This window comes from Ursus americanus, chromosome 26 (assembly GCF_024610735.1).
Source record: "Ursus americanus isolate L20-20 chromosome 26, mUrsAme1.1.p, whole genome shotgun sequence".
NCBI classification, from domain to species: Eukaryota; Metazoa; Chordata; class Mammalia; order Carnivora; family Ursidae; genus Ursus; species Ursus americanus.
The window spans coordinates 36,891,265-37,015,914 of record NC_142152.1 but is presented as its reverse complement, the minus strand read 5'-3'; the positions used below and the strand labels follow the sequence as shown (position 1 = coordinate 37,015,914).

Below are 124,650 nucleotides of genomic sequence, written 5' to 3'. Positions count from 1 at the left end.
GCCCCATTTCCCTGCTGTAGGGAGCCAAGCCCTTCAGAGGTTCTGTATGGATCAAGTTTTATTGTTTTCTGCCCTCTCCCCACCAGTAGACCATCAGCATCTGGTCCGACAGAATTCATGATTTCGCCTGGTCCCTAGCCCTCCCTATACTTGGCACTTAGTATGTGCTCTATGCATAATTCTCCAGTGAAGGACACGTCCCATGGTGAGCGATACAGGACAGTATCTCAGAAATCCCAAACTGCACGAAACTCCTAACCCCAACCACAGATACCGCAGGGTGTGAAGACACATTCCAGCACGAACACTAAGGGGGATACAGAGTGCAGTGAGACACTCCCGCTCCCAAGGGCCTCGTAGTCATGTGGTGGGGACAGAGGCGGGAAAACAGTACAGAGAGTCAGTGCCTCAGGGGCCAGAGAAAGCTTGGTAGAGGGGATGGCGCTTGAACTGTGTCGAAAGAAAGGTGAAGAGCTACTATTTGAAAGGGAAGGACCATCCAGGGCAAAGGCTCCGAGGCCCATGCATGCTCCGGGGAGATAATGACACGTGGACATAGCCGAGAGCCTTGGGCTCTCCTCCCTGGGGTGAGAGAAGGTCACAGAAAGAGTGTAAGCTGCAGAGCTCTGGAGAGCTGCCCCTGGCAGGCATGTTGAAGGTGGAGGGAAGGGGGCGGAGTGGCAGAGGGGGACCAGGCAGGGACTGGGGTGAGCAGAGGGCACCTGTGCGAGGGGTTCCCTTAGGACTGACAGCATCTGGTGATTGGCTGGAGGTGGGGAGTGGGCTGGAAAGGAAAGACGGGGACTCGGGCTTATCCCCAGGTTCCTGGCTTGGTGGCTGGTGGCTTCTCCTTGCTGAGGCTTGGAATACTGGGAAGAAGGGGGGCGGGGATTGAAGGGCAAGTCATGAATTGCTTTCGGACATTCTGAGGGGAATCAAAATCATTAGATTATATCTAAAACATGGGGTCACAGGGCACCTGGGGGGCTCAGTCAGGTAAGCATCTGCCTTCGGCTCAGGTCATGATCTCTGAGTCCTGGGATCGAGCCCTGCATTGGACTCCCTGCTCAGCAGGGAGCCTGCCTCTCCCTCTCCCTCTGTCCCTCCCCCCTGCTTCTGCGTGCTTTCTCTCTCACTCTATTTTATTTATTTTTTTATAAAGATTTTATTTATTTATTTGACAGAGAGAGAGCCAGCGAGAGAGGGAACACAGGCAGGGGGAGAGGGAGAGGAAGAAGCAGGCTCGCAGCAAAGGAGCCTGACGTGGGGCTGGATCCGAGGATTCCGGGATCACGCCCTGAGCTGAAGGCAGACGCTTAACAACTGAGCCACCCAGGCACCCCTCTCTCACTCTATTTTAAATAAATAAATAAAATATTTAAAAAAATAAAATATGGGGCACATTACACTCCGATTGTTGCCTCTATAGGTCTGGGCTATAGATGTGGGCAGGGAGAGCGAGAAAAGGAACACAAAAGAACCTGGAGAACGTGTGCAGTTAGGGAAGGACAGGCCAGGGGACTGAGAGGAGGCAGGAGGAGAGGCCAGAAAGGACCTGACTGTTGCCTGGACGATGGGGCAACGGAGGTAAGCATGGTGGTGGGCACTAAACGATCAGGGTGTTCCCTGGACCTCTCGTAGTCTCTGGAACACGAAGGAGCCAGGCCAGTGGATGTGGAAGGTGGCTTCTGGCTGCCAACTCTGCGTATGCGTGCAAACCCAGGGTTTGTAAGTCAAGCACACGGGGTCCATTCCTTCTGCCCCAATTCAGCCGTGACACAAACAAGCAAACATTTCAGCGTGGATGGTGAACAGCCTTGACTCCCGAGGCATCGTGCCAGCAAGGACCTTTCAAACACCCAAGGACACCGAGATGTGTGTGCTGCCTTCTCTCCTGCCCGTTCACCGGGCTGCTTCTCTCTGCCGAGTATGGCTTTTAAATTAGCCAGAAGATGCGGTGAGTGGCCCTTGCCATCCTTCTCCGCATGCCAACTCTACGACATCAAAGGAGAAATTAAAGACGAAAGTTCTTTAAAATCCTGGGCCAGGTGCAGCTCCGGCTGCAGCAGGGACTTGCAGCAGTCTGTCTGGAAAGCACCGGGTCCATGTGTCTGGGCTCAGCCATTTGCAGCAAGATTCTAACATGTTGTGGACGAGGCTCCAGCAGGGAAAGGGCCTCTCTCTGCTGGGGAATTGTCTTGGGCCATCAAGAACTGTCCTCAAGACTGCAGGTGGCACACAGACCACGGACCTGTTAGACACAAGCCCCTGAGGCTGGAGCACCACAACCCCCCCACCCCGAGTGTGGGCTTCCCCAAAGAGCAGAGCCCCACCTGCTCCCGGGCTGCTGGAGAACCCCCGCCAATGCCCTGCCCAGGTTCCCCCCACCCACCCGCCAGGCAGGGCTCTGAGGCCTCCAGGCTTCCTGGGCACGCTGCCTATCACACAGGTTTCCACAGCATCGCACATCCAGAACTACCAAGCCTGCCCGAAGCAAACCGAACACACAGCAGCAGATTTCAAAAACGTATCTCCAGGGAGCAAAAGAATAAAGGCTCGGTGGAGAAGTCTTCCTTGCCGCCTCTTCCAGACTTGGCGGCGGTCCCGAAGTTGTGTTTGCAAGCATTGTAAATGCACATTCGCATGGATGGGTTTGTAACACATGCTCATTGTCCTTATCCTCGTGACAGCTCCACGGGGAAGACAGGGCGACACTGGCCTCACTTTCTAGATGTGGAGATACGGGGGGGGGGGGGGGGTCCCGCCTGGCTCAGCCCGCTGGGGGACGCAGAGCCCAGAGATAGCCCCACATCCTTGTCCTTGAGTTTTTCACTCTGCCCGCCCACCTAGGGCTGGCAGCCAGGACACTCTCAAGGCTGCATTTAGGTTTCAAAACAAAAACAAATAAATAAGCCAGGTTGCTGGTCTCCTGTCTTTTTTCTTTTCTTTTCTTTCTTTCTTTCTTTCTTTCTTTCTTTCTTTCTTTCTTTCTTTCTTTCTTTCTTTCTTTCTTTCTTTCTTTCTTTCTGATTTTATTTATTTGACACAGAGCGCGCAGGAGCAGGGGGAACAGCAGAGGGGGAGAGAGGAAGCAGATTCTCCACTGAGCAGGGAACCCGATACCAGGCTCCATCCCAGGATCCCGGGATCATGACCCGAGCCGAACGCAGAAGCTTAACCGACTGAGCCACCCAGGCCCTGATATCCTGTCATTTAAACTAAAATGATGAAGCTGTAAGGGCCAGCAGCAGAGGATGCTATGATTGAAGAGAAACCACACCCCTGGTGTGTTTGGCAGCCACGGAGAGAGCCAAGCGTGGACGTGGCCTTCCTACTACACAGAAATTCAGAAGACACGGAGCCACATTCATGATCGGAAATGCACTCCGCCAGCCCTGGGTGTGTTACGGTATAAAGCTGGAACTTAGGCGCTTTTCTTGCTGCACATACGGGTAATCAACAGAACCAGAGCGCTCAGTCCTGCTGTTGACACACGCTCACACCCCACACCCAGGACAGACTTCCAGGCTGGTGCTCCCCCTCTCACAGCACATATATGACATGCAGGCCGGACAAACAGCTATCCCTCCATGCCACGGAACACTACTCAGCAATGAAGCGGTAGGAGCTCTTGATTCAGAAACACTCTGGAAGAATCACCAGTGAATTGTGCTGAGTGAAAGTAGCCAGCCCCCAAAAGTCACACGCTGTACGATTCCACGTATGTACTATTCTTAAAATGGCAAAATTGTGGAAATGGGAATGGATGAATGGTTGCCAGGGGTTACGGAGGGGGACAGAGCAGGGGGGAGGAGCAGCATGAGGGACCCTTGGAGGATGGGGAAGACCTGCATTTTGATGGTGCCCGTGCCAACATTCTGGTCGTGATATCATGTTATATAGTTTTACAAGACATCACTATTGGGGGGAACTGGATAAAAGGTACAGGGGTCTCTCCGTATAATTTATCACGACTGCATAATCTATAATTGTCTCCAAATCAAATGTTTAATTTTAAAAAACCGTTTACGGCATTCCCACCAGAAACAGGAAGAGTAGATTGGGTTGCCCACTGGTGGGAGAAATACGGCAAGCCTCTTCTAGAAGGGTTTTATTTTTTAGGAATAAAGTTCGTCGATTGTACTTAACATTTTTGTTTCCATTAGTACTTAATCCTTGGGATATATTAATAGTGTTTTGTCATGCTAAATGACATTATTGTCTAATACTATCAAGAGTCACACTTTTTTTTAAACTGGGAGGAGTCATTGAGAGAGAATCTTTTCCAATTCTCTCATTTCACAGATTCAGAAACTCAGAAGTGACCCAACGTTACATAGCCACCCAGCAGCATTAACCAGGACTAGGACCCAGTCATGCCGGGATCCAGTCCTGGGCTTCCAACGGCTCTATATTTTTATTTTATAACTGCAGCACGATTAGTGGATCTAAATTAATATCCTGAATTACTCCCATGTCCATGCTTAGTGCCTGAGATGACTCATTGCCCTCCAGCATGGGTCCCCCTGCCCAGTTATGGGGTGTCTGCTGCGGGTGGGGACAGAAACTTACTCTGAAAATAAACCAGGCTGGCGGACCCCTCACCCTACAAGCACATAATAGGACCAGAGTGGGAAAGGACAGAATAACACTCAGAAGACTGGCTAGAAAGCCCCCCTGCTTGTGCTCTCTCTCTCTCTCTGACGAATAAATAAATACAATCTTAGAAGAAGAAGAAGAAGAAGAAGAAGAAGAAGAAGAAGAAGAAGAAGAAGAAGAGGAGGAGGAAGAGGAAGAGGAAGAGGAAGAGGAAGAGGAAGAAGAAGAAGGAGGAGGAGAAGAAGAAGAAAAAGAAAGAAAAGACAAGACAGAGAAAGAAGCAGCTGGGAGCAGAGCCAGAATGAGAACCAGCTCTCCACACCTGGATTAGGGCTTCTCTGATGAGGGACCCCAGGAAGGGCCACCCCAGTGTGAGCTTTTCATCACTGTGTGGGCCCATGGCATTTATTTAAGTCATCATGAAGGGGGGAAGCCAGGCTAGGGACAGAGAAATGGAAACCTAAGTTTCCAGAACACCAATTACCACCTGGGACCCGAGTAGGGTCCCTCCTTCCTGCCGCTTTGACTCAGTTTACCCATTCATACAACAAGGGGTTTGGATTAAGCCAGAAGAGCCTCTCCAGTGTTTGTTCTGAGCTTCCTGTGCCGACTGAACATGCGAACAAAGAAAAATCAGGCTTGCAAAATAAGACTCGTTCAGATCACTAACCCAAGGCAGATGTGTAACAGACCTGAATCATTTCCCCAGGCTTATTAAATCAGCCCCTGCTTCCCCGCGGGTGGTGGTGGAGATGCTGGCTGCAGGGAAGGGAAGTGGGGAAGGAGCAGTAAAAATTTCACTTTTTGGGAGACATTTTGTACGTTGCACAAACAGCCCCCACTGCCAAATGAGTCAGAATTTCCGAATGGCATAATTTTAGGGCCTCCTTGTGGTTCCCTCTCTGGGCCGCTTCTGAAAGGGAGGCCTCAGGGCGGGGTTTCCTGTGCTCAATTCCAGAGATGCTGGAGGGGCTCTCCCTCCCCTATCCTTTGCCAGAATTTTCTTTCCAGAGCAGTTTTTGTTTCCACTCCTTTCTGTAGCCATGGGTAATGCTGAAGACAGAGGGGAAGCCTCCCTAGTGGCAAACTCCCCCTTTCTCCCGTGTTGATTACTTAACACGTTCCCGTTCCGTGTGGACTACTTCAGATTGGCAGAAGACTGCCACAGAATTGACAAAAAATCACGCCCTGTGTTTATGTCAGGCTTAAGAAGAGCAACGGGAGAGTGTCCTCACAAATCATCAGGCCCTGTAAAGCTGAAGATAATCATAATGATAACAATAAATCTAACACCTGCACATAAAATATTTTTTATCACATACATTTTCACCTATGGAATATTCTTGCTATGCCCACTTAAGAAATGAGAAAACCCAGGTTCTAAGAGGTTATATGGCTTATTAGGGTTCACTCAATAAAGGAGCAGAACTGGGTCCAGAGTGTGGGTCTTGCAGCTTTGAGGTGATGCTCTGTGCTATGGGGGGGGGGAGTCTGGAGGGGCTGGGGGCTTGGGGGGGTCGGGGCATCTCTAGGCACACCACCGTCCCATTCGGGAAACAGCCCCCTGGACACAGAATCATTGCACTGTGACCTCATCCGTTTCTCACTCTCCATATCCCCAGGGACTTGCACACAGTAGGTGCTCAGGAACTGTCTGATGAAAGACTGAAGAGCTGTGTAGCAGAGCCTGCCGAGATCATGCTGTACCCGGAACAGCTCCCATGAGCGGGGTGCACACACTCCCAGGTGCAAAACCGCTTGAGATGGATTCTTCTTATTGGGCACATGTAACAGAAGAGGAAACCAAGGATGAGTAATGAGCAGAGAGTCGCCAACTCGGGCAGTTTACTGCCAGAGCCTGAGCCTTTTACCCCAACGGTGCCAAACCATCTCTCACTGCAGAAAGCTGACTTCTGATGGCCCGCTGCTCCCCCTTTCCAGCAGTGCTGGTGGGACCATCTTCCTCCCTGTGCAAAGCACCTCACCTCTGTGTGCCTTCATTTCCGTCCTAAGACAGACCAATTAAACTTCTAACCACGTGGAAGACCTCGGCAGAGAGGTCATGAGGAGGCACACGTGAAAGCATTTGGAAAAACAAAGAGGGTTATCCAAGCGCCAAGTATCATAATAATTGCTGCCTGCTGTCTGCCCCTTCAGCTTGGCTGTTGGAACCCCAAGGCTTGCGACAGCACCTCAGATGGAGGCAGAATGATCATGAGAAACACGATCGGACACCTAGAACCGGTCAAGGGGAAGCATGGAAGAGAGAATGGATAATTATAGCTTAATGTGTGGCTGACACTGGCATTCTAACTCCAGCTAGGTCTACCCCAGTGTTACTTCTGGGCTGTGGCATTCTTCTACTTTGCCCTCAGTTTGGAAAAGACACACACACACACACACACACACACACCCATATACACACATGCTCAGCGTGCACGCACACACCATTACTATCTGGTCGTGTTTTACAATTTAATCTTTGTCTTAGGACACTGACGAATTCAACAAATATGGATAGGGGACCTGCCAACCTCACTAAGAAACAAAAGAGTTTTGAAAACACCCTCTGGGAAGCAGTAGATCTGGGCCAGCTCCCTAACTCCTCAAGCTCAGCCCTCACCCTCTCATCTGCAAAATGGGCGCAGCCACATCTAGATTGTGGAGACTGGAGTCCCCACGGCACACAGTTCCACAAGTTGTGTCCTTAGCGGCTTTCATCCCCATCCAGACAGAACCAATCAGGCAAACATGTAATTACTCCGACAAAGATCAGGGCTGGGGTGGAGAGACAGTTCAAAGGGCCCTGGTGCGCTGGGAGCCAAAGGCAAGGAGGCAGATAGATTCGGAGGGCGTGCTGCAAGGTTTCAGAGTTGGTGGAGTCGCTGATCAAGGCTGAGAGGATGTGTCTTTTGGGTGGGAGTGCGGCGCTGGAAAAAAAGGGAGACACTTTCCGGGGCCTTGAGTTGGTGGGAGGTCCAGATTATGCTTAGAATTCCCATTCCTGCGGCTCACGTGCTTTCGCCCCCTCTCGTTATCCTGGTGGGCTCCCATCCGAGCCTGAGGCCCAGAGATCCCGTGCGCGGTGGCTCCAGGCACTGTGGGGTGGGAGGGACCGGATGGGGCGCCCCCACTGTCAGGCCAGCTGATAGGTGTCACTTCCTTCTTGGATTTCGCGCCTCCGGGAGAAGTGCCCTTGCTTTTGGCCCGACCTCGGCTCTTGAGGGGGCAAGACCTGTCAGCCCCTTAGCCTTCTCCCCAAATCTGGACACCAGAGGAACTCCCTCCCCGATCCAACTTTCCCCGGGGGGAGAAACAGCTCCGTGCCATCCTCAAGGATGAGACCCCGGCGGAGGCAGGCAGGGGTCCGGGGATCCGGGCGGCTCCCGAGCCAGAGTGGGCAGCCCTGGGCTCGGGGCCAGGGGTGAGGATGGGGAACCCCCGCGGCAGCGCTCCCTCCCTCGGAGGGGTCTGCGATTAGGTGCCGTGGGGCTGGGGCGGTGCACCGGGGGCCTCCGCAGAGCGCGCGGAGCCGGGGGCGTCCTTCTCCAGCCATGCCCCATGGCAAGGCCCGGGGGCGGCTCCCGCGGCTGGTCCCAGAGGGGGACTGGGCGGGGCTGGGGGCGAGTGTCCGGCCCCGCCCCGGCCCCGCCCCGCTCCGGAGCCGCCCGGGACGCAGGGAGGAGGGCAGCTGGGCCGGAGCTGCCCGCGGCGCCGAGCTCCTGCACGCTCCGGGCCGGGTAAGTGGCGCGGGAGCCGAGGTCCGAGCAGGGGCGGGGAGGGTCGGGGCCGCAGCCCCCCGCCCAGCCCTGACGCGTCCCCCAGGCGTATGGGTCGCCGAAAGTCGAGGGGACCCGGGGAGGCGCGCCCGGCGCGGGGGCGGGGGCCCTGCGTGACAGCTGCGGGCGGGCGGGTATTTTTAGTTTAAACCCAACCGTTCCCTGCCGCTTGCGAAGTCTCCGAGCCTTTCCGCTCCCCAAGCCTGGAGGTGCGGCCCCCAAGAAAAAGCCCCTAAGCCCTGGGCAGCGTGTCCCCGGCAGGCCGGGTGCCGCCTCCAGTTTTCGCTCAGCCTACGCTCCGGGCCAGAGGACCTGTCACCGCGGGCCCGCGCCGCCGCGTGTCCCGGGCCTGGGCAGTAAACGCGGGCGGGAACACCCGGTCCTGGCGACCACGCGCTCGCCTCGTAGTGCCTGAGACAGCCCAGAGCCCGCGCGCTAGGCGGGGGAGGTCGCGCCAGGCAGTCTCGGTTTCGGTCAGACACCTCCTGGCTGTGCAGCTCTGGGCAAGCCCCTCGGCCTCTCTGAGCCTCATCCCACAACTCTCAAGCGGGGTTAGTGAGGCCGAAGATCTCTTGCAGGGCCTGAGCGACCCCCAAATGGAGGCTGCTTAGGGTCTTGAGATTTTGACTCTATAGGGGATCTGGTGGAGGGACCCCAGTGGTCAACCCAGGAGCGGGTGAGTGCCCCATGCAGCGCAGCCAACCTCTGCTTCAAAACTATAAGGCTGCAGTGGGGTGATAATGAATGTTATTATTTTTTCACTTTGCCCCCAAAGCTCTGGCCCAAGGCTGCCCTGGGACCCTCTCCCCGGTCTCTTTCACCTCTGAAGGGTTAACTTCCTCCTGGCACCAGTGGGGGAGACTGACATGCCCAGGTAGCATGCCCCATCCCCAGGGAGTGAGGGCAGGAGGAGACCGTGGGGAAAAGAGATGGTCCTCCCAGAAAAAGGGAGCATGTCACAAAATCACTGTCCTTCTGAGTTTGGCGGGACAGCCTCCTTCATCCACCAGAAGACAGAAAGCAGGCCCAGAGATGGGGAGTGATTTGCACAGAGCTGCACAGCCAAGAACAGAAGCTGGCTCTCTCAGAGGGTCAGGCTCTGCCTTCTGCACAGCCAGCAGCCCCCAGGGGTCAGGAGCTGGGAGGCGGGAGGGACAACTTGGTGCCAACGGGTTGTTTTGCTCTGTTTCCTGTAACCGTGCCCCAGCGAGGCTCTTTGACACGTGTGGGTCTGCACATTCCTCAAGCAGGACCGCACTGGGCTGCCGACAGTCACAGCTGTGCCAAGCGTGCTGGCCCCGGGGCGCCGTTTTCAGCTAGAGAGGCCCCTCTGAGGGCAGCTGGAGGGGGGCAGTGGGCAGGGAAGGCTTATTTCTGGAACTTCTGTCTTGCTGGGGGTCCTGTGGAGGCCTGAGGATTTGCTGGTGGCCCTGAGGGGAGGGCTGAGAATCCAGGCTCTGGTTTCTGCTTCAGGGTGCAGGCTGGCCCCCTCCAGGCACCCCTCGGGGTGAGTTTGAACTCCTTCTGTCTCCATGGGAACAACCAACCCTCTCTCCCAGCTGCTTTTCATGTTCTGTAGCCCTTGCAGACCTGGCCTTGCCTGGGTGGCCCCTCTGCCTCGTAATGCCAAAACCTGGGGCCAAGATAGTTGGGGGATCCTGGCTTGGCTGTAGGGTGACTTCTGCTCTGGGGAGGTAAGACTGGACAGGTCCAGCACATCCCCCTGAAGACCCTGGAGCCCCTGAGAGCAAGAGGGACCTCCCGTGTTGCCCAGCTGTTAACAGTGGGGGTGGCCACGTTAGACCACCTGGGTCCAGTTCAGCCTTGGCCATGAAAAAAGTCACTTCACCTTTCAGAGCTTGGATTTTCTTCCCCATGAGGTGGGGGGGGGGTAACCATAGTGCCCCCATCTTGGGTGCTGTGAGCATTAAATGAGACGTTCCATGAACAACATGGACAACTTAGACGCAGCAGGTGCAAGCAGCTGTCACAGTTTACGATGGGACCTGGCGGGGACACCTGAGTCCCCCCATTCCGCCGCAGCTCTGCCCGTTCCTCTCTGCCTTAAATCCCCGTGTCTGTCCAGTGGCAGGTGGCCCTGGAGCCTTTGCACCCCTGGGTCTTTATTTTTTTTAATGTTTTTTTATTATATTATGTTAGTCACCATTCGGTACATCCCTGGTTTTTGATGTAAAGTTCGATGATTCATTAGTTGCGTATAACACCCAGTGCACCATGCAATACGTGCCCTCCGTACTACCCATCACCAGCCTATCCCATTCCCCCACCCCCTCCCCTCTGAAGCCCTCAGTTTGTTTCTGAGTCCATAGTCTCTCATGCTTCATTCCCCTTCTGATTACCCCCCTTTCTTTATCCCTTTCTTCCCCTACCGATCTTCCTAGTTCTTATGTTCCACAGATAAGAGAAATCATATAATTGTCTTTCTCTGCTTGACTTATTTCACTTAGCATTATCTCCTCCAGTGCCGTCCATGTTGCAGCAAATGTTGAGAAATCGTTCTTTCTGATAGCTGAGTAATATTCCATTGTATATATGGACCACAACTTCTTAATCCAGTCATCTGTTGAAGGGCATCTCGGCTCCTTCCACGATTTAGCTATTGTGGACAATGCTGCTATGAACATTGGGTGCACCCCTGGGTCTTTGACCCAGGCAGAGAGATTTGAGAGGGGCCTGCCAGGGGACCCCATGTATCTGTGGGTCCTTAGGAAGCATTTCCTGTCTCTCCTATGGCCCTGACGGCAGCCAAAGCTGCCACTGCTGGCCCATTTACAGATGAGGAAACAGATGCAGAGGCCAGGAGTGGCATAGGTAGGATTTGAACTCTGGGCTTTTGACTTGCTGCTCTTCATTACCCCCCCCGCAGTGTGTCTCAGACAATAGAAGCACGACGTTATCCGCTGGTCATCAGGAGAACAGTGTTGACAATGAGGCAGGATCCTGGTTATCATTAAGACACTGGTAGTATTTGCTGGAAAAGAATGGATTCTGAACTTTTTCTCCTTGTAACATCGAAAAGTAGCACAACAGGGCCACTGAGAGAGGAACCTGGGAGGAGGAGATGGAAGTTCTGGAATTCTCTGCTGACCCTCTCCACCCCCCCAGGGAGTCATTGTCTCGGGATTTGGGGGACGGCGTTGACCTGGGGCTGAGCAGCTAGGAAGCAGTTGGGGGACAGTCCCAGCAGCCAAAGCCTCAGTTTTGTCATCTCTAAAATAGAGATAAGAGGTCCCACACCTCCCTGCGGGGGTTGCTGTGGGGATGAATGGGACAATGGGGGACGAGGCTCAGCAGAATGCCCTGCAGGGTGGGGACACATCGTAGGAGGAGTTACTGTGGTTTTATTATCACTAATCCTCCTAGTGTAACTGTAACAATGTGCAGCGGCCTGCACCTCTTGCCTGGATTTCTAGGCTGCAGACTCTGGGCAGGGAATCCCAGCATCTCCGAAATGCTTTGAAAGGCTGGGCAGAGAGCTGCTAATTATGAAGCTGAAAATGCAAATGCTACGAGTCGTTAAGCGATAGATACACCGGAAGTAAAGCAATGGCAAAATGGGAGAGGTGATCACCTTTAAATGAGTCAAAGATGACCATTGGGGGGGGAGGGCGCATGGGGGGTAAGAGGGGATTGGGAGGGTCCTGGGGTCTGCGACGAAGGAATTCACCCTGTAACTATTTGTAAGGACATGTATGTTTTCTGCACGCCTCTCTACATAGATCCTGTTCCACAGATTGAAGTGGGTTTGATAAAAGGCAGGGGAATGGGAACCCCAAATCGGGGTGGTTATCTTCGGTGGGGAAGAGGGCACAGGGTCAGGGAGGAGCCAGCTCCACGCTCGGTGGCACCCTTATGTTCCGTTTCTGCTGTCGAGTGGTATGCTCGTGGGTGCTATTTTAAAATATTTTTATGCTTCATCTTTACAAATATGTATCTGTTTCTATACACACACACACACACATATCCCATTGTGTATATCAAATCTTACGTGCAAATAGAATTAAACGGTAGTAGGAAATATGAAATATTTCACAAAGCCCTCTTAGGCAATCAGACTCTTGCCCTGGATTCAGATGTTGATCTGGCTGGATTTAAGAAATAAACACAAATCCTAGTGTATGCTAGACACACGGCTTCTTCTTGTTGGAGAAATCGTCTCCCTTTTCTGAAGTCCTAACAACTAGTAGGTGGTGTGAACACTGCCATCTCAGGTGATCAACCGGAGTTTTGAAAGTCTCGGTGTAATGATTTATGCTTATGAATCAGAAAGTCCTGAAATGTTTGAGGTGGGAGGAACCTCGGGTCACCCGGACCAACCTGCTGGTTTTACGGCTAATGGAAGTGCCCCGGCCAAGGTCAACATTAGGCACCTAGGCAGGGAAGACAGGTCGCTCTGGGCTGCCACACCTGTGTGACCGTCATCTGAACACCGCCTGCCACACCCAGGCCACCAGGGTGACAAAGGCCGTGGCCTCCTCCTCGGGACAGACAGGGAAACGGATGGCATATCTGAGATTAAACTAATGTGATCATTTTAATTTTAAAAAAAGTCAGAAAAAAGCTATACTGGTTAGGGCTTATGCGCAAGCCAGGCGGCTTTCAGAGGCTGGGAAACAAGCCCTCCATGTACGTGCCCTCGGGAGACTGCATGTGCCATGTTCACGAAGGGTTTGGAAGTGACGGCTGTTGTGGAGAATAAGCCAGCCCGAGCCTTGACTTCATCTCATCTGAGCCTCTAATTTTACCCGTGGGGAAACGGAGTCTTGGCGAGCGGAAGTGCCTAGCCCAGGTCTGTCTGGTGCCTCGGGGCTGATCTGGGGTCTGAGATGGTGGCTTCTGGTCCCTGGCCAGTACTCTTCCCTCGAAGCCACCTTCCCTGAAAGTCTGTTTCATCTGCATTCATGCCATAGCACAAGGCGGGCTGGGCGTGCCGTGTAGACAGGCTTGTCTTCAGGGTTAGGCCCTCTGGCTCATCACTGAAGCCTGCCTAGAAGAGGTGGGCCCCTGGAGTCACTGGTGGGACTCGAATTAAGCCGAGAGTTTTATTTAAGGTCTGGAAAGGGCTGAGCCCCTCCCAAGTGACATTTGCTGAAATAACACAGCAGGCTGACTCACTGGGGGTAGCCTCTTCCCTTGTTGTTTCAAAGATCTGGCCCTTCTGTGATGATGGGAGGCACCAGCCCATCCCCAGGCACACTGACCTTCACCTGGACCAGCCTCTGCTCCCTGCCGTTCGAAATGGGAAGCTGAAATTAGGAGAGCTCAAGGGTGCCTGGAAGTCTGGATGTCCTCTCTTCCAAGAACCATGGCCTCCAATGAGGTGTCTGGGGACTCTAAGTCTCCCTTTGCAATCTGCCCACCCTAGGAGAGGCCAGCTCACTTAAGCAGGTGCGTCCCTGCCTATCCCCTCCAGGAGCTCACCCTTGCTCTGAGGACAAGTCCCAGGCCCCCAGGCTGGCCGGCTAGCATTTCATGCTTTCTGCCACCTGGGCTACCTTCTGGTCCCAAGAGACCACAAACCCATCCTGGACTTTCCCACCTCCAGACCTGCCCTCTCATTGTGACCTCTGCCCCACTACCCCCCTCCCCCCGCTCCTCCCCCCCAACACCTGCTAGATATCTCCTCCTCCTAGAAGCCTTCCTTCCTCCGGCCACCCAGCAGGGTTGGGGGTTTGTTTTCCAGTTCCCACTGTACTTTCCACTTGTATTCAAATTTCACCTGTCCTGTCTGATTCCCCAAGGATCGTGACCTCCTTGAGGGCAGAGATACAGGGTTTCTCATTCCCTCGCTTTTATTATTTAATTAAAAGGCTCTACACTTGAAAATCGGATCTTACAAACTATAGGGGTGCTGATGCCGCCCTAATGAGCACCCCCAACTGGAGTGGACGGGGCAGATCCTAGTGATTCCCAGGACACTGAGAAGAAAGGTGGGCTCCAGAGTCAGGACCCCAGGCTGGGGAGAGAAGGTGGGACGCTGGTCACCTCCCTTTGTGGCCCTCCTTGGAGACTGTCCTCTTGGAGAGCTCTCCATTTTCCTGGGCTCTCCACGGCCCGCGCTCGACCTGGAGCCTGTCTGGGATCTGACATCTCTTGGCCCCCCCTGGAGCTCACGTCTGACGCACATTCCCTGAGTCTCTCTTGCACTTATCGCCACCTGAAATCATCCTACATATTTGCTCTTGAGCTAATCTTCCATCTCCCCTGCTAGCACGTCAACACCATGAGGGCAAGGACTTTTTTCTGTCCCCAGAGCCTTGCCCTGGTCGTAGCTGCTCAGTCCCTGCTGATGGGATGAATGGAAGTAGAAACTGACGGCCCCCCGGGGGGCCTGGCATGCTTGATCACGGTGGCTAGAGTCTGCTCAGCGCTCAGGAGTGGCCACCTTGCTCTGAGTGCTCCCTGCGGGGTTTTTCCCTCTCTACCCTCCCAACAGCTCAGGAGGCAGGCTCCGAGGGTCCCACTTTAGGGAGACATTCCACAACCTGCCCTCGGCCACTTTGCAGCAGAGTTAGAATTTAGCTCCGATTATGTGACCCCACAGCTCGTGCAGGGACCCGCCAGCCTCCCCTGGCCTTTCCATGTTCCCTGGTGGGAGCGCGCTGGGCAGGGCGCAGTGAGTCACACCAAGAACTCGGCCTCCTCCCTACGCATCGAGTTCTTTCTCCACCTCCCCCAGTGGCTCTCACGCTGACAGGCCATTCTTCAGAGGAAATCCCTTCTGTGGGGCCAGTGTCACGGGGTCCAGGAATGCCACAGGTTTTCCAGTGCGGGGGCCCACCCTGGGGCACCCCACCCTGACCACCCTGACCACACCCTTTTCTCCCTCGGTCCCCGGAGCCCCGCCTGCGGCTTGCTCACTCGCTACTGAGAACTTGGTGACCACAAGCCGGCCGTTGTCGGCTGGATGTGAGCCAGTTGGGTTTGTCAGGTTAAATTCCTTCATTCGGGACTGGGCAGCAGGGAAGCCTGGCTTATGTAATTTGCCTGTTTATCTGTTTGCTGCTTTCACATTCAACTTGGCTCAGAAGTAATTGTAGAAGATGGATTCGTAAAAAGCCCATCTGTGGTACCTCTTGCCCCCATTTCCTTCTAGGTAAAACCACCAAAATGCCTGGGAGGGGGGAGGGCAGCGGCGTTTGCTTGTGCGCGTGCTCCTTGGGTGAGGTGAGGCGGTGGCCCCGTAAGTCCCTGCACTTGTCCCCTCTGGGTAGCAGCGGGCTTTGCCGTGCGGCGGCTCCTCGCTGGAGCCACTTGGCTTTGGGAGGCTGAGAGGCACGAGTTTGTGGCTGGGATGTCGCCCTGCCCCGCGCTGGAAGCCGTGTGCCTTGGGCCACCGCCTTCGCTCAGCACGCTGACGTCAGCTGAGCGGCACAGGGGAGGAAGGCTCCAGAGGCACATCTGCGCCTTGTGGCTGGAAGGAGTCTGATGGGTGAGTGTGATCTTGGCAAGTCACATCACCTGCATGGGCCGGGCCAGTTCACCTGCTCCTGGGGCTGGTCACACCTCCCTGCAGAGCTGCGCAAGGGGCCGACAGGATCACTGGTGGACGAGGAATTCCCAGCTCCAAGTGAGCACTTGGTCCCAGCTGGTCTGGCTCTCCCATTTCCAGCTTCCCTGAGCACTCCCTCTTTTCCCGGGGTGCTCCCTAGCTGGGGAAGTGACTTTGGTGGCAGTGTGGGTCACGTGCACGGAGCTGGCCACTTCCGCCTGCCTCCGCCCCGGCACTCACAGTGGTTGGGTCGGCACAGCTGCTGGTGAGTCAGCCCTTGGCTCAGGTGTTCTTGGCTGGGGGCCCCTGCTCCGGCCGGCCCCAGGGGCGCGATGGGCGGAGACTGCCCCCACCATGGGAATAGTTTTATTGGGGTGTATAGGGTGCAGACTGTGTACCTTGATCGTTCGTTTCCCTCCCAGAGTCCCAGCCATCCCTAATGGCCAGTGTGACTTTTTTCTTTTATAGAATTGATTATGGGAAAAAGTCAGTGTCACCGCACAAGGCCCTCTGGTCTAACCCCAGCCCTGAGCCCCATGGTCCTTAGTACAGTGCAAGGGTGTAAACGAGTCTGAGTTTGGACTGGGGGCTCCTGGTCACAGGCAGGATGAATGTGGTGGCACGTGCTCAGAGCAGGGAATGACAGCAATTCCCTTCTCCGTCTTCATATCTCCCTTTGACTTTTCCCCTTTATCCTTCTGATTGTGCAATGTTTTCCTAATCACCGGGCCTTCGCTTTAGGCCAGCGTATGAATCTGTGGACCTAGGGCTGCTTATCTGTGTTTTTTAAAAGCTCTCCGAGTGACCTGCTGCATGGGGCTGGCGGAGAGCCACTGGGTTTTGTCTCCGTGTGGTGCCAGCCTGGCTCTAATGCTTGCCCGTTCCTAAGTAGGAGCAGGCCTCGGGCACAAGCTGGCAACAGCTTCAGATGGAGTTAAATAAATGGTGTTTATATGCACTGTGTTTATCCCTTATGATGCTCTGTACATGGTAATTGATACTCTGGTTTTCTATTTGAGGTAAAGATAAAAATTCTCCTTTTAAAAGAAATTTAAGTTTAAATGGGGAGAATTAAAAAAAAAACACTAATGAGAAAACATAGTAAGAGCAGGCATCCCTAGATGTGGCCGAAATCACAGATATGATGCACAGATGTCCAAAGTATGTACAAACTGTACCTAGGTGACCTCAAAGGGCCCCTCCAGGTCCCACGTCCTGATGGATCTGAGAGGCGCTCACCATGGATGGCCTAACAAAACGGACAGATAGCCCAGACTGTTCACACCAGCCCCCTGGACCCAGAGGAATCCGTTCACAGATTTGGGGGTGATTCGGCATGAGATGTCCTCATCTTGCTTTACTCGGTGACTCCCCCCGCCCAGCAGGCCAGCTGGTTCTCTCTGTTGCCCTGGGTTTCCACCTCTCCTGAGTCATAGTGGCAGCTCAGGAAGTCCCCTGTGCAGTACTCAGGGCTTTTTTCCCCCTGGAGACGTGGCGGCATAAACCAGGTGAATGCCACGTTACCGGCATCTGACTCCATAGGACCCTGGCACCCACATCGGCACAAGGGCAAATCAGGTCAGGGAACCGAGAAATCCGCTGCCCCAGGGCAGACCCAGCAGTGCTGGCCACAGGCCTTGACCTCTCAGATGGAGGAGGGCCCTCACCCGTGCCCCCAGTCCTTAAACTATCTGGAAGGGTCATAGAAACCGAACTTCAGGCAAACAGACCCTGGCTGGCCCCAGCCGCTTTTCCTGCTTGTGTCTGGGGGAACCACCTGTTGCCTCCGTGCCTTTCTTTCCTGATTGTGTGAGGTTCCTGTTGTGTTTTAACTGGTCAGCCCGTTCTGGGTATCAGGGATTGCAGACTTTTTGCTGAAAGGAACAGTATGGAGGCTTCGAGATTTCCAGACCTCTCAGGAATGCTGTGCTTGATCAGTGGGGGTGGGGTGAGGTATTTCTCTTGAGCTGATAAATAGCATCAGCAAACCTTTTCTGTGGCGGGACAGATAGTAACTATCGTTGCCGTATGGGCCACACAGACTCTGTTGTAATTTATTCAGTTCTTCTGTTGCCTGTAACGCTCCGTGGCTGCGGGCCAATAACACTTTGCTTACGGATGTGGGAATTAAGAGTTTCATGTCATTTTTACCTATCATAAAATATTACTCTTTCCATTTTTTTTCCCCAACCATTTATTTATTTATTTATTTTTTAAAGATTTTATTTATTTATTTGACAGAGATAGAGACAGCCAGCGAGAGAGGGAACACAAGCAGGGGGAGTGTGAGAGGAAGAAGCAGGCTCATAGCGGAGGAGCCTGATGTGGGGCTCGATCCCATAACGCCGGGATCACGCCCTGAGCCGAAGGCAGATGCTTAACCGCTGTGCCACCCAGGCACCCCATATTTTTTAAATATTTTATTTATGAGAGAGAGACAGAGAGCATGAGCAGGGGGAGGGGCAGCGGGAGAAGGAGAAGCAGACTCCCGGCTGAGCAGGGAGCCCCATGCAGGACTGGATCCCAGGACCCTGGGATCATGACCTGAGCCAAAGGCAGACGCTTAACCCACGGAGCCATTGAGGTGCCCCTTCCCAACCATTTAAAAACAGAAACATCATTCTTGGCTGGAAAGGTGTATACTGAAATGGGCAATGGGTCACAGTTTGCAGGCTCTGTTCTAGAAGCCCCTGCTGCAGGGGAGGGTGGGTCTTGCAGATTGGAGCAAGTTGTTTTTCTAATCATTTCAGCTCTGAAAACTAGTTCTGAGACAGGTCTCACTCTTTTTAGCCTGCTGCTTCGAATAGAACCTTAGAATAGACTTAGTTCCCACATTCAGCTAACCCTGAAGTCTAGTGGCAAAGAAGAGAGGAACCTGGAGGAAGAAAACTTGTTCTGTGCTGGCTGTGCAACCTTGGGCAAGTGGCTCAGCCTCTCTGAGCCTTGCTTCTTCCATCTGGAGAGGCAAGAATAATGGGACCTACCACGTCGATGGAATGATCAATGCAAGTCTTAACACATACCAGGTACATAGCACACTCTCCAGAAAGGTCGCTATGTCTTCGCCCCTCTGCCACGAGTTCAGGAGCACAAGTGGATGGGAGGACTTCTTCCCTTCAGCCAGCAGCCCTGCACGCTAGGTTTTATTTGGCACTTTATGGAGAAGGGGGCCCAGAGAAGTTACAGAGCTTGCCCAAGGTCACAGCTGATTGTAAATAGTAGATCTAGAAGACTGTGTAACTCGAAGTTTCCATGCAGTGCTCTTGCAGGAGACCAGAGAGGCGATTAAATCCAATTCAGCTATGTACTTGCTGAGCGGTTAATGTAATCAGCATCTTTCCATTTACAGCCAGGCTCTTGTAACTCCTCTATGCTATGCCTCAAATTCTTTGGGGAACAAGCATCACTTGGGAGATCTCACAGACTCCCAGCAGCTTGTGGGGGGGCTCCAGGCTGAGGGTTTTCTGTAAATGTCTTAGGGCAACTTTGTCGCCCTATAGGGAGCTCTGGCTTAGGAGTCGCAGCCTGGAAACAGGCATCTGGGGAAGTCTTTAAGTTTATCTGACTCCTCTTGGGCAAGAACATCTGTGGTGTCTGAGTCTCTGTGGGGCTAGTGGGGAAGGCTCTAGAAGGTTCTAGAAGACTGGATTCAGGGTAGCTGCATTTGAAGAGTGGGATCATTGGGATCTTAGGAAACAAATGCGGGCGGTGAGTGGCTAACTAGTGTTAGGCCTTGGTTTCCCCTTCTGTAAAGTAGAGATGGAAATGTCATCATTAGTGGCCTGTTGCCTGAGCATGTGTTTGTCGGGCGCCTGCTGTGGGCCTTGCTCTGAATGCACAAGAGAAGGCTGTGGAGGAAGCCCGACCTTGGATTGTGGAGGCCTCTGGAAATACAGCCCAGGCAAGGGAGACCGTGGAGGGATCGGTACATCTGGGCTAGCTGCAGTTAGGCTGCGAGCTGGGGGAGGGGGGCCGAGCCAGGGTTTCCTGCACCCCTTGCCCTTGTCTAAAGCCTTCATCAGAGAATCCAGGACACACGGACATTGGACTTGCCAGTCAGCTGCCCCGTCTGTAACCTGGAGCATCTCTCTCTCAGTTACCTGAGGACAAGCGGCTTGGACACAGGTTGCTGGAAACCCAGACCCCACCTGTGAGTGGCTGGGAGATTGGGGTGGGGACAGAGGTGTCAGGAGTTGGGGGGAGGGGTCTTAGGAGAGAAAGAAAGATGGACACAGATAGGACCAACTGTCCCCAGTTTGCCCTAGATGGAGGGGTTTCTTGGGATACAGGGCTTTCAGGGCAGAAACAGGGAAAGTCTGGAGCAAACTGGAACAATTCGTCCCCCTTGGTCTCCTTGGTCACGCCACCCTGACTGCGGCATTGGGCAGTTTGGGTCATGGCTGGGCAGTGGTGGAGGGGTCACCTCTCCCCTGAGCCTCAGTGTCTGCTCAGAGCCCCTGTGCATGAGGAATCACGGGCTCTGCTGTCCCCTGGGTGTGTGGGCGCATGAAGGGAGAAGCCAACCCCCCACCCCCCAGCCCCACTGCGGGTCCCAGAGCACAGAGCGTTTCATAAATGCTGTGGGGTGAATGGCTGGGGGTGGTGGGTCTCCACCAGGCTGGGGCAAATGACTCAGATGCTCGTTCATGCTTTGCCACTTTCCATGTGCTGTTCCCCGTCCCTAGGCCACCTCCTCTGTGACTCATCCCTTGGCCCCTCACCACAAGCAGTGTCTCCCACACCCACTGTGTTCCTCTGAGCCAAACCTTACTGAGCTCCCTAACTGGGCTTCTTTGTTTCTGCATCTTTCTCCGCATACACTGCGAGCTCCTCGAGGGAAGGTCCCCACTGCAGTGTTTCCTCTGTTGCACTTGGCACCTGGAGGCCCTGTAAAGGTTTCTGGAAAGAATGAATGACACCGAGCATGTAGAGCAGAGAGTCATTCATTCATTCTCTGCTGAGGCCCACTGTGTGTCAGGTGCTGTCCCAGGAAGTGGGATGGGAGCAGTGGACGTAACTGGCAGAGTGTCTGTTCTGATGGAATGTACATTCTAGAAAGATCTAGAATTCTCTAAATTCAACAAGCAGGCAATAACTGCACAGACCGTATCAGAGGGTAGCATAGGCGCTGAAGGAAGTGCAAAAGGGAAGGGAAGTCACTGAGCCCCTGCCAGTTGTCAGCAGGCTGGGGATGGAGGCTGTAGCCCGGTGGGGGGCGGGGGTGCTGATGGGTCAGGCCTGCCTTCCCATGGAGGCAGAAAGAGGGTACCTTCCCCTGGGTGGTGGCGGCCCTGCTGTGCAGTGTGGTCAACTCAGGGTTGGTGGCATGTGGGCCATCAGTCCCTTTAAGGAAATCTGTTAAAAGCCAGCATTGTGTGTGTGTATGTGGGGAGCCGGGAACACATTTTGGAAAGTCAGATGGTGTCTGGTGCCTTGTGTGGGAGCTGAGTGTGTGCCTGCCCCTCTCCTCAGGGTGGGAGTACCAAGAACCAGGCTCACATGCTGGCCACCCTTCTCCCCAAACTGGGTGGGTAACCTTGCCGGGGCAACAGCAAGAAGGGAAATGGGCTTGTGAAGGGACTGGTGGCAAGAACCAGGGAGCCCAGGCTTTTCCAGGAGGAAAAGGATCTGTCTCGCTCCAGCCCCAGGCAGGGGACTACCAGGGAGAGAGGGTCAAGGGGGATACAGAGCGTGACAGCGTCATCAGCTGCCATGGGCTGCCCGTCACAGTGGAGTACTGTCCCCTGGGACTGACGGGGAGCTCAAGCCCACAGGCCCTTCCAGGAGGGGTGTAGGGCCACAGTGCCCTGAGACTGGGAAACATGCTGCTCCCCTGAGTCCCAGGAGGTGGCTTCAGCCTGGTGCTGAGGTCCGGGCAATTCGGGTGGCACCTCAGAGTCTACAAGGATGTGAGTCTAGGGGTAAGACCCTCATGCTGAGACCCCACAGCACAGAGGAACAGAATGAGTCCACAAGGCAGGTGCCCTTGGCTTCCCACAGACACATCCTAAACCTGGCGTCTTGAAGCCCTGGCAGGAGCAGTCATGTGCTAATTATAATCTGCACAGCCAGCTAACAGTTGACCTTGGACTCCAGAGACGGGAAGTTTCCCCTGGGGGAAGGTCTCCAGGGTGCTCTGAGGCTTGCAGATACAAGGCAGGGGTTAACAATACAGGGTGTGGACTCTTCTGGATAGCCCAGTGGGTATCACCTTGCCGCTTCAGCCGAATGGAGACAATTTTGAACCTCCGGGGCTTTGCTAAGAGGAAAGAAGGCAGCAGGATTACTTGCTGTGTGACCTTGGGCAGGTTATGTAACCCCTCTGAATCTTGATTTCCTTATAAAAAAGGCAATCATCCCTACTGTGGGTCTGAGAGTAGGTGGGAGACCTCAATGAGCTGAATGTGTGTAAAACTGAACACAGTGCCTGACACCTACTAGAAACTTAGCAATGTTAGTTCCCAGCCCGCTACCCATTGAAAAATCCCAGAGGGCTTCCTGGAGGAGGCAGTGATGGGTGCATGGAGCCATCGCTGGGCTCAATAGTTATTTGAACTTGTTTTGAAAGTCTAACAGAACAGCGGAATCTCTTAATGTATTATTAGAGTGTGTTACATGAAAGCCCTTTAATTTTTTTTTTTTTTTTAGACTGTGGCTACCACCTTAAGGAAATCGAAATTTTAACAATGTACCTATGATTCCACTGCCCTCCGAGAACCCCTTGTCTCTTTCCATATTCCTTTCAGTCTTTATCTTTTTTTGACACAGCTTTTGCATAATTTACCAGCAGGAGTTGGCAAACTGCAGCCCCCTGGCCAGATGCCACTTGTTTTATAAACAAAGCTGCTGGAACACAGCCATGCTGGTGGTGTGCACATTGCCCCTGACTGTGTTCACACCACAACGGCAGATCTGAGTTGCTGTGACAGACACCATATGGCTGGAATCTCCCCGATCCTTTCCAGAAAAAGTTTGCCGGCCCCTGGTTCAGAATGCCCGGAGCCTCGCAGTGTGCCGTTTTCTCCTGTTTGCTGCAGCATTATGGCATGGTGTGAACTGTCACATTTTTTTCATTGTGAATGGCCTAGAATATTCCATGAAATGATACCACAAACTTTTCTCCACCATTTCCTCTTTGCTGGACTGTTATATCGCATCTTTGCTTTTGTTTGGTTTTCTTTCGTTTTTCCTCCTTTCCTCATTTGTCAGTTTATTATTAATTTAAAACACTTACACGTAACACCTGCTGTTTGCCTATGCTGTTCTAAGCATTTTACTGATAGAACTCACTTTATTCTCAGATCAGTGATAGAAAGTTCATGTTATTATTACCCCCATTTAAAAGATCTTATTTATTTGAGAGAGAGCAAGCAGGGGGAGGGGAGAGGGGGCAGAGGGAGAGGGAGAATCTCAAGGAGACTCCACGCTGAGTGGGGAGCCCGATGCCAGGCTTGATCTCATGACCCTGAGATCACAACCTGAGCCGAAATCAAGAGTCGACGGCTTAACCAACTGTGCCACCCAGGCGCCTCTCTTACTCCCATTTTACAGATGAGAAGGTGAAGTCAGAGGAGTCAAATCCACCTGACTTAGGTCTGACTGGGCTAAGCAGGCTGGCTCTGGAGGCTTAGCCGCTCTTAGGAAGTGTCCAGAAGAGGCAGGCCTTTGCGACTGGGTGGGAGGGGGGGTCTAGGGCAGTGACTCACCCGGACGAGCCCTGCCCTGCACTCCCTGTCCTGCCCAGCCCCACCGCCCCACATCACCCAGATTTGGCTCTTGTCTAGTCTTCCTTGCCACAAGCCAGGCAGCTAGGGCCCTTTGACCACACATTTTGTTGTTTTGTGGAAAAGAGGGTTGGCCGCCGATGCTGAAGAGAAAGAAGGTGCAGGGCCAAGGTGTGGGTGATACCAGCAAGAGTAGATCAGAGACTCCGCTTTGTGGTCAGAGGGCTCCCGGGCTTGCTCAGTTGTTGAGTAAGTGATACATTTGCAAATTCTCTAGTCCAACTGAGAAGACCACCACCAAACATGCAGTGTAACTGTCCAGCGAAACAGAACAGCTAAGGATGGTTTGTGACATCCACCCGTGGAATGTTCTGGGTCACTTGCAACAAGAACTGTTCACGGTTAACAACCTGGGTGGCGTGTAGCAGGCTTGGTGTTAGTCTTCCCTGAGTCAGGGGGCCTCATGAGACCTGCAGACCTCACCAGGAGGACAGGCAGGCCCAAAAGGCGACATGAGATTCCTCGCTCAAGGAGCCCCCGTGGCGCACCCCAGAGGGTCTCAGGGGACAGACTAAAGTCCCTGGTTCACAGAGACAGTGAGTGCTTCCCACCGGACACGTGGACTGGTGGAGACATGTGGTCTCAGGTTGAGAAAACGCTGCGTTCTAGAGATGGGGAGTGGGAGGAAGACTATGGGAGGACGCTGAACGCCGAGCCCATCTTCCAGAAGCCAAAAGAGAGGCTGAGCCGTCAGGCCACCCAAGGGTGCAGGACCTGGTCGGTTCTCTTCCTTTGTATGATCTTCACGCCGACCGACAATCGCATCATCTGGTGCAGGGGAGGCGTTGAAACGGGATTTGCCATTAAAGGCACCTAGCCTCTCCCAGGCTTTGGAACGGAGGGAAAGCAGGCCCGGCGTGGTTCTCGCTTAGAAGATGACATGAGCCCAACCCCACCCAAGCCTCTGCCTGCTCACTCGGGGTCCTTTGAGAGCGTGCCCTTCATCTTTCCCTGGCCTCTCTGGGTGGAATAAGAAGGCACAAGGTGGGAGAAGGTAAAGCTGGGTTTTTCTCAGCCGTCAGTTTCTGGAACCCCCAGCCCAAGGCCCCTTGCATCTGGGACTGGTGTCCCTGTCTGACCTGATGGATTTTGAGCCATACAGCCAGGAGACCCACTGGGAAGGTGTCACCAGCCCCATCAGCAGTAACCTCAAGCTATGCACCATTCGTCCCCATCTCAGCCGTGCTCGCTGCTCAGGGCTGACCTCGGCCGGGCGCCCTGTGGGTCTGAGCCACTGGGGTTCACCCCCGAGCTTGGGTGCCTCCTCAGTCAGTCGGGTGTGTGATGGGAAATCCTGTTCTGACTCAAAAAGGAACCCCCCTTCTCTTGCCTTCCTGACTCACTTCCTCATTTTGCCGACCGTTTTGCGGCTGGGCGCGGGTCCTGGGGCAGACAGGCCTGAGCTTGCTGCCGTCTCTGTGCTCCAGTAGCCATCCGGCCTGGGCGGGACAGTGGGTCCCTCTGAGCCTCAGTTTCCCCATCTGTCGAGTGGCGCACTCACTCCTGCCTTGCTGTCAGTGCGCGTGGGACGCATGGCATCTGCCCTGTGCCTGGCACACAGCGGGGGGCCTCCCATGTAGGAGCTTTTGCTGACGTTTCCCCCGGCCCACAGGGTTGGGATCCATGGTAAACTTGACACCCACCCAGGGCAATTGCAGGTCACAGATGAGCCTGGGGTGGGGACAGTAGAGCAGGCAGGACACCTCTTACACACCACACAGCGTGGGCCACGGTGCGTGGCCGGGTGCTTTGCTGGCTGAGGGCTCACGAGGACGGGCTTCAAGCTTAGGTGCTGTTGGGGGGCTGGAGGCTGCTCTCCACAGCTCATCAGATATTTGCACGTTCAATCAGTGGTCGAGAAAAGATCTTTTGACTTGAACCCCTGCCCTCATGTTGGAAGAGCAGGTCTGTGATGTGGAGGAGGCCTTAGGGAACACGACACTTGAGGAAGCATTTCCCAGCATGTGGCCCGAGGTGCCATGGTGCAAAGAGTGTGCTCACTCGAGTTCATGTTGTTTCAGAAGTTTGGGCAGATGCTGTCTGGCCGCTTGTGGGTCTGTCACTGACCAGAGGATGCCACTCCCTCGCTCACGGACCCTCACTGGCTCCCTATTGCCTGCAGGCGAAAGTCAGTCCACCCCTTTGCATTCAGGCCCCAGAGCCTGCCTCTCTGACAACTGCTTCCTTCTGTCGCCCTTTAACAATTCCCAAGCCCCCTCTGCAGCCTGAACTCGGCCTTGGATTTTTCTGCCTCCTGGCTTTTGCTCACACTGGTCCATCCACTTGTCATGTTCTTTGCCGCTTTGCATCTTACCCAGATTCTGCTTGTCCTCCACGCCTCAGCCAGGGCGTCCCCTCCTCCGTGAACCCCTCCCTGGATCTCCCGGTAGCACAGCATCGCTCTTTCTCGAGGCTCCACGGGCTGCGGGCACGCCTCTCCACATGGGCACCTGTCATGGCCCCATTCAGAGTTCGCGGTCATGCAGACCATGAGCTTTGTAACCTGCAGGCCGCGCCAGCCTCCGCAACGGCCTCAGCACTGGGCACGTCTGGGTATGGAAGTCGGACGGATCTTGGATTTGACTCCTTATCGCCTGTCTACTCGCTCTGGGACCCTGGGCAGGCCGTGCAGCCTCTCCATCTCAGTGGCCTCATCTATAAACTAGAACTGGACACTGAGACCTGACTCTCAAGGATAACGAAATATTTTTGTGATTAACTCAGCAAAAGCTGTCGAATCGAGTAGCTTCTCACAGGGAGGGCTTGTTCCTCCCAGGAATTTCCAGTACCAAGTGATGTGTCCTTGAGTTGCAAACCCTGGCAAGCCCGTTGGAATGCTTCCCCGGGCCTCACTCTGCTCCTCTGAGATCGTCTGGCGTCAGCCCGCCTGCCATGGCGATGCGGTCCTGGCCGGCCACACCGCCTGCTCCCGGGCCGGCGCTTTGCTCAGCCCCTCGGGCTGCCTTCAGCCCCTCTTTGGGGTGGCGGAGTTTGCTTTCTGTTTGTTCCAGTGTGGGACGTGAAAGTTTCATGCCACTCCTACAGTGTCCGTGAGCCCGGTTGGGATGGTGGCGCGGTGTCAGGCTCTCAGAAGCGGTCCGGCCCAAGCGGCCGGCTAGGCTGCAGCTCTGAGTCCAACAGACCCAGGTTCAAATCCCGGCTGTGCCTCTCGGGCAACAACAGTGACCCGTTCTGAGATTTTATTTTATTTTTGAGAGAGAGAGAGCGTGAGAGAGTGAGTGGGGAGAGGGGCAGAGGGAGAGAATCTTAAGTAGGCGCCATGCTTATTGTGGAGCCCAACACGGGGCTCGACCCCACAACCCTGAGACCATGACCTGAGCCAAAATCAAGTCGGTCTCTTCACCAACTGAGCCACCCAGGTGGCCCTGAGCGGCTAAAGTCAAGTTATTTCACCTCTCTGAGACGCGGTTTCCTTATCTTTGCAGTAGGGACTCTTCATGACAACCTTCAAAGTTAGCTTAAGGAGCAGGTGAGGTAATGCAAGCCCGGAGAGGGAGGGGCATGTGGACTGGCTCCTACTACGAGCTCAGTGGATGGAAGGTATAGGTTCACCATTTTTAAAAGGATCTCAACTAGCTTCTTAGCTCCCTATGTAGGGGCACACCACGTAAGGTGCAGGGTTTCGATCCCTGGAGGGAAAAACTTCATTCTTATCTGAGCTATGTAAAAACAGGATAAGCTGTCTGGAATAGGAAGTGAGCTACCCATCACTGGAGGTGTGCAAGGGTCCTATAGGCCTATTGATGGGTATATTTTTAAGGAAATTCAAGCAAAGATGGGTGCTTAAACTAGATCTTTTTGAATGGCCCTCTTAGTTTTTGGATTCTGATTGTTTCTTAAAAAAAACAGCTTTATTGATTGAGATATAATTCACAACATATAGTTCACCCATTTAAAGTATATAATTTGATGCCTGTTAGTACATTCACAGAGTGGTACAAACATTACTGAGATCATTTTTAGAACACTTTATTACCCCAGGAGGAACCCCTGCATCACCCCCATCCTCTCCCCAGCTCCCGCCCTAGGCAACACTAATCTATTTTCCACGTCCATAGGTTTGCCTGGTCGACACATTTCACGTTAGTGGAATCGTGCGGTGTGTGGTCCTTTGTGATTGACTTCTTTCCTTTAACGTCACGTTTTCAAGGGGTATTTATACTGTGGCATCATGATTGCTTCATTCCTTTTTTCTTGCTGAATAATATTCCATAGTATGCATAGAATACGTTTTAGTTACCCATTCATCAGCTGATGGGCATATTGGTCGTTTCCACTTTTTTGGCTATCGCGAACCTTTGTGTACACGTTTCTGAGAGCGGACGTGTTGTAATTTCTCTTGGGCAGATACCTAGGGATTGCTGGGTCCTCTGCGAACTATGTGCTCAGTTATTGGAGGAACTGCCAGGCTGTTTCTCAAAGTGGCTGCACCATTGTGTATTCTCACCAGCAGTGTACGAGGGTTCCACTTTTCCCACGTCTTGGACGCGCTTCGTTATTATTTATCTTTTTGATTCTAAGCATCCTACGGAGTATGAAGTGGTGTCTCGTTTTGGTTTTAATTTGCATTTCCCTGATGGCTAATGATGTGGAGCATCTTTCGATGTGCTTATCGGCTACTTGCACCTGCACATCTTCTTTGAAGAAATGTCATTCAGATCCTTTGCGTATTTTATAATTGGGTTTTTGTCTTTCTGGAAGTCCCTTATCAGATAAGTAATTTGCAAAATTTCTTTCCTTCCGTGGGGTTTTTCACTTTCTTGATGGTGTCCTTTGAAGCACAAAAGTTTATAATTTTGTTAAAGTCCAGTTTATCTAATTTTCCTTTGTTGCCTCTGCTTTTGGTGTCGCATCTAAGATAACAGTGCCCAATCCTAGGCCACAAAGATTTATGCTTATGTTTCCCTCTAAGAGATTTATAGTCTGGCTTTTTACAATTTGACCTTTGAACTATTTTGAGTTCCTTTTTGTCTGTGGTGTGAGGTAGGGGTCCAAGTTCTGTCTTTTTTTTTTTAAAGATTCCATTCATTTATTCGACAGAGATAGAAACAGCCAGTGAGAGAGGGAACACAAGCAGGGGGAGTGGGAGAGGGAGAAGCAGGCTCATAGCGGAGGAGCCTGATGTGGGGCTCGATCCCACAACGCCGGGATCACTCCCTGAGCCGAAGGCAGATGCTTAACCACTGTGCCACCCAGGCGCCCCTCAAGTTCTGTCTTTTGCATGTGGATATCAAGTTGTCCCAACACCATTTGTTGAGAAGACTCTTCTCATTGAATTGTCTTGGCACCTTTGTTGAAAATTAACTGTCTATAAATATGATAGCTAATTGTTTCTTTATCGGTGGATCAATTTGAAGAACTGTGCATTACATAGGATGTATTTGTGCCAAGATAAGTCCTGGCCATAGCTCTGCCATTGAGTGAGATCTTGCGTGGGTCTCTTTCTTTCTGTAAGCCTCAGTCTCCCCATCTATAAAATGGCCCAGCTAGAGAAGAGGATTCTTAAGAAGTGGTCCGACTGTTACATGCTGAGACTCAGGGAGGTCTCTGCAGCATCTGTCATTGGCTCCTTGGGGTGTCCCATCATCCTGTGAGCCCAGGCCTGCAGCCTGAGATCTGGAGCCAGTCTCAAATCTGGGGGCAGCTTCAGCGACTCCCTGGCCCGGGTTGGCCCCATGAAAGCCAGCCTGCCTTTCCAAGCACGTTGATGTTGTGCTCAGTTAGTAAGCAGCGCGGCCGCCCTCCATGCCAACTCTGCTCCAGGCCTGTGTGGACAGAGCAGGTGAGACACAGCCTCCACCCTCGAGGACGACAGTCTAACAGGAAGGTAGGCACATCGACAACAGTCATGGAGCCAAGTGGCGTGTGCCGGTTGGTGCTGTATATCACGGGCTGCAGGTGCGAGGGGCAGATGGCAAAACACGGCTTTGCTGATGAGGCCATCAGCCTGGCCCAAATGCCAACACTTCCTCTAGGAAGTATCTGGAACATGAGGTTGAGCTGTACAGGACATTCACGGGTCTTTCATCTACCATCTAGCTGCGGCTGTTACTTTACTGATACCTTTGGGCTTCCCAACCATCCCTAATACACCCACCAGGCAGTACTGATCACTAGTCCACAGGTAAAGTGCTGTGGTCAAGGGGAAGAAGCCTCTGGAGCCACATTGTCAGCCAAACTGTCAAAGTTTCAATTCCAGCTTTGCATGCTTTGGGGAAAGTTATTAAAGATCTCTGTGCTTTGTTTCCTTACCTGTAACAGGGGGCTGGTAATAGCATCTCCTTTGTAGGGTATGGTGCACAGAGGTAGCTCTTACGAGGGTCTCCAGCTGTGACAGGTTGGAGCTGTGGGCTGGAACAATGTAGCATTTTCTCCAGCATGCTAGGCGGGCTTCACAGTGGCTTGCTCTAGCCCATGGCTCTTGCATGTTGTGACCCGGTGACAAAGTACAATTAGCCTTTCCGTCCCCAGCACAGAAAATGATCATTACCGTCCTGTGCGTTTGGATAGAGTGAGGGTTCTTGGCCACATGTAATTGCCCTACTACGAGTGATTCCGCTAGAAAAAAGTTCCGAGGTGAGTTGGATGCGCCCTTTCCCTTCGTGACAACCTTTCAGTTTAAAGCCGAGGGACGGGAAGTCAAGTGGCGACTGTTGCTTCCACTTTACCAACATGGTGACTGGGTTTGGGAGCTGGTTGGTGGCAGTCTGCCCTGGAACCAGGGTCCCCAGTCCCATTCTGGGGCCCACGCCTGCAGGAAGGCTCTGATACTGGGTTAGCAGAGTCGCTGATGTCCACCCTCCCCCATCCCCACCTTTCTTGGATTTTTCCCGAACCCACAGCCTGTGTACGTGAAGGACTAGTACGGCCAGAGAGATGGTCCTTCTGGTTCCATACTGCTTCCTTTCAGTAAAAAAAGAATTGAGCTGATAATTATCAAGTACATACTAAGTGCCAGTGGGAGTAAATATTATGTTTTATAATTTCCAGATTTACCTCTCTGTTCACAAGTATTCGTAACACCTACCATGTGTTGGTGTCTGTCCCGGGTACCCTGATCAAGAAAGCGGTGATCAAGACAGTCAAGGGGCAGGCTCAGATGCAAGTTCACGTTCGAAGGAGAAAAGGCGGAGAGCTCAGTGCGGTTGGGGAAGTTGTTGACTTCATCCCGTGGCGGCCATTGAGTGAGCTGAGTTGCTGAGTTACGTGCAGGCATCCAGGTCCCTTTTGAACCCAGCCCATCTGGGAGCTCCAGGAGCACAGGATAGGGCCCCCACAGAACCCCCGTTTCAGAGCTCAGAAGGACTGTCGCACATTACATGCTTCTGGCTGTTGGTGCGAGGGTTCTGGCCTCAGAGAACCACCTGTTCAAGGAGTCGGCTGGCAGGGCCCTTGGAATTGGAGCAGATTCCCGTTGGCTGCATGTCCCCCTGTCACTCAGCTCCTTACTCCTCTGGCCTTCAGCCCACGGGCCAGGCTGGGAGCTGAGCCACAGACAGTCTTAAAGGAGGAGGGGCTGGGAAGTGCCCTGCGAGCCTGGGAGCTTAGTAAGGGCACTCTAAGTACAAACGCAAGTCAATCAGGTGGCCGGCCTTTTGGGACTGCAGATTAAAACCACAGTAAACTATCCCTGCCCGCCAATTAGAAGAGGCCTAGATTGAAAACCTGGCCGCGGGAGGATGTGGGGGAACCAGAACCCTCACACACCGCTGATGGGAACGGGCCCCGGGTGCGGCCGCTTTGGAAAACAGTCTGGCAGTTTCTAAAAAATGTAAACATCACACCTACCATGGGAGCCAGCCTCTCCACTCCCAGGTTTTTCTGCAAGAGAAATGAAAGCAAATGTCTGCACAGTGTTCAGAGCCACTTTCTTCATAAAGGTGAAAGCTGTCCATCCGTGCGGGCTGCAGGAACACCCCGGGGTCTGCACAGACTGGGGGCTATTAGCATAGAAGGGAATGAGCCATCAATACGGGCATCAGCATGGAGATATCTCAAAGTAGTTGTAGCGAGTGAAAGAAACCAGGCCAAAAATAAATAAATACATACATAGCGCATCATTTGATTTAGGTGAAATCCTCCAGAAAAATGCCAAGTCATCTCCAGTGACAGCGTGCAGACAGCGTGCACATCAGCGGTTGTCTGGGACAGGGTGTGGGCAGAGGGGAGGGATCGGAAATGGGATCAGGAACCCAGGGGGGTGATGGATGTGTTCTTTATCTTTGATTGGGGTGATGGTTTTAGGGGTACGCCTATAGGTTATGTCAAAACCTACAAATTTGGGGCGCCTGGGTGGCTCAGTCGTTGTCTACCTTCGGCTCAGGGCATGATCCCAGGGTCCTGGGACTGAGTCCCACATTGGGCTCCCTGCTCCGCTGGGAGCCTGCTTCTTCCTCTCCGACTCCCCCTGCTTGTGTTCCCTCTCTCGCTGTCTCTGTCAAATAAATAAAATCTTAAAAAAAAACAACCCTACAAATTGTACCATTTAACGATGCATTTATTCATCAATTATACTCGCAGGAAAGCTGTTAACAGTGAAGACAACCCCAGCTCCAGTCAGTTCATCAGTAAGATGAGTCTGACCCTCCCTCCTTCAGGGAACTCCTCAACACGTATGAGCAGTAGAACAGGAACAGCGTGGTCCAGCTGCGGGGTCCCAGCCTGGGTCCGTGGCTTACTAACCGCCCCTACCGTGCCTCCCAGAGCCCCAGTTTTTTTCCGTGAGATGGAACCAGTGATTCTAACTCCCTCCTAGGTTGGGAGGAGAACATGGGGAAATCCACAGAAAGTGCTTAGTAAACCTGTACTAAACGGCAGGGTGCACAGGGTCCATGGGCACCCGAGGACGGGAGGGGTCGTTGTGCGGGGAAGGAGGAAGCTGGGAAGGCCTCTACCTCTCTGTGGCTGTAAGTGGATCTTGGGAAGGAGAACAGGGAAGAGTCTGTGGGAAGGAGGTGTGGAGGGGTGTGGAAGGGAGGGACTTCCCAGGCAGAGCTAAGCTGGAGGAGGGGGCAGCACCCAGATTTGAAGCTTCTGGAAGCCTCGACGGTGTGGTACAGCAATGTGGGACTAGGGTTAGGTGGGAGCTCCATCCTTGGGGGTCGCCAGGAGCACTGGCTTCAGCCGCCGGTCCAGGGTTTCTCAAATTGGGACCTGAGGAAGAATTTTCTGGAGACCACAAGTTGTATGAGAAGTCTTACAAATTTTGTCTAATAAAAACAAATTAAAGGTTGAAAACTGTACATGTGGGGCCATGCTTTCAAATTGAAAGACGAAATTTTCACCTGGCAGAAAGCTCTCATTTCTGAAGTCTGTGTTGCTAAGAGTGGGTTCTGAGAATATGTTATATGCAGCTATGATTTTTCCTTCAAAGAGGTTTGCCGTCACCTTATTCGGTCAGGTGGCTGCAGGAGGCGTGGGGCAAGGTGTGCGTCCTTGATGTGGCCTAACCTCCTTCCAAGGGCTAGGGTGTTGTCAGTCCAGACAGTGCAGGGAGGGGCGCTGGTCCCGGGGGAGGTGCTGCGGAAGGTCAGGCCAGAAGGCCAGGCAGGTCTGGTGGGTTCGGGGATGACTGTGGGGATTGCTTCTCTCCGGGGAAGATTCTTCCCCGGAGAGAAGGCATGAGGCGCTGGGACCTGACATGCGCCTCGGCTTCGCAGGGCCAGTAAGGGTTCTGGAGGAGGGGCACGGCGACATCTGTCACTGCCAGGCTGTCACAGATCACTTGGGAAGGGAGGTCAGGGCAGGGGCAGGGACAAAGGGCTGACACCCCATCCTGGCTTCCATCCCATCCAGCCAGATCTTCTCAGGCAGGGGCTTTGGAGGCTGGGGCAGCACCTGGGGCTGGTCTTGCCACAGGCCAGATGGAGCACTGTCCTCCCGGCCCAGAGCTTTGGGAGATGTCATCCACGGGAGTGCGAGTCCTTGGGAGTCCTTGGGAGTGTGAGTGGTGTTTTTACTGCCGGAGCATGGGATTGAGTCACGGCCCGCGGTGTGAAAAACCAACACCCACCTAACGCCCTCTTCTGAATCAGAAGCCAGTAGGATGGCGTTGACCGGCCAGAGCGACCTTGTGCCTGTGGTCTGAGGCTCTGTGTCCCGGTCAGGTCGGATCGGTACTCTGATGCCCTGCCCAGCGCTCTCTGGCCTGCATCTGACGGCCAGTGCCTGCCTCCTTTCTTCTGACCGCCCTGCCCACGCTGTCAGCAGCTGGCCGTGACCCTGGGGCCAGGGTGACTGTCAGGAACCCCCCTCAAGATCCCTACAAGGAGCCCTCCTCTTCGAGGCTTCTGATTGGCTGCCCTCCCAGCAGCCGGAGCCCTGTGGAGCCCACCTTGGAGCCACCTGCCCTGTCCCAGGGATGCATTCTGCCCACACCCCCCCCTTTCTCTCTTAGTTGCCCTGTGCATTCTCTCCCCTCCCAGATATTTGTGTTTGACCTTTGACCATGCTTGCCAAGGTTAGTGTTCCCTGGGTAGAAATCTTGGCATCCTCCGCACTGTGCCTGGTGATGGAGAGCTTGGCTTTAGTCCGTTGAGAGGACTCGGAAATGCTGTGGCAGGAGCTGGGCCAGAGAGCAGTGTTCCCTGCCAGCTACCATTTATCTGTGATGGAGGGCTCTTTGAAAATCGCTCTCAGAGCCCTTGTTGTGAAAGCCATCGCCGGCCTGTCCCCTTTGTGGCTGGAATTGTAAAGTGGACCCCACGACCCTGGTACGATGTGGGGTTTCCGGTGTCAGCATTTACGAGGCGATGGGCAGAGGGTGGGTTGTGGCAGCCTGTCGTCTGTGTGGCTTTCGGGCCGTCCCTTAGCCCCTCTGAGCCTGTGCTTCCCTCTGAGGTGGGATCAGGCCCAGCGATTGTTCCCAGCTCTGGATTCAGCCCCCTTTGAGGCCGTTAAAAGATGAAATAAGATGGTGTGAGACTTCTGTCCATGTTCTTCACGCTTTGCTGTCGGAATCACCTTCTGCACACGCCAGGCAGGAGAGAACCCCGCCCCCCCAGGAACATCCTGGTGCTCTGAACAACACTCTGAACGGTGGCCTGGCCACATCATTGTCGGCTGTACCTAAACAAAAGAGTGCATTCCCACAATCCACTTGGAATAAGCTTTGGGATTAAAACCAGCTGCCTGCTCAGTTCCTGAAATTCCATCTGTGTCCATGGGAGCAGCGGGAATGAGTAAGGATGGAAACTGTGGCAGGGCAGGAGTGAGTCACGGGGAAGCCGAGCGAGTCACGGAAGGGGCGCGTACCCCATTCCCGGGGCTCCGGGTCAGCAGTGTGGCCGGGGCCCCTGGCCAGGCTGGCGGAGCCGGCACAGCGGGCTGTCACTGCCTATAGGGCCAGCCACGGGGGGCCAGGGGTTACTCAGGTCTGCGTGCTGAAGCCTTCTGGGTTCCAGAATGAATGAATGTCAGTGGCTAGGCACTGCATGCCTGAGGCTGTCTGGCAGCAGGGGCCAGATCTCTGAGCAGAGGCCCAGGTTTCCCCTGGAGTGACCTTCTTGGAACTTGAGTGTTCATCAGAGATGATCCACAGAGGGCTGGTCTCCCCACGCTCCCCACACCGCGTGGGCAGCCCTCAGTGGGGTTTCAGGGGACACAGGCAAGGGCGTGGAAGCCACATGGAACCATGGCGTTAAGGCTTTGGACGCAGGCCGTCCTGAATTCAAGTCCTGCGCCATCTACTTAACATCCCGCTGACTTTGGGCAATGTTCTTAGTATCACTGATCCTCAATTTTCTCAGCAATAACTGAGGGGTAATAACAAGGCTCTCACTGGGGCTTTGTAGGACAAATGAGTTAATAGCCATAAGCCCTTCATCCTGGAGTCAGGCACACACAGAATGCCAGATACTTGTTGCCAATTACGATTATTATCCTTAATCCTGCATCCACCACTCTGGCGGGCTTATCTGCCTTTCTGAGTCTCTTTACATCTCTGTAAATTGGAACTAATGATGCCAGCCACATAACAGCCACTCTGTGAACCTGACTTTGCCCCTCTCTGTGCTCGGGAGGGCTTGGGTGTCACGTTGTACCGCGTTCCCTAATGGAATTTGGTTAGGTCCTGAGCGGGGTGCCTGCGGCGTCCGGATCAGCAAATGGCAAGCTGTGCTCTAGAGTTTGCAAACTCCCAGAGAGCGCGTTGGAGGGACTGAGGCAGGGGATGGCCCAGCCTGGTCCTTATGGTGTCGGGTGGCACCACAGAGCCAAGTGGGAGCCTCCACCCGACGCCTCAGCTCTGCAGGTCCCAGCAAGGGGAAGGAGGGGTCTGTGCCCACTGACGCTTCAGGAGACAGGGTTGTGAGCCCCATGGGCTGTCGGGATCAGGCAGTTTTATTGGTGCAGTACCCAGCTCTTGCTGCTCAGTGGCTCCCAGCTCTTCGTCCCTCTAGTTTAGTGGTGAAGGTGGCCAATCTCCGGCTCCCTTTTGTCTCCTGGCAGCTTCTCGGCTCCTGCACCCCTGCGTCGGCAGGCCCCTGAGGTTTGCAACTGGACTGAGTGGATTGGCCCACCTGGTTGGATCTGTCCAGTTCGGGGTCACTGCCTGCCCTAGGGCGCTTCTGTCAGATGCCCCAGGGGGCAGGGAGTTGCACTTGGTTTTGGAGGCAGTGTGGTCCGGGAGACGAGCACAGACTATGGAATCTGACAGAAGGAGGTGCAAATCTCAGTGCTGAAGCCGTGGGTCTGTGTCCAAGCCCTTCCTCTAGCCTCTGTTCTTTTTTTTCCCCAAAGATTTTATTTGTTTGTCAGAGAGAGAGAGCACAAGCAGGGGGAGCAGCAGGCAGAGGGAGAAGCAGGCCCCCCGCTGAGCAGGGAGCCCCATGCGAGACTCGATCCCAGGACTCTGGAATCACGACCTGAGCGGAAGGCAGACGCTTCACCGACTGAGCCACCCAGACGTCCTAGTCTCAGGGTTCTTATCTGCGAGTGGAGAAGGTGGCGGCAGCCCTGGCCCCTGAGCACCTGCTTTCCTGGTGAGTCCCCACGACATTCTAGAGGAAGGTGCTGGTGGAGAGGAGGAGCCTGGGCTGAGCTCTCCCTGCCGGGCAGCCGGGCAGCCGAGGCACACAGCGTGAGGGGAAACCTGGCTTCTGCCTCTGCCACCCCCTGTGTCACCTCCCTCTCAGGTCGGGGATGCCCTGGGGACTCAAGGCCAAGTGCCCGGCGTGGCGTAGGCCCTTTGTCATGATAGCCGTGTTCGTGCCCTTCTCTTCCCTTTGGGCCACATCCAGTTTCCAGCATCCTCTGCCCACAGCACACTTACTGACCACGTTTTGGGCCCCTACTTTGCTCTGAGCCTTCCCCATCAGGCTCTAGTTAAGCTCCCCGCTTTTGATCCCACGAATCTTGCCAGTGTCCTAACGTGTTGGTCTCCCCGACTTAGGGCTTTTGACCCAGGTTCCATCTGAGCACGTGATCTGTCCTAACGCGGCTTTATTCCTGTGCCCTGGTCCAGCTTGGCTGTTGTCAAGGCCAACATGTCAGTTCTCTTCTGGCCGTTGTTTGTGGTAACCACAGTAACGCTGGAGACCGGGGCAGTTTGCGCTCTGTCTCTCCTGCGGCACAACCGCACCCTGCTCACCCCCCAGCCTTCCCTCACGGTTCCTCCTGCAGCTGCCCCTCTCCGCCCTGACCCCCCAGCCTCTGCCCACCCCCTAGGAGGGCTTCCCTTCTCTCCCCTCCCTGGCCAGCATCACCTGCCGGAAGCTCAGAAATAGTCATGCCGCCCGCCCCCTCCCCCCAAACCCTTGCTGGCTGTTGTCGCCAGAGGCCAGCCCAGCCTCCGGGAGGTGGCTTCAGGGGCTCTGATCTGGCCCTTGCACCCCACCCCCTACCCTCCACTCCTGCCCCCAGCCTCCTTCCTCTAGTTGCCTCCTCCCTGTTCCCGTGCTCCAGCCTCACCGTCAGCCCCCCTGCACCCCCCCCACAAGAACCTTCCCCACAGCCCTTGGTGAGCAGCAGCACCTCCCACCCAGCCCACCTGCTCCAGGCCCGGTGACAAGCCCTCCTTTGTGGCCCTCTGGTCCCCGGCTCTCAAAGCTGACGTGGGTCTGTCCCCACCCCCTCTCCACTCCGGGGCTTCACCTCTGCCCCTGGCTTCCATAAAGGGAACCTTCCCAGTCTTACAGCAGTGGTGGATGGCCTTTTCCTGAGCTGCCCATGTGACGTTTAACTGAAAACTTTCAACCTCGCGTCCTCACAAAGCAGGCTCTGCTTCCTGCCGGCTGTGAGAAGGCGTAGAGCCGGAATCCCCCCCAAGGTCTGGGTGCTGAGAGGGAGCTGCAGGGGCATTTAGGGGCCAAACCTTGGATGGGAAACTGGTCTTACTGCGGCTGACCTAGGGGACGGCCGTTCCCGCACTCCATGCCGGAGACAGAACCAATGCAAAGCCCTCTCGCCGTGACCAGTGCTGGTGACTTTGTCACCTGTGTTTTTGGGCTGCATTGCACTCGTAGGTATCTCGAAATGTCCTTCCTGCCCATCACTACTTCAAAATTAAGGTAGCTCTTGTGATTTAATGTGTTCTTTAAAAAGTGTGTGCGTGCATTCGTAGCTCATTAATTTAGTCTTTTGATAACTATGGTTTTTGTAAAGATGCTATTTATTTATTTATTTATTTATTTATTTATTTATTTATTTATTTATCTATTTATTCATTTAGAGAGCAAGCACAGGGGAGGGGCAGAGGGAGGGAGAGAATCTCAAGCAGGCTCCCTTCTGAGCGCAGAGACCCACACGGGGCTCAATCTCACGACCCTGGCATCACGACCGGAGCCGAATCTAAGAGTCCCAAGAGTCGAACGCTCAATGGACTGAACCACCCAGGCGCCCCGATAACTGTGTTTTCATACGATTGGTTTCCTTTGTAATGCTTTGCATTTTATTGTGGGCCTTTCAAGCCTTTATTCAGAGAAAGTCCACAGAAGTTAAGAGCTGTCCCGCTTCCCTCCAGACCCCCACCCTGGCCTGCAGCTCCTGCGTCTGCGGCCTACACGCGGGTTCAGCGTGCAGCTTTTCTCCTGTGAGCTCCTTTTTTATTTTTAACTTTGTATTTATTTGAGAGAGAGCAAGCGAGCAGAAGCAGGGGGGAGAGGGAGAAGCAGGCTCCCTGCGGAGCAGGGAGCCCTCCATGGCACTCGATCCCAGGACCCTGGGATCATGACCTGAGCAGAAGGCAGACTCTTGACTGACTGAGACCCCCCCCCAGGCGTCCCTCTCCCATGAGCTTCTTGAGACAGGCCTAGCGGGAGCCTGTGCTTCATTCCTCTGCGTGTCACTGACCGGGAACGGAATGGTTGGCAGAAAGGGCCAAGACGCCCTGGTCTCCTGAACTCTGCCTGCGGGCTCGCCGAGTCCAGCTTAGGGAGGTCCCTCAGCTGAGGCCGGTCCGTGGGTTCGAGGCCCACCTGAGCCCAGCCCCACCCTGCTGGACCCCAAGTGTCCCATTGAATGTACCTCGGTGGTCTCCAAACCATCCTGCTGAACAGGCCCTGGGCCTTTGCAGCCAGAAGGGCTCTCCCAGGCTTCTCAGCCTTTGAACGATTAAGATGGTGCTTCCCCTGCCGTCCTGCCTTCAGAAACTCCGGGAGACTCCTTTCTGCCCCTCCCGCGCCTGGCTTTGAAAAGTTACGTAAAAGCCAAGCTTTTGGAAGCCAATCAAATCCCACACTAGACAGGAGATTAAAGACACAATGAACCAATTTAAACGCCCGCACATTCTGATGTGCTTTACAAACGAAGCATTTAAAGACAGGGAGTGGCTTCAGGGAACATATTAAATTGTTAGAAGAAAAATCAAAACAGCTCTGAAAGGAAAACAACAGGATGGGACAGTTGAGCTCTGAACGGAGGCCCAGGTCCCCCTTGCGGACAGCATCCTGCAGTGGGGAAGGCTGGTCTCAAGCAATCTGGGGGCAGAGCCCACCCCGTGTTGGCCCTGGTGGGCGGGGGAGGGGGGGGATTGGATCCTTGGTTCCTCAGTCAACGCTTGTTAGGCCATCAGCTGACGATCAAGAAGAAGGGCCAACACACAGTTCAGCTATGTGAAGAAACTATTGTCTTTGTTTAATTTTTATTTTTAAAGTGATAGTTGCTCTTTCTAGAAAATTCCCAAATGCCTGTGGAAAAATAAGGGAACAAAAGCTTCCAACTGTGTGTTTCCACCCTCCACAGGCAAATTGTCTTTAACCAAGTGGCCTCCAAGGCTACTGTGCCAGGAAAGGAGAGGCCTGAGGTCACGTGGGTGTGGCTCTGGCCACTTTGGGCCACACCCCCTCCAGTTCAGTCACGTGGACATGTCCTGGCAAGACTGCCCAGCCTTTCCCTCTGAGTGTAGTTTTTTGTGGTTTTGTTTGCTTTTTTATTGTAGAGTTGTAACTACTAAATATACAATTTTGCCTAATTTTTTTGGTATTCTTATGTCATAAGAATTCTCCATCATCCGTTCATTTTAAGCGTACTTTCTATGGGCTGCATAATACCCGGAAATGCAGTGTACCCTACTTTCCTTAACTAATCCCCCACTACTGGGCATTTGGGTTGTTTCTAGTTTTGCTTTGTTTGCCATTTTTACCAATGCTATATTCGGTTTTTGGTGCACTGAACTTTATACCAATTCTGGGCTGTTTCCACGTTGGCGGAGGGCTGACTGTGCGAGGCGTTGTGGGAGGTCGAGGATAAGCTACGCATAATCCTTTCACCTAAAATACAGATATAAATAACTTTAATCCAAAGTCGGTTATCATTGCCATAAGCAGACGACTAGAACTGGGATACAGAATAGTTTTGCCAGGGCGTAATGGCATTCTAAGAAAGTTATGGGTGAAAATCTGAGCCGTTGTGTCTGCAGCTGAAAGGTAAGGGCGAGGGAGTGGAGGCAGCGTAGCGGAGGGCTGGTTTGGCTGGGGGATCCATGCCGGGAGGTGGGCTTCGCCTGTGGCATCAGAGCAGGTGGGCAAGGTCAGTTGATTGTCCGTGGCTGCCACGAGCTAGGTGGTCCGTGGCTTGGTGGAAAAACACCAGTGATGGTCCGCTGTGGACCCAAGTTGGTGGCGAGCTGGCAACAAGACACCTGGCTAACCTGGCCGTCCCCAGCCCTGAGATCTTAATGTTCAGGGGAGGTTCTGGAACTGGCCTCAGCTTGGCCGATGCCAAAAATTATTTTTTAGGTTGAGACTTCTTGATCCATTCATATCATGATTCATACACTGTCATGGACATCTCAGATTGTGTGTGTTTTGGGAATCTCTTTTGGAGGGGCTTCCACCCACAGAGTCAGAAGAGGGTTGGCCTTGAGTCCCCAGGTAGGGTGGGCGGGAAGCAGGGACGCTGAGAGGCCAGAGAGAATCTTTGCCAGCCCAGCGCTCTGGGCCGCTCTGCCTGCTTGGCCACAGGAGAGGCCTGTTTTCCTCCCTGGTCCTTTGGCCTTTTGACAAACACAATCTCCCTCCCCCTGCCCCAGCTGTGCAGCCAAGTGGGAGCACCAGGAGGGGTGCTGGTGGGGTTGGGTCTGTCCCCAGCGTCGGTCCCCCCACCCACCCATGCCGCCCTACGTTCTCACCTGCCGGCCTGATCTCATGGGGTCCTGTCTTCAGCCCCTGCAGGTGCCATGACTCAGCCGCCCCAGGACGGCTTCGACAGGAGTGTGGAGGACGCCCGGGAGTGGATGAAGGCCGTGCAGGAGCGACTGCAGGTCAACGACAACACCCAGGGGCCCCGGGCGGCCCTGGAGGCCAGGCTGCGGGAGACTGAGGTATGCAGAGGCCGTGGCTTCCGTAACCCCGTGGCCTCGGCCGTGTCCCTCCCCTTCAGGCCTCAGGTTTCCAGGCTTTCAAACTTTGATGTGTTTGACTCTCCTGGGGATTTGGGTTCGAGTGCAGATTCTGCTCCAGGAGGTCAGGGTGGGCACTGACCACAGTATGGCTAACATGCTCCGGGTGACGTGCTGCTGCTGGTCCTGCGGCCACACTTTCTCAGTGGCCTTCTGGCTCTTCTGTGCTGGCAGAGGCACCATGCAGCCAGGTGGGTCCCCAGCCAGCCCAGGTGGGTCAGGCCTGGCGTCCTGTCGCTTCCCTGCGTCCCTGAGCCTAACGTCCCTGCCAGGTCTGGGTGGGTCCAGATCAGCCTTCAGGAGGGTGGGGAGGGAGTTCTGCCCAGTGAGGAGTGACCCCTCAGCTTCTCCAGGGCCAGGGTCTGGCCTTGCTCCCCACAGGGCAGGGCTCAGGGCGTGTGGTGCTGTGTCGACCAGAAGTGCTCGTGCCCAGGGCCTGGCCTGGCATTGTGGTGCCCCATTCCAAGGGCATCTGCTCCAGGCCAGGGGCCGAAGGGGAAGAACACTGGCATGAATCAGAGACCTGGGTTATAGTCTCCATGCTGATGCTAAAGTACTGTGTGACCTTGGTCAAGTCCCTACCCCTCTCTGGGCCTCAGTTTCCCACCTGCGAGCAAAGCCATGACTTACACATCTCTCGGGTTACATCCATTGGGATATTCCTGGAATTTGAATCTTCTGAGTCCTGGTCAGAAGAGCTTTCTGCTTCCCTACAGTGTCATGTGCTCTTCTGATGACCAGAGACGGGTATTCACAATAAAACCGTGCCTGGCGGGCAGAGAGCAATGCGTTCTGGTTTCTCGGACATTCTGTTTAATGGAACAGCTCACTGATTTGAGTGAGGACAGGCTATGGCGTCTGGACATCTTGGGCTCAGATCCCAGCTCTGCTTCTGGCTGGCTGTGGGTGTCCCTGCAAGTCATTTGACCCTGTTGGGCCTCTGTTTATGTCCCTTCTAGAAAGGGATGGTGCTAATTATCTCAGAATAGTGCTTCTCACGCCTGCACTGGCCTCACTCTTGTGGACGGGAGACCTGCCACTTTGAGTCACGTTTTTCACTAGCCTCCCCTGTGTCGGGGAACCCAGGGCTCTTGGAGAACTGCGAGGAGGTCACATCCCCCAGCCTGGGAGATCGAGAGAGGCCTGTGGGGACAAGTGACTTTACTCTCGAAGCTCAAATATAGATGAGGTAGTCAGATTGGAGGATGCAGGGGTGAGGGTGGGGAGGTGGGGGCTCCAGGCTGAGGGAACAGTGTAGGAAAGGCCTGGAGGCGGGCAGAGCCCGAAGCACCTGCTCGGAACCCCAACAAGGCGAGTGTTGGGGCAGCACCGAGCATCAGGCAGAAGCAGGGGGCAGGGCCGGAGGGATGGTTAGGGGTCAGAGGGTGACAGCCCAGAACACCAAGCAGGGAGATGGGATGTCTGTTCTGCAACAGGGGATGGTGGATTGGGAATTTGGATTGTCAGGGATTGAAGGACTCTCCCATTGGAGAGGAGTTGGCAGCCCAAAGCCCCTTCCCATGTCAGACTTGGCCTTTCTCATCAGCAGAGTGATTATTGTCACCAGGAGGCATTTATGCAATGATTAGTCCTCCCAGATCACTGAGAGAGGGGAACTGGCATTCATTCGACGACTGTTCTGTGCTTGGGGCTGCACTATCTGCTTTCATGTTTAATTTTACAAAAGCCCTGTGAATGTGGTTTTACTGTCCCTAGTTTTCAATAACAAAATGTGATTCCTAGACACAGGGATGAGCCAGAACTCAAGAAATTGATCTCATCAGGGCTTGAATCCAGGGCTGAGTCCAGAGTGTCACTGGCCATCCCCAGTGGGGGGCCTGGGGCAGTGGAGGCAGGTGAGGTCCACCTTACAGGGCTCATGACATAAAGAGGGACAGGTATGCACATAATCCACGCCATACAAGAGTGTCCTGATGTTATTGATGTTCCTCTCCTCCTCTAAAACCTTCCATGGCTCCCCATTGCCCACCGAAGAAAAACCGAACTTCACCTGGTGTCCAAGGATGCCGCTCCCTACACGACCCTGTTTTGTGGCCCCAGCTGCTCCAGCCATCCCACCTAGCAGGCAACATCCTTTCCTGTTGGCAGACAGCCTAGATGTCCTCTCAGCAGGCCTCTGGCCTGTGCTCTTGCCTCTACTTGGAATGCCCTTTATTTAGTGTGGGTGTGGGTGTGCTTGTGAAATGAAGCATCCCCCCCCCACGCCCTGGCCGCAGCCCCAGCTCTTGATGCTCTCCGTCCTGTAACACCGCAGCCCTGCCTATGTACTCGCTGTCTCAGGGTACTAATCCCTTTGGACCTCGCACCCTTACACTGGCAGGTCTTTACCCTCTGGTGGTGTGAGTCAGGCGTGAGCCACGGCGAGGCTGGTCCTTAGGAAGAGCCCTTGCCCAGGCCATGGTGCCCAGGCCCTGGAAGCTGGAGGGAGCACGTCCACCAGCGAAGCCTCCGGAGACTCGACTTGGAGCCTAGGTGGAGGGGTCATGTCCTGGGTGCTCCAGCACTTTCTCTCCCACGGGGCTCAGGCGTGCTATTTTCTGGGCTTTGACATTTCAAAACCAGTTTCGCAATAAGAAAGAAAACATTTTGCTCCTGCCATCTGGTGAAGGGAGCAGTTAATGACTTCTCCTCCTCCCCAGTCCATGGGACCTCTCCCTGGGGTCTCGGGGTCTCCCCGCCACCAGCTCAGTGGTATGCATTCCTGGCATTGTTTGCTAGAGCGGCCAGGGTGTGCGTTCCAACCCAGCTCTGACGCCCCATAGCTCTGCGGCCCCCTCCAGAGCGCGGGAAGAGCCCTCTCTCCCTCGTGCAGCTCCAGGACCCTCACGGTGGTGGGAGTCTTCGGGAAAGGGAGATGGAGAGAGTACTGCTCCTGGGAAATAGGGCTCTGGCAGGCTGGGGTTCGAATCCCCGCTGTGGCCATGGCGCCTCGGGAGAGTTTCTGGAGCTCCTGGAAGTCAGCTTGTTGGGGTAGAGGTGAGTGTGATGGTTGCCGCCCGGCAGGACGGAGGGAACGTGGAGGCGAATGACTTCCTGGGGCCCTTGGCCAAGCGCAGGCCCAGTGGGTGGGGCGGTTTCTCGTGGTTTCGATGCAGGGGTAGGTGCAGGCCGATCTCCCCGCCCATGCCCGAGCCTCCAGGAGCTGGTCCCCCAGGTCCTGGCATCTCGTCTCTTTGCCATCCGGTTCCCAGCCACCGTGGCCCTGCACTCGGGACCTCGCCTCCACCAGACTGCTTCCTGGCTGGCTTCCTGGCCCCTCCGTGGTCAGAGACAGGCTACATCTCCTAGGACTTGGCTTCCAAGTGCTGGACACGCTGTGCCCGAACACGTCGCGCTCCCGTAGCTCTGCTCAAGCCCCAAGCGCAGGTGCGTGCACGCCGCTAAGAGTGGGTGCCCATGCCACCTGCTCACAAAGCCTCCGTGGGTTTCCCCACATCCCTCCTTGGAGCTCGGTCATTACTTTGTGGTGTCTGGCTTGTTTACAGTCCTCTGTGCTCTTGGCTGCAGACCCCACCACTGCCTGCAATCACCGGGCCTTATCTGTTCATCCTGGACCCCAAGACCTGGCACAGTACCCAGCAGAGTACTGAGAATAGTACCCAGTAGAGTACCTAGCATTGTACCCAGCATAGCACCCAGCACAATACCCAGCACAGTGCTCAACCCAGTACCCTGCATAGTACTAAGCATAGTACCCAGCACAATGCCCAACTCAGTACCAAGCATAGTACTCAACAGTGCCCAGCACATGCCCAGCATAATACACAGCACAGAGCTGAATACAGGGCCCAGCATAGTACCCTGCACAGTACTGCACATAGTGCCCAGCATAGTACTGAGCATAATACCCAGCATAATACCCAGCACAGTGCCCAGCTCAGTACCCAGCCAGTACTGCATGTAGTGCCCAGCATAGTACTGAGTATAGTGCCCAGCACAGATCCTGCCTAGTGTGGGCTGTGTTGGGGAAAGCCCTGACTAACCCCGTTCCTCCAGCTTTCCTGATCTAGTTGTTGTTCTGTCCCCTGAGGTTTTCCCTCCATCCAACCCCCACCTGACTGTGGCCCTCACTGGCTCCTTCCCAGCAGGATCATTCTGTGGCTGCAGTTTAAGTACCCCTTCCCAGCTGGTTAGTCCCTCCTGCCAAGCACTCCTGGATCTTGGCCTCGATCAGCTGTAAAAGAACCTCCCACCAGCCGGAGAGAATAATCACGACAGCAGCGAAGAAAGGTGGAATTTTCTTCTTAAAAGCTTAGGCCCAGCCTCCTGGCCCCAGGCCGACAGCGAATATCCCATTGGTTGATATTTTGGGGGCAGAGGTTTCTGCTTTGGGCCAGGAGGGGCTTGGTGTTCGGTCTGCCTTTGGGCCTGGCCAGCTTTCCTCTCTTTGGCAGGGAAGCCGCAGACTCACTGCCCTGCAAAGGGCGCGGGATCGAGGGGTCTGCCACATCCCCTCCACCAGCCTGCACCTCCCTGAGCAGGGGAGGCGGGAGAGCAAAGGGTCAGAGGCCTAGAGGAGGTCACATAGTCAGGACACTAGGCTGTGGGAAAGGGGCCGTTGTCCTCATGGGGACTTTCCAGGCCGGGCTGGCTCTCTCTCACTGGGGGTGACGGACAGACTGAGCTCAGCGTCTTCCCCCACAGCCGTTGGCTCCCTGGGTTTATGGAGCTGGATTCTGCCCGAGCCTCGTTTGGGCAGCAGGTATGAGGAGGCCGCCCCACCCGCTGCAGAGAACTGTCCCGCAAAGCTCCTGGTTTCTGTGGGTTCCCAGCACCCTTGTCTGTGAAAGTGCAGTTACCATGGCACCCCTCTTGCGAGCTTGTGGCGGGGGGCGGGGGGGCGTTCCCTCTACTCCTCAACGCCGGGCGTCAGAAATCTCAGGTCCTTCATCAAATTAAATGTTATGGGTTGGGAAGAAATTCATCCCAAGCCTCACTGTGGGACCCTTGCTCCTGAGTGGTGTGAAATGTTCCATGCAGGGGGTGGGTAATCTCGCTCAGCCCAGAACATTCTGCAGGGGCCCTCGGATCTTTCGTCCATGCTAATCCCTAGAGTATCTTTGTCTTCCACATGCTACCTGCAACTGAGCAGGGCCCGGCATCTCTGTTGGGTTCTAGCTGCAGCCGTGACCCTTGGGGTCCTGCTGTATCCCACTGCTTGGCTGGGCCCAAAAGGAAACAAAACCTCTTTCCCCCTCTTGGGGTAGCTCCCTGCTCCCTGCTCTCCCGGTACCACCCACCCCCATGCTCATAGACCACAGAGACAGCCTGTGGAAGGAGCGTGTTTAATGTCACTCTTTGATAATACAGGTAGGAGGGCAAGTCCCCCTCTCTGTCATCATCACCACCATCACCAGTAACCATTCTCCTATGAAGTGACAAGGATTGATAGCATTGTCCATTTGCACATGTTGGGAAAGGAGTTACATCATAGCTCAACCGTTTACAAAGTATACTAACCCATCAATGTTTTACGTACCTGTATTTTTTTAAATTAATGGTATAACCCTATGAAGTAGACAAAGTGGGGATTGTTACCACTATCTCAGGGTGCAAAAGGGAGGCCGAGAGTGATCCAGTGACCTGCCTGGGGGCACACAGCTATCAATGAAGTGGCGTCTGGCTCCCCCCACCTGGCCCCGGTACCATCCACAGAGAAGGGCAGCAACAGCCAGCCGCCTGGGACGGCATCCTGAGAAGGCTGGCTGCCAGCCCCCAGGGAGACAGGCTGGGCAACAGAGCTTGAGCTGTAATCAAAGGTACTGTCAGCGAACAGGGATCAAAGGTGGGAAAAGACGGGACTAACGGGGAACAGTTAGTGGCTGACAGTGGAGCGTGGCCAGGCGGTGTGCCCTGGGGCTCTCCAGCATCAGGGAATGTGACCGTGACCCTGGGTGGCATAAGGCCCGCAGTTCACAGACCTGGAGAAGCTAAGTACCATGATGAAGTTCACGCAGATAGGAGGGAGTGGCTTTGGAAGTGGAACCCAATTGTACTTTTACTACAGAGACCACGCCTTAGTGGCCAAAGGAGTAAATAATGCCGATCAAAAAGGAGAAGAGCTGATGTTCATCAGAGGTGTACTAATTGCTAGACATTGGGTGTTAGTCTGGGTCCTCCGAGAGACCAATGCCTAGATGAGATTACAAGCTCAAGATGGTTCACTACTGGAAGTCCTAGCCTCAGCATCAGACAACAAAAAGAAACAAAAGGTGCCCAAACTGGCAAAGAAGTCAAACTTTCACTCTTTGCAGATGACCTAATACTCTATGTAGAAAACCCAAAAGCCTCCAGCAAAAATGTGCTAGAACTGCTACAGGAACTCAGCAAAGTCACAGGATATAGAATCAGTGCACAGAGATCAGTTGCATTTCTCGACACTAACAAGCAGAAGAAAGAGAAATCAAGGAATCGAACCCATTTATAATTGGACCCCAAACCATAAGATAAGTAGGAAGAAGCCTCACCAAAGAGGTGAAGGATGTGGACTCTGAAAACTATAGAACACTTATGAAAAAAATTGAAAAAGACACAAAGAAATAGAAAAACATTCCATGCTCATGGATCAGAAGAACAAATATTGTAAAATGTCTATGCTGCCCAGAGCAATCTACACATTCAGTGCAATCCCTATCAAAATACCATCAACATTTTTCACAGAGCTGGAACAAACAATCCTAAAATTTGTATGGAACCAGAAAAGACCCCGAACAGCCAAAGTAATGTTGAAAAAGAAAACCAAAGCTGGATGCATCACAATTCTGGACTTCAAGCTGTATTACGAAGCTGTAATCATCAAAACAGTATGGTACTGGCACAAAAACAGACACATAGATCAATGGAACAGAATAAAGCCCAGAAATGGACCCTCAACTCTATGGTCAACTAATCTTCGACAAAGCAGGAAAGAATACCCAATGGCAGAAAGATAGTCTCTTCAACAAATGGTGCTGGGAAAATTGGACAGACACATGCAGAAGAATGAGACTGGACCATTTCCTTACACCATACACAAAAATAGACTCAAAATGGATGAAAGACCTAAATGTGAGACAGGAATGCATCCAAATCCGAGAGGAGAACACAGGCAGCAACCTCTTTGACCTTGGCCACAGCAACTTCTTGCTAGACACGTCTCCAAAGCCAAGAAAAACAAAGGCAGAACTGAACTATTGGGACTTTATCAAGATAAAAAGCTTCTGCACAACAAAGGAAACAGACAACAAGACTAAAAGGCAGCCTACAGAATAGGAGAAGATATTAGCAAATGTCTTATCAGATAAAGGGCTAGTATCCAAAATCTAAAAAGAACTTATCAAACTCAACACCCAAAAAACAAAAAATCCAGTCAAGAAATGGGCAGAAGACATGAACAGACATTTCTCCAAAGAAGACATACAAACGGCCAACAGACACAAGAGAAAATGCTCAACATCACTCAGCATCAGAGAAATACAAATCAAAACCACAATGAGATAGCACCTCACATCAGTCAGAATGGCTAAAATTAACAAGTCAGGAAATGACAGATGTTGGCGAGGATGTGGAGGAAGGGGAACCGTCTTACCCTGTTGGTGGGAATGCAAGCTGGTGCAGCCCCTCTGGAAAACAGTATGGAGGTTCCTCAAAAAGTTAAAAATAGAGCTACCCTCTGACCCAGCAATTGCGCTACCAGGTATTTACCCCAAAGGATACAAACATAGTGAATCGAAGGGGCACCTGCACCCCAATGTTTATAGCAGCAATGTCCACAAATAGCCACACTACGGAAAGAGGCCAGATGTCCACTGACAGATGAATGGATAAAGACGATGGGGTGTAATTATACACCGAAATACTACCCAGCCATCAAAAAGAATGAAATCTTGCCATTTGCAACAACGTGGATGGAACTAGAGGGTATTAGACTAAGTGAAATAAGTCAGAGAAAGACAAATGCCATATGATTTCACTCATGTGGAATTTAAGAAACAAAATAGGTGAATATAGGGGGAGGGAAGGAAAAATAAGATGAAAACAGAAAGGGAGACAAACCATAAGAGACTTAATCATAGGAAGCAAACTGAGTGTTGCTGGCGGGGAGGGAGGTGGGGGCCTGGGGGACTGGGTGACGGGCATTAAGGAGGGCACGTGATGGAAGGAGCACTGGGTGTTCTACGCAACTGATGAATCACTGAACTCCGCCTCTGAAACTAATAATCCGGAATATGTTAATTAAATTGAATTTAAATTCAAAAAGTTTTTTAAAAGCTCAAGATGTTTGATAGGGAAACATCTGTGAGAGAAAATCAGTTGGGAGCCCCATGAGGCTGGCAGAGGCAAGGTCAGTCTGATGCAGGTCCAACCCCCCCCAGTCCAGGAAATCAGGGAATGTCTGAGACTGCAGTGTGGTTCTAAGGGAGTCTGGCTAGGCTGTGGGGCCTCCCGGACCAGTCACCCATCAGAGGAGCCTGCCTTGGCATTCCTGCTTGGTCACTGGAGGGAGTGAGGCGAATTCTCACAGCCCCACACACCATGACATGCACCTTGCATTTTCTCATTTCATACCGGGAAAAAAAAAAATCTGGGAGCCAGGTACTATGAATGACCCAATTTACAAATGAGAAAACCAAGTCCAGGATGCCAGGGTGCTAATGCCACCTGTCTGAGTTCACACAGCTGGAAGTGGCCAAGTAGGAAAGGGGAGGAAGTTACATGATCACGCAGCTCTGCGGCCGCGCGCTAATCTCCGCGGCTCCCTGCTTCCAACCCCAGGGCCGTTAGCTGGCTGCCCACGGTCATGGGAGCAGGATGCAGGGGCCGCGATGAGAACCCGAGCCCCTCTGGCCTCCGAGTCCTGGCTCCTGCCATCCTGCCGCTGTCCTGCCAAGGCTCTGCCTGCTTGTATTTTGTCTAACCCCCGGGAACTGGCTCTTGTGTCCACGACAGAAACTATGCCAGCTGGAGCCGGAGGGGCGCGTGAAAGTGGATCTGGTTCTGCGGGCAGCTGAAGCCCTCCTGGCGTGTTGCCATGAGGCCCAGAAGCCGGAGATCCTGGCCCAGCTGAAGGACATCAAAGCGCAGTGGGAGGAGACAGTCACCTACATGACTCACTGTCACAGGTAGGGTGGCTGGGGACCCTGCCAGACCCTCCTTGTCCACTACCACACAGTCCTGGGGCCTCCGCCCAGGGGACTTTTCTCTGGTCCAGGGACCGCTGGGAACAGGACGTTCTCTTGGGGTTTCGGCCAGGGCCGCCGGCCTCTTTCTAATTATAATCAAGCTTAATGATGATAGTAGACGGTGGGAGCCCATCGTGTTTTGCCAGCAATTAGTTCTTGGTAGACTTGCCATGTGTTCGTCCTCCAGCAGAATGGCAGAGTGGCTCTGGAGGGAAAATTGCCTTGCTAGCAATTTAGCCTAAATTCTCTGCCTAGACCTGGGAGCCAAGGAGGGGTGAGGGGTTAGACAGACCTGAGATTGCCCCTTGCTCTGCTTGTTACTTGCTGTGTGGTCTTGGGAAAGTTCCTTGACCTCTCTGAGCACCACGCTCCTCATCTGGATAACGGGTGTAATCAAGTGTTCCTTGCAGGTTGTCGGGAAGATGGAAGAGGGTAACAAATGTCAGGGGCAAGGCACAGGAGGCCCTCGGTACACGGGAGCTGCCAGCATTCCCCTCCATCGTTATGAAGCCAGAATGTTGAGTGGCTGGGGTGACTTGGCCCAGTGCTGTCTGCTTTTCAAGCCATTTCACTTAGAATTCCCAAGGGCTTTGATGTTGACTGGATAGATGGGTCCATCTCCGTGTTACAGGCGGGGAAATGGCGGTGGGCGAGGAGACGGGGAGAGGCAGCCAGCTCATGGCACCTCTGGAAGCCACACATAGGCCCCCAGCCTTCTGCCCCCCTGAGCCGGGGACAAGCCCCCCGATACTCCTGCACTCTGGACATCATTAGACAGGGAGGGTTCACGGCCCCGCGCTCTATCCGCAGCCGCATCGAGTGGGTGTGGCTGCACTGGAGCGAGTACCTGCTGGCCCGAGATGAGTTCTCCCGCTGGTTCCAGAAGATGACGGTGGTGCTGGAGGTGCCCGTGGAGCTGCAGGTGGGCCTGAAGGAGAAGCAGTGGCAGCTGAGCCATGCCCAGGTGCTGCTGCACAACGTGGACAACCAGGCCGTGCTCCTGGACCGGCTGCTGGAGGAGGCGGCCTCCCTGTTCAACAGGATCGGGGACCCCAGCGTGGACGAAGATGCCCAGAAAAGGATGAAGGCCGAGTACAGTGCGGTGAAGGCCAAAGCCCAGGTGCGTGCGGTGCGGTGGGCTCTGGCTTCGCCCCTGCATCCAGTATCCGCCTCTGTTTACCCGTGCAGCGGTGTGCTCACTCCCTGAACATCTGTCCCCCCACGCACTCACCATCTACTGTGCGTCCACCCAGCGCCCGCTCACCCGCTGGCCGCCACCATGCATCCACCTGCCCCCCCTCCTACCCCCTCCCCACCTGTCTCCCCACTAAACTACCCGATCTGCCATTCGCTGTCCCCCCACCCGTGCCCTTACCCCCCCAGCCATGCCTCTGCGTACCCACCCTCCCAACCCTCTGTTTACTCCCCCATCCAGTCGTCTCCCACCAGCCTCACCAGCCTCTTGCGGTCATCTCTACAACCGCTTAGTCTCCCCCCCTCCAACCACACACCCCTCCATCTACTCATCAACCCGCCACTGCCCGCTACCCACCCACAGTCCACCCCGCCGCCACCTGCTCACTCCCTGTCTACCTGTCACCCGCTGTCCGCGCACCCACCCACCCTCATGACCACACACCTGCCTTTCATCTACTCACCCGCCCACCCCTCCGCCTTCCCCCACCGGTCAGCCTGTGGTAGACCGTCCATACGCCCAGTGCCGCCCAGTGCTGAGTACGCGTGGGGTGCTTAGCACCTGTGCGCTGACTGATGGACTGTGACGCTCGCCTTTGCCCGGCTTCCCTCCTCTTCTCCCCTCCCTCCCTTTCCTGCCCTCCAGCCCTACCTCCTCTGCTCTCTCTTGACCTTCCCCCCAGGTCCTTCTGCTCGGTCTTTGTCCCTATCCCCACACCTCGTTATATCCTTGACCTTTTGTTTTAAATAGACATGATTGATTGATTGAGAGCGTGCAAGCAGGGGGAGGGGCAGAGGGAGAGAGAATCTCAAGCAGACTTCCCGCTGAGCGCGAGTCCAACGGGCCCCTATATCCTTGATTTTTAACCAGTTCATTGAGTCAATTTCAATTATTAGTATTTTTTAAGGACACTCTGATTTTTTTTTTTTATCTCCACCGTTCTTTCTCTCATTGTGTGAATTTTGCCCTCCTGGCAGATAGCGGGCTCTATCCGTAAGCATTCTAAGTACACATCGTTTGCAATCTCCGTCAGATTGTTCAGGGAGCCGAGGGTCCGGAGCCCGACGCTGCCGTCCGTTGGGCCTCCTGATGGGCTGGATCGTTTCCTTGAGGCCTTTGTAGCTTGGAGCTGTGCGCTCGTCCCAAGCAGGACTCTGTCTGCAGACCCCCGTGGCTGGGCCCGACCCTCCGAGTGGCCCGTGTTTGCTTCAGCTAGGCTCGCCCGGGAATTCGCCTTCATGATTCCTCTGTTCCTGGCAGGGTGTTCGCTGGGGAGTTCCTATCTCTGAACTTGAGCCCCAAGCCAAAATTAGGGGAGAGGCCCCAGGCTCCGTACTCTGAAAGGTGATTATTTTTTCATTTGTTTTGGTTTTTTTTTTTTTAATCCCAGAGCGCAAGCTGAAACCCAGACTTCTTTCTAATATTTTGCATATGGGGAGATTTTTCTAGTTCACCCTTAAAGGTTCTGACGTTTGGCATTTGCCTCTCCCTCTTCTGGGCCCAAAGTCTTACTTCCTCCTCCAGCCTGAGCTCTAGACCCAGGAAAACCTCAAGCACACCTGTGAGTTTAGCAATCTATAACCCTTGCTTGTGGTCCACGTGGTGTCTTTTCCCTTGGTGCGCGCACACATGGGTCTGTGTTGAAACAACGCTTGTTAAATTTTGTGCAGTGTTTTTGGCTGTCGGTTGTGGAAGGGTTTTCAGGCTTTCTAGCTCGCCATATTGCTGGGTCCTTCCTGATTACAATTTAAGGGCAACAGTCCTATAACGAACAGGGATTGGGAATACACTAGCAAGAACAGGGACTCTGGTCCCTGAATGCTTGGGAAGGGACCTGGGTTCAAGCCAGGCTCAGAGGCTTCCCAGCTGCGTGGCCTCGGGGGCGGCTCACCCTACCTGCAACCAGATTGAGGACTGAATGAGTTCACAGGTGAGCCCTTTGAAAACTGGCAGGTGGCCTCCCAACAGAAAGGACACCTCTACTCTCAGTAGCAGTGAGAAGAAATAGCAGCGACAGTGGAGCTCGGGACAGAGCAGGTGCCCAGAGCTGTTTACTGAATGAATGAGAGCCCCGCCCTTCGGCTCAGAGGCATACAACTCCAAGGCCCTGGAGGGAACGGGCAGGACGTGGTGGGGCAGCTGTGTCGGGGCCAGAAAGGACGGGCAAGGCGGGAAGGGAGCCTGGCTCTTGTCTGTGTAGCCAGTTGGCCCTCACCAAGTCCCGAGGGGCAAGGGCCATGGTTCCCCAGGTCTGCCCCTGGGGCCCAGGCAGAGAAGGCGCCTGCCCCCGTGGCCTCCTTGTGACTTTACAGGAAACAGGTGCTCCTGTCAATCAGCAGAGAGCCTTGGCGGCATGCAGAGGACAGGAAGTGGAAAGTAGTTAGGCGTGTGTGTACGTGTGCACGCGTATGTGTGTGCGTGCGTGTGTGGAGGGGGCGTGCCAGGGGCCCCAGGTGAGCACCAGTCCTGGCCCACGTGTGGAAATGATCACCTCAGAGATCCTCACGGTCACTCCAGGGGACCCTCTCCTCACTGGATCGAAAAGATCATAGAAATCACGATCCTTCTTGGCGACGTCTGTCTTTTCTAAGTCTCTTCATGTCTTTGACCTCATTTGGTCCTCCTAGCCTTCTCGTGTGGTAGATAGAGCAGGTTTGACTGGGCCCATTTTGCAGACTTAAACATCTCAATGGCAGACCCCACTGTCCCACTAGAAAGACCCAGAAGGTTCTAGACGATGCTCGAGGTAGGCTGTACCCTCAGCGGTGCCTCAGGTCCTGGCCCTTCAGGGAGGAGCCAGGCCACCGGGTGCTTCTGTGGGTCACGCTGAGAATGTGGAAGGCAGCAGTGAGTGGTAGGTTTGGAGCCCCTGGAGGAGGGAGCACCGGGCTTCCCGGGGTTTCCAGGAGGCAGAGACCAGCTAGCAGGGTCTCCGGGGCAGGAGTGTGGGGGCTCTGGTGTTTGCAGGGTGACCTGATACTGCATGGAGAAGTAAATTCAGTTTGGCTTTTCCAGCTGTTCGCTGAAGCTCACAGACACTGGATTTTCTCTCCCTGGCCGCAAGGGCCTTGGGAGCTCTGTTCCTGCTCACGGGGAGCCCTGTCAGCCCGTGGTCGGGGGGGGGGGCCTGGTGAACCATGGAGCTGCTGCTTGTCTGCCCCGGAGTGGACTACAGCAGACCAGCGGTGCCGAGTGGGCCGGGGCCGGGACCGGCCCCTATAAGCCCTCTGAAGTCCTATGCAAACTTGTATGAGTGCATTTTGCTGGGGAGAGGAGCCATAGCTTCCGTCAGATTCCAGAGGGGGGCCTGACCTTCCGAAGACTGAGAATTTACTGAACAAATCAAACTTTGACGCTGTCCTTAGTAAGAGATTTAACTTCCAACCCTAAGGTCCTCATTAGTGAAATGGGATATAGCCCCCCCCCCCCCCACACACACACCAACCCCGGGGCATGGCCCAGCCTTCCAGCCCTAGACAACAGGAAAATGCCTGAGCTCTATCCTAAGCAAGGTGGGGAACGCTGCATGTCCTGTGGCCCCTGAAGATCCTTCGTGGTCCAGATGCTTCCTGGGTACCTGCCTTGGACACTGGACAAAGGCCTCTCCTTGCAGGAAAGGCTCTCCCAAGGCAGAAGAGAAAGCCATCGCGAGGTGGGCTGCTGAAATGCTCCTAGCCCAGGGACAGGACGAATCTCCAGGGACCCAGGCCTGAGGGCAGGGTGGGTCTCCGTCCGCTCAGGCTGCCATAACAGAACATTGCAGCACCAATGTGGTTCTCACGGTTTTGTAGGCTGTGAAGTCCAAGATCAAGGCACTGGCAGACTGGGCTCCTGGGGAGGGGGCTTTCCGTGGTTTGTAGATGCTGCCTTCTTGCTCTCGTGGGGGGGGAGGGGGACAGTACGCTCTCTGCTGTCTCTTCTTATAAGGGCCCCGATCCCATCCTGGGGACCCCACCCTCATGACCTCAAGTGATCCTAATTCAGTGGCCCCACCTCCAAATACCAACACGTTGGGGGGTAGGGCTTCAAGCTATGAATCGGCGGGGGGGGGGGGGGTCACAACTCAGTCTGTAGCAGACCTTCTTTGTATTAATACCTTGCCTTTCACCAATGGAGGGTCCATTTCAACATTTCTCAGGCTAGTGAGCAGGCCACGGCATTCACCCTCTGAAAACCCATGTTTGACTGCGATACGTTCACTAGCAAAGCCACTGGCGTTGAGGGGGACAGGAGCACAGAGGCACCGTGGGGGCCGCCTCTGGACTGTGGCCTTTGCGACCACCCCCTGGAGGGAGCTCCCGGGACTCCATCCGCTGGCCAAGGTCTGGGGTGAGCAATGGCACACTGTCAACCCCAACCTCGAGAGTCAAGAATAGAGTGGGCTGGTTGCCAGCGGGGTCCTGCTTGTTTACTATGAGTTTTATTTTTTAATCCACCAATTACATTTTGTGAAAGAGCCAGGCACCCAGCAGCCTCCTCCTCCCCCCCTGCATCCCAGGCGGCTCTCGAAGGGGGCGTGTCCGTCTGGCATCTGGGCCGTGAATCAGAGCCACTGGCGCAGTCTTGGCGGAGGCATAAATCCATGCTGCCCTTGTTAATTGGTTGGGTTTTGACATTCCTGACAACTCTGCCTGCCACAGACGGTTGAATTGTTCAGTCTGATGAGGGAAGGTTGAGGACTCCCCCATTTGTCACCCCTGTCATCCTGCAAGGGGTCCGGCCCAGCCGTGGCTGAATTGTGCTCTGTGATCGTTCTGCCTGGCACAGAGCGCGTCTGGACGCCTGCCCTGCTCGGCCACGCTGCACTCCTGCTCACTATCATGGAGGTTTTTATTTACTCTAGGTTTCCCGAGTGCCAGCCAGCACCTCATCGCTCACGCGCGGGCCGCCGGCCAGCACGTTCAGGGGAGACTTCGCGTCGCTACAACATTTATAACCATCAGTGTCAACCAGGGGGCCCGCATTTATTCTCTGCTTGTTATTCCTGACCCACTTTCAGAAATGAGGCTTTCCTGTGGCCGGGGCAGCTCCGGGAGGGTTTTGATGGATGCAGACAATCCCTCAGGAAGGGGGAGCCAGCACGGGAGGCGTGAAGGAGAGGGCCACTGCCTCTTGGTCCACGTTGGGCATTCAGGCACCCACTGTGCATTCCTGGTGATGCACCGAGCCTCAGTCCGTTAGTGGGAGGCTCCCAGCTCTTCACCGAAGGACTTGGTCCCGTGCCTTGGTTTCCCCATCTCTAAAATGGGGATATTTCCTCCTCCCTGTCATGGTTGTTGCAAAGGTCTAAATGAATTAATATTCCTATTTTCCGGTTTGGTGAGGACTTTCTCAAAGGGCAGGGAAGTTTTCTGAACCCACGTGTCTGTCCACACTTCCCATTTGAGAACTTTTGACTTTGTTTCGGAGAGGGTCAGCGCCCTCCCGGACACGGCCTGCTCCCCGGCTAAGTAAGAGCCGAGGCCACCAAACGAGGGCCTGTGGGCCAAATCCGCCCCATCTCCTGATTTTCTACAGCCCGAGCTGAAAATGGCTTTTACCTGCTTAAAGGGAGGAAAATAAAAAGCAGAATCTTTCAGGAGCTGTGAAAATGATACGAAATTCACATTCCGGTGTCCACATTTGAGTTTCACTGGAATACAAGCTTGTTTTGCGGGTTTGCCTCCGATAGCTTGTGAGCCACAACCTAGCAGGTAACTCGCTACAATAGACGCCACAGGGCAGATAAAGCCGAAAACATCCGCTGTCTGGTGAGCCCACCTCTGGATTAGAGCCATGATTTTGGGGTTGGGCACTGGCCTTTTAAGTCTTGTCTAGAAGGCCCTTCAAGGCTTATGTGACCTCCCAGCGTCAGCCTGCACGTCTGCAGGATGGGCAGGCTTGGCGTCGTTGGGAAGATTAAGATCGTGCTTGTCACGGTCCGGGCACGTAGCGTGTGCTTATGAAAAGGAAGTCCCCTCTTCTGCTCTTCCTGGCTCTCCTTGGAAACTTCCCTCTGCTGGCCACACTCCATGTTGATTTCTTCCTGGCATTAGGGAAGCGTTCATTCACAGAGCCACCCTGCCCGGGGCCTGGGGAGGAAGTCAGCCAAGGGCAGCCGGATGTGTAGGGAGCCCTCGGCTCTCCCAGTGGATGACAAGGCGAGGGCAAGGCCAGGAGGGAAGGCTGCTCCTGCAGCCTGGGGGCAGCGGGCCAGGTCGGAGAGGAGGTGGGGCCTGGAGATCAGTGTATCCAGGTGGAGGTACTTACTTGCCCGCTCCCGCTCCGTTGGGTGTGACAAGAGCACAGGGGACAGCAAGTGACAGGAATCAAAGGCTAGCAGGTATTAGGTGCTCACTAGCTGCCCAGCGCGGTTCTGGGGTTGTGTGAGCTCTGACTCATTTAATCCCACTGCACCCCAGTGAGCTGGGACTGTTATTAACTGCATGTACAGATGGGGAGACTGAGGCACAAGGCGGGCCAGGGTTCAAGTCACAGGCAGTGGGCTCCAGAGCCCGGAGTGTTGACTACAGGGCCACAGCCACGTTGTGGGGTCCTGCCGTTGACCAGCAGGCTGCGGCACTGGGATCTGGGCCTACGGGCAGTGGGGAGCCATGGAGGACTTTAGAGAAACAGGGCTGTGATCAGGGGTGTGTTTGAGAAACAGAGTCCCCGGGGACACAGGTCTTACAGCAGGGACACTGGTATTTCCCAGACGACAGCGGCCCTCAGGACACCATGTTGTCCCTGCATGGTTAGAACGAGAGTGGGCTTGTCTGAAAAGTGAGGTGACTCCAGCCCATCTATGCTGGCAGCGTCACTGTACCCGTGAGGAAGTGGGGGCAGCCTGCTGGTTATTTGCACGCCCTGCAGACACCACTGGCCCAGACTTGCCTTCTGGGTTTGAATCTTGGTGCTTTCCCCCGCAGGTGACCTTGGGCAAGTGCTTTCTGAGGCACGGCTCTGTGCCTCCGTTTCCCCATCTGTCACACCCGGATAATGATAATAATACTGTCAGCGGATGGGGTGGTCGGGGGAGCTCGATGAGAGGATAGCGTACATAAAGGTCCTCGAGCGGGCCCGGCACGTTCGTGAGTGCTCCAGTGATAGCTCTGTGTAGCAAGGCCCCGTGTTGAGTGCTACCCCCAGGACATGGCAGGAAAAAAAGCCAGCTGTGTAGGTGACAGGCCCGGTGTGGACATGCTTTGTCCAAGAGTCTCTTGGTTGACGGCCAATAAGGTAGAGAAGAGCAGGTAGGACCTTTTTGTCTTCAGCAAAAGGACCGACGGTTGGTTGACTGCATCTCACGCGCGTGCGCGCGCGCGCGCACACACACACACAGACACACACACACAGGCGGGCCTTGAAGGCCAGGGGCAGCCTGCCCTGGGGACCTTCCTAGGTGGTGACTCTCCTCCGCTCCCACAGGACAGAGTGAATCTGCTGGAGCAGATGACCCGCGAGCATGAGCGTTTCCAGGCGGGTGTGGACGAGTTCCAGCTGTGGCTGAAGGCGGTGGTGGAGAAGGTGAGCGGCTGCCTGGGACGGAGCTGCAAACTGTCCGCCCAGCACCGTCTCCGCACGCTGCAGGTAAACTCGGCGCGTGTCTCCCTCAGAGGGCTCCACTGAGGAGACGTCAAATACGGGGGCTCTGTGGTGTCGTTTATTTAATGGGATGGGCCGGGGGCCACAGGAGATAGAAAATCCGTGGCACACAGGCCCACGTGAGAAGCGTGGCATCTAGGGCAATATGTTTGGGGCCTTGGCTGCTTTCTAGAAAGCTCTGAGCCGGCAGGGCATTTGGAAACCCAAGGCCAGGGCAGTATGGTCTGGGCCAGTGGGTCTCAAATAGGGGCTGTCCCAGCGGTGTCTGGAGATACCATTCGGTGGTTACAGCCGGGGGTGGAAGCCAGAGATGTTGCGACGCGTCTTGGGACGCACGGGGCAGCCCCCACAACGGAGGGACCCCACTGCACATGTCAGTATGCCACGCGTTCCTTACCTGACGTAGGCATCAGGCCCGCAGTGGCAAGAGGCTTGGTCCGCTCTGGCCTTCCTGAATGGCTGTGACCTTGAATGAGCTTCTGACTTCCTCTGTAAAGGGAGTGTTAGATTCCCTTCAGTAATTCAATATACGGCACCTGTTCCGTTTATTTCATATTTGTGCTAAGTTGACTCTTTTTTAAAAAACCAGTGAACAATGACCAAAAAAAATCTTATATGATTAGTATGAAAATGTTCATCGGACCTTATTTGTAATAGTTTCAAACTGAAAGCAGCTCAGTCAGAATTTAGTCGGCAGAGTATTGGATAAACATATCGTGGAACAGAAGACATATCGATGTAGATACGTGACTACTACTCACAGTAGAAAAATGAAGTACTAATATATATAACAGCATGAGAGGGTCTAAAGGGCATTGTGCTGAAAGAAGCCCGTTTCAAAAGCTAATACAGTCTAGGATTTCAGCTATGTGGAGTTCTAGAAGCTTTGGGGATGTTAGAAATGCTCTACGTTTTGGTAACGATGTGGACTACACAGGCATGAGTATTTCTCAAAACCATCTGAACAGTAATGCTTAATATCTATGTCCTTTACTCCCTGCGATGGTCCTTCGATAAAAAAGTGAACTATTTTGAAGGCACTTTCAAACAAAATAGAGTTAAAGGTGTTTATAGAAATGTGTTTTTAGTTAAAAGCGAATGAATATTTTATTCGAAGGGAGAACTTATGTCATTGTCATGAATGGAAAACCAACACTCACTCATAATTAGTAGGTAACCGTACAAATAAATACAATGAAACCGAACGGGGTCACGAGGCTGTTTGGTTCCATACTTCTGCCAGCCAAAGGCTCCTAGCCCGAGGCTGCCTCTGTCTTCCTTAAAAAGGAAGTTCAACAAATGTCAGAGAGGGTTAAAGGCAGAAACACCCAAGAGCGATTTTTCGCCTTGATTTAATCGAATGGCTGTAAAACACACGGGAAGGGGATTCTGTCCTCGCCTTGCAAGTCAGGGCTACTAAGTCGGGCAGTCCTCTCCTTGGAAGGGCACCCCGGACTCTGACCTGGGAATCTAGGGATGGGTGTTTGGCATGGACATTCCCAGAGGCTCTGGAAAATGCAGCAGATGTTTTCTTTCTCCCCTCATGTGTTTCTCCATCCACCCCCTCCCCCGTTCTAGGACATCGCTGATGATTTTCCCCGGGGTGAGAAGTCCTTGAGGAGGCTGGAGGAACAGGCTGTGGGCATCATCGAGAACACCTCTCCCCTGGGTGCGGAGAGGATCACCGAGGAGCTGGAGGACATGCGCAGAGTTCTGGAGAAGCTTCGCGTCCTCTGGGAAGAGGAGGAGGAGCGGCTGCAGGGCCTGCTCACGTCCATGGGAGCCTGTGAGCAGCGGCGGCAGCAGCTGGAGGCCGAGCTGGGAGAGTTCAGGAAGGACCTCCAGAGGCTGGCCGAGGAGGGCCTGGAGCCCGCAGCGAAGGCGGGGACCGAGGACGAGCTGGTGGCCCGCTGGAGACTCTACTCGGTAAGCAGCATTTGGCTAAGACATGGACCGTCCAGGCGCCCTGTGTGCCTCGGGGCACAGCCACTTGGAGCTCCCTTGCCGGGCAGGGAGGGGGAATCAAGCTAAGCCGTAAGCACACTCACTCTGGTTTTCCTGGATCTTTGGTAACCTGAGTTTCCTGGGTGTAATGCACAAGTTGGGTGTTTGTACCCATTTTCCAGATGAGGAAACTGAGGCCTGGAGAGATTTGAGCCCTCCCACCCCCAACATCCCCAGAATCACACAATGAGTCAGAGGGTAAATAAGGCCAGAGGTGGCTTGGCTTTGAGTCTGCCCCTTCCCTTGTCCAGTGGTGGGATGTGGGCTGGACTTCCTGAGCCCAGAGCAGGGAGAGTTAGGTCAGAGGGAAAGTCCTTCGGTGTAGAGACAACGGGGTTCTGGGGAGACCCAGCAGACAGTGCCCCTCCTGGGAAGGTGGGGTGGCTTCCCACCCAGGCACAGTGTGCAGTCGGGGTGCATTTGCCTTCCTCTCGCCTGTGTGCACGCTCGGGCCGTCTGGCTTCGGACAGAGAGATTTTTAAATAAGGATTAACATCCTCCCCCACTCCCATCTTTACTTATTAACTCACTGGGTCAGCTCCGCGTTAGTGCCATGAGGGGAAATGGCTAAAAGAAAAGCTACCCGATCCCACCTCCAGTCTGCGTCATTGTTCGATTTTTTCTCTTCCTTCTAATGCTTGCTTGTGTGCAAAAATATTTTTGTGTGGGTAGAAACAAGGCACATGGTCTTTAGGGCTCACTGAGCCTCGTAGCAGACCACGCTCCACTGCAGCCACCAACTTCGCCCAGAGGGAACTGCTGCTTCCTTAGGACTGCCCGCCTCGGCTCGGGTAGAGGTGGTGAGCGCGGGGGTCGAGGGCGGGGGCTTTTGGGTCAGACTGCCTGGGCGCAGGTCCTGCTTTCTCTCCTTGCTGAGTGCATGGTCTTGGGAGAAGTGCTTTACACCTCTGCTTTAAACCGCAGAACAGGGATGCACACGTGAAAACTTAAGTGCTTAGCATAGCTGCCAGTGTCGGTGCTCAGAGTACGAACTCGGGAGGGAAGGTCTAGAAAGCCCTGCCGGTGTCGGTGTCCGGACACGACAGCTGTGTTTCAGGAAGCCTGTCCTGAGGCAGGAGGCTGACCACACCCCTACGAACTCTCTGCCCCACCCGGTTCCAGTGTCATCTCAATTACAATCAAGTCATGACTAACCACAATCAAGGCAAGGAAGCGTGGAATTTATGCCTGAAGACTTTTGTTCTTAAATGAGCGTTCACGCAGTGGCTGTTTGCACTTCCTGTGTGTCGTGTGGTAAGGGGCGGGCACACACCTGACCTGCTCCAGCCCAGCCCTCGGAGTGGCAGGCTGCCCTGGGACGAGGCCAGGCGTGTGGCCGCGAGGCCGCCCGACCTGGTTTGGCTGGGAGCAGCCGCGGCCCTGCAGAGCAGGGGAAAGGGAGAGGGCACTCATCCCATCTTGCACCAAGAAGGAAATGTGGACTGTTCCCTCTTTTGAGAAACAGGCCAACTTCAGAGAAGCAGGTGGTGTCAGGACCCCGGTGGAAAGAGTAACGTGTTCATCCTCAAAACCGACACGGTGCGGTTATTACTTACCCAGCGTGCAGTGTGTTGAGTGCCGGACAAACCTATGCGGGGGGCACTGCCAGGATCCCCTTTTATAGATGGGGAAACTGAGGCACTCAGGAGTGGAAGATGTGCCTGTGGTTATGCACCCTGCAGGTGGAGGCAGGAATTTGAACTTGAACCTAGACAGTCTGACTCCAGGGCACATGCTTCTAACTGCCGTGCCAGCCCAGACTCCCAGTTTTAGAAAATTAGCATAGTGAGAGGCAAGGACCAGGAACGAGGACACTGGAGCTCAGACTGGCTGTGACCTGATCTCTCTGCCCACAGTCCCAAGACCATCCCCCAAAGAGAAGAGGGGCTGGGAGTGATCTGTGGCATCCCCATGCGGACCAGGCAGGACCATTCATCCACTTCAGGGAGACGTTTAGTGGCTAAGGTTGAAATCAGAGCGGTTTTGTGGCTAGCCCAGAGTCGACCACAGCTGCCTCACACGGCCCCCTTCCAGGGCATCCCAGCAATCCAGAAACTAAAGATGCCCATATCATGGGTACAGAAAGGGCACGGCAGGACTGGAAGCCCCCCCGCCCTGGGCTTATTGCACAAGGAAGGCAGCTGTGTCTAGAGGGGGCAGCACTTAGCCAGGCCAGCATGGGGGGCAGCAACTTCCCACTGTGGCTCCCAGCTGGTCCCTCCCTGGTCACTTGACGTTTTTGTGACCTGCGTGTCCCCACATGGACTCTTGACCTTTGTGGGGTCTGGACGGGACTTTCTCCCGAGGCAGCCCAGTGTCCTGCCCTTCACTGCAGACCCCTGCCCTGCGTTGGCCAAGTCTCTCTTGTCTGCAGGCTGGCCAGCCTTCCTGGGCGCTGACGTGCAGTTTCCTTGTGAATCGTTTGGAAACTGCGAGTTCACACACACCAGTTGTGTCTTCCTCTTCTATGAAAACCTGTACAGATTTCATTACGGGTGCTTTGTGATTGAATACGGACGGACTCCACATCCCGCGGTCAACACGGTGTTCCCTCCTGCCCCTCGCTGCTGCCTCCCATCCCTCTATCTGAGCTTGCTCCCTTGAGCTCCAAACTGGTCCCAGTTCACTTGTGGTTCACCCAAGACTGAGGCTGGCTGGGGCTGCCTCTGGGCCCTGCGAGTGGAGGATCCAGACCAAGGCTCGAGGTTGCTTGTGGGGCAGCTGGGGAGGGGCACGGCTAGGCTCCTGCTCTGCGCCCAGTGCCTGGTCAAGGCCATGGCCCCATTTTACCAATGAGGGAACAGCCCGAGGCTGCCCAGTTAGGAAGGGGTCGAGGATGTTTCCCAGACAGCCTGTGTCATGCCAAAGCCCAGTCCTTTCCACTGCCCCTTCTCACCTCCTACTGAGCCCAGCCCTTTCCACTGCCCCTTCTCACCTCCTACTGAGCACGGGCCCAGCAAGTGTCAAGGTCAAGGTCAAATTCTGTACTTCCCAGGACAGCAGGAAAGGGCTGTGTCTGGTGTCAGAACGCGGTCCATCGAGTGGCGTGGTTCGGGAATGCTCAGGGGAACTATCCTCTTGGCCTGCCAATAACACGAACCGGATTCACAAAGCACCTGTAGACTGCTGTTTTCCTTCAGTGCCGCGGAGTCTAAGAGCCAGAGGGCCCAGCTCCCACGTCAGGTCCACTGTTTACTTGCCCCACAACTGTCAGAAAACTCTCAGCCACAGTTCCCCTGGGCATACAACGGGGACACGGAAAATTACTGCCTAGGGTGTCTGCCCAGCTTCAGTGAATGGGACTCCCAGAGCAGTCCGCGCGGTGCAATGTTCCCTAAGATATCCGTTATTTGTATGAGGTGCGGGTACTCACAACAGCACTGAGGTCAGTGATATTAAAGAAAAAACGAGCTTGGTGAGAGCCAATGCGAAGGTCAGGGCCCAGAGCAGGAGAGCAGAGGCTGAGCTTCCGGAGATCCCAGTCCCTGCCCTGGGCGACGGGTTTCTCCCAGGCTAGCCCACTCCCACCTGCCACGCTCGTCACCCAGTCACTGACTCTCCTACGCCCCTCTGGTTTCGTCTGTGTGCCGTAGGCGACGCGGACGGCCCTGACCGCCGAAGAGCCCCGGGTGGCCCGGCTGCAGGCCCAGCTGAAGGAGCTCATCGCCTTCCCCCATGACCTGCAGCCGCTCTCCAACAGCGTGGTCGCGGCCCTCCAGGAGTTCCAGAGGTATCCGGGCAGGCTGGGGGAGGTGGGACTGGGGGGTGTCTTGAACCTCACACTCAAGGGGTCTTCTGACCTCATCGCAGGCCATCACCAGGAAGTGTGCTTGCTTTCTCTTGCAGCCTGGTAACTCTAACATAATGCTGGCGCCCCTCAACCCCAGAAGGGAGGACTGGACTTGGCTTTGTTCCATGCAGCGTGGCTCATTCACTGATTTCCATCCAGTCTCTGTGTAGCTTAGCACTGGGGAGGCGTCCACCGCGTAATGGCCCAAAGGGAGGGCTTTTCAATAGACACAGACCATCCCCGTGCCTGCAGATCATGCTGACTCAGCATCCGAGCCTGTCTTCAGACCAGCCTCTACCTCCCCCTCGGCCCATGGGCTCGGGCAGAGCCGGGCCTCCCGTCTCCTAGCTCAGCAGAGGCCGGCTGATCAGATAGCCTCCGCGCTGGAGCTGAGCACCGTGTCAGTTTGCAGTCTGTCTGCTCCGCGAGCCTCCGAGGTGCTGTGAACACAGCCCAACTGTCCGCGTATCAGAGCGCCTCGCATCCCTCCGCCTGATACAGAGGTTCCTTCCGAATGAACTCAGGGGGCTCCCCCCTCTACCCCCTGAGGTCTGTACCGCAGAGCAGGGGCCCGGGTCCCCTGCGGGACGCTGAGGCGGTGGCAGGGCCGAGCCGTGAACTTGCTCTGCCCAGGTGTAGCCGAGGGACTCCCCTTCCCTCCAGCTTCTCTTGTCGAGGTTCTCTGTGCTGGCTGTCTGTGACTGGGTGTTGTAGTTGAGCGATTATTTCTAGAAATGATTAGGGCCCAGGATGATGGCCTCTTACTCGGGAAGGGATTTTGCTTTAGCTTCTGCGAGGTGCCTGGGGGCAGGCAGTTCCAGGCTAGGGGCTCCGTGTTTCCTCTCCAAGGCTTGAGCTTCTCTGGTCATGAGGCTACGCTGCAAGTGTGTTTGAGAACCGGCTTTCTTCTAGTGCACTTTAATCAGAGGGATAGACCTCCGAGGCCCCGTAGCCACTCCCAGCAGCCTGTGGATGGGGGAGAGCCACCATGGGAATAACGTGCACTGGCTCCCTGGGGGTCCCGGTAGAGGCCTCGGGTCTGGACTGACCCCACTCTCTCGTCTCTCGGTGTCTCCCCTCCATGGCCCTCTCAGCATGAAAGGGAAGAGCACCAGGCTTCGCAATGCCACGGGGCTGGAGCTGTGGCAGCGCGTGCAGCGGCCTCTGCAGGACCTGCAGCTGTGGAAGGCCCTGGCCCAGAGGCTCCTGGATGTCACCGCCAGCCTGCCAGACCTGCCCTCCATTCACACCTTCCTGCCCCAGATCGAGGTAACCAGTGCAGGGGGGAGGAGGGAGGCCACCAGCCAGGCACGATGCCGTGGCCATATTTCCAGGGAAAGGCGTGTTCCTGGGTGCTCCAGGAATCTGGGTAGAGTTCACCGCACCCTGCCTGGCAAGTCCTACGTTGGCACAGGAAATGTGATCAGTGACAAAGGTCATCCTCAATTCTTGGGTAGAAAGCAAAGTCTGGTACCTGGTGTGACCGCAGGACTTTATACTGACCCTCTCACACCCCTTCCCTTCAGGGGCCTCCTGCAGACGGTTGTCTGGGGGAAGCATGAGCAATTCTGAGCGAGAGCACGTTAGGCCATTACCTCTATTGCGTGTGTATCAATTAGGATGCATGTGACAAGTGACAGAAATTCTGACCAGTGGTAGCTTAAAACCCAGAGACTTCCAGGGTGGTTCAGGGCTGGCTTGATAGCTCAACACTGTCTTCTAGGACCCAGGTTCTTTCTAGCTGTAAGCCACATCTCCCTTCATGGCCCCAAGGTGGCTGCCACCACCGCAAGCTCACATCTTCACAGGAACAACATCTTGTTTGAAAGGAACAGCAAGGGGACAAAAAGGCTTTCTCTAGTCACCATTTCGAACAGGGAGGCAAATCTTGCTTCCCAGAACCCCCAGCAGAGACTCCTTACATCTCGTTGGCCAGGCCAGGTCACATGACTGTCCCTGGGCCAATCACTGGCTGAGAATGATGGGCTTGCCAGGACTGGCTTATACCAATTACAGATACAACTCTATGTTAAAATGTGATTAAAGAAGACAATTTAGATGATACAAACAAACTTTATTTAACACTTCGTGAAGTGGATAGCCTCCTTTTGGAGAACTGCAAAATGGGGCAGACGGCAGGACGGTTTAATAGGATAAAGAATAAAGAACAAGAGGGGCGCCTGGTGGCGCAGTTGTTAAGCATCTGCCTTCAGCTCAGGGCGTGATCCCGGTGTTCTGGGTTCGAGCCCCACATCAGGCTCCTCTGCTGGGAGCCTGCTTCTTCCTCTCCCACTCCCCCTGCTTGTGTCCCCTCTCTCGCTGGCTGTCTCTCTGTCAAATAAATAAATAAAATCTTAAAAAAAAAAATAAAGAACAAGAAAAAGACAGATAGAAAATACCTGATTGGCCAATGGTCAGCCTTGTTTGGGTTGAGAAGACCGAGATTTGGCTTGATGTTTGGGGATTGCAGACTAGAATCCTGCGTTCCTGGTCAAGCAGAGCATTTACGGGAACTCAAAACTTATCTGGAAGTTTCACTTTGTTGCCTTGGCATTCATGGTGGAAGCAGCCCCATCCTGACCCTAGAAATGTATTTCAACACCCGTAACTGGGCACTTTGCCATCCAAACACAATGCTGGCTGTGGGGGGAGCAAGAAGGAGGAATGAGTGTTGGGTGAGCGGACCTCGGTATCGACCACAAATGCCTGTCAACATGGCGGCTCTGATTAGCCCATCAACGCTGCCTGATGGTATCCTGTGGAGCTCTGAAGTCCATAAAATACGTTCAGGTCCTGGGAGTCTAAGACTCACTGAGTGAGAGGAGACACAAGAGAGTATCAGATATAAGCCTCGTTTTATATTAATTTTCATTCTGGTTATGAAAGTCATGCCTGCTTGGAGATGTAAAGATTTGTGAAGAAGGAAACAAAAAACGTCCACAAGCACAAGCCCTAGGATCACTGGTGATGTGTGGAGAGACACAACATCACATTTTCTATGCAACTTGGTGTTTCTGCGGAGGCCCTTCAGCCAGGACTGGCCCCTTCTCACCCTTGAACACCCTACTCAGCCACAGACCGGTGCCTGTGTTGCGGAGTGTCTGCTCTCCTGATATTCCACTTGGGGCTCACGCTGGAACAAGAGTTGGTTTTCTCTGTCCATAGGTCTTCAGCTGCAGGGCATAGCCTTTGCTTTTGGGGGTCCTGAGGGCTTCCTCTCCTGTGCTCTGAAAGATGACTGCCCATCCTTCTGAGGTACTCCTCAGGGCTCCCGAAAGTGAATTTTACGTGTGTCAGAAAAATCAATTTTAGGTCAGACAATCCCAAATAATATCTTTTATATCTGATGAAAATCCATCTAGCCATTTCTATGCAATATGGTCGCCAATAGAAGCCTTAATTAATGCATGACAGTTTTCACATGTTTGGGCTCGTGTTCTATAGCTGTGTATTCTGATATGTTTCACTGACACAGCTGAGCTTTTTCTTGGCATCATTTAAAATGGTTCAGGCGCACGGTCCAAGATGGCAGCGTAGAAAGATCCTGAACTTACCTCCTCCCACGGACACACTGAATCGACAACTACATATGGAATAATTCCCTTTGAAAAAGACCTGAAAACTAGCCAAACGGCTGCTTCACATCAGAGTGTAAAAGGGCTTCATTGAGGTGGGTAGAGAGGCCCAAAACCTCACCCCTAGTGCAACGACCCACAGTCTGGAAGGATCTCATAAACCTGGAGGTTCTCCTTGAGGAGTGAGGGGTTTGTGCCCCACATCAGGCACCCCACCCCCTGGGTCTTAACACTGGGGAGATAAATCCCCAAAACATCCAGTTGAGAAAACCAATGGAGCTCATGTCCAGGAGACCCAAAGGGCTGCAGGGAACCAAGATGCATCTCGTAAAGCGTTGGTGCACAAATGCACTTGCCGCGGGGACCAGTGCCCAAGCAGCGGATCGAAAAGCACCTGGACTATATATGAAGGAGATTCAATTGCTAATCTTCGACTGCCCGAGGGGCAGGCCCCTGTCGGGATTCTCGCTGGGGATGGAGGTGCTGGGCCAAGGTGTTTACGCTCTCCTACCCCACTAGCGCCAGTGGGTACACCCCAGCCCTGTGCTTTCCTGCCGCCTTGCTAAAGCTGGTGAGTGCGTGCAGTTCGCACAAGGGAAGCTCCGTGATCGCCTGGCTCTGGTGGCCAGTGGGGGGCTTACCTTCCTGGGTCCCACAGGACTGTCAACAATCAGAGATGTGATTCTTGGAAGTCTGCCACTCGGGGCACTGCACAGAGCAGACTGAAACACACCTCTGGTCTTTCAGTGAAAAAATCCTATTTACTTGTCCTGGAGTGTCAGCCTCAGGGGCAGACTTGAGTTTTGCCACCTGTCGAGGGGCCTATAGAGGTGCTGTAGGGCGGGGGACACCATCTTTGCACTATCCCTTGGCCTTCCTGCAGCTCACTGACATCTCCCAGAAGTGAGCTTAGATACTCCTCTGGGACCCCAGTTTTTGCAACTGTTGCACAGGGGACACGTCCAGATCACCTGGCCTAGAGGCCAGCAGGGTTTACAATTGTGGTCCCACAGAACTGTGTATATTCATGTAAGAGCTGCTGCCTGAGGGTCTGGCTTCTGATCAGCCTGAAACTGGGTGCTGATTGAGCCCTTCTTCTGGCACACTGGCAGGTCTCGGTACTCCCTCAACAATGGGAGCTATTAAAAATAAATCAGGCTGGTGGTGCCTGGCCAGCTCATTCTGTAGAGCATGTCACTCTTGAGCTCAGGGTCATGAGTTCGAACCCCACATTGGACATGAAGCTTACTTTAAAAACAAACAAACAAAACCAGCCTGCTTAGACACTAACAAAGTTTCGAGAGACAGCCAAGAGCTAGGGCAAGGTTGAACAAGAAGTGGTATATCCTACACAAGGTCCCTCCTTCGAGACCGGAAGAGGTGGCTGCTTTGCCTAATCCATAGAAACAAAAAGAGAAAGCCAAGCAAATGAGGAAACAGAGGAATATGTTCCCAATGAAAGAGCAAGATTAAACTTCAGAAAAAAAACCCCTAGTGAAATGGAAATCAGTACTATACCTGATAAAGAGTTCAGAGTCATGGTCATAAAAATGCTCACTGGTCTTGGGAGGAGAATGGGGGAGCACAGCGAGAATGTCAACAAAGAAATGTAAAATACAAGAAAGTACCCAAAAGAAGTCACAAACCAAAGAATATAATGACTGAACTGAAAAATACACTAGAGGGTTCAAGAGCAGACTAGATGCAGCAGAAGAAGGGGTCGTGATCTAGAAGACAGGGCAGTGGAACACACTCAGAGCAGCAGAAAGAAAAAAAGAATTTTAAAAAGTGCAAATAGCTTAAGGGACCTATGAGACAACATCAGACAGAATAACATTTGCATTAGAGATGTCCCAGAAGGAGAAGAGAGAGAAAGGGGGCAGCAAACTTACTTGAAGAAATAAAGACTAAAAACTTCCCTAACCCGGGGAAGGAAACAGACATGCAGGTCCAGGAAGCTCAGAGATTTCCAAATAAAATGAACCCCAAGTGACCCATACCGAGACACACAATAATTAAAATGTCAAAAGTTAAAAATAAAGAGTCTTAAGAGTAGCAAGAGAAAAATAACATGTTACGTATAAGGGAACTTCCATGAGACTCTAAGCACATCTTTCAACAGAAACTTTGGACGGAGGATCTGAATAGACATTCTTCCAAAGCAGATGTCCAGATGGGCAACAGACACATGAAAAGGGGCTCAGCATCACTCATCATCTGGGAAATGCACATCAGACCCACAATGAGATACCACCTCACACCTGCCAGGATGGCTAGCATCAAATGACAAGGAATAACGAGCATCGGTGAGGATGTGGAGAAAAGTGAACCCTCGGGCACTGTTGGTGGGGCGATAAATTGGTGGAGCCACTGTGGAAAACAGCATGAAAGTTCCTCAAAAAATTAAAAATAAAACTACCCTATGATTCAGCAATTCCACTTCTGGGTATTTGTCTCAAGAAAACAAAAACACTAATTTGAAAACATCTGTGCATTTCCATGTTCATTGCATCATTATTTACAATAGCCAAGGCCTGAAAACAACCAAATTGTCCACTGATGGATGAATGGATGAATGGATGAAAGAAGATTTGATCGACATATATAATGGAATGCTACTCAGCCATAAAAAAAGAATGAAATCTTGACACTTACAGTAACATGGGTAGATCTTGAGGGCATTATATTAAGTGAAATAAGTCAAGCAGAGAAAGACAAATACCACACGATCCCACCTCTGTGTGGAATCTCAAGAAAACAAAACAAAACTCGTTGACACAGAGAACACAGTGGTGGTGGCCAATGGGGCAGGGTGTCGGGGTAGGCAAAACGGGTGAAGGGGCTCAAGGGGTACAAAGTTGCAGTGATAGAATAAATAAGTCATGGGGACGTCAGGTCCAGGATGGTGACTACAGTAAATATTGTAGCGCGTAGTGAAAGTTGCCACAAGAATAAATCTTAAACGTTCTCATTCTCATAAGGAAAAAATAATTATAACTTTCATGGTGATGGATGGTACTAGATTTATTGTGGTGATCATTTTCGCAGCATATACAAATATCGAATCATTATATTGTGCATCTGAAACTAATATGTTTATTATACTTCAACTAAGCATATTTTAAGGAAAAAAGATAAAATGTTTCCGAAAAGTCCTCACTTTAAATGGCTGCATAATATTCTTTTCCATTCTTACAATATTTAGGTTGTTTCCAGTTTTCCTTGTCATGATTTGTGTATGCTGCATATCTATGTACACAGACTTTGGTCTCCATTTCCATCATTTTCCGTCTCCCGTTGCTGATGAGGGACAGGAGCCAGAGAGAAGTTAGGGTGTTTGTTCAAGGTCAGCCCCCTCGAGAGACAGAGCTGAGGTCAGAATGGTGGGTTCTAGACTCTCATCTCATGTTCCTATTCCTGCTGTCACACTGGGTCCTGGGAACAGGTTTGTGAAGCAGACAGAACAATTTTATCATTATCCTTTGACGGTTAAGGAAACCATGCCCCAGAGAGGGGAAGGCACTTGCTCAAGGTTACACAGCAACGGAGTGTCGGGCTGGCTTTGACCCCGGTCTAGGTGACTCAGCGGCAAGTGCTTTTCCCACTGGATCACGATTGCATTTCCGTCCTGTCCTTCTCACGGGGGCAGAGAGCTAACCAGGACCTGCACCAGGCCAGAGGGAGAGGTCCTGTCTTTCTAGAGCGTGACTCAGGACTCCCAGGACAGGAGTTTCACGGGTCAGTGTGTTGGAAAAGTGGGCAGGACTGTGGTTTGTCCGTGTTTAAATGCTGTTTGCTGGCTGGGATCATGTCTTGGCTCACGCTCACCAGCCTTTCCCAGGAAGATGGGTTTCACGGGCCGGGCTCAAGCTGCCAGCCCTGTATTTCTTAGCTAAGCTCGTACACCTAGGCTCAGAGAAGCCTATGGACCCACAAAGTTCCTCCAGAACCAAGGCACCAGGCCCCAATGTTGGCCATGGCTGTCATATTCACTTCTGGGGGTGACTGTCACAAAGTGCCCAGACTCGGTGACTTACAGCAACAGAAGCTCATTCTCTCATGGTTCCGAGACTGCCAGGCCGCAGTCAGGCTGTCCGGGGGGCCGTGCTATCTCTGAAGCCTCTAGGGGAGCAGCCTTCCCTGCTGCTTCTAGCTCCTGGTGTTTGCTGGTGGTTGCCGGTGTTCACTGGCCTGTAGACCCATCCCTCCGATCTCGGCCTCTGTGGTCACGTGGACAGCTTCTCCCCTTCTGCCTCCACATTGTGTCCCTCAGCACATGCATGTTGGGGCCAGACTTCCCCTTCTAATAAGCACACAGGTCACATTGGGTTAGGGTCCACCCTAGTGACCTCATTTCAACTCGGTTACCTCAGTAAAGACTATCGCCAAATAAAGTCACATTTGGAGGTAGTTGTGGGGGATGGTGGCTAAGACGTTATATCTTTTTGCGGGGGACACAGTTCAACCCGTAATAACTGGTGTAATGACCCTTGCGGAGAAGGGCCATCTGTTACTGTGTGCTCGCTGTGGGATGTGCACCGTGGTAAATGCTGTCTAGGCCTCCCCTCATGTCAGCCTCATAACGCCCCGTGAGTTGGGTGTGACTATGCCCATTTTACGGATGAGGAAACTGAGTCTCGGAACTACCCAGAGCCTCCCAGCTAGTACAGAATTCACACTCGTGATGGCAACTCCCCAGCCTGAATTCTTAACCCCTGTGGTATGGTGTGCAGGTTTGCTGGGAAGGGGGTGCAGGGCACCCTCTCCCTCAAGAGGCTTGTCCTCTCTGTGGCTGACCACAAACCACATGCCCTTGTGGGAAGATTACACCAGTTCAGCTGTGTCGGCCATGTTTATGCTGCCCTTCCTCCAGGGACTCTCTCTACCCTCCCAGGGCTGCTGGCAAAACTGCCTCCTCTAGGGAGCCTTCTTGGATTTCCCCAACAAGGAGTGTTCACCTCTGCCTTGAACACCCATAGGGCTCTGTCGAAACTTGAAGGGAAATGATCACTTTCTGCCTTGGCTTGCAGTTACTTACCTGGCTGGGGGGGTCTCTGTTCTTCCTTCCCCCCTCTGTGACTAGCCCAGGGTCTCAGTAACATCACAGGTATAACATGGAAGGACTCTGGCCAGCTAAAGACAAGACCCTCGGCCTCCAGGCCCCTGGACTCTCAGAGCAGCAAGAGGTGCTTACCCCAAGCAGCGAATTACTCAGCAGGAACCTGAGGCTTGGCCTAGGGCTTTGGGGCAGGAAGAGGGAGTGTAGGCTGGAGATGTGGTCAGGGTAGGCTTCCTGGAGGAGGTGGAGCCTGGGCTGTGCAGAGTTCCGGCTGAGTGGGAGCCAGCTACTCATCACAGAAGTCTCCTTTAGGTCCCTCCTTCACCTGGCGGGCTCCTACACATCACTATTCCACTCAGGTGTCACCTCCTCTGGGGAGCCTTCCTGAATTCCCACTGACCATGCTCCCCTAGGCCCCTAGCCCCATGTCCTAAATAGCCCCCGGGGGTAGTCCCCCTGCTGTCCGCGATGGGGGATCACTGGGGAAAGGATCGGTGGACAATGGCAGTGGGATGGCTGGAGACGAGGTGCAGTTCTTGCCCAGGCTTTGGTGATTCGATGGAACCTGGGGGCGAGAGAGGAATCACGTCGACCCCGAAATGCAGGGCCTCCCGGTGTGTTCTGCCGCCTCCTGCACACCCGGCACAAAGGCACACGGCCCGCCGGGCAGGTGCTCGGGCACAGCTTCGCAGCACCACCTGCTATGCCGGGCCCTGGGGTTCACGGGGGCCTCGTGTGCCGCAGGCGGCCCTGGCGGAAAGTTCCCGCTTGAAGGAGCAGCTGACGGTGCTGCAGCTGAAGAAGGACTTGCTGAGGAGCGTGTTCGGCCAGGACAGAGCGACGGCCCTCCTGGAGCAGGTGGCGAGCTCCGTGCGGGACCGGGACCTGGTGCACAACAGCCTCCTGCAGAGGAAGAGCAAGCTGCAGGTGGGTGTCCCTGGCTGCCCACCGAGGGAGCGTTGGTAGCTCAGCTCTGCAGCTCGCCGCCGAGCCACCTGCCCTCTCCCTTTGGCCCCCCGGCCTCTGCCCTCCTCTGTACCCCGGGTGCGATTAGCGTGCGAACCCTCTCACCAGTGTCCTAGGCACCTGCCGCCCCCACCTCTGCTCCCCCAAACCCCCCTCTACACTGCTGCCACACAGACCTGCTTCCCCCCCGGGGGGGGGGGCGTGTCAAAGGAGAACATGCAGAGAAAATCGCCTGTAAGATGTAAACCACCCTAGAGCTGAACGCCAATATCAGGAACACTTTTCTTTGATGTAACAAATGTGTGCTGAGCGTCTGCTAATGATGACAATGTAGCTGTCCTGAACAGCTGGGGGGCCGGGGGTGCTGGGGGGCTGGGGGCACTGGGAGGGGCCGGGGGCACTGAGGGAGGCCGGGGGCACTGGTAGGACGGGGGGGGGGGCACTGGGAGGACCCGGGGGCACTGAAAGGGCCTGGGTCACTGGGAAGGCCCGGGGTCACTGAGAGGGGCCGGGGGCACTGGGAGGGCTGGGGGCACTGGGGGGCTGGGGGCAGTGAGGGGGGCCGGGGACACTGGGAGGTCGGGGGGCTACTGGGAGGGGTGGAGGGCACTGAGAGGGCCCTGGGGGCACTGGCAGGGCCTGGGGGGGCACTGAGAGGGGCGGGGGGGGGCACTGGGAGGGCCCGGGGGTGCTGAGGGGGGCCTGGGGACACAGAGAGCCGGGGGGCACTGATGGGGGCTGGGGGCACTCGCCGAGAGCTTCTTGCACGTCCGGGCTCCCTCTCACCCACATAGCCAACATTCAACCCACATCTTAGGGTTCGTGGGGCAGACGGTCTCTTCAGCCGGAGAGCAGCTGTAAAGGAGTGGGTGTGACTGTGTCCCAATAAAACTCTATTTACAAAAACAGGCCTCTGGTAGGATCTGGGGTGGATGAGTTACGAGAGGTAGTTCTGTACCAGAGAGCAGAACAGCTGTCGTGTGAGGACACCATGGTGATTCCAAGGAGGGCGCCCACCCCCCCGCAAGGGCTCCTGGAAGTCTTCCTGGAGGGGGCGATGCCTGAGTGGGTATGAGGCGGCCAGGAGAAGGCTGGAGAAAGAGCCGTGTGATTGCGAGTGGCAGGGTGTACAAGGTGCCTGTGAGGAAATTTCTTAATTTCTGTGCTACCTGTTGTGTGTCTCTGCAGAGCTTGCTGGCTCAGCACAAAGATTTTGGGGCGGCTTTTAAGCCCCTGCAGAAGAAGCTCTCAGACCTCCAAGGCAGGGTCCAAGCTGAGAATGGGTTTCAGCAGGACCTTCCTGGGAAACAGGCCCAGCTCTCGAGGCTGCAGGTAAGGGCTTGGTGGGGCCCGAGTGGCCCGGCTCAGCGCTCAGCTGCGCCCAGAAGCAGCTCCCCTCCTGCCCCAGAAACTGGCGAAACAGCCGCCCCCCCCCCCCCCCCCGCCCAGCCCCTCACCTGAGCTCTGACCTTTCGTCTGAATCTCTGCTGATTTATCTGGTGGTTTCTGGCCTCTGCGGGACCTTTAGTACCCTCCAGACTGCTGATTCTTAGCCCATGACGTTTACTCTGTGACTCCAAAGTCTAACGCGGGTATTCATTTTTCTTTAAACTGCTTTGCTAAGTGTTCCTAACGAGTACAGAGGCTTTCAGTTAAATAATCGGACGTTGAAAGTGAGAATAAATGTTTTAAAACACATGCAGACAGCATACAGGCTGATTGTCGATAATTATCAGCTTGATAAGGAGCTTGCAGGATTTTCAATGCACGTGATACAATTAAAACTCAAGTATACATCGAGAGGGTTCTTAGGAAGACATTAAAAAATGGTGCATTTGGAGGCTTTGAAACTCAAGTTGGGGTGTGATTCTTCACAAGGAGAGGTGGTCATCAAGTAAGAATTCAGATGGGAGTTTGCCCCCCAGAGATGGTTTCCAGGCTGGTGTCCCAGAATTTTTTTGTCTCCTTTTAAAGATCTCACCAGCCCTGAGAGGGGGGCCGGTCAGATGGCCATATGGTGTAGCTGCCGGGGTGGGGGAGTCCCATCATGCCGGGACCCTCCCAAGCTCCCCCACTTAGAGGCCCCCTCCCCCCACCCTGATCCACTCCCATGACAAGAGGCAAACAGGACAGCCACACTTGCTGCTTTTTCTGCAGGGGCTGCAGGAAGAAGGGCTGGACCTGGGGGCACAGATAGAGACCATTAGGCCTCTCGTCCAAGGGAACCCCAGCCACCAGCACAAAATGGACCAGCTTTCCACGGACTACCAGGCCCTGCAGAGGTCTCTGGAGGTAAACCGAGTTCCTGGGATCATACACTCCAGGGGTCTTTTCTGCCTTTTCTTCCTTTATTCCTATTTTTCTTTTTCCCTTCCTTTCTTCTCTTCCTCATTCATTCAGCAGACGATTATTGAGCGCCTCCTGTATGCCAGGCAGTGTTCTGTGCCCTGAGGATGAAGGCAGCCCAGCCAGACAAAGCCCCTGCTCCCTGGGGGGATGGGGGGTGGGGGGTCATAGTCTAGTGGGTAGATGGACCATGAGTCAGCAAAACAGCAAGTTCAGATACAATTCCAGGTGTGCCAGGAGGCCAAGGAACAGAACAGGCTACTCTGATCCCCACAGCAGCCCCGGGGTGGGGGTGCAGTGGGCGTAGGCCGGAGTAAGGGCCTGTTGAAAGTTGCTCGGCGGCTGCCCAGAGCCGCCTCTGGAGCGCCCTCTAGTGGCCGCCTGGGGCTTCGCGGGGTCCGCATGCTTCTGATGGCCCCCTGAGCCCTGGGAAGGGAATGGGGTGCAGGCGTCTTCAAAACGGGCCTGAGTACAAGTTTCAGTTACTGATTCAGATGGGGGCCCGGGTCTGCCTTTGTCACAAGCGCCCTGGGGATCGTGGAGCTGGCTCTCAGGCAGCTGTGCCTCAAGAAAACTTAGTCTAAGGCAGGCTTCTCCACTCTACCGGACCCCGCCTATTTTAATAACAAACGTTCCCAACGCCCTGTGCCATCCCGAAACTCAGAGAGAGTATAAGTGACCCACACAATTTAAAAATGGCATATGATGCCCTCCTGTAATAGGAAAGAGAAAAGGAAAGTTAGAATAAAATGCTGTCTTTCGCCCCGTAAGCACTGAAGGTGGTCACAGGAGGATAAGCCCCCTCTGGGTGACAGCCCCAAATGCCTCTACTGCATGAGATCCTCTGAAAACGTGAACAACCCCGCCCCCCGCCGTGAGCTTCCAGGAAACACGCCCCACCTGTGGGAGCCCGTTGAGCTCAGTGATGCGTCCGGTTTAGAAGAACTGATCTAACTCCACTTAATACATTAGCGGCCAGGGGTCTCGAGGTGGAGGTGGAGGCGCAGAGGAACAGGAATCACTAACCCTGATGCCTGGGAGCCCGCAGAGCCCAGAGAAACAGCAAACTTCCGCTGTAATGCCTGCATCAAATGATGAGTCCGCTTGATTGTGGTCATTACAAGAAGCGGCATTAACTGAGCGCGATTAGCGGTCCGGGAAGGCCGATCCTCCAGTCACCTCATGCCTCTTCATTTGTCTCCGTACTTCTGCAAAGAAGTAGTGCCCCCCTTTTATTATGGTGGTACTCACGGCTTTTTAAATCTAATACGTCCTAATAAGTCCCTCCCTGACAGCCCAGGCCATCCTCCTGTCTCCCCCTGGGGGGCATCTACCCCACTAAGCAACCTGAGGCTATTGACGGCATCGGGTCTGACGTTGGTGCGCAGGGGACAGGAGGGGCGGTGTGACATAGTGGAGAAACGGAGTCTTAGCTGGCTGTTCAGGCTCTGGTCACTGGTTTGTTGCAGGAAGACAGGATGCACCGTGTCTGTGTCCCCAGCTCTAGGGGGCCTGGCGTCCGGTGGTGTCAGCCAGCGTCTGGAATGCAGGAGGGCAGGGCCGCTGGAGGCCTCAGCCAGGGATCACAGAGAGACCCTGGGGTCTGACTGCTCTGCGGTGGGCTGAGAGGGAGGGCTCAGTGGGCCCCAGGTTGGGTGACCAGGAGGACAGGCGCCCTCCTTTCCTGAAGACAGAGAAGAACAAGGCCCCAGCCTCAGAGAGCCGAGAGTGGTTGATCCAGAGGAGGCCGGGGCGGGGGAAGCAAAACCATTTTCAAAAACTATCGGAGTAGAATCATCTACACAAAAGCAAACATCTAAGTGTGTAGTTTGATGAATTTTGAAAAACTGAACATGTCCACATTACCAGCAGCCAGATCATGACGCAGAATGATAGCGGCTCCCGCAGCCCCCAGAGCCCCTCAGGCCCCCCACAGTCCTGCCCACCACTCCTGGCACCTGAAGGTAACCCCGACTTTCGACTTGGAACACCATGGATTGGGTTTGCCTGATTTTATACGTTATTTTATTAGAATCCGACAGAATGTTTTCTTTTGCGTCTCGCTTCTGGCTGTCCACAGGCTGGCGGTAACTTCATTCATAATGTTGTATTAGATTCTTGCATATACTGTTCGTTCTCGCGGCTATAAAATGCTCCACCGTCTAAAACTACCTCAACCTACGTATCCGTACTTCTGTTGACGGGCACTTGGGTGGTTTCTGGTTTGGGGCTATTACAAGCACCCCATGCAGGCCTTTTGCTGAAGATATGTTTGCATGTCACGTATCCACCCCGGGGTGAAACGGTTGGATTGTAGGGAGGTCTGTGTTCAGTTTTAGTGGATACTGACCTATAGTTTTCCCAAGTGGAGGATGATTGATACCCACACTGGTGGGGGACAGGCGTCCGATTGTCCACACGCTCATCCAGACATGGTACCATCCATAAAAGTTAAGACAGGCTTGGAGATACTTGAAACCAGAGTTGGTCTTTCCAGAATAAATTCCTTGTCCTGGGCAGAAGGGAGGACTCGCCTCTTGTGTTCCTGCTGAGTGGGGAGCCCTGGGAGGGGGCATCTTGCCCCGGGGCAGGTCCGGGGGTCCTGCAGGATGGGGTGGCCCAGGGTCCCAGCTGCCGCCAGCGCTCAGAGCGCCCTGGGCCCCCCCTCCCTGGGGCTGTGCCACAGGACCTCACGGACAGGTGTCAGCAGAGCGTGCGGGAACATTGTACCTTCCGCCACGGGCTGCTGGAGCTGAGGCAGTGGGTCACCACGGTCACTCAGAAGCTGGAGTCACTCCAGGAGGATGCAGGCCCATGGGACGCCCGGTCCCGAGAGGTCGAAGTCGAGGTAAGACGGCTTTCCCAGTTTCCTCACTTGCCTCCCACAATGCAGGCTTGGGAGGCCGGAGATCCCACATGGGGGAACAGAGACCCCTGCCCTGAGAGCTCACCGTGGGGGGTGTGTGTGTGCGCGTGTGTGTCCTTTAGAAGCTGCTGGCTGAATTCCCGGAGAAGGAGGCCCAGCTGCCCCTGGTCGAAGCGCACGGCCGGCTGGTGATGCAGAAGTCTTCTCCGGAGGGGGCTGCCGTGGTCCAGGAGGAGCTGGACGAGCTGGTGGCGTCGTGGCAGGCCCTGAGGCGGCTGGAGGAAAGCCTGTTGAGGTGAGGGGGTCCCCTTTCCATGCAGGGGAGAGCTCAGTGGTGTCCTCAGAGCAGGAGGCTGGGGTTCCGCTGGGTGCCTCCGTGTCTCTGCGGTCCAGCCCAAGGGCAGTTCTAGCGGGAGCAGTAGGAGCCGGGAAGCGTCCCAGCTTGGGGGTTCGCCTCCAGCCCCTGCTGGCTTGGGCCTCCCCTGCATCGATGGGTACATGCACTTTAACGACAGGGTAAGGTGGGTCTCAAGTAGGAAACTGGCAATGCATGTGCCTGGGGAATGTTCTGACAAACCTGAAGGATTGGCTCCTACCGTGTGATGCCCCGGTTCGATTACTTCCCATCGCATCACCGGGTGACTGCGCCGTTTGTCTCCTCAGCCTCATCAGAAACCAGCAGCTGCAGAGGGCGGAAGTGGATTCAGGGAAGAAAATGATTTTCACCAACAACATCCCAAAGGCCGGGTTTCTCATCGATCCCACGGATCCGGTTTCCAGGCGTCCCCGTCAGGTGTGGCGGCTTAGTGGGGCTCCCGGGGGAGGCCGGGGCTGGAGTCAGGGATGGGGTGCTCTTCAACAAAGCCCCCTCCCTGCCTGGGGCCACGTGCTCAGCTCAGGACTCAGCCGTGTCCCATCCTGGGTGAACCTGTCCCTGCTCCTTGTGCCATGGCACAGAGGGACCCGGAGACCCCGGGCCCGGGCCCCGGCAAGGTCAGAGGCGTCCCTGGGGCAGACAGGTCCTCACCCCTCAGAAACCAGGTAACCAAACGGACCTACAGGGCTGAGAGCTCCCTGCTGGCCCCGGATTGCAAACTGCTGTCATGCAGGGAGGGTCCCTTTTTTGTGCCATAAGCTGTATTTTGTTCAAGAGAACTAACCTAACGACCTTCCATCATCCATGCCTTCTCCTGAGGGCTTTGAGAACAAGGAACCGCATTGAAAAGACGTTCCTTCCTCCTTCAGAAACCACACACCAGCTCTCATTCACCCCTGTATTCTTGTATTGCCCCTTCCCAAATCACCTGCCGAGTGTGGCTGTGCCCGAGGCCTGCGCTCGGGGCCGGGATACGGCTATGGGTGAAGCAGAAGCACTTCTAACCCGCAGGAACCCAGACCCAGTGCAGAGCCTTTCACACCGCAGCGTGCTCTCTGCGGGTAGGAAAATGCAGATCCCGCTTCGGCGGGGCCCAGGACTCTGCATTTCTTGAAGCTCACGCGTGACACCCCCGCCGCTGGGCCTCGGAGCACATTTTGAGGAGCAAGGAAGTGGGAACCACACGCAGTGAAGGAAGAGCTTCCAGAAAGCGCGGTGGCCTGGGGCAGAGGGGCAGAGGGGCCAGGACCCAGTTCTGGGGCAGCAAAGGCCTCCTGGGAAAAATGAAGTGTCAGGGGAATCCTCGCGGCCGAGGGGGAGTCAAGGAGAGGAGAGGAGGGGTGTGTTCCATGCAGAGGAGACAGTGTGCAGAGACGCAGAGGGAGACAGCACGAGTGCCTGGGCCAAGACGTGTCTGTGGTTCGGGCTGGGGTGAGGGGCGGGGAAGGTGTTCACGCTGTGGGGTCAGCAAAGCCGGAATCAGAGGGCCACACTGAGGGCCTCGCTGAATGGACTTGGATTTTTGAGAGCTCCCTCTGGCCACAGAGTTCAGAGAGGGACAGGTGTGGTGCAAGGGTGACCACTGTGATAGCCATCCTGGTAAGGAATGGTGGTGGCTGCCGCTAGGAGACCAGCAGGTGACCACGATGACCCATTGTCACAGCTCCAGCTGCTTGGGGCTGAAAGTGCAGTGACCCTGTGCGCTCTGTTGGCACCCGCCCACAAGGTCCTGCGGCACAGCCCCGGGGGCCCAGGGCACCCTGAGCACCAGCCGAGGCAGACTCCCTGGGCCACCCCAACCCCGCAGGACCCGGACCTGAATCACAATTAAACTCCTAACGTGGCCACACTGAGTGGAGAGACATGCCCCCACCCGCCCAGGCCTCTCTCCTCACCTTTGGGCATCCCCATCCTCACCCTCTGCCTCAGAGGAAGCCCCAGGATGCGGGGCCCGTAAGCTGTGTCCCCTCTGATGATGCATTGGTCGTGCTGTGCGTTCCCACAGGCACATCGGCTCCAGGAAGAAGGCAGCCATGAAGGCTTCTCCCAGCTCCTGAGGGACTTCGAGCAGTGGTTGGAGGTGGAAAATGCCAAGCTGGTTAGAATCATCGTGATGAGAACAGCCACCGCCAAGGATCTGAAGACCAGGGAAACGAAGCTGCAGGTTTGTTCCCATGGAAAGGCCCTCCTTGCACAGGATTTGCCCTGTAGACATGTCTGCCACCAGGGAGTCCTTTAAAAAAATGAAAGAAAGAAAGAGAAAGAGAGAAAGAAAGCAAGCAAGCAAGAACAGGCATGGTTTGTGAGCCATTTTTACTTGTGTATAAATAACAGTTCTTAAACTTCTCTGGTTCACATATTTTAGAAGAACCATTCATTCATCCAGCCTACGTCTGTGTGCCCCAACTTGGAAATATCACTACTGATCAGGACTTGGTATCAGTCAGCTCTGGCTGTGTAACAAACCATCCCAAGTCTGTGGCTTTAGCAGCACATGTTTATTTAACTCGTGATTTGGAAGGTTGGCAATCCAGGCTAAGCCCATCTGGGCAACGCTTCTGGCCTCGGTGGGGCTCCCTGATTTGCTGTCGGTTATAGGTCGGCTGGGTGGTTCTACTTCTGGGGGTTGTCAGGCTGCTGGAGATGAGCATGAGAGGGACCGCACATCTCTCCTCCTCGTGGGGGGCAGCCCAGGCTTCTAGTAGCAGAGGCATTCTCTAACGACAAGCAGGAGCACCCAAGACTTCTAAGGCCTAGAGTAGGAACTAGCAAATTACTTCCCCTGTATTCTGCTGGACAAAGAAAGTCACAAGGCCAAGCCAGATTCATGGGGAGGGAGAGCAAACTCCACCTCTCGATAGGAAGGACTCAAGGTCGTATTGCAAAGGGCATGGATATGGTGGGGAGGGGGCAGGATGGGGGCATCATGGTCATTTTTGCAATCCTTCTACCACCAATCTTCTTTATCCTCCACTCCCACATCTAGATCGTCCCCCAGCCCTCCTGGATTCTACCTCCTGGGTGTTTTTGCTCTGTGCCCTCTTGGTACCACAATGTTAACCTAGGTACTTCCCATTTCTGACCTTGATTATGGCTCCCAATTGGCCGCCTTCCTTCCTGTTGGGCCCCCATCCAGGTCACAGCTCAGTTCTGCAGCCAGAGTGACCTTTAGCATCATAAATCTGACTTTGTTCTTCCCTTGACGAGAACCTTTCAGTATAGAGTCCAACCCTGCCCCCACCCTAGCATATCACACAAGGTCATTCTCAGCCAGGCCCCAGCCTACCTCTCTTTTTCCTTATTTCTCTGCAGTTTTACTATGATATGTTAGGGTTTGGATTTCTTTTCATTTTTCTTGCTTGGGATTCATCTGGATTCTGGAATCTGTGGTCTAGAGTCTTTCTGGAAAATTCTCTGATACTATCTCTTAACATACTGCCTCTGCCTCGTTCCCCTTTCCCTCTGCTTCTGTGATGCTGCTGAAACATGGTATTCCTCCTCACTGCGGACTCTATGTCTCCTACCTTCTCTTGTGACTTGTTCATCCTCCGGTCTCTTCCTGTTGCATTCTGGAGAGTTTTTCTACCCTACCTCCAGTTTACTAATTCTCTCTTTAGCTGCGCCTCATTCACTAATACACATGTTTGTTACGCCTTTAACTTTTGATACTGTATTCCCCAGTTCTAGAATTTCTACTGGGTTCTCTTGAAATACCACTCTGTCAGTTTTCGTAGTCTCCAGATCCCTGCTGAACTTTTTAAGCCTGGTTTTTAATTCTTCGAGCACAGTAAAGAGACCTATTTTACCGAGTGTGTCTAGTAATTCTAATACCTTAAGTCATTTTAGGAGTGTTTTCTGCGTGTTGTTTCTGCCTGTTCTTCTTGTCGGTGTCTTGCATGTATGGGGCTCCTTTGCTTATGTGCTGGCCATTGCACTGGACGGAAGAGGTATAGGGGTCATTTGAGATTGAGGATCGTCTCTCCTCCAGAGGATTTTGTTTGTGGCTTCCAGGCAAGGAGGGCTTTATTGTTCTGCAACCAGTGACTCCAGGTTCAACGTTGGAGGCTCCCTGAGCCCCTGGTGACTTGGAGTGGACGTCAGTCCACACAGGGTGTGAATTTACTTCTGATTCACCGTTAGGCGTCTCAGCCACAGGGGGAGCGGGTTCTGAGAGTCTCCACCCTACAGAGCCCAGACCTTGACTTTCGTCTCCATAGCCCCGTGATGCTGCCAGAAGCATGATCTGTTTCACAACTGTCTCTTCCAGATTTGGCAAGTGTCCTGCAGGCAAAAGCAGGCCCGAACACTGGGCTTACTTCTCTGGGCTTCATCATTTCCCAGGTTTTAGCCTGATGTGTCTCACTCTCTTGTTAACTCGTTGATACTTTTTAAGTGTTTTTCATGCTTTGTGCTTGGCGAGAGGTTTGGTCCAATCACTTAGGGGACTATGAGCAGGAAGTCCTTCCCGCAGACCTACCTCACATTCGGCCACGACTCTTCTTGCCACCACGGTCCAGCTCCAGCCGTATCAGAGACGACTTGCAGTCGCCCCAGGTTAAGCCTCCTTACTCTTGTACAGCTCACATTCTAGTGGGTTCTGAGAAGCTAAGAAAATTGCCTGTATCACACTACGAGTAGGTTGGGGTGAAAGCAAGGCTACAAAGCCAGAATTTAAACCCATGTGCTCCAATTTAGAGCCCCATTCCTACCCCCCACATCACTACGGCTCAGGAGTCCTGAGGATGAAAGGTGCCATCCTGGGCTGACACGGTACTGTGTTTTGATAGAAAAATCTGCCCAATCCCAATAGCACATGTCCAGGCTTAACCATGCCAACAGAAAAGCATGTTCAACAGTGGTAGCTTTTTATGATGCTGGCAACTCTTATGTCATGCCCTCCAGAGGACTCAGTTCTAGAACGTCAGAGATGGAGGTGACTGTGGAGGTTGTTCTGTATTGTTCCAGAAGCGACTGCCCAACCTTGGCTTGAATTTGCACCATGGGATTCTCACTGCCTTTCCCCCACAGGAGCTGGAGGCTCGGGTGCCAGAAGGTCAGCATCTCTTCGAGAACCTCCTCCATCTCGGGCCGGCAAGGGGGACGTCCAGTGAGCTGGAGGACGTGCGTTACCAGTGGATGCTGTACAAGTCCAAGCTCAAGGACTCTGGCTACCTGCTGGTAGGGGCTTAGGAAGCGCGGGTCCCAGGCGCTGGGGGATGGGGCTCCGGCTGAGCCCAGGCTTACGTGGGGAGACGGAGCTGGGGCCACACCCACTCTGCCCGGTGCCTCCACACTCCAACCTAAGGTGGCCACTCCGAGACAGGGTCCTAGTGCTTGGCTTGCAAGATGTCACGTGGCTGTCCTGCCACCCCGTGTGGCTGGCGCTCCAGGAATGACGGCAGGAGCCGTCCGGTTAATATTTGAGGAGCGCTTTGCTGCCTGCTGAGCTGAAACCTTCTGGACCCCATTCAGTCCTGTCTCCAGTCTCCAGACGGGGGCTGAGACGCTGAGGATTGGAACTCCCGGGGCCATGGAGCTAGGAAGCAGCAGAGCCAGAATTCAGAACGCCCCGCTGGGGAAGGCGTGTTAGACGGGAGTGCGGCCCTGGGGCCCGGGGCCCTGGGATCTGGCCCTCCTCCTCCACTAATTTGCTTTGGGATGTGGGACAAGCATGTTCCCTGTTTGCATCCCATGTCCCCTTGCACAAAACAATAGTAGTAGTCATGAGAGCCTTTATGAAATGCGATGTCCTCGTAACAACCTTATAAAGGATGTTGTTATTTCCTGAGAAGTGATGGGGAAACTGAGGCATGAGTGTTAGCCCGAGATGGGGGGGCGTTGAGATGGCCTCCAAGGGTGCTTTGGGCCCTTAGACCCCAGATGCCAAGCTTTGGCGCCCCAGCTCTGCGGTCCCTGCAGGAGCCATGTTGGCCACTAGGTGTCAGCGCAGCCCCGGCCAGGTGCCACCGGCCCAGGCCTTCCCAGACGGAATCCCACCTGGGCCTGAAGTGCGTTAAAAAGCTCATTAAATCGAATCACCTGCTGGTTCAGCCTATCCAGATGACCAGAAGTTTTAAAGAAACACTCCCCTGACAGAATGAATATTCCATTACAGGCTCTGTTGGGATTTGAGTTTCACTCACTTAATGTCTTTTTCCCCTTTTCCTCTCCTTCCCGAAAATAACAGACACAGAGTTCTGCAGGGGAGCCGACTGGATTCCAAAAGGTACGGTGTCTGCCATCTGCTACACACGCTAGAGGGCAGGGCGTCTGGAGGCTGGTAGGCCTGGGATGCTGAAGCCAGACTCCTGGGTTTTCTGGAAGGTTCCTCGAGGTCGGAGGCACATTTTATGGGGAATGAGCTCTGGGCTGCCCTGTGCTGGGCCCCCAGCGCTCTCGGGAAGCCCCAGGAAGGTGCAGAATGTACTCAGCTGTGATATACCCATGATAGAGGAGGGACCCTGGAGTTTTTCATGCGAAACCAGGACATGGTGGGGAATGGACAAGGACACTATTGATAGTTGTGTGGGGACAGCAGGTGCACACCAGGACTGTGCCAGGAAACCCGCACCATTCCAGGCACACTGGATCGTGTGGCCCCCTGAGTGGTGGATGGGCATCCGGGGCTCAGCGGGGGACAGAAGAGGAAGGGGGAGTTGTGCCTTTCCTGTTCTACCAGCAGGTGTTTCCATTAGGGCCTACTGAGAAGTGCTCAGAGCCAAAGCCGTCACAGCAACAGCAGTAATAACCCTAATGAGTAATAATTACTAGTACTCTAGATGCTAGGTAGTGACCATCCACTGTGTGCCAGGAGTCGTGCTAAATCATGGCCAAGGCATCTCATTTAACTGCCCCATCAACACTCAAGAGGCATTTTCCCTCCGCTTAAGCATAAGGAAACTGAGCTATGACGGGATTGGAATGACTCGTTCAGCCCAGGCTTCTAGGTGGTCTCTGGCCTCTGGCTCCAAAGCCCACATCTTGACTTTCCACACTGTGCCTCGGAGGCGGCATCCCGGGGCTCTGCTGGGTATCGCTGCTTCAGGGAAAACCCAATGTAAATTGATGTCACCTTTTCCAAGGGAACACACTTGTTTCCCTGCCAAGCATGGCCCATAACAGAGTGAGCCTTCAGCATGCTCTGCTCCAGGGAGCTCTGGGTTCCTCAAGATCCCTAATGCCTTGGAATCTGTTTCCAGGTGCTTTGCACACCAGGATTTCTTTTTTCTTGGTCTCCAGCTGGGGTGCACAGCTCACATCTGCAGGGGAGTGGGTGTCCCCTGGACTCAGTGGGGCCGTCACAAGACCCCTTCTGTGCTTTGGGCCCCGTGTCAACTGGCTTCGTGGCTTTGGGCGAGTGGCTTTGTCCTGTTGAGCCTTACTTTCCCCATCTGTAAAATGGCATTTATCAATGCAGATTTTATTTCCTACATGAGCAGATGTGGAAGATCGTCTGAACGGTTGTTCATAGAATTGTTCAGAGAGACTAGAGGCCTGGCTTTCCCCCCAATTTAGAATAGCAGGGAACCTCCTCAAGAAATGGGGGAGAGCATCAGGAAGGATGGGGTGGCTCCCACAGTCTAGCCTGGTGGCTTCTGGTAGGCTCTACATTTTAGACCCCTCACTGGGGAGCCCCCATCTGATCTGGAACTCCGGGTGGAATCCATGGGAGCCATGTCTGGGTCCCCAGATGCTTTGCACACAGTAAGTGCTCACTGAATGTTTCTGAGGAGGGGGACACGTGGCTGGGGGCACCAGGCCTCCCGAGCGGGCTCAGTTCAGCCTGTGTTTGGCTGAATGTGGAATATCCACAGCCCTGTGTTCATTTGCTGTCTCTCATTCATTCATTCATTCATTCATTCATTCATTCATTCATTCATTCATTCATTCCACAAGGGTTTACTGAGCACCGACTTTGTGCCAAGCACTGATTTGGGCACTTGGGATCCATCGTCGAGCGCAGAAGCAGAGACCCGCCCCGGTGGACTTTGCATCCCGGCTGGGTGGAGGGTGCCTGGGTGGAAGGGCTCCCACGTCTAGCTGGTGATGCTCCGTGCAGTGACGTGTCTCTGGGGCGGGGGCTCTAAAGGGCAGCAGCGGACTGGGGTCTTCATAGCCGCAGGTGTTGTCTTATCTGTGGCCGGCAGAGGTCGGGCACGGTGCTGGAGAGTCTGCAGGACAGGCAGGCTCTCCATGGCTAAAAAACGTGCTTATTCGGGCTCTGTGTAAAATCACTGGGTGTGTGACAATTCGAGTTCGGTGCTGGCTGCTGGCTTTTGTGAAGCCCGCTGCGAAGATGTAAGCAGCCCGCAAGCCATCCTGGGCTCACTTGTGTGGGCGCGTAAGCACAGATGTCTGGATCCCACCCTGTGTGTTTGATACACTGAGGCTGAGACGGCCCAAGAATCTGCATTTGCAGCGGGTTCCCAAGTGATGCTGATGCTGCTGGTCTGGGACCGCACTTTGAGAACCACGCGCTGTGCCCTGGGTCTGGATCTAGGATCCACCGTTCACATGGGTGCCTGTTGCCGAGTCCCTCAGCCACAGTTTTCCAGGGCACAGAATGAGGGTGCCCTGAGCTAAGGGTAGGTGGAGTTCTTGTAACAGCCCGCACACAGAAGGGTCTTAATTGCCATGTAAATGAGGCCCCTGAAGGCTTCTGTGGACACTGGCCCTGCTTAGTTTTCTGAGACCAAAGCGAGCCGGGACACTCCTGGGGCCGGGGGATTCCTCCCTTTCATTTGGTTCTTGTATCGGTTTTTTTTTTGCCGGTCGGTGTGTGCGCATGCGTGCACCTTTGCACAAACACACGCACGCACACACACTCACACAGGCCTGACAGGCAGAAAATAGACTCTGTCTTCGGGCCTTGTCATCTTGCCAACTTAAAAACATTTCGTATGTGATTTTTTGTCCAAAAGGAAGAAAAAAAACCTGCCCGAAGCTAATTATTTATGAGCAGTTGGTTCTCCACACTTGTTTTTTTTCTCTCCGTGCACCGAGTCATCGAAAGCTCCAACGACGTCAATGGCTTCAGCCGCTTGTTTGTATAAACACAATAATTAAGATTTATTAAGTTTGCAGCTGCCTACACACTTGCCGGCTCAGTGCCCCCGGATCCGCGTGCCTGCGGCATTCAGACACATGGAATGTAATTGCTTTTTAAATTGCAACTGGGCCGGGCGTCGACCGAATTTCTGCACCGGCCCGGGGAAGTGGTGTATAGTCCTTCTTGAGACAGACTTTTCGTTGACGAACAGATTTGCAAGGGCGTCTGGTTTGCCTGGGTCAACCCCAGTTCTGGGTCCGTCCCAGGTTTGCGGGAGTGGAGAGCAGACGCCTCCTGGGCACGTCGTGGCCTCTGGGGGTGGAACCCCAGGTGGTGAATGACCTACAGTTGCATTTTATTGACTTGATCATATATCATTGGTCTTAACACTCGTGATTTTTCACATTTCTGGAATTTGGGCGACTTACTACCATCTACTCCTTTCAGCGAGGATTTGGGCTTGCTTCCCTCCACCGCCCAGGGTGCTCTCCACCTGAGATTCCTCTAAATGGAAAATCTTTGCTTGCAGGTGGTGTTCTGTTCTGTTTTCCTCCGGCCCACACTGATTGTGTAAACTCACACACCCCGTCTCCGGGAGCTCCGGCCTATGGTTCACATTCGCAGGGAAGAGGAATTCCTCTCGCTTCACCCAGTGCCAAGATAATACCTCATATTTCCTGGCTTCCCCTCTCCGGGAGGTGGGATTACTTGTTTCCCCTCGGTTGTGTCCTTTCTGAGTGGTCTGTAGAATAATGATCCATCTCACAGTCGGCATCCTAGATCAGATGAAATACTCAGATACCAAATCTATGGGAGCCTCCGTGAGTTCTCCGTGTGAGATGGTAACTTCCTCTCGTGAGAACTATGATTTTTAAAAAATCTCTACTGTGTGCTAGGCACTACGCTGGACACTCACGTGCCTGCCCTTTGCCGCTCACAACCCCCTTCTCCTTTTTAGTGGAAGGAGCATGGCCTCTTGGCCCCTTCTCCATACGTGACAACGGGCCCCACTGGGATGGGACAGAGGAGATGTCCCTTGGCTTTGTCCCCCTGTGATTCACTGTGCAACTTTGGGGGCTAAATTTGGCTCTTCCTTGGTCAAAGGGTTGGGCTTGGCTGGGATCCCGCAGTCCCTGACCTTGAAAAGGAGAGAGCCTGGGACAGGCCTCCACCCATGTGCTGTGTTATCCCAGGCCCCTGTCTGTCTGTCCGTCCACTGAACCCAGAAGCGACTGGCTACCGCCAATGTAGGAAAGAGTCTATGCTAACTCTTCAGACATCAAGTTTTTGGAACTTGTCTTTGACTTCAGAAATCCAGACAAGTTCATCTCTATGTGCTGTTTCCTCACTGTCCCGTCACCCAGCCCACCTGCCTTCTGCCCCCCACTCCTCGGAAATTCACCCCAGCGAGGTTACAATAGCTCCTGCTTCACGAAGCCCAGCGAGCTTGTCTCTGGCCTCACGAACCTGGCCTCAAGGCAGTCTGGGCTGGTGACCACGCTCCCCACCCACAGCCGCTCGGCCGGCTCTTCTCATGCTCAGTCATAGGAGCCTCTGCCTTTGTTTTATTTTTTCCAGTTAACACAATCAGTGCAGATAAAACTCGGTGTGGATGAAATGCCATTACTTAATGCAGAGTCCATATTCAAAGTTTTAAAGCTGTCTTGGTAGCCTTTTAAAAAATTAAGAGACATTTTTGGGGGAGCAGTTTTAGGTTTATAGAAAAACCGAGCAGATCATACAGAGGGGTCCAGCTAGCTTCACTCCTCCACCCCTTTCCCACCTTTCCCTTATTATTAACACCTTGCATTGGTACAGTCTATCAGTTACAATCGGTGAACCGGTATCGACACATCGCTATTAACTGAAGTGCGTAGTCTGCACCCGGGTTCGCTGTTTGTGATGTGTATTCTGTGGGTTTTGACAAATGTGTAATAGCACATACCCACCATCCTCGTGCCATGTGGAGCAGCTCCACTGCCCTAAAAATCCCCGACTGTCACCTGCTCAGCCCTCCCCCACCCAGCCCCTGCCATCCATGGATTGTTCTACTGACTCCGTAGTTTTGTCTTTTCCAGAACATCCTAGAGTTGGAATCAGACAGTATGGAGCCTTCTCAGATTGGTTTCTTTCACCTGATAATACACATTTAAGGTTCCCGCCTGGTTTTTTGGTTGCTTGGTAGCTCATTTCTTTTTGTCACAGAGTCCAATTCTTTCATATTAAAGACCCAGTTCTGGTCTTTTTTGTAGACCTCTTTCCTCCATGCGGGATCCAGTCCAGGGTCACTCACTGCATCCAGTTGGTACACCTCTTTGGTTTCCTCTAGGCTTGAGCTAGTCTTCCGTTTTTCTTGAACTTGACCTTGAGTCTAGGTCAGAGGTTTTATAGGATGTTCCTCAGGCACATTTCCCGGGTATTTTCCTTGCGATTGCAATCGGACTGTGCATTTCTGGCTGTAACATCGCAGAAGGGAAGCTGTGTTCTTAGTGCATCTTACTGGGAGCTATGGCCCCAACATTGCTGATACTAACTCTGACCATGTGATTAAGGGGGTGCCTGCCAGGTTTCTCCCCTGTACGGTGATATCCTTTCTTTTGTAATTAATAAGTCATCCGTGGGGCTGCTTAGAGACACTGAAAGTATAGTGCATCTTTCTTCAGTGGTTGTATCTGCGGGGTTTTCTAGGCAGACCCTTCTGCTGCCGTGGGTTTGTTCCCTGACTCTGGGCCTCCCACTCTTTCGGGTCCATCTCTCCAGTCCAGATCTCCCTTCTGGCTTCAGTCCCAAAGGCCCAACCACCTGCTGGATATCTACTTGGGAGTCCCACAGACCCTTGGACTCAGCATGTCCAGAGCTAGCCTCATTGTATTCCCTGCACCCAACCAAACCCCAGTTCATCATAATCATCACATTATCATCACCATCATCACTATCACTGCCATCACCACCTTATCATCACCGTCATCACCACGCTATCACCATCACCACCATTATCATCTCCACCATCATCACCACCACCATTATCTTCATCATCATCCTCACCATCATCACATCATCACCACCACCATCATCATGCCATCACCATCATTACCAGCACCATCATCACCATACCATCACCACCACCATCATCATCATGCCATCACCATCATTACCCTCACCATCACCAACCACCATCATCATCATGCCATTACCATCATTACCACCACCATCATTACCGTCACCATCACCACCACCATCATCATCATGCCATCACCATCATTACCACCACCATCATTACCGTCACCATCACCACCACCATCATCATCATGCCATCACCATCATTACCGTCACCATCATTACCGTCACCATCACCATCACTTGACTGTAGCTTTTGGCGTCCTGGAGGGTGACCCTTTGGTTCTTCAGGGAGCCTACAGATATATTCTACAGTAATAGTCCTACTAATAAAACCTTATCTACTTTTAAATTGGTATATAAATATACTTTGAGTCCTCTCCACAACCTGGCAAAGGGGGTAGGTGTTTTATCCCCATCTTGCAGAGGAGGAAACGGCTCAGGGAGGTCATTGACTCTCCCAAGGTCACATAGATACTGTGTGACCCAATCTACACTGGAACCTAGTCAGCCGGGTTCCTAAGACATAGGCCTCTGCCCTGCACCATGCTGTCTTTTGGCCACGGGGCCTCGACTTCCCTGAGTAGCCCGCTCTTGGGCCTGCACTCTTTGGCAGTGAGGACATCCCATGAGGCCACAGCCCAACCAGTCCCTCTAGACTTGGGCCCATTTCATGGATGGTGCAGCAAGGAAGTTCATTAGGCATCCGGACCTGGGTGCCTGGCCTTCAGGTGGTATCGGTGGTGTTGGTGGTGACGGTGGTGATGAAGAGGGTGGAGGAGGAGGAGGAGAAAGTGATGCTGAAGAGCGTGATAATGAACATGGCGGCGATGCCCGTGATTGGGGTGGTGATCCTATTATCGATGCGTACTAATCATGACAGCAGCTTTGAGTGCCTGCTGTGAGCCAGGCTCCGTCTCATTAATCCTTGCGACAACTTGGTCAGGTAGGTACCATTTTTACCCCCATTTATAGATGAGAAATTTGAACCTTAGACAAGTTGAGTGACCCTCTCACGATTTACAACCAGGGCTCTCCGACACCAGGCAACGATTTCCGTCATAGCCGGCAAAGGCTGCGGCTTTGTATTTTCTTCTACCTTTCACACCTTGAATGGTTGGAGAAAACGAGAGATCTTTGCTTCTGGCAAAATTGCCATTAGCCCCACTTCACAGTCGGGTACACTGAGATCCCTAACAGAGAGTCAGCCCAGAGCCACTGCATGTCCGGCATCCCCCTCGCCCTCCCCTCCAGCTCAGGCCCCCGAGCGCACTCACACCTGCCTTTGTCCTGCAGACGGCGCGGTGGCCAGGGCCGTGGCGAGGACTCTGCTCCCTCTTCCGGAAGGCGTGCCGCGTGGCGCTCCCGCTGCAGCTACTGCTCCTGCTCTTGCTGCTGCTGCTCTTCCTGCTCCCGGTCGGGGAGGAGCACCGCGGCTGCGCCGTGGCCAACACCTTCGCCCGCTCCTTCAGGCTCATGCTCCGCTACAGCGGCCCGCCGCCCACCTAACCCGCCAGGGACGCAGGTGACGTTCTTCTCGAGCCGCCGCTGGCCCCCGGGCTGCCGCGGAGGCTGCAGAGGGAGGCAGGGCTGCCTCGGTATACATACCGTATTAACTGACGGTCCCCAAAGAAACCCACTTTTTATACGGTGTTGTCTTAGTCTATTTATACGAGAGGGGAACTATGTGTGACTAGGGAATGATGGACAGAGTTTTTATATCCTATGTAGATGCTCCGTCTGTTCTGTTTCATCTGTGACGTCTCTTTGTGGGGGAGGGGGACTTCCTAGCAGTTTGCGTGTCCAGTGGGAATAGGTGGCATTTTTGCCTTGGTCTGTAGTCCACCCCCCGCTGGAAAGCAGGAGCAAATAACATGTCACTTATGGCCACCACTTGCCCAGGAGCCAAGCCCCAAGCCCACATATCAGTGAGAAGGCCCCTGAGCAGAGCAACCCAGGCCCTCACTCGGCGCCCAGGTACTCCAGCTTTAGGCGCAGTGAGGACAAAGGACAGCCGGTTAGATGCCGTGGGTTGGAAGCAGAGATGATGATTATCGAAGGCGGGCCTGGTGACAGCAGTGACAAGTGACAAGTGATGGAGTGATATCAAGTAAGGAAAAGAAGAGCTCGAATGAGCAGACCCAGCAGTAAAACAGCACACAATGGGGGCTCCGTGGGCGGGGGCGGGAGCACAACCCCCCCCCCCCAGCCTCAGATAGCACAGAGCCATGGTGGAGGTCCCTGGCCAAGAGGCCGATCCGCAAGCACGCTGAGCTGGGGCTCCACGTGTTCTGTGCAAGGAGAAGGGAAGGAGAGAACCTTCGTCGCTGGGGTCTTCATGCAGAATGACGAATGCACTGTGTGCAGCACCCCCGGGGAAGATGTGTCACTTCTGTTGCTCTCTGGCTGTTATTTCACGGATCTACAAGTTGAGCCGAAGGGCCAGAAGGGGAGCCGTCAGCACTCCAGGCACCAGGGATCGAGGGTCCAGGACAGAGATCAGAGAAGGACCTTGGAGCTGAGTCTGTCTGCGGGGCTCTGCTGCTTCCTTCCCCGACAAGGGACTTCAGAGACAGGCGGGTCTTCTGGGCCCAGAGTGTCCCACACTTGTCCTCACAAGGGGCCATGGTCCAGGCCACCCCAAACCCCAAACGAGGCTCCCTCTGGGCAGGACTAGGCTGTTAATCTCCCTGCACCCCCTGGGGAGGAGCCAGGGAACACTGTGGTGGGCCCTGAAGCCAGAAACACGTCCCTTCCTCCCCAGAGAATTCTGGATGGCTCCTAAGTGCATTATAACTGGATCGTGTTTTTCCTAAATCAACACTAAGTGTCCTTCTGGAAAACGCCTAGTGCCCATTCTTTGCAAACTGATTTTGTCTGTTCTCCTCTAGTAGGAGACCAAGAGGGGTCCTGCAGGCCTTCAGGATTGCAACTGATCACGACCCCAAGCCCCGCCCCACAGCGCTCCTGCACACGCGGCCCCTCCCCTCTCCAGCGGCCCGGGCAGAACCCAGGCCTCCCTGAACATTCACAGGCAGGAAAATGGCACTGCTCAGAAGAGGTCTTGGTTTGCACTTGAAAAGCACACTGTTCTCCCGGTATCAGGAAACCGAGCCCAAGACCATTCGCCGCGGACCACCGCCGTGGAAAATCAGGGCTGAGCAAGCCAAGGCCTTGGGCGCAGGTGGCCGAGCCCGGGTGCCCACTGGGCCGTGTGGGTCCGGCACTGGAAGGTCAGACTGCGGAGGCTGTGCCTTTGAGCAGCCCCCATTCCCACTCTCCCACAGTCGCGGGCGGGGAGGCTGAGGCCCGGAACGGGGAGCAACTTAGCTATGGCTACACAGCGAGAGGCGGGAAGGCCCCCCCCCCCCGCCCCAGGCTCACTGTAGTGTGCCCCCCATGTCAGCAGCTCCACGGAGGAGCAGCGAGGGCAGCTGTGTCCCCTGTGGCCCACATCGGGGAGGGGCACCTGCAGTGTGCAGGTTGGCCAGGGGGAGGATGGGGGGGAGGAACCTGCATATTTTTTTAACTTTGATAAGGAGGCCATAGAGCCTGCTTGTTGGCATAACTTTTTTTAAAAGAGAATTGATATTTTCATTACTTTCCTATAAATACAGTTGTGAAATAACAGCTCCCTTGCTAGGGCTTTTCAAGTGTAATCTCTTCTGCTTCAAGTGGATGCGGACAGTTACGATTTTTATGACTTTCCAGCTTCCTGAACAACAACCGCAAAGAGCTCTCAAGCGCCATTTGAGAACGGTGCCCCCGTGGGACCGGTGTGTGTTTATTTTTCCTCTTGTCCCCAGAGTGAGAGTCCTGGAAAGAAATGGGAATATCACTGCTCCTCTGTGTGTGTGTGTGTGTGTGTGTGTGTGTGTGTGTGTCTGTGAGAGAGAGAAAGAGAGAAGAAAAGAGGGAGAGAAGAAAGAAGAGGGGAGGAAAAGAAGGAGGAGGGGGGAGTATGGGAGGGGGAAGCAGAGGGAGAGGGGAGGGGGGGTAGTATAGAGGGGGCAGGAGGAAGAGAAGGGGACAAGGGGAGAGCAAAGGAAGAGAAGGGGGAGTATGGGAGGGGGAAGGAGAGGGGAGGAGGGGGAAGTATGGAAGGGGCAAGAGGAGGGGAGAAGGAGGAGGGCAAAGGAGGAGGAGGTGGGGGGAAGGGAGGAGGGGGAAGAGGAAAACAGTATGATCAAAGGTGCTGGTCCCCTCCTTATTTGTCCCCCATCCCCCCATTCCTCTTAGTCTGGCCTCCGTGGGGAAAGGCCCATGCAGGACCCGAGGGGGAGGGTGGGATGTGCGGGTGCTGGAGGCAGAGGAGACTCGGGAGGAGCTCCACATGGGAGCAGAGGGGACAAGGGCATCCAAAACAGAGTGCCTTCCATACAGCGCTTGCGGGTGCCCGGCCCCTTGGTGGCGCCTGAGGAGCCATACTTCATTTAATCCCTGCAACAACTCTCGGCGAGTGGCATTAACTTTACCTCCATTCTCGAGCCAGGAAAGCTGAGACTTAAACACACAGAGACGCTTGCCTGTGCAGAGGTGGGGTTCAGACCCTGGTCTGCCCCGTGCCAAGCCCACACTGGCAGGAGAGGAGAGGGCTTCTGGCTGGCTTTGCCAGGGGGCGGGTGGATTTCAGCGAGCGAGCACTCCCACATCGGCTTCCCTGCTGGTCTCGCCCTGGACTCTGTGCAGGGTCACCCCCCCCCACCCCAGAGCAGGGGGGGGCGACACAGTCCCCAGGGTCCTCTACAAACACCTTCACACCAGTTACTCCCTACGGCACAGGGAAGCAGGGCTTTCTGCCCATCCGGGGCCTGAGCAGCTCTCGGTCCTCCTGTGCGGTCCCAAGAGTGGCTGATGCGTGCGTAAGCCCAGTGCCCAGCACAGGATGGGGGACTTCAGCCGTGGTTGTTGAATGGCATGAAAAACCCCAGATGTGAGTGTGTTTGACGCCTCAACTTCCCTCCAGGATACAGAGGAAGCAGTTCCCGGTGGATGGGACTCACTCCCATCTCTCACCACCTCTCACCTCTTTGCTCCGGGCTCTTTGCGCTCACGTCTTCACAGCCGTGGATGTGCAAGCCCTCAAATGCTACATGTTTGTTGTCATTTCTATTCCTGGCACAATTATTCATCTGCAGTCGTGGGTCGTGGTAGAAATTCGTGGTTGGAAATACCAAGTGGGAAGCCCACTTTTCCCCGCTGGAGGTTTTCTGGGTTGGAAGTATACAATCTAGCGATCAATTTGGCCAAGAATTAAGATAAGCTCTTGCCCCTCCCCACTTCCCCTCCGCTGTTAGTTCCCAGAGCAAGGACACCAAGGGACCCCCGAGGGAGGCTGTGCCTGGGGCGGAGGGAGGGGAGGGGTCCAGGCTGTTCCGTGAATCCTGAGGAGGGGCTCTCGTGCTGGTGGTGGCACAGTGACGTCCAGTAAGCCTCTTGTATCCCTGGCCCAGCCGGACTGTGCCCTAATTCCCTCTCTCATGGGAATTCAGCTACTCCAGTGGGCCTCCCCCCACCCCACTCCTCTCAGCCAGTCTGTCACCCATCCAGGCCAGCAGCACAGGAGAGGTGTTGAGGCCATGAGCTGGGAGCTCAGCACAGGCCCAGCACTAAATACACCAAAGTACACTTCTGTTACTATATGCAGGGCAGACATTGATAATAGATTACCGAGCTCTTCCTCTCCCGCTCTCCAGCTCAAATGGATCTCAGAGTCTTTTGCAAAACCACTCCAGCAGCTGCTGCCAATCAAGCCATCTGTCATTCGAGAAAAACCTGTTTGACCTCCCTGCACCTGATACCCATCTTTTTAAAAATTTTTTTTAGTTTTAAAATTAGGATGTACCCAATCAAAAATCACTTTTCTTAGTTTAGTACATAGGTGATACAAGCTAAGCCCAGAAAGCAGATAATGGGATGGATTACCAGATAGAACTTTCAAGGGAAGCAAAATGAAGTAGGAAATGCTAAATTACCTGTGTTTTCAGGCGGTCAGAGGTGGAAGGGCTTTTATAGACTGTCTTGTTCCAACCTGTGCCCATGTTGCAGGGGAGCAAACTGAGGTCCCAGCAGCTCCTGTTCACCCAGTGACCCAGGGAGTTAGGTCCAGAGCCGGGGACAGGGCTCACCGCATCAGGTGACAGAGTGACAGTGCTCGGTGTTGGCCAGGGTGCAGATGAAGCTCTTGCTGTTAACAACTGGGCGACCTTGGGTGAGCGCCCTGTCACCGTCCCTGCAACCATAGAAGGGAAGTTAGGCCCGGAATCCCCTGTGCTGCTTGAGATGTTAGATAGTCTCAGAAGATGGGGGTAGAAAATCCCCAGATTCAGCCCGGAGTCGCAGAATCCCTCCTCCCACCAGCTTTGTCTTAAACGACCAGGGACTTTGCTCTTCCCTCATCCGGAGAAATCTAGCCAGGTAGCTGTTGGCATCCTTTGACAGCTCAGGGATGTCAGGGCCAAGGATTCTGTAGCTCTCTTTCCCTTTCCTCACGGTTACTTCATGGCCCTAGGTGCTTGCCCTACCTCCAATTTTTCATCTGGCTTCCAGGTAGGCAGAGGGAGGATAAGCAAGCTGAACCTGCCCTCCTCCCCAGAAGCTCCACCCAGAGACTTCTGCTGTCCTCTCATTGGCCAGACTGTGTCACATGGTTTGTCTACGTCTGCGAGGAACCCATGAACACGCCCCCCAACGGAGCGGGCATCTCTTATCTTAGCAAGACAGAGGGTTGAGTAGATTCAGGTGGCACGTAGGTGGCTCTGCCTCCGACCGCCGGACCTCTGTGTCTTGTTCTCACGCTCCATCAGCAGAGCTCCCTGGGCCCGTTGGGTCCTTACCCTCCCCAAGGTGTTGCAGGCATTTCTTCCCCACTCGGGGTGCTTCGAGGCCCATTTTCTCATAAGACTTGGGGACAGGCAGATGTATCCTGTGGCCCTGCTTGCCCAGGCTGTGCAGAGGCAGCCCCTCCCCGTCCCCACCCTGTCACCCAGGGCTAAGCTTTTGAACACTTTTGTGTTAGAAAGGAGCCCAGGAAATTCATATTTGCCTTCATTTCTTCTGAACGCGAATTACTCCTGGGCGCAAATGCCAGAAAGAGGCGCTCTCCGAGCTTTTCTAGGCCAGCCCCTCACTTCCAGAAGGGAAAGCAGGGGGATATAGCGAGCTCCTGGGAGCCTCCGGCAGAGGGCCCGAGTCAAAGGACTGACACCAGCCATCAGTTCTCCCTCGGTTTCCAATACCCAGAGAAATGCCTTCTGTCAAGGTGAGAAGAAGGAACTTGTTTTTAAAAGGGAATTAAGGGGCGCCTGGGTGGCACAGCGGTTAAGCGTCTGCCTTCGGCTCAGGGCGTGATCTCGGCATTATGGGATCGAGCCCCACATCAGGCTCCTCTGCTGTGAGCCTGCTTCTTCCTCTCCCACTCCCCCTGCTTGTGTTCCCTCTCTCGCTGGCTGTCTCTATCTCTGTCAAATAAATAAATTAAAAGGGAATTAAAGGGGCACCTGGGTGGCTCAGTCCATTGAGCATCTGCCTTTGGCTCAGGTCATGATCTCGGGGTCCTGGGATCCAGTCCCACCTCAGGCTCCCGCTCAGCAGGGAGTCTGCTTCTCCCTCTGCCTCGATCCTCTTCCCTGCTTGTGCACGTGTGCTCGCTCGCTCTCTCTCAAATAAATAAAATCTTTAAAAATAAAAAATAAATAAAAGGGAATTAAAAAAACAAAACTCGCAGCCTAAAAACAGATCTTCTGACAGAGCACCCAGAGCCTTAGAGAACAGTCAGCCAATTCAGCATCCCCCACCCACCCCGTGCCTGCCTACTGGTTGTCATGGTAACATACCCGTGCTCACCGATGGGTACCCAACCACCTTGTCCTGATGGGACAGTGATTATACGGAGAGATCTGTTTCCCCAAAGGGTCCAGGCTTCCTTTCAGGGATGCAGACTCCTAAGATCAGCAATCAGGCCCCCCTCGGCCTGCGGCCCCCCTTCCTGTTCTGATGAGAAGAAAAGGGAAGAAACTGCCACTGAGGGCCTACAAGATGGCCCTGACTCCTTCAAAAAGCCTGTGTTACGGGTAATGATCCTGTGGAAAGCAGAGCCCAGGAAGCAGATTGCCTAAAAGTAACCACAGAGTCCGTGGGTGGTCTGTTTGGGACTTGAACCCGGGGATGATGGGCTCCAGGCCTGTCCACGGAACTTCAGCCCCAGCTGCCTTTCTGTTCTTGGTGGCCATGGGCTGCTGCCACTTTGGCAGCCGGTTACCTAGTGGAGGGTGACGCTTGGAGCAGGGGCCTTTGCCCCAGGCCCACTCCCTCCAGGAAATTCTTCACCTCCCACTGGCATCGGGGATGGTCAACACCACGATGAGTGCCAGAGGCTGGGGACAGGTGCTTGTGTCGCCTGGAGGAACGGAGACAGGCGGCCTCTCACAGGGCAGGTGGCAGACAGAGTGGGCTTTGTGACGTCACTGCCCAGAAAGCTGCTCTGATTTCTTCTATTAGAGAAAAAAAGAGGCGTTTTCTCTCTAGGGGCAGAGGCCATGCATGGTCTAGAAGTTTTATTGGCAAGGAAGAAGTGGACAGAGGAAGGGGTGTGTGTGTGTGTGTGTGTGTGTGTGTGTGTGTGTGTGTGTGAATGTGGTGTGTACACTATACACATATCCGCCCAGAGGTGGATGGGACAGCCTGGTTCCCAGCCCCGAGCTTCTGGAAAACAGACACATGATGGTCTCTGGCAACCTCAGGATGACCGTGCTCGACCCAGGACGTTTCCCCAGATAACAGCATTTTATACTTCTTCTGGGTGCCGCTGTTTGTCTCCTGTCACTCTCCACACAAAGGGGAATGTCAGTTGACCCCTGAGATTCTCTGCCATCTAGAAATTTCCTTAAGCTGGTCTGGAGGTGATGCTCTTTCTCTTAGGACAGCTTGTGAAAGAAGACTTAGCTGGAGGGGTCCTAGGTGCACTCACGTCTCTTGCTCTGTGTGTCTGTCTGTGTCTCTGTGTTTTAGAAGCCGCTGGTGTTCGTAAGGTGCCAGCGGCAGGAGAAATGGCAAGTTTCCAGTACCAGCTATGGAGGACTGAATGCTTTCCCCTCCATTTCAAGTCCAAGAGACCAACCCTCTTGTTCCCAAGCCTGTGAGCCTGATGGATTCATTAGTGTGTCTTGTCTCTCCCAAGGAAGGGTCCAGGCCTCTGCAGAGCCCCACCTGGAGGCCTCCGCCACATCCCTGCAATCTCTCTACCCTCAGCCAAGTCCTCGGGGGCAAAACTGTTCCATCTTTGCAACCTGACATTGACCGGCTGTTTATATCGCTGGCCTGGTCTGGTTAATGCAGTGTGGACCAGGCAACTGGCCTGGTGGAATGGGGGTGTGTGCGTGTGTGTGCCAAGTAGGTGGGTTTTGGCGTCAAAAGCCAACTAACTTCACTGTTTAAAATGTTCTGTTATGTAAACAGTATTCATGGGGACCATATCCACTCTCATCATATTATTTGTGACTGTAAAACATGCATTTGCAATAAATTAAGCTTTCTGGGAAGGCAAGCAGTATCAGAGCCAAGTGAGTGTCCTGGAACATGTGTGCTTTATCTCGGTTCACATCAAGTCCACAACCAGCCTAGAGCCTTCCCTGCTCAGGAGGGAGGGACGCGGGGGCTCTTCTAGTCTCTTCTCAGGACTATGTTTCAAAGTCCCATTGACGTTCTCAGCCCCTTTCTGTTGTTCAAGCTGGAAGGAGCTGCGTTCTCAAAGACTGGCTTCATGTTTTTGTTGTTGCATTTTGTGTTTAAAAATGTATCTGCTTTATGTTTGGAAATAAAAATCTCTATTTTGGTCTATGAAGCACTGTGTGGTTTGGAAAATCTCTTTCTGAAGTCGAGGGGTTTTGTCTGAAGAGGTTACAAGGAGGAAGAGGGTAGGTGGCGAGGGCTGACTGATCTTCAAACTCCGGCTTCGGGGCAGAGGCAGGCCTGGTTTATGCAGAGGTTGACCTCAGGGCAATAGCGGCTCTCAGCTCCGCAGGAATGTCAGGGGCACCTGGGAAGCATCCTCACAACATTGCCCACGTCTCCCCAGAGCTCGTGGGCTGCAATCGGGAGGGGGGGGTGGTGGCCAAGTGGATTTTGAAAATTCCAAATGCACTGAGTGGAGAGATGGCCCAAAACAGAGGCAGGCACCAGGCAAATAACAGAAGGCCCTCCCAGCACTTTGCTCCCACCCCTTGGATCCAAGCCCCATGTTGATGGTTTGTTTAACAAACAGTGATCAGGTCTGGGGATCTGGTTTCTGAACCCACAGGGCACTGGGGGCTGTCCCCAGAGAGGGCACAGATAAGGAGAAGCGGGGATACCACTCGAGGAGAGGTCTAGGAACCCATCGGTGAAACCCAGACCCACCGCCAGTTAATGAGGCCTCCTAGCAATGGCTCTGCCTTGCCAAGAAAAGGGGAATTTGTGTCCAGAATCTTCTTTTTATGAAGTATACACTTCAGTTTGGAACACTTTCCATGAGAAGGCTTTAAATAGAAAGGCTTTGCCTCTTGCGTTATTTACCACCCCCTCCCAACTCCAAATTTTAAAAATCTGCTGTTAACTTCAAAAATGCTTCTAAAACTTTCCCTGGTCTGTTATCTGAAGAAACCCTCATCACTTATTGAGAGGAGAGAAGGACCTCTCTGGTGAGAAAAATGTGTCTGTGATCCCTCACTCCTTCAGTGGCTGGTAAAAGGTTGAGACCAGGCTTTAGACTCTATGTCAGTCTAAGTGGTATCCAGCATTGTGAGTGAGAAGCACCTAGAATCTTCTAGATGCAGGAACCCGTTCCATGGCACGTGCCCTGGAGCTCAACACCATTCTGATCGCTCTCTGAGTCTCTGACTTAGATGGGAGAGGCTGCTCTGTTAGAAGGGGGTCCTTGGGGGGCGCCTGGGTGGCTCAGTCGTTAAGCATCTGCCTTTGGCTCAGGGTATGATCCCAGGGGCCTGGGATCGAGCCCCGCATCGGGCTCCCTGCTCTGCTGGGAGCCTGCTTCTTCCTCTCCCACTCCCCCTGCTTGTGTTCCCTCTCTCGCTGCCTATCTCTCCCTCTGTCAAATAAATAAATAAAATCTTAAAAAAATAAAAATAAAAAAGGAGGGGGTCCTTGGTTTCCACAGACTGGCCTTCACAGCAAGGGAACCAGTGAAGTCCCCAGTGCCCCAGCTGATAGTGGCTGGTGCCGAAGGACCAGAACGAGTTTCTACTGTCGGACTATAGCAAGAGTAGTGTTTGTTCGCTGCAAGGAATGTACTGAAAGAAGTGAGTCCACCAGGGACCCTGGGCCCCACTGGCTAATGTCTTAGAGAAGTGTCCAGGGTCCACGAAGAGACCCTTGTGAATCTTGGGGCCTGGGGTAAGGGGGCTCCTCGACTTCTATTTAGCTGTCCCCCAAACAAAACATATGCAGTAAAGAAAGATGGAACTCCGTCCCCTGGGGTACTCTGCCCTTTAGGCATATGTAGGTCCTGCTGTTGGCCTGTGTAGCGGATTCTGAAAAGCCGAAATCTGGAGCAGGTGAGAGTACGCCATGCATCGTCGATAGTGACCGTGGGGTGTACACGTTTGTCTCTACAACACAGGCATCAAACCCTGGGTCAGGCACTTCGGTGGTAAAACATCTCAGCGGGAAAACCAGAGTTTCTAAAACTTTATGGAGCTCTCCTAATCCTGACTGGGTGATTAAGTCTTCTTTTTTTTTTAAAGATTTTATTTATTTATTTGACAGAGACAGCAACAGAGGGAACACAAGCAGGGGGAGTGGGAGAGGGAGAAGCAGGCTTCCTGCTGAGCAGGGAGCCCGATGCAGGGCTCGATCCCAGGTCCCTGGGATCATGACCTGAGCCAAGGGCAGACGCTTAACGGCTAAGCCACCCAGGTGCCCCTAAGTCATTTTTTTTAAGAGACAGCAAGAAAGAGAGAGAAAGAGGAGGGGAAAGGGCAACAGGAGAGGCAGAGAGAGAATCTTTTTTTTTTTTTAAATTGTGTTTCACTTATTGTAAACTTTTTTTTTTTAAGATTTTATTTATTTATTTGACAGAGATAGAGACAGCCAGCGAGAGGGGGAACACAAGCAGGGGGAGTGGGAGAGGAAGAAGCAGGCTCCCAGCAGAGGAGCCTGATGTGGGGCTCGATCCCAGAACGCCGGGATCACGCCCTGAGCCGAAGGCAGACGCTTAACCACTGTGCCGCCCAGGCGCCCCTGCAGAGAGAGAATCTTAAGCAGACTTCATGCCCAGCAAGGAGCCCAATGCGGGGCTTGACCTCACAACCCCGAGATCATGCCCTGAGCTGAAACCAAGAGTCAGACACTGAACCAACTGAGTCACCCAGGCGCCCCAAGTCATTTTTACGACTGTGTGATTTTTTTTTTCCCTCCATAACCAGCCCTGCTATGGAAGTAATTACCTTCCCTCTGTTTTCATCTGTGGCTTCCCAGCCCCCGTGACACGTCGAATTGGAGAGATTCATCATCTTTCGTGGAAACCCCTGGGTGAGCACGTTATTCAGCTACTTGGCCTGGGCCCTTCCTGTCACCATCTCACCAGCCCTGGCTCCTACCGCTCCTGCGGTGACCTTTCTCCACCCTGCTTCCTTCGATTAGGTGCGAGGGGAGCGACCCCAGCCTGCTTGGGGCTCCCGTGGCGGGGATTCCGGACGGCGGGAGTGTTTTGGCGTGCCTCCTGCTTGGCCACCGCTTCCAGCTCCCGCTGGGTCTTCACCGGGGCCTTCTGCTGCCAGTTTCTAACAGGAGGCCTCCGCTACCAATGGACATCAAGGGAAATTGCTCCAAATTGTCCTGCGACCGTTTCTCTCACATGCGAGGGTGGGTTTCCCGTCCTTGAGCATGTGCAAATAATTGAGGCCCTTTTGCTTTGGAATAAGGTGACGGGATGACAAAAAGAGAAGTTAAAAAAAAAAAAAAAGCTAAATGCAATTCGGTATCCTGGATCGCATCCTGGAACAGTAAAGGGATGTTATCGAAAAACTCAATGCAACACAAATGAAGTCTCTAGTTTCCTTAATAACATGGCACTGGTGCGAATTTCATGGTTTTGACAAGTGTCCCACAGTTATATAAGATGTCAGCATCAGAGGAACTGGGGGAATGGTACCTGGGAACTGTGTGCTATTTTTGCATCTTTTCTAAAATGATTTCAAATTAAAAAAAAAATTAATATAGATTTTTTGGGCCTTGGGAAAATCGTGAGGGTGATCTCTCACCCTTAAATTGCTCCCTTAAAAATGGGGTCGGATCTGTTCTAGAAGCAGGTGTGGAGTCAGCCTGATCTATGTGTGGCTCCCAGTAACCACATCGGCAAGGTACTGACCTTGGGGAAGTTCTTCAGTGTTCTGGAATGATACTCACCACAAAGGGATGTGGTTGGGAGGTCAACGAGACAGGACATGCAAGGGGCTTGCACAGCACTTGGCACAGAGTAAACACAGAGCGATTGGGAGCTATTCACTCAGCTCCTTCCCAGCCGCCTCCTCGGTCATGCTGGACAGGTTCTGAAAGACACGTCTTATTTTAGCCATCTGAACTTGGAGTTCGTAGGACACTTGGGTTGATCCCAAAGGACTGCCCTGCAGCTGCTGCAAGGGGCCTGGGGTGTCCCCTCGGCACTTACAGGGTCCTGGGGATCCTTGTTGCAGATGGGGATTCCAGAATCAGCCAGGGTTCCGTTGCAGACAATGGAATCCACTCTAACTCGTTTAAGGAGAAAAAGATAAATCACGGGGTATTAGGTGGCTCACAAAAGCGTTGGGAGGATTGAAGGAGTTCGTCGAGTCTGAGATTCCAGGAGTAACTCCAGCCCTAGGACCACTCTGCGAAAAGCTGCCAGACCAGGAAGCCGCTGCGGCTGGTGCCCGAGGAGTCTCTCCTTGTCCCCAGTGCCACCCACAGCAGCACACAGGTGCCCCACATCAGGCTGTCCCGTGTCCCTCCCTTCCATACTGCACGCCCGTGCAGGAGAATCTGGGCGGGCAAAACCTAGCCCACGTCCGGAACTCGGCAGCAAAGAAGTCGGGAAATGTCACTTTAGCTTTACCCTGTCTGCATTAGAGGAGGGCATCTTGCAAGGGGTTTAGTGGGTGATGAGGGAGCACCGCATAGTCCACACATTTGGTTACATAATATCCATGCACACCCCTATTTCTGTATCTCAACTTCCAAATGAAAACAATCGGTCCCCTCTCTGGGGAATGCACCTCCCTCTCACGTAAAAACAGGTGCATACTTAGCAACGTGTCTCCCTCGTCAGTATACCCGCTTCCCTGCTGTCAGTTTCCTTTGAGTTCATTCACCGCCTTCACTTGATGTCCTGAAGTCTGAAAACTAAATGTTAAGGTTACCCACCCAGTGCCGGCCACCATTTCTATGTTGTCCGTGAACAGGCACTGGGGTGGCCGGGGAAGGAGGCTGTGTGATTGCCCATCCGACTCTCAGGGGCCTCCTCTATATAGACGGGTTTGGGGGAGCTGAGCGCCCACACTACCCTTGCATACGAGATCCACTCCCAAAGGTCTACCCACAAACCTCTTCTCTAAACCTCCTTGCGATCAATCCCCAACTTGAACTTTTCAAGCCCTTGACCATCCTTAAGTCAAGAATATTTAAGTCAAGAATATTATTGAGCTCCTACTGTATGTCAGCGATAGATAAAATGGTGAACAAAACACAAATCCAGGCTCCTGCCTTCACGGAGCTTACTTTCTAGTGCTGGCCACTGCCCACCATCCATGGAGATCGGAACCCCCAGTCACTTGTCCTAGGAAAAATGGATTGCCAATGGAGAGCTCAAAGTTGGCCCCTGGAGGGACTTCCCTTCCCTGCTGTTTTTCATCGCCAGCCTTCAGCAAGACTCTCCTTCTGGCTGGTTCCGTCGTATCATCCAAGGCCATGTGGAAACTAGGCTCAAAGTCTTTACTCCTAGGACAACTGGCTGTGGGGACTTCCAGGTGAGGCTATAGGGCGGGCTGTGCAGCAGGTGTGGGTGCCCTGGGATGTGAATCTGCTAGGGATGGAGCTCGCAGGGTGACCAAATGAGACAATGGGCAAAGACTTCAGGCCTGGGCACTCAACCAGAACTGGACATGACACTGGGATCAGGCAGTGTGAGGTTCCCATGCATGGGAAGACTGGACAAGCAGACAGTGAGGTCCTCTCGGCCGGCATGGCTCCTGACCACCACGGACTTCCGTCCATCCACTCCTCGGGGCACCGCTGGGAGACCCTTCTCTGCCAACAGGCTGTGATTGAGCTTCTTACACATGGGACGCTGACATGCCCTCCCCCTGTCCCAGCCCACCCCCCTCAGGCTAATTTGTGACTATCGGTTTGCACTTTCTCTTCCAATAGCAGCTCTTTGATTCCTGCTCTCTTCTCTCGTCCCCTGGCTTTGACCCTCTTGCCTTTGGCCCAGTTTCTGGTTCCATAAATCTAGATCTGTTTTGATGTTTACATCCTCCAGGAACTGGGCTGGCCAGCAGCCCAAATCCAGCTGCCACCCATTTTTGTATCGCCCAAGAAGATAACCATGATTTTTTAAATTTTTAAATGGTTCTATGTTTCAATGGTCACATATCGAGTGGTTATAGAAGTACCTACATAACATCTTCAGTTTTGCCTCTTAACCTGTCAAGCCCTGAAATATTTCCTGTTTGGCCGTAGAGAGAAGCATTTGTCAACCCCTGCTCAAGGATGCTGCTTAACGCAACGCCCCGCCCCACCCAGACACTGTGTGTATCTAAGCTGTTCACCTCTGGATCCCAGCCAGATCCTTCTGGAAGACCAGTTCCCTGTCGGCTGGCCCTGACCCCCCCTGAAGAAAGGGAGAAAGCCCGTTGGACTGGGCGTCAGGAGAAATTGCTTCCAGCCCCAGCAATGGCCACCAACTCCCTCTGTGTCTCCAGGTAACTCAAGTGCCCGCTCTGCTTCCCCACGTCCCTCGCTGTCAAGTGGAGGGTTGAATGTGAATTGCTCTGGAGAATTCCCACAGTGGCCTCGATCCTCTCTAAACTATCCTGCACGTAACCACGAGGAACATGCAGAGACAACAACACACAGGCTCTCCCCTCGTGCCGGGGCCACGCGTGATGAGCCAGGCAGGTGCACACGCACATCACACCCTACACACCACAGATGCACGCGCCTGCTTGCACATGCACCCCAGACGCACCTGCACGCATGCGCGCTCACATCAGATGCAAACACACCCACTCCCCTCACATACAACACACGGACGCACCCAGAGTCATGTGGACACCCGCCCCCCCCCACACAGATGCACACCTATAGACACACACACCACCCGCAACTACCTTCCCTGCAAACCACACACACACACACACACACACACACAGACACACCCACACACATGCATGACTCGCTGTCCAGCCTTTGTGACTGTGTTTCCTGGGGTGTTAGACTGGGAGCCCCACCAGCATTCTGGGGCACATCCCTGGGGGTTCCCTCCTAGACTCTTGGCCTGATTAAGTCTCTTCAGAAACCAGAAAATTAAATTTGGGGCCATTTTTCTATTCCGGATATTGTGCATAATTTGAGGATTACTGTGGGCAAGGAGAAGAGAATGGACATCTCTCTCTTTCTCTATTTTTTAACTGAGCTTGAAAAGAAAAAGGCTGTTGTGTGGGTTAATGAGCCTTTTGATGGGCGAGGTCAGGAGAAGGTGGGGCCCAGAGCAACCCAAGCCGGCCTCTGAATACGAGGCAAGTCTTGCCTTTCAGGGTCAGGGAGGGGGTCAGTAATGCGGGGCCATAAAGAAAGATTGCATTTCATTAAAGAAACATCTTCTTACAATCATGTTTGTGCTGAAAGGCATGTCCGACCCTGACCAAAGGCCCAGGGGGCCAAACACAAAATGTGCAGTCTGGGTTGCCAGCACACCTCCCACAAGCTACATTTTCCCATGTATCAAAACCCGAGTTTACCCAGGAGTTGGGGGGATGTCAGGGAGAGAGCCATTTATTTTATGAGTAATGCATACTGGGCTTAATAACGTGATAACGTAATAGTCAGTTTGCTAGGTACTTATTTCATTTGGTTCTTACAATAGATGTCAAAGGCATTATTGTCTCCAACCCCCAAGACTATTTATTGGGTACCGAAGAAGGAACAAAGCCTCAAGGTGAGGACAGCAGCAGGGCTGCCAAATGTGGCACAAAATCACTCAGCCCAGAGGTACCTGATAGGTTCGCCTGCATCACTGCCCCAAGCGCTGGGTTAAGAAGGACTCCGAGGCTTGAACTAAGTAAGCAAAGAGCTCCAAGATCTCTTGGTGACGACCGGGGCAGCGGTGGGGGGAGGGGCGTATTTGGATCCCTTCTCTTAGCCTTATTTGTCTTGAAAAGTGAGAGGATTGCCCTCTTTCGGGGCTCACAAACTCACATCCTTACAGAATGGAGCCAGGAAACGCAAATGAGAGACGACCCCATGTCATGAAAAAAGGTTTGGGGGGGCCCTGCTGGTCATTGCCCTGTGGGTGTGTGAGTTTTGGGTTACTGCCTCTGACAATTCTGAGATCACACAAGATTTCAGATTTTAATATTAAAAATTGTTTTTCTTGGGGCGCCTGGGTGGCTCAGTCGTTAAGCGTCTGCCTTCGGCTCAGGGCGTGATCCCAGGGGCCTGGGATTGAGCCCCACATCAGGCTCCTCCACTGTGAGCCTGCCTCTTCCTCTCCCACTCCCCCTGCTTGTGTTCCCTCTCTCTGTGGCTGTCTCTCTGTCAAATAAATAAAATCTTAAAAAAAAATTGTTTTTCTTTTTAGTGGCAAGTAATTTGAATAATAAAAAGTACCTGTGCGAACTCTGCGTGTGAGTGTGTGTGTGCGTGTGTGTGTGTGCCCTTAGGGTGGATGTGGTCCACGGGCCTTTGCTTTGCACCCTTTAGTCTAACCCCCAAGATTTCTTTCGGTTTACAATTCTAAAATTCCATGTGGCATGCAGATCCGGAGACCGTGTGCATGTGATATGTTTCTCAGGACCCATAGTTCAAAGCCGGGTCTGAGAGCAGTTTGAGCACCTACTGTGTGCCTATTAGCAGCTTTTATACACAGTGTCTCAACTCAAGCTTCACAGTGGCTGCCAGCTGGCTCTTCTCTTTCTTCATGCAGCTGAAGACACGGGTTCAGAGAGGTTACAGACTTGCCCAAGATTGCACAGCATACAACCCAATCCAAGTTTCCTCCTTGGTGATTTTTCAAGCTTTCTGGTTTTGTGGGTGGAAATTCCATGACAATCAGCGCGAGAGGAAAAAGACTTCCTGATCACTGATAACCACGTAAAGCTGAGCAGACTTGACCCCGATGTAGCATCTAAGTTCACTGCGACATTCCCAGCGTGCAAAAGATTGTAACCGGATCTTCTTCAGTGAATAACCCAGTAGGCGTTATCGGTACTGGGCTGGTACCCGACGCTTCTGGGCAAGCAGTCCCTTGGCTGCCTTCCAGCCCATAAATTGTGCTCAAGGGCCGCCTGGTTTTGGCCGTTGGTGGAAGGTGGGAGAGGAGAGGTCCTGGAAGGCAGTATCTTTCCCATCTGTTCTGCATTACAATGCTGTTAAATATTTCATGCTCTCCACTGTACCAACAAATAAAAGCAGAACTAATCTCTTTGTTTAAGGTTCCCTGACCGACATTGCTGGTGATTTAGCAACATGCTTATTTTCTCACAACCAGAGGGGACTGGTTCTGTGGGAGGTTTGGGAAGAGAAGGGCTCTCACCCACGAAGCCAAGTGGGAAGTGTCCTGATGCTGATGGAGAGAGAAGAAACGACAGTTCTGGAGACGCGGGTGACAAAGATGCTTTTCAGTTGTCTCAGCCATGAAGATGAGACCTTGGGAGACAAGACTTTCTGGTGTGTATCCATCCATCTATCCATCCGTCCGTCCATCCATCTATCCATCTGCCCATCCATCCATGTATCCATCCATCCATCTCTCTGTCATGCATTCATCCATCTGTCCATCCATCCATCCATCTATCCATCCATCCATCCTGTCCATCCATCTGTCCATCTGACCATCCATCCATGTATCCATCCATCCATCTCTCTGTCATTCATCCATCTGTCCATCCATCTGCCCATCTGTCCATCCATCCATCCACCCATCCTCTGTCCATCCATCTGTCCATCTGTCCATCTATCCTTTTATCCCCATTGCTAGAAGGCAGCCACAAGCCAAGGGGGTGCACATGGCCCCTAGAAGCTGGAAAAGGCAAGGAATGAATCCTCTCCTAGAGCCTCTAGAAAGAACACAGCCCTGCCAACACCTTGATTTTAGCCCCATTTCAGACGTCTTATTAAACTTTTTTTTAAAGGATTTTATTTATTTATTTGAGACAGAGAGAGAGAAAGAGAACACAAGCCAGGGGAAAGGACAGAAGGAGAAGGACAAAGAGACTCCCCGCTGAGCAGGGAGCCCAACATGGGGCTCGATCTCAGAACCCTGAGATCGTGACCTGAGCCAGAGACAGACGCTTAACCGACTGAGCCTTCCAGGTGCCCCAGACTTCTTATTAATCTCATTAAGATAACAAATCTTTGTTATTTTGAGCCCCCAGGTGTGTGGCTGTTTGTTCCAGAAGCAATAGGAAACTAATACACCCTCTCCTAGGGTCACCGTGGGCATTAAATGAGCTAATATTCAAAAGCACTTAGCACGTGCCTGGCACGTGCTCAGAAATCATCATCGTTCTTGTTTCTATCACCACCACCGCTCTGATGTGCTGTGGGGACAGGGAAAGAACTAAGATTTTTTATTTAAAATGTAACGCATGCTCACTGAAACAAATCTGGTAGACCAAGAAGGTGCAGCTCTGTCTCTCCACAAGGACACACGTGAGAGAGGGATCGATTACCTTAATTCATTCCTCTCTCTGGCCTCCCCTCCTCGGGCAGGTCACTAATCAGGACCCTGCCTGTCTGGGTGAGTTGCCCCCCACGCCTCGGTGCTGGGCTCAGCCGGGTGACTTATTTTGACCATTGGGTTGGCAGCAAAGGTGACGGTGAGCAGAAGTCTGGGCGTGTTTGAACCTCCACCACCTCCATGAGGACACGCTGAGGCTAGCGGCTGGAGGAGGGCAGTCCCGTGACCCAGGGGCTGCCACGGCTCTAGAGGACCGCCAGCTGGTGACGGACCTGTGACGGAGCCAAACCGAAGAGCCGCCCTACTGAGCCCAAATTGCTGACATGCATCTTCATGAACTCAACAAACGATGATTCCTCCGAGCGGCTCGATCTGGGGATGGTCTGTCATGAGGCACAGTCACTGCGACACGTAACTGGTATAGAATAAATAGAGCAATTCGTGGACGGGAGGCCCGCGGTGTGCTGCGCTCAGTACTAAGCGCTTTGGAGACACCAGTGTTTCTTATCGGCATTCTCAGGTGAGAATCTCCTAGAAGCTTGTCACAACGTGCCAGCATCCCAGCGTAGTGTCACTTCATCAGAAAAACCGGAGGGGCCTGAGAATCTGCGTTTTAACCATCTCTCCCCTGACTCTTGGGCACCGTCACGTCTGGGAACCACTAGCACTCATTCTCTCATTTCAGCTTCGCAGCCTCCCGTAAGGCAGAGATCCTCGTGCCTGTTCGACAGACGAGGGAAGAGAGGCTCAGGGAAATAAGTTTGCTAGTTGGACGTGGAGCCCCAGCTCGGCCCCAAGCGTCGTGCCGGCCAAAGACAAGCGCTCGGTCAGTCCCCACACGCTGCCCGCTGCGGTCAGGGCTGGCTCCACAAAGCTTCACCTTCTGCCTGACATTCTGGGGGTCACTCCTCCCTGGGGCCACCACTGGTCCGTGATGCTCTGGGCCCACTTGCAGCTGGGCCTGCTCCAGGCAGAGGTGAGATGCGTCTGGGGAACAGTGAAGTCGGTGTCCTTTCCTAAAATGGACCTTGCGGTTATAGAAGCATAACTGTTTCATTACCCACGGAGACTCCTCTTTGCGTAACGACTTCGAGTCCAGATGAATACGAAGCGGGCTTAAGTAAACACAGGCCTGACGTCCCACGCCTCCCCGGCTGAAGCGGCCACCGCGGGGCCCTCACCCCAAGGCCGGCCTCCCACAGTCGGGCCTGAAGAGAAGCCATCTGTCCTCACCCACGCGCGGTGCTCCCCGGGGACGAGCGTGACAGCTCCCTGTCCATGGCCTCGGGCACCACGAATGGCTCCGACGTGAAGAATGTCACCTGTTTGCTGTGAGGCGCCCTTCGAGGATGGCCCCACAGCCGGGGGTGCGCGGTGACAGCGGCACTGTGGGTGGCTCCCCATACAGTGAGTTTCAGGGAATACGCGGAGCTGTCTCTGTGTGACTCACTCCCCTTTGCCTAGACCTTTCCCAAAGCAGGAGTGAGGGAGCCGTTTTACTTCCCCCCTGTCTGGTGGTGCATGAAAGCTGCACCCCGCCGCCTGCCAAACCTTTCCCTGCCTGGGCCCCCGCTGTCCCCCTTCTTGGTGTCCTCCTGCCCATAAAACGGTCGGTGGCCCCGGATCACCTCTCGGGAAAGCTCCCCAGCAGGTAGCACGTCATCACCTGGTCTGAGATCTGTTTCTAGGGGGCGTTCCGCTTCAAGGCGCCAGACTCATTCTCCATCCGAACTCTTTAAAGATGACGTCGGCAGAACCTTGAAACAAAGGGAACATCCCTTCAGCCGAGGGGGGGGGGACCCGAAATGGTCTGGCATCTGAAAGGCGTTCAGGTGCCTGGGGATGACAGGAGTGTGGGGGCAGGGCGGAGGCAGACAAGACGTGGAGGTGGGGCGGGGGGCAATGGCCGGGTCACGAACAGGTAAGTGACATGAGTGCCACGAGGGATGGTCACACGGGCTGGTTCTCATGTGGCCCTCACCATATGTCGGGTGTGTGCTCACCCCCGCACATAACCGCCCATCACTCCCGTGAGGCGGCAACAGTTATTACCCCCATTACACAGATGAGGAAACTGAGGCCGCCTGGGTCCCCACCCATTTCTAAGCCAGATCTTCCAGCCTTCGGTATTTCTGAGGGGTGCCCGCTACCTCTGTCGTATCCTTCCTCCGCGGTGCCTCTGAGGAATGTTAGCCGGGATTGACTTGGGTTGTTTGCCCCCAGACGCCCTCACCAGCGTAGGGCCAGCTGAGGTGGCCAATTGTCCCAGTAACTGGATCTTTGCGTCTGCCCCCAACCCCAAGCCCTTCAGCCTCCAGATCCCGCTAAGCCCCAGCCAGAGACAGCTCGGCCCACTGCCCCGGAGGCGCCTGGTGATGTCTGCAGACATTTTCAGTGGTCACAACTGGGGAGGGAGTGTGATGGCATCTAGGAGGTCAAGGCTCGGGATGCCGCCGAGCACCCCACAGTGCACAGGATGGACCCCACAAGGAACAGTCAGCCCTGAATGTCAGCAAGAGCTCTGTCCACAGGTCCTGCCTGACTTGTATGCAGCCCCTCTTATGAGGGTCCTGCTTCTGAATGCCCTCCACTTTGCTTAGACCTTTGAGAACTCATTCCTGCCTCCACTTAAAGCCTACACCCCACCTTTGGGCATCTGTGGTTCTCTGCTGATCCTGACTACGTGCCTGAGTGGCCACCTGCTCCCTGCCACCATTGCCACAGGCCACCAACCATGTGGCCATCGTCCCACCACCCACAGCAGGTCCGCCTGCCCACCTGCCCTCCCACCATGCCAACTTTACCCCTTGGGCCTGACAGCACCGTGGTCTTGGCCAAGATCAACAACCGTCATTCCGCTGAGACACAAAATGGACCCCCACGGAGACAGGGTCTTCTTACCCCCAGGACAGTGTCCAGCTCAGGCCCAACACTGCCCACCCTGCTTCCTGCTGCAGCCATTCACGTCCCAGGCGCCCGGAGGCCCCATTCCCTGGGGCTCTAGTGCGGAGGCGAGCCTGGCAGTGGAATGAAAAGACTTGGTGACCCATGCCTAAAAATAAAAATATTATTCAATTGTCATGTCTGACAGACGGAGTGCCTGACGCAGAAAGCAAACCCATGGCAACCGGATACACACACTGGAAACCTTTCCACGCAGGTGGATTGGAACAGATCTCGGCTGGTCCTTCTGGGGACCAGAATGAACAGGCGCCTTCGCAGCTCTCTGGTTTCTGGGCTTGGATGGGGTGGGCCGTGGGTGTGTGCGAAGGAGAAGGGCAATGGGCCCCCCTCGCCTTCTACTGCGTCCTTGGGATGTGCCCTGCTCCTGGGGGAAAAAGCAGCTTGGGAAATGATTTCCACCAGAACAAGAGGGTCCTGGAGGGTCAATATGAATACCCATTTGCATTCCCAGTTAACGAGATCCTATCTCCTTTTGTACCCACGGGAAAATGTGGGCTCTGGACCAGACAGACTGAACTATCCCTTTGTTCCCCCAAATACTTTCCTGCCTTTAAGTCTCGCTCCATGCCTCGTCCAAAAACATCCTTCCCCATCACCTCTGCACAACTAAATCTGATCCTTCTGGGCCCACCTAAAATGTCACTTCCTCCAGGAAGGATTTCCAGACTTTTCCCCATCTGCCAGCCCTACTCCAACCATCTGTGGGCAGCAGTGGTCTCTGTCCGCCCGGACTTCCCATGCGCCTAGTCATGCTTGTACGGTGCCCCTTAACTCAGCACGGTGGAGCCATGAGCAAAATGGACATGAAATCAGGCAAACCAGCCCAGAGCCCAGCTCTGTTCCTAAGGAGTTGTGTGCCTTTGAGCATTTCACCTCGCCGCGCCTTAAATTCCTCACCTGTAAAATGGACCCGAAGGGCCTACCTTGTAGGGCTGTTGGGATTTTGAAATGGCAAAATGTAAGGCCCGGCCTGCACAAAGCAGCCTCCTGAAAATGCCCATCGTCATGAGCAGCACCTTCAGGCAGGAAGAGTGCAAGCTCTGGATTTGAGGCTGGCTTCACTGCCCGATAGGTGTTAGGGGTTGAATTGTGCCCCCCCCCAAAAGCTAAGTTTGAAGCCCTAATTTGGGGATTAGGTGTCTTAGAATGTGACCTTATTTGGAGTGAGGGTCCCAGCAGATGTCACTAGTTAAGATGAGGTCACACTGGAGTTGGTTGGGCCCCAATCCAACATGCCTGCTGTCCTCACAAGATGTTGTGAAGACACACGTGCGGACAGCCACGTGACCACAGAGGCAGAGGCTGGATCCGAGCATCTGCAAGGTCAGGGAGTGCCTGGGTGGCTCAGTCGGTGAAGCACCTGTTGTCGGGTCCTGGGATAGAGTCCCATCGGGCCCCCTGCTCAGTGGGAAGTCTGCCTCTCCCTCTTCCTCTGCTCCTCCCCCTGCTTATGCACTCTCTCTCTCAAATAAATAAATAAAATCTTACAAGGTCAGGAATGCAAATGATCTCTTCTGGCAACAACTGGAAGCTTGGAGAGAAGCACCGAATGGATTCTCCCTCACAGCCCTCTGGAGAAACTAGACCTGCTGAGTGCTTGATTTTGGATTGCTGGCCTTCTGAATTCTATGAGAATGTGTTTCTGTTTCTTTAAGCAATCTGATCTGTGGTGCTGGGTGACAGCAGCCCTAGGGAACTCAGACATCGGGCACTTCCCTCTCTCAGCCTTGGTTCCCCAGCCATAACCTGAGGCTCAGGGGGGTATAATAGATGGGAAATCACTGGGCACTTAGTAGGGGCTGAATTCATAATCCTGGGATCTGACACTCAGCCAAGTTCAGAAAGAAGGCAAACAGAGATGGGGAGATAGGCCTCTTCCCAGGCCTGCCCAGGGGGAGGCCACGTGGACCCCACGGGAGAAATCCAGACGGCAACGTCTGCCTGTGTGTCCGGGAATGTGTTTATACTTTGGCACCTTTCATGGAGGTGGGCAAGGTACTAGAACACTCACTGGACGGTAAGATAAAGAACCAGTCAAAGCGAGTACAGATAGAATTCAGAAGTGGCACAGCTGAACAAGTATGTCAGAGAAGGCCCAGGGTCCCGCCATCCTACACCCTCAGACCAGACGGCAAGGTCATCTGCTGTTTTTATTTGCCCTGCATGCCTTCCCATTGCTTCTTAAAATAGGTCCTTCCTCCCTTGAACCACCCTGCCCTCCATCCCTGGGACTCTAGTGCACCTGTCAATCCCCTACCGCGGCCAAGGGAGTGGGCACGTGACCCAGGCCTGGCCAACAGAGCTTCCCATCTCACGGCCATAGTAAGATAATCATACAGGCACTGCGGGTGGGTGACTGAACAGGACCAACCCCCTGCTGGGACTGTCAATACGGAGGGTGGGAGAGAGTAGGTCTACCTTCGAGATGGGTGAGCTGGGATGACAGGTGCCTGGACTGGCGGCGAGCTTACACTCTGAATGCACAAGATGCAGACTCGCAGCTGAAGGGGAGACTGGAGCCCCTGCAAACACTCTTTCCGGGCCAGAGGCCGGGACTAGATCAGTCTCCCTCCCAACATGCACACGGGCCCAGGGCAGAGCCAGGCTCCCCTGGTGGGAAACGGCAGGCTCAGGTGAAGCCAAGAAAATGTGAGAGGTGCAGGGTGGGGACACAGAGCTCTGCCCCCACAAGCCCAGAGCGAAGGATAGAGACAGGTGGAGGGAGAAGCGGGTTTGCAGGATGCAAATGGAGTCCTACTCCTGGCCGCTTGAAAACAGCAGGTCTTTCTCTCTGCCTTTTGCTACAGAGCTACCCATGCTCAACGCCAGATAACGATTCTTTTCCTGTGCCGCCCCAGCCTTTGATTTATTTTAATCATATGAAAACTACTGGATTGTTCAGATTCCTTCAAGCCAGAGACAAGTGAGCTGCTGTGAGATTTTCACTTGTTTCAGCACTTTCGTGGACAGCTGAGAATGGAGATGAGCCTGGTGGTCCCAGGGCCTATGCCTTTTCTAGGTGGGGGCCATGGACTCAAGTGCCCTGGCCCCAGCCCGGTCTTCACCGAGTCTGACCTCGGACAACCCTTGGGAGCCCCCATTCCCTCACCTATACCTCCCTGGGGGTGTGGTGAGGACTGGTGGGGCTCCACCATGTCCAGGGAAAGTGACCAATAAATGTCAGTTTCCTCCCCCGCTCAGCCTGCCTTTAAAAGCTGGGACTGGGGGCACCTGGGTGGCTCAGTCGGTTAAGCATCTGCCTTCAGCTCAGGTCATGATCCCAGGGTCCTGGGATGGAGCCCCACGTTGGGCTCCCTGCTCAGTAGGGAGTCTACTTCTCCCTCTGCCCCTCCCCTCCCCCTCTCCCCTGCTCATGCGCTCACGCTTTCTCTCAAATGAATAAATAAAAAATCTTAAAAAAAATAAATAAAAGCCGGGACGGCCTTGGCACAGCCTGGTGCCTGGTACACAGAGACGGAGCTGAACGGCGCTTGGTGAATTGAATCAACTCGGCAAGACAAACCTCCCAGAGAACACAATTTTATAAACTCATCCCATTTTGGAGTCTCCTGATTCCCTAATTGTAGGCAAACCAAGATACTGAACTTTGATGACCCTCCCGTCTTCCCCAAGGGCTGTAAATTCTGCCAACGAGTTCTCAGATAATAAATGTTTTGCTTGTGGAATTTTCAGATTCTCTTGAACAATAAAAGTGACCCTCTGGCCTCGCTTATCACATTTCATGACAGAGTCAGGCCTCAACGATGGGCTAGTCCGGAGGTCACAGAAACATCTGTGCAAAAGCAGAAGATAATGCCCACTCCAGACGAGGGCTGCAAACGGGAGGGTTCCGTGCAGTGCAAAATCCCAACTCCACTCCCACCATGATACACTTCCTCAGAAACTCAAATCTGATTTGGGTCCCACAGGGGAAAATTAAAACCAGAAACTGAGACACAAAAGCCATATTTTGTTTCATTTTGTTTGTTTGCTTTGTATGTGCCTTTGAAGAGAGAGAAACCCAAATTTCTTCCTGTTCGGATTCTACTTTCAACAAGGTTAAACTCCCTGAGTCATTGTTCCCAACGGCAGATATTGTGACTTTAGAGGCTTGGAGATATTTTTATTGATGTGCATGAAGTTTCGAGGCTGTGAGCAGGAGAAGAGAACTGGAATTCCCCTGAGCACACACACTGCCTGTCTTGTCTGTTGCTAGAGCCCAGCCCCTGGCACAAAGCCTTTCCGTAACAGATGCTCACCCAGTATTTGCCTCAGAGATGAATGGAGCCATAATCACTACCATCCTAATCAGTCTGGCAAACATTTGAGAGTCACAGTGCACTTTCATCCCTATGTCAATAGAAAGCCCGGAACAGCTCAAGTCCAGCACGTGTGGGCTTCAGAACGGACATTTGCCTAAACGACAGTGCTTAGACCACCCTCCCATCTCCTGTGAGAGCCCAAGCCAAGTTCCACTAGCCCCATAGCTCGGCAGAAGCTGCCTCCCTAGTAGGAGGGCTAGCTGTCTTCTCATTTCTCATTTAAGGAATGTCACACACACGGTAACACAGGTGTCTTCAATGTCTTCTTTGTTGGTTACATCTGCAGGCATCTCACCTGCGGAAATGTCTACGAAATTCCTAGGAAGAATTTCAAAATCAGGGGTCCATACATTTCCAGCTGTATATTAGGAAGAGGAATTAATTAATTAAAAGGGAAATGAAATCTGAGTAATACTGGAAGAACGTGATAGAAAGATAAAAGTCAGGGGGAGGAGCAGTCAGGACACTTGGAGAGTCAGACACCATATTTTTAAATATTGCATGGAAACAGCAGAAGAAGGAGCTCTGTGAAGTTAGAAGAGTTATCTGAACCAAAACTCCTGGAAAAAGTTCAGGAAAACTACCTTAACATTCAAATGAACATTCAAAAATTATCAGGGACAATCCTATATTGTTATCATAAGAAAAAAGAGAGGGGCGCCTGGATAGCTCAGTTGGTTAAGCATCTACCTTCGGCCGAGGTCATGATCCCAGGGTCCTAGGATCAAGCCCCACATCGGGCTCCCTGCTTGGTGGGGAGCCTGCTTCTCCCTCTTCCTCTACCACTCCCCCTGCTTATGCTAGCTCTCTCTCTCTGCCAAATAAATAAATAAAATCTTTTTTAAAAAGAAATAACTTTTAAAAAAATAAGAAAAAAGAGAATAAGGAACATAATCATAAACCCACAGACAATGAGGCATACCAGAAAGACACACTCACAAAAATAGATCAAAATGGAAACTTACGATTTTTCAAAAAGCCAAAAGTCATAAATAATATGATACAAGGCACAAAAAAACATATAAAGTGCATCTCAGAAAAAACAAAAAATAACTAGGAGACAGAACTCAAGAATTCAAAATAGACGAAAAAATCATTTTAGAAATGAGGACAGAACTAGAAGAAACAGGGGCGCCTGGGTGGCACAGCGGTTAAGCATCTGCCTTCAGCTCAGGGCGTGATCCCGGCGTTATGGGATCGAGCCCCACATCAGGCTCCTCCGCTATGAGCCTGCTTCTTCCTCTCCCACTCCTCCTGCTTGTGTTCCCTCTCTCGCTTGCTGTCTCTATCTCTGTCAAATAAATAAAATCTTTAAAAAAAAAAAAAAGAACTAGAAGAAACAATTGCAAACAGCAGCAGAGAAAATGCCTGAAGAGAAACAAAAGATGAAAAGCAGATACATTTTAAAAATAAAAATAAAGAGACGAAGAAGATTTGAAAGGCAGTGACGAATAAAAATAAAAAAAGAAGATCCAACATATGGATAATGGGACACCCTTAAAAAGAAAACCAAAGCAAGGAACTAAACACACACACACACACACACACACACACACACACACAAAACAAACAAACAAAAAAACACTAAAAACCATAATTCAAGACCACTTTCCTGAAAGAAAATTATCTGGAGCTTCATATTGAAAGAGCACACTGTGCACCTAAGAACTAAAACCACAGACTTTAAGAAAAAGAAAAAGTCCTTTGGGAGCTTAGGGACAAAGAGCATGTGACTTATATGGGTAAAGAAAATCGAACTGCTGTAAAAAAACTTTCAACATCAACAATTTACACCAGAAAATGTAATAACTTAGTCAAGACACACAAGAGGAGAAAACGTGAGCCAAAGGTTTTACACGCAGGAAAGCCGATTTTCAAATACAGAGGGTATAAGGATGACACAAACTGTCATCCACACGCAGGAATCAGAAAATATTGTCCCCATCATTCCTTCTGAAGAAATCTAGCAGAGAATGAGCTCCTATCAAGAAAGGACAGGGGCATTCACAGACGTGGTGACCATCGAACGTATACGTACATAGAGACCTACTGGCTGCATGTTCTGACAATGGAGCTGCAGGAAACAGCAACAGAACAGTGGGGACAGGAGAGGGAAGCATATGTCAAAACATTTTTATCTATGGTCAGTAATCAGAATTGGCAGTGGTTGTGTGAATATTATGGCTGTTGGGCATCTGAGATCATATAAGTGATTAATTATGGGATATTTGAATGCTAACATCTGTGTGTTCCCGGTAAGTGGGATGCTCCGTGTGGAAGAAAGAAAAGATGTGATAGAGAAGAAGTTAACTCAAGCAAACAAAACAAAACACTCTGTAGTTTTGATGTGGCTTAGAACTATCAGTATGAACTCGTGAGGCATTATCTGCATATTACAGATATCCCAGCGCTGTTCACCGGGAAGACCAAGAAGCAGTTCCCACCACCGTATGCAAACATTAGCTCAAATAAATCACAGACCTGAATCTAGAAGCTAACACTGTAAAACTCTCAAAAAAATATAGAAGAAAATCTCTGTGACCTTGGGGGTAGGAAAGATCTCTTAGGATACAAAAAGTACTAGCCATCAAAGAAAAAATTGACCAACTGGACTTCAGTGTTAAAACCATTTGTTTGTCAAAAGATACCAATGGCCCAGGAGGTGTATGGGAAATTTCTATACCACCTGTTCAATTTTGCTGTGAGCCTAAAAAAAGGAGGTCTATTTTTAAAAGAATTTTCAGTCAAAGAAGAGACAGACCAAAGCTTTGCATCATGTTTTGGAAAAACGTTATTATTACAATTTTGTATTAAAATTGTAATGAAATTGTAAGGGCTGACAGAGGGCAGGAAGAGTAGTTTGGGATCATCAGTTTATGGGATGTTTTGTAGCCCCTCTTCTGAGGGGTCCCATCTCACTGAGGAGATGTTCACTTTCAAGTGAGGTCGGGTTTTATAATATTTTGGCTCCCAAAAAGGATATAATGTTTTTCCTAAAGTTGTCTAGCTAACACAGTCTCTCCTATCACTATACTGTCAGCTATTCCCCTATTTAACTATTTGAAAGCTCATAATCATTTTCATGCCTAAAATGAACAACTCTGACACATGGTTGTTGTAGCACATTCATGCAACAACAAATACACGTCTTTACTGACCTACAACATTTCAACATACAAAGCACAAAAGAGATTCTCACTCTAAGTTGCATCTAGGAGGCTCGCTAATATTCCAAACGGATGTTTAGCCATGAATAAATCTGAATGCCACGCCTTGTTCATATCACTGCTCTTATGGTGATGATTAGATATGAGACAATCACGTGACTGTTGATTACACACAAGTTCGGGGATGCCAGAAATGACATTGAAGTTGGCGTCAACTATTTGACCTTCCAAAAGCCAAGCCAAAGCTGAGGCCAGATATCAGATTTTGGCTCACTACCAAAAAGCTGAAGTTGACTTTCGGTGTGTCAGTAACTTTTTCTTGACTACAGTGTTTGATTTTTCAAAATAAGAAGCATGTATTTCTTTACGATTTTGAACAGATATTTCTATTAAAATTACACATTAAAAACACTAGCAGTATCCCACTCCCCCAGAAAAAAAAAAAAATATGGGTAAGAGCATCGGACTGGATCTCTAAATAGTTGGCGACATTTTTGAATACTGAAAGGAAAAAAACCACACACCATTAATGTGCACCAAAAAGAAGTATATTTTATGGTATGAAAAGTATACTATGATAAAGTCATTAATTTTTTTAAAAGCAAAAAAAATGCTAGAGGAGACTAGAGCTTTTCTCCTAATGTAAAAACAACAGCAATAAAGACACCATTAAGAAACTGAAAAGGCAAAGCATAGACTGGGATATTTGCAATGCATCTACCTGACAAAGGACTTGTATTCGGTACCCACAGAGAGCATCTACAATTCAACAATTAGGAAACAAACAACTTGATTTTTAAAACAGGCAAAAGTCTTGAACAGATTCCTCACAAAAGAAGATATGAATGCACAGTACAGATGAGATACCATTATACGTCCACTAGAACAGCTAAAACAAAAAATTCTGAAAATGCTAAGTGCTGGAAATGATAGGGAGTACCTGGAATTCTAGTAGGTCACGGGGCATTCACTGGAGCGAGGCTTTTAGAAGACAGTTTGGCAATTTCTTACACAGTTACACGTAAAACCTACCATAAGTCTCAGCAATCCAACCCCTAGGTCTGTACACAAGAGAATGAAAACATAAGACTGCATAAAGACTTACACAATGGAATTTATCTCGGTAAAAAAGTAAAGAACATGTGTGAAAGAAGCCAGTCTTGGAACAGAACATTCTAGATGCTTCCATGCACATGACACTGCAACATAGGCAAACTATCCCACAGTGATTGAAATCGACTGGAAGTTGCCTGACTGCGGTGGGTGTGGATGTCTGGGCAGAACAGGGCATACGGGAACTTTCTAGGATGATGGAAATAGTCTCTGTCTTGACTGGGGGGGGGTGATCACTTGGGTACGTAATTTGTCACAATTTGTCAAACTATACACTTTATTGTATGTAAAGGATATATCAGTAAAGTTGATTAAAAATAATAAAGTTGGGGCGCCTGGGTGGCACAGCGGTTAAGCATCTGCCTTCGGCTCAGGGCGTGATCCCGGCGTTATGGGATCGAGCCCCACATCAGGCTCCTCCGCTATGAGCCTGCTTCTTCCTCTCCCACTCCCCCTGCTTGTGTTCCCTCTCTCACTGGCTGTCTCTAACACTGTTGAATAAATAAATAAAATCTT

The 124,650-nt window shown here is 53.3% G+C and overlaps 1 protein-coding gene across 4 annotated transcripts; it reads left to right on the top strand.

The window, feature by feature from the left end:
* The first annotated feature begins 8,248 nt into the window (after window positions 1-8,248).
* On the top strand, window positions 8,249-96,300 carry SYNE3 (spectrin repeat containing nuclear envelope family member 3). 4 transcript variants are annotated; one of them, XM_087856209.1, is made up of 20 exons: window positions 8,249-8,339; window positions 36,435-36,676; window positions 41,297-41,454; window positions 50,482-50,654; window positions 51,525-51,834; window positions 59,317-59,478; window positions 61,072-61,419; window positions 65,091-65,227; window positions 66,382-66,556; window positions 74,666-74,848; window positions 76,076-76,219; window positions 77,045-77,179; window positions 79,920-80,081; window positions 80,222-80,394; window positions 80,763-80,892; window positions 82,481-82,639; window positions 85,504-85,653; window positions 86,663-86,701; window positions 93,938-94,166; window positions 95,536-96,300. In XM_087856209.1, exons 3-19 carry the CDS (start codon window positions 41,311-41,313, stop codon window positions 94,148-94,150), a joined length of 2,937 nt encoding a protein of 978 aa, XP_087712335.1. In that variant the 5' UTR covers window positions 8,249-8,339; window positions 36,435-36,676; window positions 41,297-41,310; the 3' UTR covers window positions 94,151-94,166; window positions 95,536-96,300. The 4 variants fall into 4 exon arrangements, with proteins under 4 accessions (XP_087712335.1, XP_045671721.2, XP_087712336.1 ...); XM_045815765.2 differs by having other exon boundaries at window positions 93,938-96,300; XM_087856210.1 differs by lacking the exon at window positions 36,435-36,676 and having other exon boundaries at window positions 8,254-8,339; window positions 93,938-96,300.
* The last annotated feature ends 28,350 nt before the right edge of the window (window positions 96,301-124,650 follow it).

What these genes read in the sequence shown, in the direction of transcription:
- SYNE3 (XM_087856209.1), top strand. Translation starts at nt 41,311, where the DNA reads ATGACTCAGCCGCCCCAGGACGGCTTCGACAGGAGTGTGGAGGACGCC. An exon ending in CCTTCCTGCCCCAGATCGAG is followed by an intron (nt 66,557 to 74,665) that starts GTAACCAGTGCA and finishes CGTGTGCCGCAG; the next exon opens with GCGGCCCTGGCGGAAAGTTC. An exon ending in CTGGAGGAAAGCCTGTTGAG is followed by an intron (nt 80,395 to 80,762) that starts GTGAGGGGGTCC and finishes TTGTCTCCTCAG; the next exon opens with CCTCATCAGAAACCAGCAGC.